This window comes from Hermetia illucens, chromosome 4 (genome assembly GCF_905115235.1).
Source record: "Hermetia illucens chromosome 4, iHerIll2.2.curated.20191125, whole genome shotgun sequence".
Taxonomy (NCBI): domain Eukaryota; kingdom Metazoa; phylum Arthropoda; class Insecta; order Diptera; family Stratiomyidae; genus Hermetia; species Hermetia illucens.
The window spans coordinates 24,688,153-24,832,331 of record NC_051852.1 but is presented as its reverse complement, the minus strand read 5'-3'; the positions used below and the strand labels follow the sequence as shown (position 1 = coordinate 24,832,331).

Below are 144,179 nucleotides of genomic sequence, written 5' to 3'. Positions count from 1 at the left end.
CCATTCCTCTCCTCACTTCCTAAGTTGAGTTCCTCAGTGGTAATCTCTACACCAATGTCAGAACTGGCCCCCGTAGGCTTCGTAGCCTCTTCATTGTTAACTGCAAACATCTCACTTCCCTCCCTCTGTGTATTATCCTCAACTCTTCTAAAGAATGCTACTTTTCTCATCTTTGAAAAGAGAGCCTTACCATCCCTGTTCTCACGAGTGAAGATCTTTCACTATCTGTGAACTCGTCGTCATCATCATCATGAACGGCGCAACAACCGGAAAAAATGTCATCTTCTATTGAATTCCTCCACGTCCTCCGGACAAGGCAGCATGAAGAACGTCATCGAAGCCGTCAGAAGGAAACAGATGCCACCTAGAAAAAACATTACAATTGGCGACTACAACTTGGGGAGGACTGACGGCTTGCGAACTTTGAGGAGTCAATTATTGAATGGGAAAAGTAAATATTGAAAACTCAAGAGAACTACTCTGTCCTTCCCATCATTAAACTGACGAAGCTCTGGGTCTATAAAACAATTTTCGGACCTACGTTTTGTTATCCCTCTGAATCTTAGGTAATTCGCGATTCCAGTAAATTTTAAAAAAGTATTTTAAATGAAAGCGCTAAAAAAAATCTTCGGAACAGTTTGCGAAGACGATATGTTGCAAATCAGGTACAACGGGAAGCAGAGAAAACTATGAGGGAACTCAGTCGACATCGAACAGTACTTGGTAGTTACATTTATTAAGCCAAGAAGATTTGACAAAATGCATTCGAGAGACCAAAATTCGACATGAGCTGTAATGCCGTGCAAATGTCTTGAGGTTCTTCTTGATCGGGTTTCAAAAATCCTCCGCATGTTTTGGTTCATATGTTTGATTAAGAATCTTGGACTGTTCTTTTACTGTTAACCTCAGCCAATATAGTTTCCTGAACAGTGATTCCTCTTTCCCGAGTGTCATGACAATGAAACTCTTTCTGAAACGCCAGAAGGGTTCTGTTCTATAGAATGGCGTCCTTACTCCTTCTTTTATTGGGTGGTCCAAACTGAAGAGGGTATCAAGGTATTCCCATACCTGTTTGGACATCTCTTTTTTTGAGAGTACAACTAAGCGCACATATAAAGTAGTTATAGTTTCTGATACTTCTAGTCTTCTCCCCTTTTCAGTACTTTAGCTACTCCGTATACTGCGAGATGTATTTTCAATTAATAAGTGTTGCCAGGACCGTCGTATGAGATCTATCTTTTTCCAAGCCTTTCTCAGTTTTCATATGCCCATAAATATCAACTAGTTACCTCACACATGCATTGCAGCCTCAACCAAAAAGTTCCTCAGGAAAGCATTAAGGTAGTCATACCTTTGACCAATTTACCGACTTCTCTGCTTTACGTGGACAAATGACCTTTTGCCAATATTTTGATCAGTGCTGCTCGGTTTTTCGGCCACCGAATTTTTTTCGCCATTGTACCTCGATACTCCATTACCTTTGCCTGCACATCTAAATATACACAAATGCCTCATCCATCGGCAGCTGAAAAACTATCTAACTTTTTTTCAATTATCCGTAAATAAGCTGCTCCATTGTATCGAATATTTGAAGAGTGGTCAGAGTCGCTTGATCGGTGGCAAAATGCAGAAATAATAGTAGCGCAGTGGCGGTTAGGTAACGTCTGAAAATTACATAATTTTGTCGATGTGTGTGTGGTAGCTTTTGGTTAAAAATGCAACTGTGCGCTGGTTTCTGGTACGCGAATATGCCGAGAGTGTACACGATCGGGTGCAATTTATCAAACAATTATTTTGTTAGTGAATTTTTTATAGTTGCGAATGTATGTCTTTTGGCGAGACTTTCACCTTCTGCTAATATTGTGCGTCGCTTGATTACCAATGGTAGGGGCTTTTTTCGTACGGAGCTGCGTTGCAATTTCTGATACAAATTAGATACTCGCAACCTAGTTTCAGATGCATTTATCATTTGGGAATTTTGTTTTTACCTCAAGTAGCTCACTCCTAAGAATGAGATAATAAAAACGTAATATTTGTACTTTTTGTTTTCCAAAATATGCGCCCATGTTCCAACCCGAATACCAAATAAGAATAAATGACGACCTCCTGAGATGTATAGTTCACGATTCCGTATAGGATTCCCAATGAAATTAGGATATCCCACACCACGAAAGGGTATCCAAGTGTGAGACTTAGACAATTCAACTCTTTCTTACTCTTAATTACCCCTGAAATACCACGCCATTATTAGAAGTGAAACAATCAAAGTCCGAAAAATGAATGTGTAGCATAAAACCTTTTCCGAAAAAAAAACCCCAAGCAACGGTGCGATTTCCACCGAAATTGGCAACATCATGCTTTATAGTATAGCCTATATTGCTGCAAAATGGGGAGTTACCAGTCAATTTATGGAAAATATACTTATAATAAATATGGTAATACGTAATTATTAACTTTGTTTAAACCGGTATCGGTATGGAGAGTATTTTGAGGCCTAGATGCCATGTGCATGGACCACCATATTTCTTTTCAAACAGTTGGGTTGGGTAGTTTCTGAGAAAGGGTCATTGAAGTAACTAATCTTTCTCAGACCCCCGCTCTCCTCCCCTTTGCAACCAATGTCAAAACTAGTTCCGGTTTCGTAACGTACTACCTTTCATTTGATACCCCACACGACTACGCTCTCTAAAAGAATGTTCACCACCCTTTTACATAGTATGGGGCCCCTCCCCCATAAACTCAACGTGGAAGCATGTTACTCTCTGCATGCAATGGAATTTACAGGTCCCACCCTTTTACCAAATTTCTTATCAATAGGAGTAACCGTTTCCATGACAGACAGACATATCCGCCCCGAGGCGATTATAATTTCAAGCATCGATAGTATGTCCTATGCAGACATACTAAGAAGAGTAAAACCTGAACCTGATCTCAAGAATTGGAGAGAGGGGGGAGTGTAGGCAGGATCCGGAGCAACTAAAAGAGAGATCTCATGCTGAATCTGAAGCAGCAGCCAAGTCAAAAATTGCTGTAGTGAGTACTACAAAACATTAAATTACTATATAGTGTAAGAACTTAGATGAGGTTACTTTAAGACTGAAATCTGCTCTGCCTTAGCGGAGCAGTTCATCCATCCATTGTAAACCTTAGAAAAGCGTGTGGAGGTACAAAGACGGCAATCGGAAGCAGCGCGCAAACTGCTGGATGTCGGGAAGGTCCGTACAGGATGGGTAATCTGCCGCTTTAGAGAGCAAATCTCATTGAAGAAAATGTATCTTGTATGGACATCTAGCGAGAGTGTGTACAAGTGCGGTTGATCGTTCTAACCGATGCAGACGTTGTGGAGAAACAGGTCACAGCTACTCTAGCTTTGTACTGATGAAGGGGGTAAGTCGCTCCCGAAATATATATTTACATTTAAAACTAAAAATTGTAGTTTGGAAGAAGCTAACCCTTGTCTATCAACAGGTCACATTGCTCGGGATTGTAACAAGGATCCCCCTCCCCCCATGTTAGCTAACGACGGTCAAGTTAATACTTACCGGAAAAGGCGTCCGATTCGGTTGTGGATCCGACCTTCATTAGTTCTTCACTAGCTCGCGATATGTCCTCGAATGTCAGTAAACAGTACACCCACAGTGATCACAAGGCAATAGTTTTTGACCTGAAGAGCAAGTCAAGCGGTTGGAAATCTACTCGTCCAAGAATGAACAGAACATCATGGTCGCGAAAGCAATTGACGAGCAAACATGCATCGATGTGTGGTTGGACCAGAACAATATACCAGGTACACCCTTGGAAACAGCCCTCCAGATCACGGAGTGTACCGCCAAGTCATAAGACTCATCGATGCCGGGGCGTTATACTTCCCCCAGTAGAAGGCCCAACTGCTGGTGGAATAGTGAATTTTCTGATCTTCGGTCGGCGTGTCATCGGGTCAGAGAGCAATGGGTAGGATTGACCAGGAGGTGAAGCAGCGAACTGTAAGTTCTCCCAAGAAACCTGAAGCTAGTTATACAGCGAAGCAAAGGCGGATATGGACCCATGGGGAAGCCCGATCTCCTACTGAAAATAGTTCAGGTGTAGATGTGGCGGTAATAACCCCAGTAACGACAAAGTAAGTACTGGAGATTTGCAGTAGGCTGGGAGATAACAAAGCACGAGCCTCGACGGCATACCAAACAAAGCCTTTAAACTGGCCGTTAAGTCGGGGGATCTTCCCCGAGATATGGAAAAGACAACCATCTTCCTGCAAACCTAGTCTATTTGACAATATGCGGAAAATGTTGAAGCTAATAATCTACAACATATTGCTCGCGGATGTAAAGAGTCTGGGAGGCTTATCAGTCCGACAATGAAGTTTCCGAATGGCCAGATCAACCGTCGACGCCATGAAACTGATCATTGGCTTAATTGAAAATGCGATGCACGGAACGAGTGGCACTAGCAAGTATTGTACTGTGATTACCATTGCCATGCGAAATTAACTCAACCAACTGGACCAAAGAATATATTTTCTCCGCCAATTTTCTACAGGGCTCTGTTCTGGGACCGCTATTGCAGAACATCATGTATAATGATACTCTCAACGCCCCAGTTGCTAGCGACGCCACAATGAGAAAGCATATCATCGCTTCAAAACCAGCAATTAAAAACCTTGGAGTGGTGATAGGTGCATGGTGATGAATTTCAAGCAGCACTTACAAAATGTTTGCACCAAGACGTCCAATGTTAGCATGGCCCTATCAAGGATAATGCCAAATTTGGTCAAATGCATTGCATACCGCATGTAATACTCAAAAGATGAGCACGATTTATAGAAAGACCGCCTTAAGAGTGTGCTGTGATTACAGAACCATCTCGGACGAAGCGGCCTATGCAGTAGCCGGAATTATGCCGATCGACATTTTGGCCGATGAGATGCACGTATCTATGATGGATCCGGTTCCTCCTCTGATCGGCACGTGGAAAACGCCGAAAGGGAGGAATCGTTAAGCAGATGGCAGCAACGGTGGTAACGGTCGAAAAAAGGTCGGTGGACCCACAAATTGATTCCCAACATCAAGAGACGCAGAAAACGCATGGTGAAATAAATTATTATTTCACGCAGTTTCCCACTGGACATGACGGTTACCGTAAATACCTCTACAGGCTCAAACTAGACAGCTCACCCAACTGTCCCAGTTGTGATGGTATTTCATAGGATCCGGAGCATATTTCCTTCCGCTGTCCTAGATTCTCTAAGGAAAGGAAGGGTCTAGAGCAGACATTGGGAGGAAGAAGAGCACCGGAAAATATAATTGGGAAAATGCTGGCCTGCCAAGAGAAGTGAAATGCAGTGAACCACATGGTAGGGTGGATTCAGTGCTGGCTGAGGGAAGCAGAGGGGGCTTGAAAGGCGCGGTTACCCAGACACCCTGCGACGAAATATTTTGTGATGGTCCTTTGAGGAAGATGTCAGGAGTTAGGGGGTTATTTTAGTGGATACGCTGGAACATGCGTGCCTTTAGAAGATTTCCACCTCCAGAAAAAAAGAAGACGGACAGACAGTAAACCGATTTTAATAAGGTTTTGTTTTACACAAAACCTTAAAAACCGGCAAATCGCGATGGCGCGGAAATATGGTTGCCATGATATGTTCCACGTAGATGCCCATAGCGATTATAAATGTTCTATGAGTTATTCCTACAACATCTGCGTTCTCTTGAAAACATCCACTAATGAGTAGTAGACTAGTCCGTGCGTTTGAGAAAGGCAGCACTTCAGTCTCATCAAATACATGTTTCTCCAAGGCAACAAATTTTGGGAGACATGCATGCCACTTCAAAGGAAGTCCACTTAGTGCCTACGGCGCAGCCAGCCAGTAAGGAGGGTACAACAATTACAAATATAGGAGAAACCTCAACGTAAATCGCAGAGGAGAGTTATGTAAATCAACCTCAACCACTGTCAGCCCGCGTGGGACGTACGGAAAATATCGATGTGGACGATAACTACTGAGCCATATCCAAATCCTGATAGTGGCATTTAGATCAAGGATCAAAGGGGCCAAGCAGAGGTACAAGCATGCGCAGAACAAGCTTTCCAAGGAATTGTGAAGCACCCGGAGGAGCCATTCATCAGAGCGAAGGCGCAAAGACTTCACATATACGGTTCTAAACTCTACACAGCACTACACTTGATGAATATGAGCAGATAATGTACGCTCTGGTTTTGGGCGAAAAAGGTCGCGATCGTTAGCCATAGTAGGTGATTTTAATGTGTGGCCTCTTGAATGGCGTGGAAACGAATCGAAAAGGGCATGTTCTGCTCGAAGCATTCGCGGAGCTAGGGGTAGTAGTCACCAATTTTTAGACCTCAAAAGCTTTCAGTGGAAGGGCTCGATGTTTACAGATAGTAGACCTGACATACGTTAGCGCCGCTTTAGTCAGAAGAGTTGCTTGGCAAGTAAGTGATGACTATAATCACAGTAACTCCCAGGCAATTTGCATAAAATTCAAAGGTGAATCGAACACCTAAAACCGCTCTCACAGAATGGCGGATAGGTTTCCAGTATGGACAGCAAAAGCTTTAGAGAGGGACACGTTAACTGCGACACTCCAACCAAACATACTCCTGACTCGTACTGAAGGGTTCTTCAGATAATTCAATGAGTGACGAAAGAGGCGATCCTACTGTACTACGGTTGACAGGAGGAACACACACAAGCGCGAGGTCGCTTGAAAGAAGTCATGCACTAAAGCGAAAGTAACTGCTTTAAACAATTATGCGAAAATACCGATATAAATCCTTGGAGTACGGCTCACAGGGTACCAATAAAAAAGTTACAAAGGTCCCCTCAGGTGACCTGTTCACGTTTTTTGGAAGAAATTGTTATCATTCTGTTTCTTCAGTATGAAAACAGAGGAAGTCGAACTTTGATTCAGGCCATCAAGTTTACGATATATCCTGATACCTCCTAGAACCAGTGCCACCACGGAACTTGCAAAAATGTCCTGAATGCTGCTTTCAGTGTTACCTGTGTAGTCGGAGGCGCTTGCAAACTCGTAGAGAGGGATGCAGGTCACTCGACTTACCGGTTAATGGTTGGCAGTTGGCAACGCATTAGAGGCAGTAATGGTAATCGGCATTCTGGCGAAAGAAATGAGTTTACTGTACCATGCAATCTGTATGGAGAGGCAGACAGAACGCAGCAATATGGCATGGTCAGAGCAGTATGATCTCTGGCAACGAAGATGGGACGAACCTTCGAAGGGTCGATTAATGTACAGGCCCATTCCCAACATTACGGTATGGCTTGAGCAGATATTCAGAGGGACCAATTACGATATCACACAGTTCCTCGCGCACTGAGTAGGCTGACATTTGTAGAGAACGGACGTGTCTACAAATTGATATTATTAATAAAAATAATTTAAAATTGAAATTAAATTAACTTTTATCAAGAATATAAAAAGATATTTATATTACTTAATTAATAATACATAATTTAAAACTTAATCGAAACTAATTTACTTTTGAGTTATTATCTAAGTTACTTTTCCTTAAAAAGTTTTGAGAAAACATTCGTTTTTTTTTGGCATGGCGGGAATGAGCGGTGAGCCGCCGGCGGGTGGCGGACCAGACCGGCCCCCCACCATAAGATCTAGGGGCACTCGGATCGGTCGTGGAGTCCGCAACGAGGAGGATCCAGACTTGAAAATAGCCAAAGTGAGGATAGCCAATCTTGAAAGGAGAAATGGCGAGCTGGCGAAGACGCTCGAAGATTTCAAAAAGCAAATGACAACATTGATAAAAAAAAATGAAAAGCTGACAGAGCAGCTAATGGCTGGGGAGGCGGGCCCGCCGTCTCCAAAGGTAGCCAGAAAAAAGGTTAAGCTATCTTCGACTACTTTTGCAATCATGGGAGAACCGGGCTGCCTTGAGGGCGAACAAGTTCTCGACGGCGAATCTGTCCGTATGGAGGACATAGAAAGCAGTAAAGCAGACGATACGAGAGTCGGCGACAACGGTGGCGAGGGAAATGTCCCAGAAGAGGATGCTAACCAGGCAAGTTGCAATAGTGAAGATGGAAAATTGAGTGAGTTTTTGGTCTATGTTTCCAAAAAATTAAAGAAAAAAAACAAAACTCAAGAAAAAATGTTAAATAATGTTAAAAATAATGCAAGTACCAGTGAAAATTTAAAAAATAATGCAAGTACGAGTGAAAATTTAAAAAATGGTCCGACTGGGGATACAATTAGCACCCGAAATAAAGAAAAGGGGGAAAGGGTGCCCCCCATTAATGTTTATAAATTAGGTGGTAGAGATTTAGCCACTCTACTTAATAGGAGCGCGGGGCTCTCAAATTTTGTTATTAAAAAGACGGGGGCCGAGAGAGCCCAAGTCAAATGCAATAAAATTGCAGATTATAAAAAAGCACGGGAGATCCTCGAGCGAGTGAAGGCTCCTCACTTCACCTACACTCCAAAGGAAGAGAAGGTGCAAACCTTCCTTCTGAAAGGCTTGGATGCGGAGGAAGAGCCCGACGAGGTGCTCAAAATGCTCCGGGAGGCGGGAACTGAGGTTAAGTTCCTCTCAGTGTCACGGTTTAGTACGAGGAGGTCCGTTTTGGAAAAACAAATCCTGCCGCACTTCCTCGTGCAGATAAGCCCGGAGAGCCGGGGAAGCGATCTGATCGGCATCAGGTCGCTTAATTACCAGGCCATTCGTTTTGAGCGCCTGCTAAGGGGCGAAATAGTCCAGTGTCGAAGATGCCAGCGCTATGGTCACTCGGCAGTGAACTGTCAAATGACCTTACGATGTGTAAAGTGCGGGAAAGACCATACCGCAGCTGAATGTTCGCTGACTGAAGCAGATGGCAAGGAAAAAACTTTCTGTGTTAACTGCGGAAGCGGAGGGCATCCGGCTTCGTACCGTGGATGTCCTGTATACCGCAATGATAAGGTCACAAGGCAGCAAGCACCGAGATCGGCCCAAAAAACGAAGGTGTCAGCGGCGTTGGATGGTACCGTCCCTTCGGCACCAATCGTCTCGGGGATCCCATTTGCAGAAGTAGTTCGACAAGGGGGAGCTAAGAAGCCCCAACAAGATGCAAGTGGCGGGATGAACACCATCCTCAATAAAATACTAACCATGTGTGAAAACATGCAGCATACGCTAAACGTACACAATACAAAAATAAATAGCACAACAGAATATTTACGAAAACAGCATGCCCGCTGCTAGGTCTGCAGTCACAGCGGTACCACTGGATGGTCTCCGGATCATCGCGATTAATGTGAATTCCATCGTAGGAATCCATCGAAGAGCGGAGCTCCTTGATTTCGCTGCCAGACAACAGCCTGACATAGTCTTGATTTCAGAAACCCACCTCAATCCGAGGCATTCGATAACATTCAAGGATTTTGAATTCGTGAGGAACGATAGACGAAATTGTGATGGGGGAGGTGGTACCGGAATACTTGTGGGTCGCCATTATCGTTTCAGGCATATTAATAGGCCTGAATTTGAAACCTTTGAGTGTATCGAAGTCTCATGTATTCTTTTTTCACTGCCTAGAGGAGGGAATTTATACATTCTGTCAGTCTATGCAGTGGGAAACAACCGAGCCAAGTTCAGGGAGGAATTCCATTCTCTGTTTACGATACTCGAACTGAATAGGCTGCATAATTACTATATTATAGCTGGCGACTTGAATGCTAAGCATACCTCGTGGCTAAACGCCACAAACAATCCCAGAGGGGTATTCCTCAAATCTTGGATAGAGCAATACCAGATAGAGTATAAATGCGAATTATATGGGTCAGAGAGTCCAACCTGGCCCAGGGCAAATTCCTATCTGGATTTGTGCATTGCTGACGCGCGCTTGAACTTTAATTTTAGGAATCCTCAACGGAAACTACAGACTCTTCCTTACGATAGCGATCATAACGCTATTCTTATTGAAGTTCTGTTTGATGGACGAAGAGTTCGCCTTCTGCCGATGGACAGTGGTGTCCACAGGCTGAACTTTAAACAAACAAATTGGAAGAAATTCCAAGAGAGGTTTATTCGGGGATATCGAGAGGAATGCCCACCTCTTGATGGGGAAAACGATAGTACAATTGCACCAGGTGACAGGAACTTGAGCAACGAGGAAATACTTCAGTATCTTCTCAAGCTGGAGAACTTAACGCTGGAAACAATTGAACAAGTCGTCCCTAAAATTAAACCTCGCAATAATATGGAAGGATATGAAACTGCAGCCATAAAACGGTTGAAAAAAGTGAAAAGCCTTCTGCTCACTCGCGTCAACAAAATCTATCGGAGATATGGGGACTATCATCATCCCATATTGGTTGAGTTCAAATCACTTCTAAAGATCGCGTGGGATCTTATCCGTCAACATTACGTAAATGAAGTGAACTTCCAATGGCGGGAGAAGTTAAAGGGTATTTCACCAAGCGATCCAGATTCCATGTTTACTAAGATAAATACGTTATTCCGGAAGAAGTCACGAATAACTGTGCCGAGAATTAAAGTCGGTGGCAGCGAGATACAACACCTCATTGACTCAGGTATAGACACGAATAGTGTAACTGCTGATGCGCAAGGCAATTACATCGTGATGGATGATGCTCTGAAACTCGAACTTATAGGGGAGCACTTTGAATCGGTGCATCGGCCCAGAACGGACTTAGAGCCAACGCAACTTTCGGAAATTGTAGAACGAGATGTCCACAATTTCAAATATAGCCTGAACGGCACCACAGTTCTCCAATTTAGCTCTGCGTTGCAGGCTGATCTCATACCGAGTGATAATCTGCTTGATTACTTTGTCTCATGTGTTGAGTTAACTTCCATATTCAGAAGAGTAAACAATAAGAGATCATCCGGTATGGATGGCATTCCCAACGTGGTCCTCAGGCATTTACCAGACATTGCCATTCGTAATTATTGCATTTTGTTCAATAATTTATTGAACAATTCCTTCTTTCCAGGACAATGGAAGAAAGCCCGAGTATTCCCGATTTTAAAGAGAGGGAAGGATTCATCCAGCCCTCAAAGCTACCGCCCAATCAGTTTGCTGCCTAACATCAGCAAGGTGTTTGAGGTTTTGGTATTGAAAGCCTTGAACAGGCATATCAAGAAGAAGGAATTATTGCCGAACGCGCAATTCGGATTTCGATCTGGACATTCGACAATACATGCAATAACGAAGGTAACGTCTGATATTTGCTGGCGGATTAACAATGGTGAGTGCGTAGGCGCTTGCCTTATAGACATGGAGAAAGCCCTTGATACCGTCTGGTTGGATGGACTGATTTTCAGGCTCTTGAAGAATGAGTTTCCCAGTCACCTCGTAGCGATGATGTGTAGTATGCTGTATGGCAAGTGCTTTGTTATTACGGACGGAAATCTCACTACTAACAGAGAATTTCATGTTCTGAATGGATTACAGCAAGGGACAGTGACTGCGCCTACACTTTTTGCGGTATTTGCCGGCGAATTGCTCAATTCTTTCGATTTTAATAAATCTCCTAAAAGGTCGTTGGTTGCCTTTGCTGACGATCTGATAGCCTACACGGCGCACAAGAAGGTAACTGAGGTGCAAGTTGAACTTCAGAAGATGTTCAATGATATTAAGTTCTTCACGAACAGTTGGCGGATGAAAATCAATGCGCAAAAGTGTGAAACGATTCTGTTTCGAAATTCCTTGGCGTATGCCAGTAGGAACTTGAAAAGGAATTGGAGAGATTTCCACATTGTCGCGAACGAGGATAGTTCAGAGCGTATTCCTCATAAGAAGTGCGTTAGATACCTGGGTGTGCGTCTTGACGAGCGTCTCCAATTTAACGAGCACGTTAAAGTCGCGCTAGAAAGCGCTCGCAAGGCATTCATGTCTCTTCGAAGACTCTTTTATGCTCCACATCTTAGCCGGAAGGTTAAGATTATTTGCTATCTTACTTTGGTTAGACCGGTGCTTACCTACGGGTGTGCTATCTGGTTTAATTTGAGTGCTAGCCAAATGGAGAAAATAAGGATCTTTGAACGGAAATGTCTGCGTGCTTGCACGGGGCTTAATAGGACTGCTTCGTCAAACTATGAGCACTATGTAACTAATGAAGTGATGTATGCAGCTGCTGCTGTGCCAAGAATCGATACAGTTATCGTCAGATTGATTCGGAATCATATAGTGCGATCTGCTTCGCATGGTGAAAACCCTTGGGTTTCGCAGCCGTTCTACCCAAATGATGGGTATTTCGAGAAAACTCTCACGACAGGCTTCATTCCTCCCGAAGCGTTCGTGTATCTTGACAGGAATGGTCTAATTCTTGATTCTGCCGGTGATCCGGTTATGTATCATATACATAGGCGGGCCACGGACAAAAGGATAGAATACCCCCCGAATTTGACAGTGGGGGCTCCGGGATTCGACTGGAGATACTCCAGAGCGAGAGCAATTGACATTAAGCGGGATGAAAAAGAGAAATCTTGGTACTGGTGGCTGCGGGATGCCGGTTAGCGGTGGCCGTGCTCAGTCCTGCCATTTGTTTCTTGGTGGGGCTTTGTAAATATGTATACATTGAACGGGTGCTGATTTTGTCTCCAGTTGTAACTTATAAATACATACGTTATTATTCTTTGTTTTGTTTTTTGTTTGTTTTTTTTTGTATGGATGTTATTTTAAAAAAAAAGAAAAAATGTGTAATATAAAATCTATAATTATGATAGTTTTAAGAACAATAATTTAAGTTAAAAGTGTCTTTTGAAGCGATCAAATATTTATTATTACTTTTTATATTTCTTTATTTGCCACTAAGGCCAAGTGAATTCTGTCGGGTTTTTGACCATTTCCCGACAACTTATTGTAAAATTAGATTTTCATTTCTTACTGTTTCTCGTCTCTGTCTGTAAATCGTTATTCAAAAATTTTGAGAGCCCACAGTGGCCATTCGATTTAAGTTATTTTTGTTATTTTAAAAGATTGTTTTTTATTGTTCATTTTTCCAATCTATATACTATTGTTACCTATTTCTTAAAAATAAAAATGATTTTAAAAACAAAAACAAAAAACAGTTCCTCGCGGGGCATGATGATTGCTACAGGCAGTATCTGCGCCGCATTGAGCAGGAATTGCCCTCGATATGGTGGCATGGATGGATGAAGCGTAAGGAAGAAGCGTATACCTGGAGAGTGTAGTCACCGAGAAGCAAGTCTGGAAAGACCTGGGGTGGTTTCGAGTTGGTGCAAACATCATACGCACCTGCTCTAGCTCAGATGTTCGCACAGCTCCGGGTATTCACAAAAACAAATCATGCACTATGTATACTGCAACTTTTTGATGTAATATATTCAATGAAAACACCTCGTAGACTAATTCGGTTATGACGATGGAAAACAAACAGTAAAAACGGGAGAAGACCAGGAAAATGTGTGGCATCAATAGCCCTAAAACAGAACACGGTTCTGAAGCAGGAAGCAACCTCTTAGATAAAAACAGTATGTGAGCTTTTCCCTTGAATCTCAAACTATTATTGGTACCTGATCACTGTGGTGTAAGGGGAAAAATAGGGGGACTCAGCAGAGTATTAATAGCGGTGACGAATGTTGTTATAAAGAATTAGGAATAAACTTTTCATATGGACAAGTGGTAATAGCTAGAATGCCGATAGACATATCAGGGTTATCCTGATTGAATTAAATAAATCTACTGAAAAACGCATCTTGTCGAAAATCAAAACATATGCAGAATTACTGTGCGCATTAGCTGGACAAGTGTTCAGAATAAGAAAATCGCAAAATGATACGTTTCTCTCCTACAATGAGGAAGCAGAATTCATGGACGACTTCTTCTGTCAATGGGCTGCTCATGGACGCATCATACACCGGATTCTTGATGTTGAAGAAGGACACATGTTGGGTTCGAAAAAATCCTTAAATAAAATCCATATTAAAACTGAAAACTTTTCCTTTTAACAGTTTTACTTGAAGGATACGTCTCCCAGTGACCTCGATGCCGTCACTTCCTTCAGATTGGAAGGCATTTTTTTTTATTTCAGCGTATCTGCCCTAACTTACAAGCGCCAAATAATCTGCATTTCTGATTCCTGGCTGAATCATAAAATTTTTGATTCTGAGGTCCTCGAAGGCTACTTTGCCTTTCGTTGTAACAGAGACCGCACAGCCCGTTATGTTTACCTTCCGCACCAATCCCCCCCGCCCCCTTTTTTGTCTTTTCCTGTGTATACTTGGTTCATTCATGATTAATTAAAATTTATATACTTACCTGGTCTTGCGTTTCCTACTCCCCACCCTTTTCTTATCTCTTCTTTTTACACGATCGTGGATACCCTTGCCGCTCACCAATCCACCTAGCCAGAAATCACATAAATCGGCCTCTTGACCTTCAATTTTTAGATGCTAGCTAATGTTAGCTTGCCAAGCTCACCTTTCCAATAGTAAACATTGAAAGACAGAATTCAACCACGGCACCTTAAATCCTCACTCCCTTAATTTGCGACTAGGCTCTCAACTCCTTTTATGCCATTCTATCTAAACTACTTTCATATTATGTCTCTTTCTGCTACAAATCCCTACTTCTTTACCCATTCACCACTGGCATCCATGAGAAGCTCCATTTAAAACTCGCAACAAGAAAAAAATAAACATAAGTCCTTCGGAAACCATGCTGGTTTCACTCGGTTTAAAGCGATGCGAGCTTCATTAAAGCCACTAACAACCAAACCCAGAAAGAAGTATCTGGGCAGTATCGAGGCCGTACGAAAATTTGAAAGACTTCTGATTTCAAGTTTACATGTTTTTGCCCAAGACTTGCCTTGATTATTTTGTTTTTGCAATTGAAATTATTTTTCCATAGCGCCGAACTCCCCTTTTCCTTCTTCTCCTCCCTCCCCGCTTATGTTTGTGTTTGCGACAAACTTTTTCTGTAATAACCATCCTTACCCTCTTCTCCGTCTGGTATCTTACTGACAACCTTGACACCGATGTTAGTCCCTTCTGATGGCCTTCTATACCTCTTTTTGCTAAAAACCCATCGATATATTTCTCTACCTTTTCTACAGAATTTGTAACAAAAGTCACAACCTAATTCCTTAGACGGCGAAATGAGGCTTTTATTACCCCTGCCTACAAAAGTGGTGGTCATATACTCGCTGGTTGCTCACTTGAGCTACCTTAAAGCTAATTAATAACACAGCTTTGTCAGTCAGTTAGTCAGTCCACACTAACCTGCTCAGCATGACAAACCACATGCCTAAATATTTGATATCTTGATCTTTGACTCCATTCTCCAAACTCCACCAATCTTGCCGTATCGACGATTAAAGGGCTTATTTCTTACCTATATAACCGTTCCTCAAGTATTTTTTTAAACGGATGCGTATACAGTTAATTTTCCACTTCTTCTACAAGGTTCCATTCTGGCTACACTATTATTTTTGCTCTTCACCACCTCCCCTCTTTCCTCACTGTCCCTTGCTTACGTTATACCAATGACCTCAGCTGTAGCTTCAGCTTTTCTGTAGCTTCCACAATAGACGGTGTGTCCTTACAATCGAATTTAGGTATTTTTTTTGTAGAGTCGCCACTAAACATTGATAATTCAAAAATGTAATGAAATCCTCTCCCACTCTGTCTGCCTGCTTTGTTAGCGGCTATCATACTGGAGCTCCACCTATAATATTCGTTTGGGGATTGAGGAGTCCTAAGTCCGCATCCACTTGATGTTGGACCGGACCAAATGGAGAGAAACTTATTCCCACTCTTTATGGTCTACGGAGTCCTACTTTTGGGTTTAACACCAAAAATCAAAAGAGGGACGCAGACGGCAACGGTTTTGTGCCAGGGCAGAGGCAACTTATCAGACGCTACCTCACCTCCTTCTGGGAGCAGCGTGACGGAAGCCGCCCGCACTTCCTTTTATAATGCGGAAAACAGGACAAAGGTGCGAATTATATCATACGTGAATCCACCCACCAAAGCTTGGTCAGAGCTAGACAATTTTTGTTTAGGGATTGAGGAGTCTTAAGTCCGCATTCACTTGATATCGGACCGGACCAAATCCCAGAGCAGAAGTGAGGCAGCGTCTGATGAGTTGCCTCTGCCGTAGCCATCTTCGTTCCTCTTTTGATTTTCCACCTCTAACTTTCCATGATAAACCCCGCTTCGACAGATATCTGACTTTATATTGCGTACCTATTTTACTTTCACCCTTTCCCTCCCTCACACTTTTCAACTCCATCTTTCGAAGTATCGTTGACTGATATGGTCTAATTCCCACAGTTGTGATTGTCTTTTCCTGGAAAGAGTTTAACACAATTTCACCCCTGATAGACTGCTCCGCCTCTACTGACGTCATCTGCTGCACAGCTTCATGTTGCAGCCGTAGTGCCGGCTTTCAAAGTGCTTTTCGCGGAGCTCGAACCTTGTTTACTCCCTGGTCCCAGGCAACGCTGGTGTGGCAATGCTCTAGAGCTTGGTTTCCTCTTCCTATTACAGTTTTAATCGTAATCGTAATCAAATCATAGGATCATAGAGGGAAATTATGAAGTCAGCACACTCGACCTGCTTTGGCAGTTCCTCCAGCAGGCTCAGTCGCCGTCCCACTAACGACTGTGAAGGGTGAAATCTACTCCCACTACTTTAGGGCCACTAATTTCAGAAGACGAAAACTCACCACCTGCACTAAGTCGAGTAGCCGTCCTTCAACAAAGCCTGATCGCGAGAGCTTTCAAACCAAACACGCACAATTCCGGGAAGGATTGTGGCAATTTATCTAAGGCACTGGTTCATAAGAAAAAATGCCATCATACCCGGTATGCCTTACAATTTGCAACTGCCAAGAACGAAACATCCCCATTCAATATTTGACTCAACAGTGCTACTATTCTCAATGCAAATCTACCTACAGGAAACAAGCTTATATTTCCGACCTTCCGGCAAATATAGCCCACAGGAGAGTCAACTAAGAGTTGTCAAACTGGATCATTAGTAAGCATACTTTGAATGAAAGTGTCCGGTCGGCAAGGTTAGTTATGTATTGAATCGATCCAGCGAAGGTCAAGAAATGTCTTCGAAAGGATGAGTCTATAAACGAAACTGAAACCAAGAAGTGTCTGCGGGTTATAAGTGGTCCACGATGAAGTTTAAGTTTGACCTCAACTTATGCATTATGCGAACCCACCCGAGGAAGCCGAAAGAACTCTTGTTTCGATTATCAGGAATTGGACCAATTCTTTCATGACCAGAACACACACCAGGATCAGATAAATTAAAATTCAATCTCTAGTTTGTTTCCGGGAGTTATCGTGAGTTCTTTGCATGAGAAGATGCAAAAGGAAGAATTTAGCAGCATAATTTTCAGAGACTGTAGTTTCTCTACTCACTTGGACACTTCGCGGACAATCTTCCCGCCCTAATTAGCACGCTATTTATTGCGCATGTCCAAGTGAAACTGCTTGGCAAACTCTAACGCAATCCTCCATGTCATGGCACAATCGTTTTCAAATCACCCACTATACGCGTCACCCAGCCAGGTTACGTGATACCACCTCGCTCCTCTGCCTCACTGGCCATCGTACAACAGTTTGTCTTGTGAAGACAAAAAGACGTTGGCTAAGACGTTTGTAAGCGACAATGAGGCCGTCCACCGTATAAACTATGCTAGGTTGCGAACGCTTTATGACCGCGTCTCTATCTTTTTCTCTACTAAAGTTGGATGACTTGATTTGAAATCTATATTGCATACGAGTATACGTTTGAGGATCGCATTATGCTAATTTTCCCCTGAATACTCACTCGAGGGTGGAAATAAGAAACCGCACTACTGCGCCATCTGAATCGTCCAAGCGTCCAAAGATTCCGCAACCTATTATATCGGTTGTTCGTCACATCACGTCACATCACGATCGGGATCGCGTCTCTTGTCTTTTGAGCTTCATATCCACAACAAAATTTAATCGAGAGTAATGGTAGATCTACGCTAAGTGGGCGATTCGGTCATTGGTATCACCAATATGGATACCAAGCGAGAGATGAGGAAGACTATCGTGTTTGGAAGAGTTCTAAAAAGTTATTTCAGAGGAACCTGCAGCTTGCAAATGGCCCCTGCTGAACATATATGATAGTGTCTCAAAGGTAATCCGAAGGAGGAACTCGCTTCCTACCAAACTCACCATAATCTCACCCTCAACATCTTTGTCAGTTGAACCGTCAACAATTGCGATCGCGCATCATCTTAGATCATAACCACCTGAGGAGGTGCATTACTTTCCGCCAGCGCAAAATAACAATAAAAATCGCGCTCGCATAACTTGGAGCGCGCAACCTATCATTTGCCGGCGCAACTCCAGTATCATTGCCGGAGTCTCCGCAAGTTGTGTTCGCACCCAACACCCATACATGTGATCACCGCATTATCTTTTCCACGCCACCTTCCGCTCTTATTCTCGACATGATTTGGATAAGTTGAAGGCGGCGATGGTGGCCGCGAAGTTGTTCTAGCTCACCTGAACGACTATGCGAAAAGATAGTTAATCAGCAGCGAAAAATTTGTCGTTTCCAGTTGCGCGCGCACCTATCTGCCGTTGGCTAATTGAAGCGAAATTAATTGGTGTGCGTGTGGCTAATTAGTTCTGTGATGCGCACTAACCTTCTCATTTGAATGCCTTCCCGATATTCCCAGCTCAATGCCATTTGCATGCCATGAACAGCTCTCCAGAATGGACGCTGGCTGCTTTCTCTCGTGCGTGAGCCAGCATGGCCATTTATTCTTAGTGAAAATCGCTTGAGTCAGGTAAAATCAGGCTTAACTAGGGGCACCTTTCGTCAATCACATTAGCATCTAAAATTATTAGACAATTCTCTGGCTCGCGGAAAGTTCAGTGCGAGGTGATTGTTTTGCTTAAGTGCATAATTGCGTTAATGGTTTGATCGGATCCGCTTCCCTGGGCAAAACGTGGGACATTGGTAATTTGGGGCTTGATGCTGGGAGAAATCATTGTCCAGCTCCATTCAGGAGGAATGTTATCTTTGGATTGATTTATTGGAAACTGCGGTGTCTTGAGATTCTGGGGACATAAAAACTCTAACTCTAGTTATGACCGCTCCAGCGCTACTCCCAAGGCTTGAACAATAGGGACCACTTGACACATATGCCAAACATGTCCTACTTAAATTGTTCCCGTCCCCATTATTGGACTCTAGGAAAACAACCACCAGATTCAGTTTCGATGCCTGACACCAAACTCTCCAGCTTGACTTGATTCACTCACTCCTCGCAGACATGCCAATCCATCACTCATTCATCCATTGGTCCATGCATTGCTTCAACTCTCCCACAGCATCAGAACTCAAACCACTTGGACTCGATTAAAATCCTGACGCTTATCAGGGACGCGTGCATGGTTTTAATGAAAAGACGTCTTAATGTCGAGTGCGCGGCAATTAATTAAGAGGCAACAACGGCACCACGGCAACAACTGAACGCAATAAATTAAGATGGGTCCGAATTGGGCTACGGGAAAGTGGACACAGAAGCCAATTTCTGCGGGCAACGCGGAAGATAAGTGCGCCAAGATGATGCAGTGCATTACGCACTTTGCGATAAGCTTGTCCAACATTTTTTTTGAAGGAAAGTAAGATGCCACAGACTTGGCGGAGATGATTCGAATATGATCGCGAGCGGGCATTTTTATGGGATTTTGATGAAGTTTATCGGAAAATTCGACAATTGACTGTTCTGATGGGAATGTAATTAATTTTATGTTGTTACGAAGTGAGATAACAATCGGCCATGAAATCTACTTTAGGGCAATCAATAAACGGCAATAAAAAAAAAATACGGAAATATTCTCACGGAACGTGATCAAAAGCGGCCCACAATCAAGGACACAATGACGAATACTGATCCCTACTCGTGGAAGCCTTAGAAGTAGTAAGAGGACTTCTCCTTCAGATTTTCCAACACAACATAAATGATAGCGATTTGCTAGACAATGCATTTTATTTTTATTTTCGGCGAAGTTAAAAGAACAGGTTGTCTATAGATGTTCAAAGAATCTCCCGAGGTTCTTCCTTAAAGGGGCAAAGAAACTTCAACCTCGACAACATGCGTAGGTAGACTTATCTACAAGCCTTCAGTTTCGAGGAAAATTCCAATGTCAGCCTCAACCTCGAACTGATGTCTCCTTGAATGAAAAAGCAACACAAAGGCACATATCTTAAATTGGTATCAAAACGTAATATCAGCTTTGTCTAACACAGAGCGGTTCGTACCATCAACTCTCCTTAATTTGATGCATTACCTCTTCCACTTATAATAGAGTCATTAATAAGCCACAGACCTAAATCATAATAAAAGTTTGCTCAAATCCATCAGAAAGCAACGTAAGTAGGGCGCTAAAAGTGAGGTCTAGTAATAAGGTCAGCATGCTAGCAAGTCTACAGTAAATGACTGCGTTTACGCGGAGTATAGGACTCCCGAAGCGATACGCCATCGGACTATCAACTAACCCCCCTCAACGCCAGAGAGCTGGCTTGGAACTGTTTGCCACATTACTTCGGGCTAATCTTCGAACTCTCCTGTTTTGGGGAGCCTTCAAATCAAGGAAATCCTTTCACCAACAGGAGGGGTGAGGAATAAGAGAACAATTAGTTTAAGCAATCCTCCGTCATCCGGCCCCTCCACCGGTCGAGCTCTACCTTCTTTGCAACGAAAAGAACCCGATAGTAAAGCACAATATAACTCTACCTGCCAATGCTCCTCAGCATTTCCCGACAACGTTATCTGGAGAGAGCTCCCCCGTGTATCAATTAAGTTATTGACAAATCCATCCCAACTTGTGTCGTCCAGAATCCCTTTGCAAAATAACACAATTAAGAGCTCGTACCTTGCTAATCGTGCAAGGAACATTGAAAACCTCCACTTACGAGGCAGGTAAGAAAGTAGTAAACCTCACCATGCTTACGATTCAGCCACGCACGTAAGCTGCCAATGAGCCGCGCAGTCCGTCTGCATTTTGTCTCATTTTACCAAGAGTTGTCGTCCTTCACAGACAAGCACCTCTCTCCAGTCTTCCTCCTTGCGCTTGGATATAGCTTAACAGTATCACTTTCCCAACCACCACCACGGCTGGTTCAGACACAGTGCAGCTTGCAGACGCTACTCATAAAGTTCACCGTCTCTATACTTGCGCAAAACAGTTACCTCCAATGCTAGCCATTAGCCGACTTAAGGACGTAACCCCGCACCCTCAATCTCCTCTCTCTTAGCAACGCCGTATCTTCCTTGATATGTATACTCTTTTCAAACTGTGGAATTGTCTGATAAACTGCTCCGCCAACTCGGATATTACTTTCCGTATCGCCTTGTCTCATAACACACGTAGTGCGGACATTTTTGATGCACCCTTCGCGGAGCTGGAGATTTACTTTCACTTTCCGATCCCAAGGCTTTGCCGGTCCTACAATGCCCTACAGCTTGGGTCCTTTGACTCTATTTCCCTCTCTAGCTTCAAGCGTAAAATAAGCCATTCACTTGCTTCTTCCTCTGAGGACAATATGTAATAAGGAGTTTGCTTTCTATATATTGTCCTCATTAATTAAATAAATTACTCCATCTGCAGCTTTTTCCACTATTGCTATGATTTGCTCGAAAAAGCCAACTTTGAGCCAAGCGGCAGTCCAAGGTGCTTGATTTTGACACGATTATCGGCTCACTTTTTAGTCAGGAAAACCACTTCCATTTTTTCCAGTACAAGGTTGAAACCGTAAGTAATCATCCATCGACATGCCAAGTCTGCTTTGCGCTTGTCCGACAATGCGTCCGGCAACAAGCGCCACAACGTTGTCTGCATAACTGACCAAGCGCGATTCTTCTGCCATGTCGAGTCAAGTCCAATAGCAGACTATCGTACGAAGCTTTTCAGAAACCCGGCCCTTAGATGGATCCATGTGCTACCCGCGACATGGCCTACATCTCCCTTTAACATTCTAGCGTCTCATAGAGCAGGGAGCGCTTTCTCAGATAATCCCTCAATATCCGTAAGAGATGGCTCAGCACATGAAAAGTATTATCTGGTGTCCTTAGAACGTCTTCTCATTTTACGCGTTTCTGACGTGAAGCATTACGAAGAACATCACTCAGCGAGCTTAGCGGCTGTGACAGCATTCAATGCGAACCTCTCTGCTCTAGAGCCTGCTCTGCCATGGCGACAGGTCTACGGTAGCACGTATCCCTTCGGCGAATCTACTTCTGTCGAGCTTTTTGGACACTTTCCCGGTCCTGCCAAGCATACAAAGTGGTTAATATGCAGACAGCCTTTACTGATGAGCGCAAACGTCGCCATCTTCCATCGGGAAGGTAATGTGCCATCTTTCAGACAAGCGTTCAATGTGCAGAACTGTACGTCTGGCCATTGTTGGAGCACCACCAAACCTCTACCGGGATGCCATCATGTCCAGGCGCCTTCTTGATTTCATAGAGAGATCAGCCTCTTCCAACTATTTTATGGAGAAAAGCTTGCAGGCCTCGGCTCCTTTCCTGCACAGGGAATAGTGCTCGTACAATACCATTTATTCAACCTTAAGTGAACAGTGCTTCCGCGAAGCCCCAATCTTTCAGGTTACCAGTTTGTAACCGAGGCCCCAGCAGTTCCATCCACCTCGTCAACCAGGTCTTGCCAGTAGCTAGCTTTGCTTCTGTTTATTGCTCTGCCTGATCTGCGCTCTGCCAATGTGGTACATGCCCCTCCCTAGCGTTTAAATGATATAACAAGCGGCGGAACTCGTCACCTGTGCACCAGCGACACCAGTAATTCCGACAGAAAGTCTACGTCGGCAATGCTTCTCTCGGAACCTGAGAGCCGAAACGTTGGGATAGATTCGGTTTATGAAACTGCGAGTTCTGTTCTTCAGCCATTTCGTTTCCCTGTGAAGTCTGGGTGGGGCACGTCCCATTCAAGTATGCTGAAATTGAAATCACCTCCGACCAGGATCCGCCCTACGTACCTAAAATTGCGTCCTCCAGAGCATCAAACCTGCGTCGAAAATCCGATATTTTTTTCATTCGCTATTAGATATTGAACAATATTATACCGAATCTAGACTGAGCCATCCCCTCGGCCTGGGCCAAGAACCCTAAGGTGAGGGCCGTACCGAACAAAGGAAGCTTCGTCCTTGTTTCGGTACTATTCACTGATGAGCATTAGATCAGCTTTGATCTCAACAGCGAACTGCGCCAGCAACTCGTGAGCGGTTGCACTCCAATGCGTATTGATTTATAGAATGCGAATCATGTTAACAGCGTCCTAATTCTTTCCAGTCCTGCTCTAGAGGCTAGACACCGCCCCGAGCTCGCAATGTGCCCTTTACATGCCCCTGACCTGAAATACAAGAAGATATCAAGCGAAGCTGAACCACAACGGACGCGAAGCTGAAAGTGGAAAATTTGATAAAAATACACACTCGATTGCGCACGTGGAATCGGACATTTTGGGACTCCGAAAGTCGTCTCAGTTTAGACCAGCCAGCCTGAAGATAAGAAAATGTCACTTGGTTAGCTCAAAAGTGTTATCAACGGCAATGGAGAACTTGCTTCCAAAATGAATGCCAGGCACTTAAAATGACTTGAAAGAACGCGGAACTACCAGTAAAGCGGAAATTAAGTATTCTCAATGCGAAATTTGATCGATATAGGGTTGAACCGATAGTGGAAAAATTGCAAGGGAGGCGTCTTCGATAGTATGGTCACTTAATTCCCGATAACGAGAATACACTTGCCAAGATTAGTCTGAACATCAAAGACGATGGTAAACGACCAAAATGGCGGCTGAAACAACGGTGGCTTGATACGCTTGATGGGGATGTAAAGCCCTCGAGATTGCATCCAGATCAGGGATTGGATAAAATTAAATGGCAAGACCGATCACGACGAGCCGACCTCACTTGTGAACAGGACAAAGGCTGAAGAAAAAGAAGAAGCAGTTAGCCGACCTGCACAAACACCTGCTATTATCGTTATATGGACTCACTAATCTAACGCACTAAATTTGTAATCGCTATAGGAAGGATCACCGTTCCGACCACAAATATGTAAACTTTATGAAATGTAGTTTCCACATATCAGCCATTTTCATAATAGATTTCAATTACTACACAAAAAAAATCATCCAGTTTTTCTCTTAATCGCAATATTTCGGCGTATTCTGATGTATCTATCTAATTGTTTGAAAGATCTTAACGCAGGTTGTCTGTTAAAATGTTATATAAGCGTTATGTTGAAGATTTCTAAACCTAACTTCCAAACAATGAACCCCAAGACTTAATTAAAATTTTCAGGTATTTTTCCCAACACCCATAACTGTTCCAGCTTCGGCAAAAAGGACTATTATTGATAGGCCAGTAGCTTCCTCCAAACTACAATTTTAATTGATGAAGGGGGTAAGTTGCTCCCGAAGTATACATCTACATAGAAAAATTAAAATTGTAGTTTGAAGGAAGCTACTGGTCTATCAATTTTAGGCTAGACTAGAAATAGCAGACAATATCCAATCTCTTAGATATGGACTATTGCCCTATTGATTCGTTAGTGCAGTGCCAAAAGGTAGTACCTAAAACACCCGACAATCACCTTTGGTGTTTTACTTGAAGGTTTTGTAATGATAAATTTCAATTTTCCACCTCCTCCCCCAGAGGGCGAGGAGTATGTGGAAGAAAAGAGGGGGCCCCTTCTTGTTAACCTCATTGAAAAATTGTACCAATTTCCCTGGAAAGGTGGAAAGAAGGATATGCAGAAAAAAAGAGGAGATCCCCCTCTCCGTTGAAAAATGCCAGTGGTCAAATTCCCTCGAAAAGTCATTGCGTCCCGAAAAGAAAGTATTCCACTATCATCGAAAAATTCAAATTCTGAACTTCACTCCCAGTGAATGAGCGAGGAGAGGGGGAGGGAAGCAATCCTTCCTCCAAGTTCTCTCAAATCGTATCGATAAGTAACTTACGAATACGCTTGATTTTTTTATACAGGTGTAAAAAAATCCTCATTTACAGGTGCAATAACCTTTAAAGGGAGTAGAGTGAGCACCGCAGAGCGCTGGCGAAGTAAAATGTAAGCTGAGAAGACAGTGGCAGAACCGCAGCTCAGAGAGCTAAAAAAGCAATCAGCAAAGTAAGTCGTTCACTCCATGAAGCTACCAAGGATTCACAAGGCTTATCACCCACTGCATCATTTTCCTGTTCCCTCTAGAAAGCCGTTAGAAGGATGAAGGAACCTGCTTTATGCGAATCACCACTAAGATCCCCAGATGGCATCTGAGCAAGAAGTCATGTCCGTCCATGTCATGTCCAACGGATTTTGCAAAACACTTGAAAAAATATCATATCATTCGGAGATAAGGCTTCCAAACTTTTTATTTCGGGCCCAACAAGCTGGTCGAGCAAAAAAAAATTAAAAAAACTTCCACGATGATGGGTGGAAACCAAAGTGAGTTCTGAGTTCTCAGTTCACTAGTGTGGATTTCTAGATAACCAGCTAGTTCACAGGATGCTGTCTGAGATAAGGTGTACGCTGGGGGGTAGAAAGCATTGCTTAACAATATCATTGTACGTGGTGGGCTTCGATAATGTGTAACACGTGAGTAGGATTTTTTAAAAATAGAAGTTGCTTCCAGTACACCTCCTTGAAGTTTTAGAATCTTTTCTATCGAAATAGAAATTCAGAGTAAAACACGAATGTTGTACGTCTTGGAAATGTCCAAGCTGAAGTTCCCCAAGGCAGCATCATAGGACCAAAACTCTACCTCATCTACACTTCGAACCCAGTAAATGACCCTAACCTGGCAACCTCTACATTTTCCAAATTATACTATCTTTTAAATATACCCTCCATTCTCACTAGAGAGTTCGCAGGGTTGTCACGTAACTTAGCGAAAAAACTACGATAAAGTCTCAGTCAATGATGCAACATTCTTCAAAGAAATGAGTAAAAGTATCTTGGCAGACACCTGAATATACGACTAACGCGGAGAAACATTGAAAACAAGGAACATCTATTGATTTTCAAAAACAAACACTGACTACGACTAGAAAGCAAAAGTTTGCGCCTCGAAGCCGTCACAATGCCAATCTGGACTTATGTAATTCATCTCTAGGGTTCGGATTGTATATCCAATATGAAATTGCTGCAGAGAGGCCCATCTAGGATACCTCGACTGATCACCGATGTACCTTGATATATGAAAAACAAAATATCTCATTCCAGATAACAAATTATAAAAAAAACTTTGCCCTTTTTATCGTCTCGCCAGGAAAGGGCGAAAACAACTTAATGTCAGCCGATTAAAAAAATAAACTTTCTGGAAAACCGATGAAAAACTGGAACAAAATCTAAACACGCCAAAATTTGGTCGGTTTCTGCTCCAGAAAGATACAATAAGTAATCATATCATTATAAGAAAAAATCTTAAAGTGCCGCTAGATATCTCGTCTTTCCTATTTAAGACTCTGAAGTCCATAAAATTAGGATGAAGTTAGGGCAGTAATTTACTAAGCTCCCTTTCCCTGTTTGAAGACGAAAAATCACAACGGCTTACACCTTCGAAACGATCGAAACACCTACTTGAAAAGGGTCATACATCATTTAGGTTTAGCCCAATGTACTCCGAGCTCGAAATTCGGGCCAAATCCACTTAGACCGTTGCGCATGTTCTTTAATTGTCGCGGGATAGCCATGACTCTTATGTTGCAGGATTATCCCGAACTAACCAAAGTACAGCTACTCAAACAGTTTGTTTTCTGGAGAAATTAACCATTATTCAAGAGGCATCTGACATTTTCCCATAGAGCAGAGGTATGTAACTCTTCAGATTCTACCACACCTCCACAGTAGGAGCAATTGGACCTAATAGGGTAGCAGATGCTCTTTGCTCACTTTTATTGTTTTATACCTATAAGTCATATTGAGTGTCAATTATCTGGTTTGACTAAGTTAACCTAAGCACAGAAAACTGTTTTTATTGGGGGATTGAGTTAGTCTTAAGTCGCCATCCACCTAATGGCAAACTACATCTATTGAAGAGAAGGTGTCTCCCACACATTGGCTCACAGACCACACGCCACGGTTGCTGCTGCATTCTTTGGGGCAAAAATTTTTCAGTTTTGAGAACGCAAGTCAAATACACTCCTACCTCCACTTATTCCTTGAGGGTATAAGAAGGTCCCAAACCCGTTTATGAAAGGAAGAGGGTGAAAGATCTTTAAGGAATCTCAGTGCAACTTATACTCTTCAAGGCCATTGACCCGTAACAAAAACAAAATCATTAGTTCAGCCTCTACAGGTACCTGGGGTAACAATTTACTCCTGGGTATTAGTTATACATAAATCCTTTCTGTCATGTCTTTGAACCACAGACGGCTTTCCCAACAGCCCCTTTATGTCTGCTCAATTAACCGAGACAATGCCATCTACAGAAGGTTCCAATAAGGTGTTGCGTTTCCGGTATTGTAGTCGCCCTCATCATCTTTCATCTGGGTGAATTTGGATTGGGATGACATAATCATCCAAAACAGGAAGATGGAATAATTATTCAAAGTGATTAGGCTCAACAGCAAACAAATCCTCATCCATGTCCAAATCGTCGTCCGTGCCCACATTATAAACGTCTTCGTTGTCAGTCTGATGAATAAACATCCCTTGCTTGTGCAGATTTTTTGCTCTTCAGTCCAAAGAACTTCCTTTTGACTGTCTTCTTCTTGGAAAGTTGAACTGGCTTATTCTTCTCTGCAATAACTTTCATTTCTGTAGTGCTCATAGCTACCATATTATTGCCTTTCTTCCTCGACTTCAGTTTTTCGATCAGTTTTTCATTCTCCTACTTTTGGGTAACCACGAAAATCTTCAGGAAAGAGCAAAGAGTAACATGAACTTGCTCCTTGATCAAAGGCACTGATTTCTGCATGATTTGAAGCATCTCCTTCCTGAACTTGTGCAAGGGAACCATTGGGCGACTCACTTGGCACAGTAGAACCATGCGTCTTGGTTAATCATTCACAGTGCCAGCAGGCATCCGATCAGTCACATAATTGCATAAGAAGTCGGTAAAAACATGTCGATCAAATGAATGTATTTTTTGAATCCTGGAATTATATTAGAAGACTGTCGTCATCGTCCATTGAATTCCTCCACATCCTCCGCAGAGGACAGCATGAAGAATGTCACCGATAACAAGAAGAAATAATATCGATAACAGGATGCAACCCTGATGGACTCCGGTAATTGCAGGTGCTGCGAAGAGACCGTCAAGACCAGCAGCTTTATTGCGTTTGAGTGGATTGATGACCGAAATGACTTCTCTTCTGCTTGGAATTTCTCGGGATTTTACTTGGTATCGGAGTTTGAGCGCATCATGCCCAACCCCTACCTGGCATCGATCCGCTTCTACGACCCGCCCCCCCCCCCTCCGGTCAGCCAGATTTTATGACGCTCTTTCGAGACGTGGCCGATGACTTGTGCAGCACCCGAGAAAAGAACATTTTTAATAGCGGCCAAATGTTCATCGATATTCTCAGGAACGTTACTCAGTAGATCTCCCAATGTCTAGCGACAGTTGAGTCTTACAAGCTGTCCACATTGAGCTTAGTGGTCGCAGACCCCCGACGCTGCGAGAAATGGCGGACACTATACGCAAGCGACCATCAGATGGTAATCCCTTCCGAGGCCGATGTCAGCGCCTTTCTTGACAACTCCTAAATCTACTGCTAATTGCGAAGTGGTCGATCTGATTGCTTATACGATGTCGGTCAGTTGAAACCCAGGACCTTATGATAGGTTCTGTTCCTTTCGAACAGTGTCCCCCAAATGACGAGGTGGTGGGAGTTGCGGATAACCACAAACCTTCCATCATTAGCGTTACGGTCGCCAAAATGGTGCATCCCCATCACGTCAAATCTCCTCTTTTCATTCAGATCAGCCATCACAATTACAATGCCACCTTTAGGTAGCTTCCCCTGAACCGCGTTTAATTGCTCATAGAAAGCATCCTTCTCCATTACATCATTGTACAATTGTAATGCTCGTCAACCTGGACCGAAATCTAGCAGTTAGAAGTCTGTCAAAAACCGGCTCCCAGGTCAAGAGAGCCCGCCTTGCGGTAGAAGTTAGAAATAATTAGACACCAGATTCGCGTCTGCTACCAATAGGCTTTCCAAAGTACAAAAGCACATTGTCGGAAGAGGGATTACTTCGGTTATGTCGCTGGAATTCCCATTCAAGTTGGAGAAAGCGAGCATTCTGAGAACCCTTGCTACCTTTTTTGGAGAGCTGTGTATATTCCAGGAACCAATCATAATCCGTTTGCGATAGCTAAAGGTCGTTACCATGAGGCGTTTTTCACGTTTCGGTAACAGTAGAGTTTCAAAATTTGCAGGTTGCTAGCCCGCAAATTTTTAGTCGCCTCTAAAGACAAACAGGGAAGGCTTTGAATGTATTTTTACTCAGAAGGCTCCTTCGGCAAATAATGAAAAAACCGACATTTTTTTTAAATGCAAAATAGTGAATTTTTTATTTCTCATATGCCGCTATTTTGAGGACCAGTTGTCCTCTTCCATGTGGAAAGGTAATGGCTGAAAGAAAAATTGGTGACGTTAGTGCTTTTTTCTCTATTTGTGGCTTTGCACACTTCCTTGACGCCTTTTTCAGCAACAAACCCACCAAGCAAAGGTCAACATTTGCCGCTACAAACAGCCAATTAGACCATTAACCACCTTCGGATTCATCCGCCACTGTACCCATATGTTTATAAATGGCTAGGTATTCCGCAAAATTCCCCCCCTCGTTCAAACATTACTCATTGTAAAATTTCTAGTAAAACAGTGACTATTATGAAATTCAGAGGAAACAAACTGGAAAACAAGCCAGTAGGACGTTGCGTGAACAGAAGACCGGGAGGCTTGAAGCTTCCCCCTTTGAAACTAGACGTGTCAACTCTTTAATCAAATGTTGAACTGTTCTGTTTAGATCAACAGTTTGGGCCAGGACACGGTTCGCTGAGTGAATTTTGAGTTGTATCTGCAACCTTTGAGGAACGAAGAGTTTTTTTTATCTCCGGATTGCTGAGACGTGATTTTTGTTTTTAAACTGAAATTTCGTTTGCCTATACTGCTTCCCGCTCCCAGGGACAGGAAATTTACGAGAAAGTAAGTCACTAAATTTCTTAAGGGGGTCCCCGGTCCCGTGTTTTTTTCGCTTTTTTAATAATTTTTTTGAAGATCTGAAGAAGGACAAAAATACGATTTTTTCAATTGAAGCCAAATCTTTTTCTTCATTAGTCTATGCCCCCACTTTTCTCAGCCATAGACATGATCCGTGCGGAGTCGAGAGTTTTTCGCCATCCAGCGTATCGAGTCATTACTATTTCGGTTCAATTTTTGGTCTTTATCTATGAAGTTCAATGCTTAGGCCAACCTTAGCTAATGAGTTCTCATTAATATGAAAACGGTTGAGAAAACTTCCTTCGTAAAAATCGATTCCCGCAACTCCACATTCCAAGCAACAGTGACAGCGGTCTGTTCGACAGGGAAGGTACACTGCTCTACAGAGGTTGCCGCTCCCACAGCTGATCTATCTCGCCACCTGAGCAAGGTGACCCACGACGCTCTTAATCCACCTCCCTTCATATTCTCAACTTTGCCCCTCTCTCTGCACAAGGAAAACATATAGTTAGCAGTTCCCCTTGTCTCCATTCTTCGCTGCTTAAATTAAAACTAGGCTTCAGTTTCGCTATCATCACAGATACTGCAGCAAACCTACAAAACAGACCAAAGTCAACTCTAAACACGAGCATCCAGCTGCCAGATACGGATTCAAAGTTGGAGCCCAACCTGCTCGGCCATCGCATTTTCATCCCGGTGCTATTTTCGTTTCCGCGTTAGCCATGGTTATATATATCTTTTTTGTCCTATTTCCTTTTGATATCTTTTTGATAATGAAAACGACCTAACTCCTGCCATCAAAGTTACATTTGAAATCCGTTACTCATTTTGTATATATATTAAATATGTCTCCTGTTCATTCCAGCTCCAGAACAGAGCATCCGCATGTTGCTGGTAATGTTATTTTGTTTGCTGCCTATTGGATTTTCAACAAGTCTGTGATTTGGTTTCATTATTATTTCAAGGAACCAAGATTTGAACCCGGGGCAGCAAGAAATGCACCGTCCTCATCTGAATCCTACATAGAAATTTTTAATTTAAGATAGTTTATTCAGATTTAAGGGAGGACTTTGCAATTCGTGGATCCACACTTAATTTCACAATAAATAGACCTTTTCCAAAGGTCATTTGCGCCTATTTTCCCAACTTTCATACAGCGTTTTGCAGTGTCATTTTCGCTCTGAATTAGTGATCATAAATGTAGCTCCTTGTGCTCCAACCCCGCATAAAGATATCGAGGTTCATCATCAGGTTATCAAAAGGTTTTCTATTTGTCGACACTTTTCCCAACATTTCGATCTCCCAATTTATATACCGATTAGCTATTTCACCCTTTCCTAAAAAATTCTGCTTAGTTTTCCCACTATCTCGGTCTTTAAATTTTTGCGAAAGATTACTCCATTTTTCGCCAGTTTTTTAACTTTCCCGATCCCAATCTGTATCGGAGTTTGATGCTCTTTTTCTCTTTCAGGCCACCATGCTCGTAGTTACGCTTTTCTATATCTACATCAACTCCATTTTGTGTCCTTTTAGTGTCTACAATCAGTTTTCCGCTGATTTCCTTTTTCTTCAATATACATTTTTCCAAGCCCCATTTACGCAACACCCAGAACCACAGTATTTCTCCACAGTCAGGATTAACTATTTCACCTTACAGAGCTGATTGAATAGTTTATGAATGAACCTTTCCATAGTTTACTCACAAATTCCAGAGATTTATCGGTGGCTTTCCTTTAAAAATGATTTTAAACTTAAAACTTACAATAAACTAGTCAAAATGCACCGAAAAAGCCAGACAAGAGAGATTAAAGGCGTTAACCCAATGAAAATCAAAATTAAAGCCGCCCCATTCGGCTATGCTTTCGCTTCGGAACTAGTGTTCAATGCGAGCTTTTCCGTAAATTAAGAAGTTCATCATCTTCATAACTATTGCTCATCCTTCCGTTTTCCTAAATTTCCCTGAAAATCCGTTCCAGGTTCAACCAATCCAAGCCGCCAGGCAGTTCAACAACTTAATCATTTCGGCGCCCAATGTGAGTCAAAACTATACCAAAAAAGTTTGTTGCATTCAAAAATGTTTAATTCAAATCCGAGTGCAGAAATCTTCGCTTACAAAACAACTAAGTCATATCAAAATCCTTTTGAAGCTGAGTTTGGGAAAAAGTCGAATTTATCTAAACTCTTTCGCGTACATAAATTTACTGGAAAATGGTCCAATTTCTTTGCGGGACAACGATGTTGCATATACACGCTTTGTATATAAGAAAATGTCGCCTTTATTTTCCCATACGTGATTTCCACACGATGTCCTCCCACGATTTATTCTCCCTTATCCAGGAACATTCTCAATTTCATTAACACCCTCCGCGCGACAAAGGTGGTGGGGATTATAAATTGTTTGTCATCTCTTTTGCGTCGCCTGTTTACATGTGCTCTATGCGCCTCCATGCCATCCGTCCGAGCGTCACACCAGCACACAAAAAAACAATCCGCAGTGAGAACAGGGACAGAAACAAGTCGCATGTCCTCTGAAATGAGCCTGACTCGCGACTCTGTCTCCATTCACGTACTCCGGTGACGTCCCACAATCGGCAAATACACAAACAGTCAATGCGACACACTAACACTCGCCTCCCAACTCGCTCGTTCATTCGCTGATGTCGCATTCGAGTCGCTCACGTACTTCTGCCCATATTTCTTCCGTCTCTGTCGCGTTCGTGTGTCGCTTATCCGGCGCACACATTGTCGCGATACCCAGAGGTGGGGTGTAATCCCGCCTGTCGTTCCCACAGTCAGTGACTCTTGGACTCGTGTCCTTGGAGTGGAAGCAGTAGGCCAGATTTGTCACCGTCACAAGTGTTCGGCGGCGGGGTGGGGAGGAAGAGAGACTTCGACCCGAGGCACTTGTTTGGTTGGGCTGGTGAGGCTCGAGAATGTGTGCGTACTACTTGGGAGCTACCCCTCCGTAGGGTTGATATCGCCTGGGTTTTCCATGGTGTGTCTTCTCCGCTCGTCTACCGAGCAATGGTCCCGCAACATGAATCCCTGAGTGTGACAAAGGACAAATGCATTGATGGGAAGAAAGGTCGATGGAGGGTTTCGGCGAGTAACGTGTTTTCAAGTGTGAGCCTGCATTACCGATCAATGCTCTCTTTGAGAAGTTCTCTCTTTGTTGACTGATTTATTTACCAAGTTTCGCTCGGTAGTATGTGAACTGTTTGCTGCTGTTACTTCGAGCAAGGCGGGACCGGGGTGGGAGGGTACATGAGATTGTGGAGCTGATGGGTCCGTGTGTTGGTGTCAAAGGCGAATGCGTAGCTGTGTGCGATATGTCGTTGCTTTGTTGGTCGCGCTCGTTTGTCTCTGAGGTTGGAGACAACATTGTGGAGCTCGCTTTTGGGGACCGTCGTCGTGGATGAGCCGAGCGACTGCGAGTGTCGTTCGGGGCGCGCGATGCGGCGGGGCCTGAACCCCTCGGCCGCCCATGTATACTTCGCTCGCATACGCCCATTTGCATGTGTTTGTTGGGGCCGCTAAGTCCGGCGGTCGAGTCAAAAGAGTCGAGAGGAAGTCGCAAGCGAGTGACGCTGTTTCGTCACCGATGCCGTTCGCGTTGTCGTAATGCGGAGCCGAACGTTACTGCTCCGGCATTAGACGGACGCGACTGCCGCTTCTCGTGTTCTTTTTGGCCCCCGTTGTTGTTGCTGGCGCGGCTGACGGTGCCGTTGTTATTGTGTTGTATTGTGTTTTGTTGTTGCGCTAGTTGTTTTTGGCTGTGGCGCTTTAGTCTCCTGGATGCGGTTCGGTGGCTGAACGCTCAACGCTGGACGGGCGACACCTGACGCTAACGCGGACTGACTTTGTGTTGGCTTTTGGCTCTCTTCGCGCGCGTTGTCGTTGTCGTCGCCGTCGCTTTGGCCGCTGTCGTTCCCATTCACGTCCGCGTCACACTTGCTTTTGGTGGTCGCCGAATTGCGCTGCCGTTTGCGTTTTGAACGCAGTTCAATCGTTGCGTCCGCCTTGTGGACTTGTCCCGCGTTCTTGCCGCGTCAGTCCGCCATTTGTTAGGAGAGTCGGACGACATTATCGTTTTTGTCACCAGCCAACCAAATTGCAGACAATCCTCGGCAACTGATTTTTTTTCCTGTAGTGTCCCCCTACTGTCACTTGTAAAGAACTCCTGATCCCATTTGTGCGAGCGTTCACAGTTGACTATAATTCATCGTCGATTTCAACATGCAACATGTCGCATCCGCCTCCTGATGATCCGTGCCCCTAAGTTCGGGTGACATCCTCCGACGACGGTGCATCAGCCCCTCCCGCTGCCGGTCGAGGACGAGGACGAAACAGGAGACTGCCACTGTGCGGTGTCACTGTATTGCTGTCGCCATATCCCGGCATTGCTGTTGTCTTCTTCTTCGTCCCGTTGTTGTCGTCTTGGTCGCCTTTTTGTCGCTGCTACCGCCTCCCTGTTGCATCGTCGCCCGTTCCCATCGTTGTCCAGCTCGGATTCGGGCCTGCCGCACAACGCCTTGATCCGGTTCCCATTCTGTCGCGAAGTGTCATTGGTCGAGAGACGCTCCCAGCTCCGTGCGACTCAGTAAAGCACCCAAAGACACACAGCCAGGCATCCGGTCGCAGTAGCAGCCATTCGTCGAAATTGATACCGAGATTGCAGCCTCATTTTTTACTACTCTTGGTCTTTTTTTCGCTCGTCCCTCCAGCCTGAAATATTCAAAGGATCACCCGACCATCTCGACGCTCTGACCAGATCTTTACACCTGGGCGGTGTGAGTTTGCTTTATGCCTGTCGCGTAGAGTACCAAGGACGAGAACATTAAACGCGAGACCTGGTCGCAGGAAGAGACATCCCGGACAACGTGTAGTACACATTCAGGAGTTGCGGTCAACAATTTTTTTATGTCGCGCCGCGACCGGATTGACCCGATTCCACTCAACGACGAGCAATTAGTGCAAGGATTTCGGGTGTTTTGTGTGCGTTTTTTTTTTTGTCTTTCTGTTCGAGCCGCGCCAAATGAAATTATTACTGCCGCTCGGGTGAAAATTTCGGCAACGGAAAAACAACAAAGCAATCACGGAAAGGATGTTCTGGTGTTTCCTTCGCACATTCAAATTAGATGAGGATTTGAAAAGGATAACAGAGTTTATGGTTTTTGTCGCGTTGTTTGTGCGAATTGGTATGTTCGTGGCTTTACGAAATGTGCGCACAATGTGGGCGAATTTGTATGACAATTTTTTTCCCATTGAAAATGTTACGGAAATGAATGTTAAATTCTAATGAAAATTGAAATTATCTTTGAAAACGAATTGATGATCTTGAAAAATGATTAAGAAATGCTCAGTGAAAGTGGTCCTAAGATAAGCGAATGATAAAAGGATACAACGAGATAAAACTGAGGGATTTATTGCGAGAAAGGTAAGATTCAATTTTTGATTAACAATACGGAAGGAACGGATATATTTTGTATCCGCAATCCTTTTAAACAGTGGCATATCAAATAACTTTTTATCAGGCCCTTGCATTACATCCATAGAGTCAGTTATGTGTAGAAAAGATTTTTAAAAAATCATCCCTGGTAACTTGCGGTAACTCCTAGGCTTGGTCAAACCTAGGGCGAGTTATTCACAAACCGCGAAAGTCTCTTTGAAAAGCCTCAAATTATACAATGCTCCATTTCTTCACAAAAAAAATGTATTATATATAAAGCCTTTCCCATGTAGCTTAGATTTAGAAGTCTTAAAGAAATTAGAGAAATATTCCTTAGAAAACACATTCGGCCAAATTTCTTTTCCTATTTCTGACCGCCATATTTTAAAACCAATCTGTGACCCTCTGAGAAGAAAGAATACTAAAATACGATCATTTTTCATTGCAGTAGGATTACCTTTTGTTCTCAGGAAGATATATTTTAGTAGTTGGCCATGCTATCTAATTAGAACCAACCCAAGAAGACAATCTGAATTGTGAATACCTCCGAAAGCTCCAAATTTTTAGTCCCTTAATTGATTATCGGGCATCGTTAGGTAGACTGAATTGAAGTCATATTGGTCAATTGACAACTAGAGTTCTTACCGCTGCAACCCTCCATAGTTCGCTCCCATGGATATAGAAGGAATATTTTAGGGAATTTATTTGCGGTTGCAATTATGCGTCCCTTCCCGCTCCAGGCTTAAACGCTTGCAAGCCACATCCTCCATAATAATTCAGAAAAATTCCCCAGAATCGTTCAGGACGTGTCAAACTGATTTACCAAAATAATAATATACGAAATTACAATCTTCTTGTGTGAAATGAATGTGTAAAATGAGTGGCATATAAATTACGATGTTCCGGTGTGAATACCTTAATGACCTCCTGTGTGGACACTCTAACTATCTTTCTGTGTGAACACTTTATACAAGTTCCTCTCCCCATATTGATCTTCCTCTGTGGATACCCCAACTTAATTTGATAATGCGAGATAAATATCATGAACTACTTGCCCTACCTAAGGGCACTTTTATTAGTACGTTCGAATGACCGTCTTTGGTCTGCTCCACAAGGAGCAGAATTTATTCATTGTCCAAATTAATCTAACCCAAGACTAACGAGAGGGGGGTTGAAAAGGGATTCGCCCTGGGTCTGTAGTGTCTTCGAGGGCACAGAATAGGAAAAGCAGGAGGATTCCGAAAAATGAACACCCTGGACCCAGTTTTCCCACATAATTTTCGGATTTCTCCTATAAGGCCCTGCTCTAATCCAATCTTTCATTAGCTAATATGTATATCGCGTGTAAGACATAAGTTGTCGATACGGATAACAAGAAAAAAAATCAATAGATCCATACCGACGGTAAACTGTAACCCCTGAAGAATCAGAAGAATGAATACTACCAGAGAAATTGGGGTTTGTTTGTAACGTCTGGTCTTGCTGGCTGGTGCTGATAAAACATTAGAAAAAAAGCACCACTATTCTAATGAGAGATACTGTTGGTCATAGGAACATAGGACTAGGTACCAAAAGGACCAATATGATAAGTTAAGACAAGAGAGCAAGTGGAAAAACCAGAATTATAAATTGCTCTAATATCGTGTTTACATCTAGACTGGATCTTCTTTCGCAGTACTCCATATTTGTCACCTGCAATGTCTTAGACCACCGTCCAACATACTGGCCTCTAGATTTTCAAGCGCAGAGAAACGCTCCAGGTAAAGGAATGCCATCCCCGTAATCATTCATATTCATTTAAACTCAAAATATACAGCTCGGTCAACCATAAGCCAAAAACATCCATGACGAGTTGGAATTCGAAATCGACAAAGTGACACTGAGAGTCCACCGCACTCATCAAACATAATTTGCTGTATAGTAATAAGTTAATGGAAGTTTCTTCTGCCTAAGCGCGGCAGTTGATTGGCGGAAAGGTTTGTTACGGTTTTCCGCTCCGGGCTGATTCCACTCCAAAGGAGTGCCGTGCCCACATATTCGAGGAGGACGATCAGACCCGAGTCTACAAGGGACTCATGTGAAGGGACTCCAGTTATTTGCGGTTGCCCCCCTTGTGGGAGCATCATGGTGGTTGTGGTTCCACCCCTATCGCAGGCAGAGTTCCTTGAGGGCTCAAGCGTGGAGTTGCGTTCTACAGCTGCACTTAGTTGTACCAGTACCGATGTGCTATTCACGACGCAGCTCTGATTGCATTCTCCAAACCAACCTGTGTCCGAAGAGGATCGCGGAATTATGCCTACATTGCGGGTGCGCACGTTAAACCCCCAAGACCTAAGCTAAAGTTAAACTGCCAGCGACTCATGGTAAAGCGGAAACGGACTACTGAAGCGTACCAATCTTTTTAGAATGTACCGTTGTTAGGTAAGAATTAATGCAGATTAAATGCTAAGTTGGATTAAGTGGCCACTCAGCAAGCACTATATTATGCCATTTTGATTCAACAGCCCCCAGAAACGTTTCAATTGAAACGGATAGAAGAAATGGAATCCAATTCTGAGACTCAGCCGGTGGTATTAGCAAAAGATATCGACTCCGTTGCCCTATAGGTAAAGATTTGCTTAAAATCACCGCACAACAGTTCAGCGAACGTCTATTGTCTGGCTCCAGCTAGACCTTCCCAGTCATAAAAGAAATACGTTAAGTTCTGGCGCTTCTCTCAGCAGTTTTGACAGTCGTTTTTAAAAGGTATTCCGAATTTTGCAATATGGTGTACTACGCCAAAATCCTATATGAATTACCAAGTGCCTGCCTTAAAACCTCACATATCCGGGTTTTGAGCAGCAACCCACAAGAAGTGCAAGTAGATTCTCCCTTTGACAGTAGCCAGAGTAGTGCACAATGCTCCTCCCGGAGGTTGCGAAGAGTGAATTCTTCTCGACCCACTTTATAGGGTTCCTCCTTTCTTTATGTGCAGGAGTTGAGAGGCGAATAATCCTGAATGAAACATCTAGGCTGTGCAGTTCGTCTGAAACTCACGCTTCAACTTATAGTGTAACCCCCGGTATAACTCTTTAATTTTATCTCTGTATTGACTCTCCTGCTTGAAGAATGTAATCACTAACTCTAACAATTTGTAAGACTTTGACGGCGGTTTGTCAATTAGTTAAAACAGTAAGGTTTTGTTGGGAGGTCGGATTACACCCCAACCGCTGACAAGCTGTAAAACTTTAATGGAAGCGTAACTTTCAGTGAAATGCCCAGGCTATTCTCTTTGCCGCTGCAGTGACCCAACAACTTAGAGAATGTGATCACTAACTCTAAGGCTTCGGTGGCAGCGCGCCCATCAGTGGCAATAACTATGCTTCTCTTGGGGAAAGGGTGCATCTCAACCAATGAAAAGCTCGGCTATTCGCTAGGATCACCACCTGGAATACGTTTATAATTCCTGTATATTGCGGATTTCTGGGGAAGCTCCACCTCTAGTTCGACAGCTCAGTGAAAAACACAGCATCATAACCTTTCAGCACACCGCCGGTCTTTTACACCATCCTGGTTGGGAATACAACAGGAATTTCTCTTTTGAAGCCTAGCTTTCTTAGAGTGTAGGTCGTTGAAACTACCCGAAACTTCGATAAATCTAAGGTGTTGCTGTAGCCATAAGCTATGGCTGTTCAGCATCCTGATTTTCTCAACCCTACAGTACTACCCGGTACAATGAGTTTGACATGAAAGTGAAGTGAAAGGAGGTGGAAGAATATATTGTGGGCGAAACTGGATAAATTCAGCTTAAAGTCCTGCAGTGCTTTGAGTCCTATCGGTCTTGATTTTGTTGTGGTCATCATTCCCATTCATAGATGAGGCCCGAACATTTCCTTCAAAGTATTTTGCAAGTGTGTTTAGATCCCTTTTTTCTTGTCCAGTATTGCCAAGATATTTTACACTGGAAAATAATGAAAATAGCCCCACGATGATCGCATATACTACTAACTTCAACCGCCCATCTAGTTTACGTTTCTTCTGTTATTAGAACGCAAGTACGGTGACAGAGGCAACTTGGGAATACCCTCTATTATAGTTCAGTTAGATCTAATTCTTACCGTAGATATTAGCCATTGCGTAACACATCCATCCAACTTTATTCAAGGCAAAAACTCTTCGCTGTACTTGCGTTAACATTGTTGAATGTCCTTTCTATATCCAGGAACCCAAAAATGACATACTGCTTGTTTAATCGCGCTCGTTATTTCGTAAACACCAGTCTCAGGAGGCACCTACTTTTAAGGCAGACAAGCTGAGGTGTGGAAAGAAGTGATCCTTCTAAAACCAGCCTTATATGGATATCTAGGACGAGAAACTATTCATGACCCAACTGGTTGTTTCCTTCGTAACTACAGATTCAACGTTCTCAGTCAAAGAGCCTCTCGAGTCATCCTGAGATTCATTCCACCACAATGAGGTTACCGTCTTGCTGTACAAGGCTCTGAAGATGACTTCCTTTACCTTGTCTAAAGTTTAAAGCTGACACCGGTTTGATTACAGTGGAAATGTTAACATTACGGAAGGAACTGAAAACTTGTTGATCCCACTTGGATATCTATCTGGGAATGATTTGGAAACATCTACGCTAGGATTCAAATTGAGGCGGACACCCCTATAGATCAAGGAAGATCTCTGATTCGGTGCTCTCCAATTTGCTATACTAAAAGTTTCGTTGTCAGTTAGTCCACTGCCAGCCATCGCAGTCTCTTGAACTTGAGAAGTCGTGTTGCCTCTATCTATGGATAAAATCACAAGGATTCAGGTAGTCGAATAAATTTCAACTGAAGCACTAAAGCGGAATTTTTATTGTTCTTTAAGAAAAATCTCCTTCTTCTAATAGGAATCTGCTCACGCTCTCCCGTTAGGAGCTCTGCCTCTATAGGAATGAAACAAAAAAATAGACGTCTCGAAAAATATTCGAATAGGCTGAGTGTTTAAACCTAAGGTTCTTCTTAATCGAACGTAAAGAATTGACCTCTCAGTTATCAGCGAGTTATATAATGAGGTCTTTAAATATGTCAGAAGTTAATTTCTCCCAATAAGGAACTCAATGTATGGAAAGGAATACTCGCAGTAATACCACCCTTTCTGTCAATCAGGTATTATGCCACATACCTAGTAAAAAAGGAAAACACAAAGGTAACTCTCTAAATAGAAAGAATGCCTAGACATCTAAGGAATTTGAAGAGGAAAAGGGTTGGGAGAATTAGGATGTACATCGGTGGCAAACCCTGGTTGCAGTATGTAATGAAGTCCACCTAAACCACCGGGATAGTAACTCTGTTATGAGTTCTAGTTTAAGAAGTCATGTCAAGTACTCCCTACATACGATAAAAGACTAGTAGAGTGACCCAAACTGGTAACCTAAAACAATTTATTCATTTCTCATTTTTCTCTTTTGCGCCTTAAGTAATTGAGCATCAATTATAAAAAAAGAAGTTGATTTTGAGTTCTACGCTCATCAGTGATTACTGACAGATTTCTCTAAACAGTATCCAAAAAGTGATCTCAGCTGGATATCTTCAAGATGTAAAATTTTGGGTCGCCGGGGACTAGTGACATCGGGACTGTTGTAGTCTGAGAAGCTTTCTGGAGGAAAATACGAATTTAGTACCTGGTTGTTGCAAGGCACTCCATGAAGGCCTGGGAGTCAATTTGCAAGCATGTATTTGTGAGATGCTAGTTCCAAAGACCTTTACTGTATCCTGTTGAATCCTTGTTAAGTATCGGCCATCTATAGTCTCCTTTTCCCAAAATTTTGACTTTTAAGGAGTTCAATACGGACCAGGAACGACTTCAGCCGTTGGTCACCAAGAGTTTACTACAAAACAATGCTCATAGATTAGCCTGAATCACTTGATGTCCGCATACTCCTAAATGCGTACTACTTCCGTACTTTGTCTCCAAGCTTAATCGGCTTTTTTTGTATCTCCAAGTTCAACATGCTTTCATAGTCTAGCCTCCGCTTAGAAAGGGGATAATTGTCTTCCACAACCCTTTTGCGTTTATGACAAATTAACTCTCGGTCGCGCCTCAAATATTCACCATTAAATGTCAAATAATAGCGTAGACCGCAACGAAAGGAAAAGGTAGTTTACCTAGCGTTGATTATGGACCGAAGGGAGCTAAACGCAGCGGCGATTGCGTCCTCTCTTCTAAACCGCTTTATGTAACCACTACTCCGTGGCAGCTCGGTAACGGCTGGTACACTAAAAAATGCAGAACGAATTGCAGGTAGATAGACAACATATTTTGGGTCTCCCCCTACCAAACAACAAAAAGTCAAGCAACTTATTACGTATAACTCCGTCCTCGTAGTTGACAACAGTCAATCTTGATGATCATCCCTTTTTCCCTTATCCTCATTGCAAATATAATTTTACTCGCACAAAACAAGTTTGGGGAGTCTGTCTTTCAGATCTGACTTGTTTTGGAAACAGCTTAATCAAACCTTTTTCATATCCAAAACATGAGCCTTAAAAGTGTCAAGCATGATTTATCCAGTGAGTGGTTAGAGCGCAAGGCTGTCGTACGGAAGGTCGCGGTTCAAGTCTCACTGGTGGCAGTGGAATTTGTATTATGATTTGACGTCGACTCAGCTGTGAATGAATACCTGAGTCAAATCAGGGTAATAATCTCGGGCGAGCGCAATGCTGAACACATTGCCTCCTACAGTCTACTGTAGTGTACCGTTACGGTCTTGAAGGAAGTGCTCTAACACACTTCAAGGCCCTGATCCAACATGGATTGTTGCGCCAACGATTATTATTATGATTTATCGAGCGGGAGATAAATTAGTCTTGCATTGAGATCAGACCCTTTGCGCAATATTTTATATCTGAAAATATCCTACTTTTACTTAAAACTAACTGACATTTGACACACCTTCATGACGTGGGATGGAGGACAGACTAGTTGGGAAGCCATTTCGAGATAATACTTTGGGCAATATTTGAACCCCAATACTGATATATCCTTCCTTGAAATTGACAAATATGTGCTACCCGGTCATTTTAGATTTCTGACGTTTCATGAGTCCTTGTTTGATGATGAGAAGTCTCATACACTCAACCATCCTTAATTAATACTTGGCTAGCTCTGACAATATCAATAGCATTATCGGCGTAGACTCTGATTCTACATTCTAGATCGCCGTTGCATCAAGGATGACCAGGCCCTACTCTGCAAAGAACTCATCTGCACTTTGTCTATGAAACCCAACTGTAAAATACGTTATGAAAGGGAGAATATCCTTCTAAGGACTTAATCTTCAAGAAAAATCTTGGAACATCTGCTATCTACCCAGACTGCTCCCTTACAGGAACAATTAAGTTGTAATCATACCTACATCGCAGACAGAACTCAAGATATATCCAAAGAGTGTCATATCTTCTAGTTTGAAATAGTATCTTCTAATCATGGCAAAGACGTTAATAATCTATTGGTATGAACTTTGGGCCAACATTCATTATAATAGACAGATACCGGCGTAGTGGTCACAAATTCAGTTTATATCCAGAGAGCATTATAGATTAAGAGCTGCTGTGACCAGAGAATAGATTTCTACATAATTTTCACTTTATACTCCGAACCCTAAAAGTTCCGAGCCTTAACAACTGCCGGGCCCAAGGTGGATACCTCGTTTTAGATCTTTTAGTCTGTAGTGCTGAAATTCTCACCCAAGTTAGAAGAAGCAGTCATTCTGGGAGGACTCAACTTGGTCTTTAAAAATAAACTTTTATCTGGGTAAAACAAAAAGAAGACGAGGCAAACCCTGCCTGAAATGGAGTGATGGCGTAGGTCAGGACAGATTTTAAGGATATCGAATTGGTGGAAAACTGTTTCTTATTAAGGCATGCCTAGACTGGATGGATGGATGGCTGTTGCGCTGTTGATGATGATGAAGACAATTGGAAGGCATCACCGATCAGCCTGCCCTTATCCAAGGCGAGGGTCATTTCAATACCCTGCCACTCCTTTCTGATTTGTATTAGCTAAATTAATCTGCAGTAGGTCAAATCCAGGATCAGAGATGCCTAAAATCAACTCCTTTCGAAACCTTAAAAATGCAATAGGAGACAACAGTATTGACGTTGCACAAAGCTAAGTCCAATAAAAAGCATCCAGACTACGATGGGATGTCTCGGCCCCAGCTGTAAAATACGAGATGTAGTTCCAGGGAATGTGAATAACTGGATAGTCAAGTTTCTGCATGATTAATTTCTTTGGAAAGGAAAGGCACAAACTTTATGAAATACCTCCTTTCTAAATGACAACTTCAGGTTTCGTTCAGTAAATATTACGAAGAAAGTATTAGGCGATGACGGCTTTACGGTTTCTTACCAGGGCAGAGGCAAATCGTGAGACACTGCCTCACCTCTGCCCTGGGAGCAGCGTGATCGAAGCGGCTGGCAGATAAAGTGCTCCTTTATATAATTCGCAGAACACAGTCCGACCTAGTCCTATGCGGACTTAGGGCCCTGTAATTCTCAAAAAAATACGAGGAAAGGTTTTACAGATTAGCATCTTCAAAAAGGAAGCCAGGGACACGACAACAACGGCGAATAAGTCTTTAAAAATAACGGATTAAGAACAAGTGAAACACTAAAGTCTCAATGACACATCCATTCCTGTACGTAGGAAGACTTCTCTAGTGCCTTGATGAGCACCAAAGACTCCTACAGATGATAAGAGAGTGGCGTAAATATACTTATGAGTCAATCATATCACTATGGAATCTACTTGTTTTAGGCGGTATGGCGGTCTATACGGTGGTAGACTTATGTACACTTATGTAAGACCAAAGACCAAATCACCATCGTTGAGTGTTTCAACCCCTATAATGAAAGAATATTTATACAGGATAGCGCAAGTTAGCGGGTAACCTTTCTATACTTTGCAAAGTGCTGGAATATTTCATTTAGACTTGCCATATCCTAGAAGAACCAAGAATGTTAATCCAACAGGGATACTATTTTCCTCAATGCGGTTCAAACGGTACCTTTCCCCATGCTGGCCGCACAGTATTCCTGAAACAATGAAAGGAAGAGAGAGGAAGTATTTTTTTGTCGTTGCCCAATTAGACCGCAAAGGCTTTCGAAAAACAAACGTCCTCTGAGACTTTTATTTAAAACGCACATGAAAACGTCAGAGCGATAGGAAAGTCTCGAAGATTGTCCAGTGCAACATCGTTTAATACCATACTACCATGGTCAGGAGATGAGTGTTTAATGCCATGCTACAATGGTCAGGAGATAAGTGCTGCACAGCCAGCAATCCAGCTACAGGTAAGGCAATAAAATTTCAGTCTCGTGGCCTGCTTACCTTCATGCAAAGTGACAGCACACAGAAAGACTTTTTTGAGAGGTACTACTGAAGAGCAGTTCTGTAAAAATGAGAAAACTGGCGACTCTGCCGCTCGGAAAATCCCAAAAAAATAGTTGTACGAGCTCTTCAACCTCAACGAGTGACAGTTTGGTGATGTTTCGGAAGGTATGATTTTGGTCTGCTTTTTCAAAAAAAACTGCAATGCCGTGAAAAATTTGCTTTACAGAACGATGTTCATTGGCTTTTCAAAAAGAGCTCCTGAAGAAATAACCGCGTTGTCAAAAATATCCTCAATGATTGGTTTTCACGATTACTCAGCCACCCCATTAAACAAATATGAGTTGCTGCAGGTTTGCATACGTTTTTGGCTGAAGGCTTCCTCGCACCGATTTAGCACTAATGGCACGTGCAATGAATGTGGGGACTTGGAGCGGAGACTTGGGTCCTCAGCAAGAAAAATGCGAACTCTTAGCGGCATTCTAAATGAGCATCCCCTGAGAAATAACCCCCTACAGGAGGACAGCCAAAGATTCCCCAGCCTATATAACGATTAAATTTATGAGAAATACCGCCCGGTTGCGGATCAAATCCAGCACTATAAGCTGTGGTGGGTAAATCACCCAATCGAGAATGATGCAGCTCGAGACGTTTATAGGAAAAATATGAAACAAAAGACATGCCAGACCCTGTCTTAAATGGATCGATGGCATTTGCCAAGACGCTCGACAGCTACTAAGGATACCTACTTGATCGACTTTGGTACAAACCGGGATGTTTGTTGTTCCTAACCGACAATCGGCTATTGCGCCGTTGGTACTGATCATGGGAGAGCGTATAGTTATACCTGACTTTAAAACCACCATTCAACCTACCCGCAGCCACCGCAGCTTCAGGCAGATGCTTTCCAACAAAGGCGCCCAACGTGGGGTCTGAAATTTTTTTGAGATTTTGACAAGGAAAATATTTAAGGAACTGACCTATTCTCGCTCCCAACTTCGCAGACTTTGTACTGACTGAGCCCCATGTTCACCAACGTTTATCATTTCCTCTAAACGGTCCTTAGAAAAAATAGCTCCTTTGCCAGATTTCCTACTCGAACTTAAAGTTTTTTTCCCTTTTCACAATGATTTGTAATATTTACGTTGGTAAACATTTTATTTCATGCTTAGCAAGCAATAACTTTTGTGGCATCTCTGGAAGTACAAGGTTTATACTGGGAACTTTTCTTTTGAACCACAAACTATATACTGGAAGGCTTTCTGCCTCGAAACTAATCGGGGTTTCTCTTCTTCCCCTTCCTTTGAACAATGTCCCTCCAGTTCCACTTTTAAAAATTTTAAGGTTTTATCCTTTTTTTTCCTAGAAGGAGATATGTTCATAGAAATATGGAGGTGTGTAGTTGACAATTCCACAATAGGCTGTCCTATCTAGTCTACTTTCTATTCCGATTTTATCGAGCATGAGACATACACCCATTCTGCACACTTCGTTAGTATTGTTATTTTCTCTCGTTTCATTTTTGTAAAGGCTGCACCCAGCTTCATTATGATGACTTAACACTATGTAGACAATAAGCCTACAACAGCAGGGCAAGCACAAAGATGAACACGGCGATAACCGAAACTCGAACTCAATTCACAAGATTGAAAAGCGGATAGTCAACCAACTCTGCTATCGAACCACAATATGATAAATTTTGTGGATTTGGTTTGGATTCAAGCTTATCTTTCGTATTGTAACAGTCGGCGATCAACCACGCCTCTTCTAGTTTACCTTCAAGTTAGACTAGCGCGATTGACATGGCGTTTTCTTCCTAGATTATTAAAAGACCGAATTGGCATTTCCTCCGCGGCAGAAAGGAGGCAATCACCAATTCGGATATTGCATGGTAAAGTCCCTTTCTTAATTCTTGGATACTATCGGTTCCGAAAGCTCAAAGAAACATTTGAATATCAGTAACCGTCTTCTATCATCAAGATATACCCGCTGTTCGTACATAGACCTTCAATGATGCAGCCCACTCTATCAACTATAGTTTTCCTGGTGGTTAATCTTTTTCCATCATTCATGACAAATCTACTCCCTCTGGTCAAATCCTGCACTGATCGAATCTAAACTCTATGGGAGTGGGGAGTGCATGGTTCCATATTAATACAGCCAATGAAGCTAAAACCCTGCGGCTGAGAAGAGTCCACAGGAGGATATGATCCGGAAGAGCCCAGGGGAGCAGCTTCTAGTCGAACCGAAACAAAATGGTAGTTTTGTTGGCATTAAAACAAGGATCGGTGCCAGATATCTATTTCCTAAACTATGATGGCTCGAAGAGATAACAGTAGTAATTTTATAACCGCAAAGCCTATAGCGAAAAGAACTGCCAACTGCATTCCATTCCTACATGGTCTTCTTTCGAATCCTCTCTAAAGAAAATCCCAGCCAGACGTAACAACTTGAGACCAATAGCCTGTAGCGATAACCATGCCTCCTCACACCAGCAAACAACTTAAGCAATTTATTCACGCTTTACTGCGCATTTGATAAGTAAATAGATGAGGCGACAATCTCCATTAAAAGCCTAACCTTCACCTGTTTACACTCGATTTAACACCATTAGTGGAAAAATGTCATCTTGGGATAAAAAGTGTTGAATCGAATCGAAAACGAACCTCCTCTTTCATCTTCAGCTGTAGAGGCTTCCATACCCCGAGCACAATAAGCATGGTCTATTGAAACCTCTAATGTCGCCGCTCGTTCCAAACAAGACGTGACAAAACCCTCGTTAATTGATCGATCTCGATTAATCGAACAAAGAAGATCATGTAATTTTACTCACATGACTGCACCGCGGATTAGATGTTGAGTGTGAAATCGAAATGGTGGACAGAGAAATCAAATAAACCAATTCCCATTGTGATGCAAAGGCTTGATGATCGACGCTTCTGTTCTCGCCTGGCCGTATTCAAACAAGCTGAAAATTTATTCAAATCTCGCGCCCAATTGAAAGTGTATGCTTTATCGGTCCCACCTGGATATGGTACTGTGTGGGCTAGACCCTAGCCCCGGCAGAACTCCGAATTCATTCATATGCGCCTAGACCTCTTCAATGCCGACATATTTCGGATTATGTCAAGATATTTGTTTTTCGGGGATATTTCGGCCCCCGTGCCTCTGCGCAAATTCTACTTTCAAAAGTTTTAATTAGATTGTTTAATCCACGTCTTTTCAGTCATATTGCACACAATGTATCTTGTCAAATATCTTTTGAATTCAGATCGCGTAAAATATCGGCCCCGAAACTCATTTTGATTTCGAATGAATAAGAGTGTGCGCTGGAAATTCAATTGTATGCATGAGCGCATATATCAGGTGGCGCAACATTCGAACATATGTAAATGTCGGCTCGATGCTCGATCAATTGATCGAGGCGCATAAAATTAATTTAAATTGATTAGTCAAGTAGCAGCTAAGCTCCTTTAAATAGCCACTTTGGAACGATTGGAAGAAATGCAAACAAGGTAGGCACGCAATAAGGGGAAAGTCGCCGTCGGGAAAATTGTGTGTAGGCTGAAATCAGCACTCGAACGATGGGCTTTGCCGGGGCTGCTGGAGAATCTTTTTTGAAAAAAGTAGAGAGTTCCTGCTTTCACAATTTGGGTTGACAAAAACCATCGGTAGAACCCTGCGCGCTCTACTCCACCCTCTTTCCAAGGAAACTTAAGAAAAGTCAATATGAATCGACCCCAAATCAGAGTACATTTGAAGATATTTCGACATACATAGATATAAGATACATTTCACCAAAGAAAGACAATTGATCTATCAAGCGCCTCATTGTTCGGTGCATTCTTCAGAAATTTGGAGACAGGACTACCAAGGACGGTCTCTGAAAGATACCCTCCCGGCCAGCCTCCCCTACAACCGCTCCAAAGCAGGGCTATTAATTAGTGGCTTTCAATCTTTTTCCCACCTTTTATATTTTCAACTTTTTCAAAATCTACTTCTTTCTTTCATTTCATTACTACCGCATAGAGGCCCCAACAAAAAAGTGTTAGAATCTGTGACTAATTTTATTTTGTTACGCTTTGAATCATTTTGGATTCTTATTAATGTTCGATTTGGACAACTTTAACGACCCGCGACGGCTCTGGATCAGCTTCCATCCAGCCCGGGCTACCACTTGGAATATGTGTCCAAGAAATCTCAAGAAATTCAATTCAAATTCTGTATGGTTTCGTCATTATACAGTCAATTGGGGGCCATAGTGAATGTGGCGGTAATGTGACGGAAATCAAGCTGGAATCGTGGTAATATTGATGTGGACAGAGACACTTTAACCGGCCATAAAACCGACATATAGTGATTTACGGAATGTTTGTCCTACTTGTTATTATGTATGTTGTAATTTATAAAATTGAAAATTGTCTTATGCCATTTTAATGACAGATATTTTTGCGCATGTAAGCAATGGTAATGGTTGGCATGTTAAGTGTATTGATCGCAGTCATTGCAGGAAAGTTGGCTGCATTTATCTCGGCGGTGATATCTAAATTATGCAGTACGAAGAAATGGTATAACTTCTTGAGTCAGAGTAATTACGACAGCGATAATGGACCGTTGGGGAATGTCGTTTAATTAGCTTGTTAGAGTGGATCAAGGTAGTTTATCATTACTTTGGGTTCTGCAGACTTTTTTTGAATCTTCGGTTCTTTTACTTGCATTGAATTCTGCTGAATATTGATTGGTTTTTCTTTTCTGTGATGAAATCATTTTTTTTCATCCATTAACATTGAATTATAATCAAGAGTTCTTTTGTTAAAAATTTTCAGGGGCACTACCACTTAGAAAGCTTCGGAGAAAATCAGCATACACCATTTTCTTCATTTGTGACGCTCTCCCAGCGGATAAATCCTATGGCTCCATCGAAGTGCTCCGTCAACACTTCCTTACACCTCTCTCTGCTAGCCAGACTCCAGAATGTGGGGGGTTCTTTGAGCGCTTCGATCCCTCAAGTCACATGTCACATGTTTTTTCCGGTGCGTGGGTCCACACCGGATCCTGAAAAGTACTCAAACACGCGAGTTCAATCAACCGTACGGGTGGAGCCGTAAAATTTGGATCTGAGAAGGATGCACGGCGGATCACATCCTCGACCGATATTTCTCCTGACTCGGAAGTTTTGTGAGTGCGGCCTCTGTAATAAATAACTAAATAGATGGTCATGCAATTTCCATCTCAAATAAAATAAAATAAAGGATCCAGAAATAGTTCGCACTACTTGTGTTTGTCCTGGTCCTGGACGAAGCCAAAGATGGATTGTCCGGAGCACTTAACAGCACAGCAAACACAATTCGAGTATAAGCAGGCGAAGGCGCAACTTTTCCCGTTGCACAGTAAACGAATCTGTACTTCTACTTTCCCCTAAATCCTTGCGCGGAGCTTTTTCCGTTACCAGAAACATCATAAAAGAAGTCAATTCAAAACGCATCAAGTTGCAGCGCACGCAAACCCTTTCAATGGGCCTCCCTTGGATCACATTTGATGTTCAGTTTCTGAAATTCGCGATTTTCTTTTCGTACAACCTACAATAATAAATCAACCAATTCAACCCTTCCGTGTAGTGTCCTTATGTGCAATATGAACAATTTTATAAAAAAAAAATAGAATTTGAAATGGTGTAAGCGAAATTGAGCTATGCAATTCAAGGGAAAGGGACCAGTTGTTGGATTGTTTAAAATATAAGTAAATTTAACAAGTTGAAGTATAAGTGTTGTACTTAGATCAAGGACGAGATGGAGGCTATCAAACAGTATTATTGAATGCATTATTTGGTCAAATCTTCCTCGGAAAAGACAAATGGAATATCTCTCTGTGGAATAACTAGCGGAGCTGTATGTCAATCTTTTTGACATTCCTCATGCTATACCTCCGCTCCAAGAGGCTAGATAATGAGAACATTATGCACTGCTTGTCCTCAGGTACCTCATTCATAGTTCGGAAGCCTCTCCTGGATTGTCCCATCACATGTTAACGCTATGCAATTACTTCTTAGAATTTCGAAAATCAGCAATGCGCTTCCGTTCCCCAAGACACCAAAAGCTTGTACTCTTCCACTGTTCCGCACCATGTAGTTCTAGGATGATCTATTCGTCAGTCTAGCCTTCATAGAATGGTGGAGTCCATTGCTTGCTTAATGTATGGCCTGCCACTTTTGCTTTCTAACCAACACGTTCAGAGGTATTTTCGACCAAACTCTTCATTAATTTTTGCCTTAGAACATCCCGTTAAGATGAATGAATGTAGATATTACTTAACGAAAGCTTGGGACTTTCGACTAGAAATGGCGACCACTTTCCATGTGCTGATACCACACAGAAGCGCAAAAAGAACATTGACGTGGAACAGCCTCAACTTGATTTTGATGTCGACATTTTTGGACGAAATAGCTAATGTATTCAGCCGGCATCAACTTTTAATGCAACTGGAAAAAGTGTCATGACAAGCCTAACTTAGAACTTTAATTTTGTTAGTATTTATCTTCAGTTCGACCCTCTTTGCTTCTTTCTCCGAAGCTATTTGACCAAGGTCCATAATATAGTAAGAACTTAAACAGAAATCATCAATATAGTGGCGGTATGTGAGGGTCTGTGTAAGACCTCTGCATCCTCCGAACAAGAAGCATGGAGGACGTCACCAGCTACGTTGTCGTTTTAAACTTTTAATTACTCTGAAAGAGTATCCCAATGCTGCGATCTTATTGGTATCACTCTGATTCTTCGAAATGCCCTCGTGTGTGGAACACTCCAGATATATTGCCCGTTGATACTGCCGAAAACCATCGCGAAATCGACAGAGTCCATGTGGAGCGATCATCCCCAGAACTATCTTTGTAACGGCAGGAAACATGCAAATGCATGATTATAGTTAATCTCTCTTTGGTTTTCTGCTCCCAAACCTTGATTTATCAAACCAGTCAATTTCCCGATCATCATCATCATCATCAACGTCGCAACAACCGGTATCCGGTCTAGGCCTGCTTTAATAAGGAACTCCAGACATCCCGGTTCCGTGCCGAAGTCCACCAATTCGATATCAGTAAAAGCTGTCTGGCGTCCTGGCCCACGCCATCGCTCCATCTTAAGCAGGGTCTGCCTCGTCTTCTTTTCCTACCATAGATATTGTCCTTATAGACTTTCCATGCTGGATCATCCTCATCCATACGGATTAAGTGACCCGCCCACCGTTACCTATTGAGCTGGATTTTATCCACAACCGGACGGTCATGGTATCGCTCATAGATTTCATCATTGTGTAGGCTACGGAATCGTCCATCCTCATGTAGAGGGCCAAAAATTCTTCGAAGGATTCTTCTCTCGAACGCAGCCAAGAGTTCGCAACTTTTCTTGCTAAGTTTCCAAGTTTCCGAGGAATACATGAGGACTGGCAAGATCATAGTCTTGTACAGTAAGAGCGGTGTGGTGAGACGTTTCGAGCGGAACAGTCTTTGTAAGCTGAAATAGGCTCTGTTGGTTGACAACAACCGTGCGCGAATTTCATCATCGTAGTCGTTATCGGTTGTGATTTCGGACCCTAGATAGGAGAAATTGTCAACGGTCTCAAAGTTGTATTCTCCAATCCTTATTCTTCTCCTTTCATTTCCCGATAGTTCCCATAATTATTGTGCCTTCAATCTTTCAACATTCGCGCCTGTGAAAGAACTAGTATTTTCATTGTAGAAGTGCTTTGTCCCAGTCTATAGACAATTGACCAGCATCTTTCTAACGATGGTCCAACATGCCCTACAAGCAATCTTTCCTAAAGCACACTCCACTTTTTACCATTGCTTTCAATATATAACACAGCAGCTCAAGCTAGCACTTTGTTGGACAGTATAGAGCTTGCTACCCTGGCTGCAACAGTTGCAACCGTTAGTGGTTCGCTTCATACGTTCCTATCTGACTTGATAACTGCGAGCTGACAGCGAGATTCCATCTATCAAATCGTTCAATTTTTTTTTTGTGCATCGCTCATTACGGTTACTTGCGCCCCTGATTCACAGGTGACTACTAGTCCCTCAGGAGATTGAGGTTGATTTGAAACAGCTTCATTTTCTCAATATTTCCATCCAATTAATGCTTCTTTGACTTCAAAAACTTACCACTTCCGACAGTATCCCTGCTGTCTCCTTTCAAATACACACGAAGTGCTTGGGTTCCTTGTCATTTGCTTCCTTTCAATTCTTTTCCCAGCACCTCCTGCATCAGTTAGATAGACTAAGACACGTAAGACCCTTGGAGCATCCTTTCGAAAAAGTCTGCCGACGACTCATCCAATACATATTCGAGTTTGGGGGCTGCTTATGTCTGTAGTCAAATGGTCATCGTCTGTGCGAGACCATTTGTTTTCTTAAGGTTTTGTTTGCAAAACTGTCTGTCTGTCTGTCTGTCACACGCACTTTTCTCAGAAACGGCTTTACCAATTGGCACGTAATTTGGTGAAAAGGTGGGAATTGTGAACGCCCAGAAATACAGTCAATAACATCTAAGTTGTGATAAAGGGGAGGGGGGGGTCAATACATGCAAGGAGGGTGTAAAATTTCCCAGTCATCAGTCATCAGATGAAAGGTCTTCATAGTACTTTTCGCTGACGGCCTTGGTTTTGGTATTTGTTGGAAAGGCGGGGAGTAAGAGGGGTCGAAAGTGATGATTTCTTTAATGAATTCATTCTCAAAAACTACCCAAGCGAAAAATCTGAAAAAAAAACATGAAGCTGCCTCTGCTCAAATTATGTTAATAATCGTATATTTAGTTTTTGGGGCAAATTGACTAGGAATCCCCCTTAAGTTTATCCTGGAGTTATAAAAATTCTCGCAACTCTCTCTCTAGATAGTTATTTTGCTTGGCTGCATAGGTCTTCCAACATGCTTAGCTTCTTCATGAGATTTCCTTTTGTCCTGTTCTGATATCCCCTCAATCCTCAAAGGAGATTCGTGTTCACATTTTTAAGTATGTCCACGTAAAGAATGCTTCTCATGTTTGAATTGGAAACTGCCTGATTGCGAATCGTTTCTGTCTCCTTCTTTTGGTTAACAATTGCTGGTCCAGCCTTGATTTAGCCATCATGACCGTCAGCAAAAAATGTTTGCTTTGGCATCCACTTACTCCTACACATTTGTATTTCGTTCCCTGCATGTCCCTCTTCCATTTCTGACACCTTTCAATTTCTCAGTGGATTTAACGAATGTGATTTGGTGCTACTGTGTCTTAAGCGTTATCTTTCTCCTTGTTCTCATCATGTTCATCCGTAATATTAGAGGAAATCTGAAAATCGATAAATTTTCTTTAAAGATATCCAGCGTCTACTTTTAATTAACTCTGTGATCCCTTCTGCTCAGGTGCATTTTGTGTGACTACAGTTCATGTTGCACAGCGTTAAACCCTTGGCGCTTTCTTCTGCACCTCTGACAGCGGTGTTATAGTGCTGCATTTTATTTACAAAATTTAGTGAATATATGAGAACTATCAAATCGGCTTACGCTTTACTGTCCTAGAGAATTGCTTCACCCATCAGCGAAAGCTTCATGTAAAAGCATTTCACAATTATCGTCTTTTATGATCGATGCATCCACGTAAATCTCAAATCCAAAACCTACCGCAATGTTATTTTCCCTGTCGTCGTTTGCTGCTCTAAGACCAGGCCGACAACCAGAGGCAATGGACGTTGCTTCGCGGTAATGGGGAAGAAGATGTTGTATTCGAACAGTGGCATAACGCGCTTTTATTATGTCCGAAAAATTACATGGCATGATTATGGGACTCGAATTGACGGGAACTTGTTAGCTTAAATTCAACTGAAGGTCGGATTCGGCTGAAAAGGGTCGAAAAGGTAACCGTAGCAACCATAATTTGGTGGACGAGAGGGTAATACAGCTTCTCGATTCAATACAAACAAGTTGAGTCCGCTACTGATCGGAACAAAGGCGAAGAATGAGGAGGATTGACAGACCCCCATGAGTTTATCCCATGCGTATAGCATTTTGGAGCGGAAAAATGCATAGCAAAGATCATCATACAATGAAAATTAATGATTCTGGGGTTACAATTATACCAGTTATAGTGAATCAAGTTTGCCTTTCTGGGATTTTCGTAAATTATACCACTAAGGCAAAACACTGAAGCACCTAAAAATTTCTGGACGAAAAGTCGTAAAACCTTTGATAATGGCAGCGCTCAGCCTCCGCTTTCGTATTTGTTTTTTACTTTCTATTTGAGCCGTTCATGCCGAACTTTGTCAAATACCAGAACTACATCAATGAATATTGCTGACCAGAATTTGTTGCATTTGCCAGACGGTTTACTTCTTCTTTAGTTTCGTATCATTGAATCCAAACTAAGGAGTAACCAGATAGGAAATTATTTGAGATAGCAGCATCTAGTCGAGTACTTTCTATGAAATTTGTAAGAGAATTGTTAATCGATAGTAAAACTCGCTTAGGGTCTTTACGTCCCCCGAAAATAAGCTATATTTTCCAAGCTAGCAAATTGGTCGTCCTGTGGTTGCAAAGTCTAACTTACTGTCTTTGGCCAGCATATGGATTGTCCTTAGAAGTTTGAAATGATTGCCAAGGGTTTTGAAAAATTTCGAAAATTCATCTGAACTGAATGTTAAACCTTGGCGGTCAATAGATTCCTGAGAGATAGAGTCCTGAAACTAACCAACACTATTCGAAAGTGTTCACTAATTTTGATAAACCGCATGGCCCGTTGTAGATACTCTATCTAGTCTACTCCCTAGAGTGGAAAGTATTTAACTGAACAAGAATAGAAAGACGACTGATGGTGTCGTCTAGGCCAGAGGAAATTTATCAGACCTCCGCCCTGGGAGCCACGTTTCAAAAGTGATTTCCACATATGAATCAGTCCTGAATACATTTGAAAATATAACATGAATATGAAAAATACCCATGGCGAAAACCACCAAGTTGAGGGCTAGGCTTGACCGATACAAAATTTCATTAAAAAAATGAGGAGGTCCTGGGATGGCGCACTTCCTTTCCTCTTTTTTTTGTCTATGGAGCCTTTTTTCGGGCTTAGCACCTGAAATTTTTAAAAATAAAAGGAGCCGATTGACGATTTTTTCCAAGGCTGATGGGTGGAACTAAAAAGAGACGTCCATGAACCGCAAAAGCGGCTGAAAGTCCCTTCATCAATTGTCATGGAAACCAGCCCCCCCTCCCCCCCCACGACAGTATTGTGGTAGACAAATAATATTCTCCCCAATTTTCAGCGCACCCACAATGGGCGCCAAATCTGAAAAGTCAAATGGAACCTTTCCTACCCAAATATTATAATTAGCTTTACTCAAAGTACATCAAAATACTTTCCTGCTTCTTTTGTTTTCTTAAAAATATTGCGGAAATCATAATACAGTCCAACCTCGATTGATTTTTTGTTTTATACTCGAACCTCTTCCATTTCACGTATTCATGACAAGTGACTCAAGTGTAGCGAATTACCATAACTATTGTCTTCCAGTGTGACTTTTCCATACTTACTAGAATAACTGAACAGACTTCAAATGCAAAAAAGTATTGAGAATCTTGAATTGATTCTTTTCTACCTTCCCTCACCTTCTCATGTCGATCTTCTGAGCTCTCCAGCCAACAATCATTAGGCCCCATTCACCCAAAAATATTGTCAAACAGGTTGACAATTGACCAAAAATCGACACTAACCAAAACGTTCATACAACATCAACCGTCAACCTCTCCAATTGTTCCCTTGTCCATCTTGTTGGCGTCATGCGTTGTTAGTTGATTATTGATCCACGATCCCAAGGCTATAGGTGCGCTAGTCACACGATTTGTCAACTGAAAATATAAATAAAATTCGCTGTGTCATAAATCGCTTTGGGGTATACATCACTTGGACGACATCTTAACGACACTCGAAACGTCTGAGACCAAGTTATCGTGTCGCATATTACAATAGGCCTCTCTCGGGCCTTGCTTGTGGCTGGGATGTTAATGTAAACCAGCATTTTTTCTCCCTGGTCCGGTCAGTTAGTTGTGGAGATCAATCGCTGTCATGATCATCATCTTTAAATTCATCAGAGACGAGACATCGTGTCATGACCGTTTCGTCATGATGCCAGTGGAGTATGTCACGGAGTTGTGAAATTTTATGTAGAAAAAATGGTTGAAGGATTGCTAGTGGCGTTCTATGGGACAAGACTTGTACAATATTATATTTTGGAAGAAGCTGGAGGAAGGCTATTGCGAAAACATTAACGCAATAACTTCAGTGATATTAATGGGCTACTGTCGATTTCAAGTTGCGGGGCTCATTTGAAGATTGGTGGTAATTCAGTCTACCTTAATGAGCTAGAAATATTTTGTCGCTCTCTCTCATAATTTATTTTATTACAAAAGAAAACCTTCTTCATCCCTCCATAATATATGTCATTGGGGATCAATGGCCAAATCAGCTTTAATCGAAGTCTAACCAGCTGGAAAAATAAACAAATTCAATAGAAAACTTGAATAAAATCTATTATTGTCTCCATACAGGGCAATGCTCCTGAAGTAGCTTCGATATCTGAAAGGAGCTTAAAGCCAAATTTTGAGCAAAGTTGAAAGTCATGCGCATCCAAAATTCATCCCCCTCCTTAATATCCTGAGGAGCCCAAAGTGAAATTGAATAATAATATTAGGTTGGCACTTATGTTCTGAGGTTGCCAATATGTATCCAGGCTCACGAGGCACAAATAAGGACAATACATGACGAACACTCACAGATCACAAACAAAGATAATTTTTTAAATAAATCCTTCGTTGACACAAATTCACGAGGAACCTATACAGTTGATACGAAACCTTTCTGCCGAAACCATCAGTCATAGTCTTTTTAAATGGGGAGGCCTCGCCCACAGCAAGAGGTCCATATAGTTAGTTTATAGTTTCTCCCCAATTAGTCTTATTCGCCACCAAATGTAGACTAAGGCCTGATGAAAGGTATTTTCACCGGCAATATAAATCGCACTCATGCTGTTTTTGCAAGTATGCTGCTCCCAAGGTAGAGGCCTGGTTGCCCCTGCCCTGAATGTAACCGTCAGTCATCATTTTGGTGACTAAATATTACCTTATTTGATGTTATCACTGCGGGCAGTTTTTCTCTAGGAATCACTAAACTCATTTGACTTTTATCGTTGCCTTCAATAGGCAATAGGTGTCCGGATAGCTCAGTGGTTAGAGCACTAGGCTGTCATACGGAAGGTCGCGGTTCAAATCTCACTGGTGGCAGTGGAATTTGCATCGTGATTTGACGTCGGATACCAGTCGACTCAGCTGTGAATGAGTACCTGAGTCAAATCAGGGTAATAATCTCGGGCGAGCGCAATGCTGACCACATTGCCTCCTAGTGTACCGTTACGGTCTTGAATGAAGTGCTCTAACACACTTCAAGGCCCTGATCCAATATGGATTGTTGCGCCAACGATTATTATTATTATTCAATAGGCCACTTAACGACTCCACTAGTGTCCTTACGGGACAGATTTACGATTTCCGGTATGGGAGAATTTCTTTATATCTCACATTCAATAAATCTAACCTGGGATTAGCGTTGACAATTCAGACACTATAAATTGATGTTATATCGTTTTTACATCAACAATAATGTTCTCCTTCAAATTTCCCAATATCAACATGCTCTCACCACCAGTTCTCCTCAGATGTATTTCTGTCTCTGCTCTACTTCAGCATACAACTAGTGAATTGCGAAGCTCCTGTCTGCAAGGTTCTCATAAAAGCCTCCCTCAGTCCTTAATTTACCATCAGAATGGTTAGGTAACGTGCGAATAGAATGAAGGATATGCTCCATCAGCTTATCATGGAAGATCATTTGAATTCGTGCAAAGTTAGTTTCGCTGGTTTATCAACGCTACTGGAACAATAGTCGCATGTTCTTTCGGGCCTATTGCGCTAGACGATTATATACCATGACGGGAATGCAGCAGTTCTTTCATTATTCAGCACAATTTCTGATCCTTGTAAACCCCGAACCGTGCATGCCTTGGTTTACATGATATGAATCCTTCATTCTCATTGGTTCAGCAACTGCATATGTCCCAGATAGGGTTACTATCTATCGGTTGAGTTCCTCCATTGCTTTCGTAGGTTGCTAGATCTTGCTCCACTCATACCTTCTTTAACGTATTCTAGATCATCTATTAACCCACTGAAGTTTTCGGATTTTAAAAATGAGAAGAAAGACGAAGACGGCTACGGTTTCTTACCAGAGCAGAGGCAAATTTCCAGACGCTGCCCTTCCGTAAAATACAACAATGGTACGAATTATATTCAGCATAAATCCGCCCATTCGGTCCAAAACTTGGCCGGAGTTTTGTTAAGGTGTTAACCCAAAAAGAGGAGTCCGTGGACCGTTAAGAGTGGGAGCAAGTTGCTCTCTTTTTTTAGGTCTGGTTCAACATTAAATGGATGCGGACTAAGGACCCTTCAATCCCTAAAAAGAAATTCCGATTTTAGTTAAAATAAATACGTCTAGTTGGCTATTTCATTGAAATGGCGGTACACCTACATCCTCCCCTATTGCTTAGTTTCGTTGAGTATCCACATTTTACATTCTTAGGATAACACAGGTTTTATTATTGTTTTGTAAATGACAAGTTACATCTCCCTCTGAAGAGATGTGAATTTATTTGATGGTCTAGAAGACAGAGAACTACTTAAATGGCCAAATCGACTAGTTTCCCAATTTTGTCGGATTCCTTGCCATTCTCTGTCAGCTATCATATTCAATGTCGAAATGAATACCTGCTTCAGAAAGTACCAATCGAGATGTTTTATTTGATACCCCACACGGCTAAATTCGGCGATAAAAAAATATTCAACCCTGCCCGAGGTATATATGCGGACCACCAACTAAATTCATTGCAGGTTGGAGACGACGACGACGTACATAGCTCCAAACTTTCTACCAAATTTCATATCAATAGGTGCAATCGTTTCTGAAAAAACTGCGTGCAAGAGACAGACAGACAGCCGATATTAATATGGTTTTCTTCTCGATAAAACCTTCAAAAGGAAGGGAGATCGATGGTTTGGTCCAAGGCAAACGCAATTAATTAGAAGCTACCTCACCTCTGCATTGGGAGCGGTGTGTTTCAAAACCATTACAAGGTCTTATTTGGAAGCACGAAGGAGGAGGGAGCGTTTCTCTGTAATCGGTCCGGTCCGTCATCAACTGGATGCAGATTTAGGAGCCCTTCCATCCTTAAATCGAAGTAGACTTTACACTGAAGAAGGGATCAAGTGGTTCCCAGAAAAGCTTAAAAGGAAAAAAAGAAAATAATATTGCTTGCATGTTTTTTTAAACGTCGGATAGGTGTTTGGTTAGACATGGTGGTCCTATCTCAAAAATCTTCTAGAGTCCTACTAGCAAAACCAATCATTCCATGTATTCCACTTTATTTTAAAACGATGACAATGAACGCACATTGTCTCGGTGTCCACGGTATGACAACTATTTACGCATCAAATGGCATCGTTGTGGCTATCCATCCTAATCACTTGCGTATCTTAGTCATTCAAAAATAGGTACTTTGTTTTGATCCACTCTATGACCGATAATTCGAAATTGGGTCATGCCAAAGTATCTAGGTAGCGTATCATAGATAATGATAACACTATGGTGCTCAGACAACTTACACAAATTTCAGGCAAAAAGTCAAAGAGAATCAGCATATTCTTAACATATGGAGAAAGAACTTCTAACTAGCTACGCCATACAGTGAATTTTGTTACCTCAGGGTCCCAAGCCCGGTTGTGAAAGGAGGAGAGATGGATAGCTTCAGTCTGAATGGCTGTACGCCATCTCAGCGTCTCAGGAGGTAGGTGAGGAAAGTGCAGGAACTCTGTAGTCTTGCGGATTACTCACTGAGAAAGCTATCCCCACAGCTGGCAGTTAGGTATAAAATGCAAATCCATCTATGAGAAAAAGAAGGAATTTATTGGCCGGTACGGATAACTGGCAGGAGTCGTCTGACTTGGTGACTGGTTCGGGCTGCCGTTATGGACAGCACGGCGTCGAAACCGCTAGTCGTGGGGCGGTATCCCCCATAATAGCAACATTGAACGGAAATACGTGGAGAAGAAGGTGAACTATGAGCCATTGGCTCGGGAAATCAAAGAAATTTGGCGTTTCGAGCGGGTGGTTGTAGTTCCAATAATATTGTCAGCTACAGGTATTGTACCTAAATCACTCACCGCTTCCCTTTATGTCCTAGGACTTTCGCACAGTCTGGTTCAAACCATGCAGAAGTACATCATTCTGCATACGTGCTCGATGTTGCGGGGTGTACTCGACGGATTCTCCCACTGACCTACCACCGGCCACCACCACCAGCGCCCCTTTAGTTTCTAACTAGGTAGGATCGTCCGAGCCTAAATGCCTAGCACCTAGTGCTAGTATTAGGTAAAATCCGGCATCTGCCGAGATTGTGGTAACTCGGAAATAAAATAAAATAAATAAACAAAATAAAATAAATTAAAAAAAAAAATATTAAAAGCCACCACGGAAAAAACTGCAACAGAGCTGATACAAAAAACGGAGATATCTTCAAATATCTTCCTAAAAGTTGGTCCCTCATTTCGACTTCAAACTTGTTTCCTTGGAGTGCCGAATAGTTCGGCGGCAATCCTGAAAAAAAAATTCATCCTTTCATTAGAATGCAAGAAGGGCGTTTTGACGTAACCTTCAGGGGGAAATTACCAAAAATTTTGACTTTGAAGTTACTCAGCCAGCTAAAGTTTTTCCTATTACGTGTCGATTTGGTCGTAAATAAAGTGATCAAAAATCCCCTTCAGCCCATCATGTAATAATCCATGTTCAACAGAATAGTCAAACTTGGGACCTTCCAAGGAACAAGAAATGGTCTCAAATTATTATGACACCAAATCAGGGTAAACATCAATCAATCCAAACAACAAACTGCCTTTAGACCTTCAAATCTGTACTCATTCTTTTGAAAATTTCTATGATGCAGCTATCCACAGGAATGCATCAAGATTTCGTCCCGAGACAGCTACCCATTCCTCGACTAGGATTATATATAAGTTGCAGAGGTATCCAGAAGATCCAAGGCAATGGCAATTAACTAGAAGCAGCCTAACTTTTGCCCTGGGAGCGGCATAGTTGAAAGCAATTACAGGGTCCTATTTGGGAGAGCGGAGAAAGAGAAAGCGTTTTCTCTAAATCGGTCCCGTTCGTCATCAACTGGATGCAAACTTAGGAGCCCCTCGATCCTTATATCGAAGTAGGTTTTCAGTGTAAAAAAGTGATTAAATGGTTTCCAGAAAAGTTTAAGAGGGAAAAATAAAATAATATTGCTAGCATGCTTTTCTAAACGTCGTGCAGGTATCTGATATGGTTAGATATGACGGTCATATCTCAAAAATCTTCTACAGTCCTACTAGCAGGTTTCATTGGAAAATACAAAAGTTTCGCCCTACCCAATCCAGCCATTCCATGTTATTTTAAAACAACGACGAACGCACGTTGTCTCGCTATCCACGTCATGACAACCATTTACGCATCAAATGACATCGTTATGGCTATCCCCCCTAATGAAAGTAAGATGTCTGTTTTGTTACACCAAAGTATCTAGGTGCTTATACTGGACAGCTTACCCAAGTTTCAGGAAGAAAGTCAAAGTTAAGGAACATAGTATTAAAACATGGAGAAAGAACTCCTAGCTAGCTACGCCATGTAGTGAATCTTACTACCTCGGAATGAGTAGTTTATACTGAGTAGCGCAGTTGAGAGGTATATCCTTTCGTTAGGTAGCAATGGAGGAACTAAAGTACGAAACGACAGAATATGATGTCGCAAGAGTTGTGCAGTCAGGAGATTCACCTCCCAGCGCATTGCTTGAATTTGTATGGTGGGAGAAAATAATTGCACATATTCGACCTTCTTCGGTCACTTACACGGGAAAAATACAAATCATAGGAGCAAATTGATTCGGTGATTAAAAAACAGCCTGAAAAGACACCATGTTGGAATTTTGGGTATTTTATGTGACATTTTATACCGCAACATGCGCAGGATGGATCTGTAAAGTCGCCAGTGACTTTCCCTCTACTCATCAGAAACTCGATTGAGGTACTGAAATTAATAGTAACTACTGTTCCGTTTATATGGATCTTTTCTTCTCATGCATCCTCAATGTGTCTAGTTGTTCCTTGGCTTTGAATATGTGTTCCTCCGTTGAAGTTAAGAGTTGCAGTTGAGTTTGAAGCACTCCATCAGTTTTTAGATTTTAGGAAAGGCATCAACATTTTGAAGACTTTTTCAAGTATGGCATTATCATGATGAAAATAATCTTATGGATTAGACCGAGAAGCGAGCACCCATGAAAAATGTTGACAATCTTTATTCTTGTATTACCAATAACACCAGCCGCAAAGTGGAGAGCCAAAATGTTCAACTACACAAACCAAACTAGGAGGTATTAAATGGAAGTCTCAAATGCATTTCCAATGCCTATGTATAGGTGTTAATTGATATGTTTATATTTAATCCCACATGAGCCTTTCCCGTCTATTTGGATTCACTCACGGTTTATAAATACTCGTACACACTGTTTTCAGCACTTGTGAATTAAATTAGTTTTCTCCAAAAACCTGAAAAATGGTCTTGAAAAGGTTAATTTTTGTCACCTGCTCCGGCATATAATTTTAGCAATCCTTTCATGGTGTACGCATTTAACAAATATTTGATGGTGTCATTAGCATACGATCATGTTCAATTATTGAGTGTTAAATATTTATTGGGTGCTTTGATTGCCATTATTATTATTGGGTATTTTATTGTTGGGAAAGTTTCATCGCGACAGTAGTCTTCCATTTTAGATGTTACAAAGTTGAGTTTTTTAGACATCAAGGTCGAAAATTTATTGAGTAAATAAACAATAAAATCACAAGTGACTTTTTGTCGCTAACCCAGATACAGTGGTTATCTTATAGATATATTCCAGGGTGGGTCAGATAATATTAATATAGCGAATTAGGCGTCCAAAAAGTGTTTTTTTTCCTAAGGAATTGTATTCTTCCAACTGTAACTAATTTTGAATTTTTCGGAGAGTCTAGCAACCCGAAAACTTGGGGCTTCAACTTTGCCCCCATTTTCTTATACTTATATATATGTATACTTGAACATCACTTTTCTTTGTCCTCACTTCCTGTTCCTGTCCGATTAATCACAAAAAAACAGTCTTTCTTCACTCATAGTACAAATGGAGTTTGTAAGTGGTCCCCCTTCTAAATACTAAACACTTCCAGCAACGCTTAACTGTCATGATCGAAATACAGACGATTCTTTCCATCAAAATTCCAATGATATAAAATGTTCCTAAAAGGCTTCCTTTCAACACTAACCAACAACTTTTAAAGTGGTGATCAGTATTGCCACTTCCTTCGGAATTATTTTTGTTTATTGATTCTGTGAAAAGGACGCTTCCTCTCCCACTGGTGCTTTAACATGTCAAAAGTTCACACAAAAAAGAAAATTAAACTACTGTGACTTTATTAACAATGATGGTGGCAGGCTTCACGGACGTGATCAATACTATCATCTTCACCGCTGGTCTCCAAACTTGAGTTTACATTGTCTTACCTAAGGTCTTTAATATCTGAGCCTTCACCTTTTCCTGTCACTTACATTTGTTTCGGAAAAGCTTTTCATATGATGGTGGGAGGCGCATTGTTATACTTGTGAGTAGATTTTCTTACCCCCGCTCCCCTTCGCACTTATCGATTGCGAATAGAGAACGCATGGCAGCGGGACAGCCGATCTTCCAGGCAGGTACTAAGTCGATCTTGATAAGATTTTTGTTCACACGAACTCCTAAACATGCCCAATTTAATCTTCATAGAAAGTTTATGTATAAAAGTAGTGTTCAATAAAGTAAAGGTGAGTCTGCCCTAGCGCTTACTTCACACTCCTTGGCTCTTAGCCAGTTGGAATTTCGAAGAAGCCGGATATAGACAATTTCGAGTTCTGACGCAAACAATAGTCATCATCTCTGTCGACAAATTAACATAATTCCAATTAGGTGCAGACGAGTTACTTGGTTCCGTCGGCAAAAGAACGAGAAAGTAGTCGTTTCCAGCATTACAATACTAAGAAGTGGTTTCTGCCAGAAACAAAGGACGACAAGGTGCTACCAGCAAGCACCACTGGTCAATACGACAAATTTCCGAGCATCGCCAGCTTGCGAACGAACTATAGGAAATCCAGCACAGAGCGACACAGCCTTGCTTATTTTGAAGCAACACTCCAACGACTGGAGGAACTCTGGACGGCATGTCAGGGGCAACATCCACTAATTCTTGTCGAGACTGCGACCAACTCTGAGCGACGCCACTCATACCTCGATGAGTTCAAACGACATGAGGAGTACTATTTGGATCTTCTATCAGCATTCAAAGACGGTATCAGGCGATATCAAAGCGGCACGAACAGCGAAGAAAACCGCACTGAAGCTGTCGGATTAGGAGCCAACAGGATTCAGCTTGAGCGATTAGTGATCCCGAGATTCGATTGGAACTATACTTAGTGGCGGATATTCATCGGCTTGTTCACCTCGATGGTGGACAAAAACGAGTCATTGTCTGCAGTCGAGAAAATCCAGACTCATTTGGTTGGAGAAGCAGCACGTGTTATCCAGCACATGGACATCAATAACGACAATTACGAGACAACGATGGAGCTGCTAAGTAAAAGATTTGACAACAAACGAGCAATTGCATGGAATTATCTGCACAAATTCTTCAGATTGCCCCCTGCCAGGAAAGAACGTGACTCAATCATAAGGCTAACATGGACGTGACAGCTGAATTTTTAGCAAATATGAGTAGCATCGGAATAAGTACTGAACACTGGGACATACTTATCATATACGCTGTTACTCAGAAATTGGATCGGGAGTCCCCATAACTCTGGGAATCACCCATTGAAGCAGGTTCAGACGTACCCAGCTTAGACAATCTCATGGAATTCCTGACTAGCCGCTTCAAGACATTGGAAGCTTTGAACTTACAACAAAAACCACAGAAAGTGGATACACTCACTCTTTAGGACACTAAGGTATGCATCTTCTGCGAAAAGTCACGTTATGTAAATCAATCCAACACATTCAAGGCATTGAACATGGAAGAGCGGAGAGACTCGGTGAAAAAACATAGGCTGTGCTTCAATTGCCTGAAGAAAGGGCACGTGCTCAGAAAATGTTCATCTGCTTCGAGATGTCGTACCTGCAGTAAACCAGACCACAGGTTTCTCCACAATAACAATCCTACTACCTAGGCCAACAAGCTATCAACCAACGCATTACCCTTTGTTCCAACCACCAATTCGTTGATAGGTGAGGGAAATGCTCGGTCACGGACAGTGCTATTGGCCACGGCTCAATTGTTATTCACTTGACTTTTTTCTGTAGGAATATTAGATCTCGCGGGGCCTGTTTTTTACACTCCTGACACTGGTGGTACTCCAAAACCAAGTAGAAGAATCACATTATGCTACGAAAAGGATTAAAAAACGAATCTGCAACTTATCGTAGTACTACAACTAACATACTGGCTTCGCAAAGCATCAGAGTAAGATGGCTTCTGGAAATCCATTGGAGTTGTATTGTACTTGGAGGCATGTACGGGTAGCTTCCAATTCGTAGACGGCCAGATATGAACATGGGCCCACAAAGGATTTCAGGTTGATATTTTTGTTGAAAAGCTTGACTTAGATATCCATGTAAGAGCAACTATGAAAAGATTGTCTCTTCGCAACTCCCAACACACCTACCTCAAAGGAAAATCTACGGAGACTGCTTTTCAAAAAGCAATTAATACTATGAAATGAACGTTACGTTTCTCGATTAGAAGTAGCATTCAACCATGCTACTTGGATTAGAGACCTTTCTAACGCATTGGGTGGTACCGACACTAAGAACCAAGATAATCCAATCAGATCTGGTAGGAGATCACTTAATCAGGACCGCGAGCAAAGGGTCACCAAGCCTTCCTTCAGATACTCCCGCTAATAGTCGTGGAAGAAACGATAAGAAAACTCGAGTAGTGTGGAGTTGAAAGTGCAGCGTATCTCAGCGACTTAATGATATAAGTCTCAAGGATATTCTTCACCGTTATCAACCAGATTTTCGATGGAACGCTGGAAAAAGTGGATCACCCGATGCAAGCTTGGTATAAAGTTAACCAAAACTGATCTGATGCTATTAACGACTAAGGTGATGATACCCGAATTTCATCATCCGCGGCTGTAGGTACGGATACTGTCACTTTCTACCAATGCAAAGTATCTTGATTTGATCCTGAATGGAAAGTTAAATCGCAGATTAAACATATAACGATAGGTTCGCTCAATGCCTCTTTTCCCTGGGTTGCCGGATGCAGAATTCTTCCTATAATTCTGAACGAATTGGTCAACGAGCTGGACTGAAGAAAGGGTATCACTCTTGACTACTTGCTGGCCGAGCGCAGTCTGTATACCAATCATGGTAATGCGAAGCGGAATCTAATTGCATAACTTTTCGGTTGCTGACTTCAAATGAAGCACACTGACTCCTTGATTTAAAGATTTCACCACCCTACTATATAACTCAGACACAAAAGTTTATGAATCAGACATTTGTGAATGGTTACATAACCGTAGAATCTGTGCTGATAGTTACCCATGCCGTTTTACTCGGTATACCTTATAATACGCACTGGCAAAGTTGTGAGAAAGGAGAGACCCTCATGCACTTTCATTGCACTGGTTCAACTCTAACCGAAGCCAGGAAATAGACAGCAGGTAAAGCGCTCTTCGGTGACTGGAGAGAAAGTAAACGAGTTGTTATCTTTCGTGAACTCCTTTGTGAACTGGCTTTGAGATTCAAAGCTCGCCAGGTCTCACTCCTCCCTTAGATATAAAAGCCATAATCGTACGCTGCAGTGGTAATTGTGCTACACTTCACAGAGCGGCCGGTTTTGCCTAACTACCGGAAAACATTCGAACGACCAGACAAAGAAGGAGTTCGTCAGCCACCACGAAGGGCACCTCTATATTATAAATTGGATTCCTTTACGCAATTTTGCTGCTAAGAAGCTAACAGTGAATAAAATACACATGGTAATAAAGGATGCCTACAGGAAGGAGAATTGAAGAAGATTTATTGTGATGCAAAGGAGCGAATGAGGTTCCTTCAAGCTGACCTCAGTATGAGACAGTCACAATTTGGTATGTAAGGAGGACCGAATTCCAGAACAATATTTGATAAATGGAACTTCGATAGAAGTGAAAGAGAAAAACAGAAAAAGAAGACAGGGCGGCCCAATACACGTCAAAAGAAAAAAGTGGAAACAAAGTTCAGAAACAAATTTGGGTTAGACAGAAGGTAACCAATGATCTACCTAACTAAAAAAGTTATTGAAAAAAAAGAGGGCCCAACCCGAAAAAAAGAGTTGAAAAACCTTTTTAAAGTTACTCAAAGCGAAAGGATCTCTACAGAACCTAGCAAAAGCGCGCTATCGAGCGTATTTCCGCGTAGGTTTTCATATTCATTTCCACCGCTTTTAATACAGTTGTTGCCAAAGTGGTGCATAACGTATCCTCTGGTTGGCAGTGCTAGGCACCACTTCCTCTACACGCAGTCAAAAGCCGCCCACTCTCCGCCAATCAAGCTTTCGATGTGTTTCCTAATGCATTCAAGACTCATCGTATCATTGTGGATGAGAACCCCACCCTTAACATCCTTCGAAAGATCATCGAGATGCCTATGACTGTGACACTACTGTGGCGAAGTCGTTGGTATTTGCGGCAGCCCCTCTCTAACCCATCAGTGCCATAGTGGAATACCCTTTTGTCAAGGCGTACAGGGACGAAGGTCACCCCGCTCGTAGTCAACAACAGTGACTTAAATTCATAGATCCACCAACTCGTTTTCGAGGGCAGCCAGGTATTGTAACTTTTGGAACGTGGCTGACAACTTCACACGCACCAGAGGCCAGAGCACTAGTGACACCGGCTCCAGTATTCATCAGTATTCTCGGACAAGTTGTTTGAAGTTTGTGCCACAGTCAGAGAAAGAGCAACCAGGCACTGAGTAACTACGAAGGAGGGGTATGTTTAATGCAAAATCCTAAAGTACAAAAGAAGTATCAGACATCCAAGGACTACTAAGTTTCCATGGTTACTTTTTCATCCTGGCTTCTATGTCTTTTACCTTTAATAAGATTGTAAAATTCAAGTCCAAACTACATTAATTTCTTGTTAGCACATGTATAGAATTCAGAAAAAAAAATTTACACAAAAAATGTAGGTCAAATATCAATTTTCTAGTCTCATATTGCAACACCCAAAAATTGGAATTTTCTTATATCTGGAACAAAAAAAAAGTGCTTTCGGCAGCCAAATTACATAAGAGAACACACTCACATCAGAAATAGCGTGGATGCGTGCAGATAAAGCTAAACGAGACATTTTACAACATTAAATGGCCGTTTGATCGTGCATTAACCAACAATCACCTTGCCGGTGGAGCTCAATGGGAAACGCTTGACGATTCTTATCGTTTTCTTCCAAAAAAAGCTTACTGACTTTGGGATATTTTCGTGGCCATTGCAATTGTTGTTGTTAGTCTGTAGTTAGCGTCTTTGGTCACACCACGATCACGACAATACGCGATGGCATTCGCTGTTGTCCATCACTTTACCTCCGATCGTGCTGGACGAATTCCCATCAAATGAATTAGGTATTTTTTTTTTGTGACTAACTATCGCCACGACAAACCTTCCATCCCATCGAGGCCTTAAAGAGGTAAAGGCTGGTGGTACCCTCCTCTGGTTCATGCAATCGGAGACCGCGAATCGCGAGCTGATCGTGTCAACCTGCCAGGCGGCCACGATCACCAACCAATTCACCTCCATTATACAACTTGAGTACCTGTTGTGAGGCTGCGCGCTGGGATTTTGGCCTATAGCATTTCTGTACACAATACCTACCTGTAATTAGTTTATGCCTTTCGGAGAGTAACAATTACTTGGGTGGGTTACCAAGATCTTAGATGATGCGACGGCCAAGAGGAAGACATGTCACGATCAACTGCCTCTGAACGCCAATGAATTGTGTGGAGGATTGCATTACTTGGATGTATCTAACGAAAGTAGTAACAATGGAAGATTGGCGGAGAAACAAAGAGAAGGGTAAACAGATGACAAAAAAGATACACTTCTTAGATAAAATCAAAAGTGAAAAATGGAAAATAATAATGCTGGGAGACACCTATGAAGTATCATTCCAATGGCGCATAATGCGATGGGGATCAGGGATCGCAATAACTTCAAAGACACGAAAAAAGAAAAAGTTAAATTATTATTATAACCTTTGCCATATTTCATGCTCAATTAATTATCATTTAAATGTAAACAAATATGAATTTAACGACCAGTTGAATTATGAGAGACTTCCACAGTCCTCAGAACATCCATGAACCTGCATAATTTTATATTAACGATGCCTTCATTGAAATTGTTTGATTAGAAATCTGGACAAAAGTAATTTCCAACAATTAGGCACTAGAAAGTGTTAGCCTCCTAGAATTTTCCACTGCCAAGTTGTATTTCCCTCTAACTGAACCCAGTTGTCCAAAGATAGAAGAAATATTAGATGGATTGCACCATACACATCTAATGAAGTGGAGATATACGATTCAGTGCACGTGACTAAAATCGGGGGTGGGTGTAGCTTTATTTGACGTTGCGGAAATAAAGCGAAATACAAAAGAGGGACGAGTCGGCTACGCTTTCGCACCAGGCCAGAGGCAACTCATCAGACGCGAAGACTGAAGCGTCCAGCAGATGTTATACGATCCCTTTTATAATTCCCAAAACACGACAATAATAATAATAATAATCGTTGGCGCAACAATCCATGTTGGATCAGGGCCTTGAAGTGTGTTAGAGCACTTCATTCAAGACCGTAACGGTACACTAGGAGGCAATGTGGTCAGCATTGCGCTCGCCCGAGATTATTACCCTGATTTGACTCAGGTACTCATTCACAGCTGAGTCGACTGGTATCCGACGTCAAATCACGATACAAATTCCACTGCCACCAGCGAGATTTGAACCGCGACCTTCCGTACGACAGCCTTGCGCTCTAACCACTCAGCTATCCGGACAAAACACGACAAGGATGCGAATAATATTCAACGCCCACAGTTCAGACCAAAGCTTAGCCGAAACTAGATAATGTTTGCTTAGCGATTGAGGTGAGGCCACGTCTAATGAGTTTCCTTTGCGCTGGTACGAAACCGTAGGCGTCTTCGTCCCTGTTTTGTTTTTTTGAACTTTGTGTGTGAAACCCAAAAAGAGGAGTCCATAGACCATAAAGAGTGGAAGTAAGTTGCTCTCCGTTTGGTCTGGTCCGACATCAAGTGCATGCGGAATTAGGGCTCCTCAATCCTTAAACAATTATTATCTAGCTCAAGCTAAACTTTGGTCCAAACTGTGAGCGGATTTACATTGAATATAATTCACATCCTTGTCGTATTTTGGGAATTATGAAAGGGAGCATATAGTACTTGATAGCTGCTTCTCCCACACTGCTCCTAGGGCGAAGGTGAAATAGCATCTGATGAGTTACCTCTGCCCTGATACGAAATCGTAGCCGTCTTCGTGCCTCTTGTGTTTTTTGAACTTTGGGTGTTAAACCCAAAAATAGGAATCCTTGAACCATAAAGAGGGGGAGTAAGTTGCTTTCCATTTGGTCCGGTCCGACAACAAGTAGATGCGGACTTAGGACTCCTCAATCCCTAAACAAAAAAAAGCGAAATAGTTTTCTGGTCTGTCGATAAGAAGGTCTGGGGACAATGCGTATCTATATTTACCCCCTATGATTTAGATAATGCTATTCACTGAGAGTTTTTTAACTAACAAAAACTCATTATTCGAAACAAGTCGGGAAACCGAAAGCATTAGTACGTAACACACAATATATGCATATATTATGTGAGAATATTTTTTTTCTTCAGACTTTTGGGTTGGGTAGTTTGTGAGAATGGATCCGTTAAATAAATGATCACCTTCGGCCCCCCACACTACCCACCTTTCCAACAAATGTCAAAAATAACACCGGCTTCCGAAAGAACTAATTGAGGCCTTTCTTTGATACTTCACATGGCTATATACGGAAAAAAAATTTCACCCTCCTTTTGCATGTATGGGACCCCCCCCTTATATTCCACCAAATTTGGTATCAACTGCTGTAAATAAGAAAAATGCATGTGCCAGACAGACAGATGGACGGACAGACAGGTTTTGTTTTACACTAAATCTAATAAGGATTCTAAGCAAGTAAGTGACGAGCAGTTGAAACATTCAACATTGATAAGATCCTGTCAGGGTTCTAAGGACACATTGTGGTCCCGCCCATTCCTATTCCGAACCCCTAGGGAATAGCAAGTTAAAATAATTTTATTGATAATAATAATAATCGTTGGCGCAACAATCCATGTTGGATCAGGGCCTTGAAGTGTGTTAGAGCACTTCATTCAAGACCGTAACGGTACACTAGGAGGCAATGTGGTCAGCATTGCGCTCGTTGCGTGCGTTATTGATACGAAGATGAAATATTAATACAAAAATGATTGTAGAATTATATTTATAAATAAAACAAAATTTAATCCTGTATGTTGCAAATCCTCAGACTGTAAAATTGCAGTTTGGGAATCATCATCATCATCAACGGCGCAACAACCGGTATCCGGTCTAGGGCTGCTTTAATAAGGAACTGCAGACATTCCGGTTTTGCGCCGAGGTCCACCAAATCGGTATCCCTAAAAGCTGTCTGCCGTCCTGACCTAGGCCATCGCTCCATCTCAGGCAGTATCTGCCTCGTCTTCTTTTTCTACCATAGATGTTGCCCTTATAGACTTTCCGCGCTGGATCATCCTCATCCATACGGATTAAGTAGGCCGCCCACCGTAACCTATTGAGCCGGATTTTATCCACAACCTGACGGTGTTGGTATCGCTCAGAGATTTCGTCGTTATGTAGGCTACGGAATCGTCCATCCTCATGTAGGGGGCCAAAATTCTTCGGAGGATTCTTCTCTCGAACGCGGCCAAGAGTTCTCAATTTTTCTTGCTAAGAACCCAAGCCTCCGAGGAATACATGAGTACTGGCAAGATCATAGTCTTATACAGTACGAACTTTGACCCTACGGTGAGGCGTTTCGTGCTGAATAGTTTTTGTAAGCTGAAATAGGCTCCGTTGGCTGCCAACAATCATGCGCGGATTTCATCATCGTAGCTGTTATCGGTTGTGATTTTCTACCTAGATAAGAGAAATTATCAACGGTCTCAAAGTTTATTCTTTATTCTCTTCCATTTGGCCAGTGCGACTTGATGTTGTTGGTTGGTTGGTTTTTGATGTTGACGTTGTCACCACATGAGAGGCTCGATCACTTATTGCTCCTCACGAGTAAGTATTTGCTCAAAAAATGTTTTCGACAGCGTGGTCAGTCAAATTCCCTTGACCGCACTAGCATAACTAATGATGGGCCTCCTGGTTCCTGCTTTCATCCCTGACCTATCTGGAATTTCCCCCCTCGTAGGGGGTCAGAAATAATATTTTCCTCATAAAGTACTGGTTAGGACTATTAATTTTAAACGACACATGACTCTAGCCGGAAAACAAAATTTTTACATCCCCTTTCCGCAGATGTAGGGTGCCCCCTTAAAGTCAACATAATATGATGTCATTCATGCCAGTTTATACTTCCAATATCCCAAGAAAATTTTGTGTTAGACGAAACTGTCTTCGAGAAAATTGCTTGTACCAGATAGACTGATAGACGAACAGCAAGATAGAAGGGCAAATAGACAAACAGTTTATTTTATACAAAGCCTTAGCAAAATGAATAACCATTTTTTCTCTCTTTTCAGGTAAACTTACAGCAAATATGGTGGTACGATCTAAATTTAAGCGGATACAATGCTTTTCAGGAGAAGACATATAGTAGTAAAAGGTAAAATTTGGCCACACATTGTGGAGATATTACTAGCGAACTGATATTTTCCATCCACAAGATATAAAATAAAAAGATATATTGCAGAAGTGATACAAATATAATATAAAGTTAAAAAGGAAAGAAGACCAGGCTGGTTTACCGAAAAAGACATGGTTATAGCGATTGACACCAAATTTAGTGGGAAGGTTGGAACTGTGAACGCTCACATCCAGTTAGTTGTATCATTCTACGTTGAATTTAAGAGGCGGGCCCATACATGGAAACGAGATTGTAATTTTTTTTCACCAAATATATTCATGTGGGGTATCAAATAGAAAGTTTTAGTTTAGACATTTTTGGAAAGTGGCAGGTGCGGGGGCCAAAAACGATCATTTCTTGAAGGGACACATTCTCAGAAACTATTCAACCGAAAAATCTGAAAAAAAAATCAGGAAGTTGGTACTATATAGTGTCCAGGCTCCGAAATAGAATCATGAAATTGCAGCGATGTAGACTATAATATACAGCATGATTTTACCGTGTTTGGTGTAAATCGCGCTATTATTAACAAAGTTCAAATTCGTCGCTTCTGGGCAAATTCAAGGTTGTGTATTCTCACATAATAATATGCATATATTACGTGCTGGGTATTAATGGGACAAGTGTCCACTCAAATGTTTTATAAAAGAAATAAACAAAACCTTTCATACCTGAAGCGTCTAGCTTCCGGTTTCCCGACTTGTTTAATAATAAATTTAATCAATAATCGTAGGGAATACCTAATCACCATCTAAGTCATCTATCAATCAAAATGGATTAAGTTTATTTACGAAGAACTCTAGTCTTCCTATGATACGTGGAGAATTGATTAAATTCCATTCCCAAAGGGCTAAGGCTATTCATAACCCAATTTAAGTTAAATTGTGCGATACTCCGCGACCACGGATATTTAACCCAAAATTTTGTCAAATATTGGTAAAACAAACAGCTGCTTCAAATTTAAAACTAATCCACTGCTTCTGAATTTATAAGATACAAAACTATCTGAAACTAGTTTTCCAACTTCAAATCAATTTTGACTCAATTTTTTGTATCTTTTCTATTTAGCACTGCATTGTTCGCAACTCAACAACCAAAAAAAATGTTTATGGTGACAAATGTTACGCTTTTGTCTATTATGCAATAGACAATAGACTTGTCTAACTAACTGGGATATGTAAAATACCGGCACAAAGAAAAAACAAAATAAATAGAGGATTTTCCAAATGTTAACCTTGTGACTTATCCGGTTTGACAAACTACACTTGATATTGTATTTTAGATCAACATCTAAATTGAGATGGCTACCCTATAAATAATCCAATCAATATTCATTAGTGAATCTTATTATCCAGACAATGAAAATTTGGTAAGTAAGAAAGGTAATAGACTCAATAGAAACAAAAAGATACAAATTGAAAGAGTATTTGCATATGAAAATGATGTGATGCAGATTATCAATAGACCAAGGAGAGAATTGAAAAAAAATAAATACCATAATGCAGAATATCTGCTAGAGCAGTTTATTTTTATTTTTGGATTGTGGATTGAAGGTCCAAGCACGTCTTCTAATGAAAACATCACTTTAAAGAAAAAGGAAACAGGGTATCCTGCTATCTTCAGTCAATACAGAACATTGAAATACTTTAGCATAGAGGAGGCAGTGTTATGGCCAAAGTGGCTGACGCCAATTTATGCTCACTTAGTAGTTCACGAACTTCTCGAGAAGTAAGGGGGGAGAGGAATCGTCAATGATGGTGGGGGATGGGCTCAGCAAAGCAAATAAGCAGCCACAAAATACCAAAGAGTGTGGTTCCAAGATAAGGAATCTACCTAAATACCACTCAAGACCTCGGAGTCACTTCCAACAATAGGCTCTGCTTCGACACCCATTGCCTCGAAGTCACCCATTGAGCAGCAAAACTGTCAGGCTTTATACTTCGCACTTTAGTAATTTTTGGCTCCATCCAACCCTCCTTAGCTCTATTCAACTTCCTCGTGAGGACTACCTTCGGGTACTGCTCCGTGATCTGGTCACCTTCCTGTAACTGCGATTGTCTTACCCTTGAAAATGTGCAACGTAAATTCACCCATTCCCTCTTCTTTAAGAAAAACTTCCCTCGTATGGACTACCCCTCCCGCCTACGCTTTCCGAATGTCCCCTTCCTACAACCGCGTAGATCCTATCTGGATTTATGCACATTTTCTTCGGTTCTGATGGACTGCTCCGCATCTAATGAGGCCAGCTATCGACCTGCGTCTTATAATACACGTAACGCAAACATTTTCAAAGTGTCCTTCACGAAGCTCGAAGTCTACTTCCACCCCCCACTTCCTGGACTTTGCCGAAGTTACAATGCACAACAGCTTGGTCCTTTAAACATATCTTCTTTAGGTAGTTTTAAGTATAGGTTAAGATTATTGCTTTCTCCTCCTCTTAGGAGAAATAAGTAATTGAAGTTTACTTTTTTTTTGTCGATTAAATAAATAAATAAATTTTGGAGAACTGCAGAATGTACGGTGGTTCACTGAACATGCAAGTCGACTTCAAGAGGAAGATGATCAGCGCCATTTCTAAGTTAAGCATAGTCAATGGGTCATAAAAGGAAGCGAGGGGGAGGTACGTTGGGAAAACTAAGTCCAGGAGGTGATAAGGATGACAGGAAAATGCTGTTTTGTGGCAACTAAGGCGCATCCTTGTGTACGTTTACACGGAGTCTACAACTCACGATCGTAACCAAGAATACCCATCGACAAGCGCTGAAATCAAAATACTCTCTGAGGTAACTCACTCACAAAATAACAGTAGATCAAGGTTTTCGGGGGAGAATATCTAGTGAACATTCCAGATAACAGACGAGAGACTAGATGTGTCCAGGCACTATCTATCAATTTTCCACTTGTGTCGGGGGAAAATTTGGTAGCAACTAACGAAATTGGCGGGGAGAAGGCTTTGAAAAAGAGTCATTTCTGTTGCTTGATTTAGATGCTTCAAATATAGTACATTACCAGATGATGCGTAAGTAAATACTACAGCTGGAATCAATGCAGATGTTGTGAGAAGAAGAGGCAATTGTGGAGTGATTACGAAAATGACACTGAATACTATGCAGGGAAACTGACTTTGATAATAAGAATAGCATCGGGGGAACTGGGAAATGTTCACTTCCTACGAGCAACTCACAAACAAAAACCAAATAATTCTTACCCGAACCAATGGTGGACGCAAGCGTAAAGTGTCAAATCGAGTCCAATTCATAGCGATAGAACCACCTTTCTTGAAAAAAGGATTTCTAAAATCCTTATCAACACCATTACATAAAACTTTATTGATGAAAGATCTGGAAAACTAATAACGATAATAAAAGTAATAATAGGGATACTACAGAATTAATGGTGGAATGCATTGGAAGCCATAGTGAGTCTTTAACCCAACAAAACCACATCTCCTAATCCCCCCCTTAGCACGGAACTATCAATAGACATTACATCGTGGGTCGGGTTACCTTACCAGCTTAGTCCTGTAGCGAGAATTGTTCCCTCCCTCCCGCTTTCTAGCGCTTTAACCTTCGAAGCTCCTCCTGAATACAGCTCATGGCGTCAACATTCCATACTTCCTACTTATGCTATACTTTTTGGGATTCGAACATTTGCGCAATGATCATCGTTACTTGTGAAAAAGAAGTTGTTGGCAAATCTCTGGCGCACGAAGACCACGTGCTCCAAATTCTAATATTCAGGACAAAACTAACTATGTAAACGTCCCGTCGTCCTTTTTCGTCACAATGGTCACCTACTATGTTCCATTTGTAGGATGTTTGCATCACTTCGACGAATACTGTTTCGTCAGACATTATTCGGAGTGCAGCAAATCTGAGTTTGTGCTGGGTACAACAAATGGACATACATGGTGGGGTCCTCTAATATTGGATATCATTCAGTTAGCGCAGGTACAATTTGCCCTGTTTTCTCCCCCGTGTAGGTCAAATTTTCCTTGAAAATTAATCAATGATCCAGCATAACACCATGGTCATTCATGTAAGGCCTCAGGACTCTATAGCATGCTATCCCGCACGAAACCGAAACTACTCTCATTTTGCGATTACTACAGCCTCAGTCTTGTGTTCCGCCCACTCTCACTCGTAATGAAAATAACCATTCCTTAGTCAGCCTCAAGATATTTGTCGAAAATCACAGTTGCGTAGTTTGATCCGTAGATTTCTAGAATAATGCGTCCAGGAGCGATCCTTGAAACACTCCACTGGTTATTTAACTGGGCCAGCGGCGGTGTCATAACATTCCTCACATCGAGGATGATGAAAGCACTATATTTTTTGGTACTGCCCTGCCATCTTATACCTGAATCCTCTGCCTCATTGATCGCTGTGCTCTCTATAATTGTGAGCAGCCTTTTGCAAATAATGTGCTCTACTAGGTTTCCGATACTGTTCAGTAAGCAGATGGAGGGATAATACGATGGCTTACCAGGTAGTTTGCCACTCTTTGGTAGCAGCACCAACTTTTTTCGCCGAGGGGGACGGGAAGATGCTTTCTTCTATACAAGTGGAAATGAGGAGACTTGTTAATAAGTGGTTCCCGAAATATTGGTATTTGCAAGAATAAATATCTACACCAGCAAAAAAGAAAAAAATAAATCTTTTATTATTTAAAATAATTAATCGCGGGAAACACGGCATAATTACACTCAGAAATTCGTCTAGTCTCATCATTCATTAATGACTCTTTACCAAATATATTATTTCTCCGAATGGATATCTTTCTGTCGTTGAAATTGCACACGTTCCATTTAAGTCATTGGCACATACTGCGTTGCCTTGTCCTCTAGATGGCGCGCTAATAAATGCTACGTCCACATCAAGGTCTTGGACAGACTGGCCCAAAGGGTCATGTGCGGCCTCACAGTGGTTGAGGTTTATCTGAATAAATACCATTTGCGCTCTGCTTCTTGGTCCCTCCTAGGCAACAGACGTTTTCTACTTCCTGAGGACGAGGTCCTTATCATCAAAGTCCGCATTCTTACACAATATGCAATCAGTTTCCCTATTACAATTTCTTTCCAAGAGTCTTTTTTCGTCACACCATCTTCATCGGTCAGGTATATCGAGCTTGCTTCAGCAAGATATGATTATATGGCCTATGACCCTTATTTAAAGCAGTTAGGAGGGGATATTTCCTCCCGAATTCGTCAGACGATCTCATCACTTTTCTGCTCCTTCCTATCCCTTCTAAAGGTTTCCACTTTGGGTTTGTTTGAGTGGCTCGTTCCATCCCTTTGATAACGATAGGGACTTGCTGCTTTCGGTTACACTGCTTACAGGGCTTGCAGGGCAACGTGGGACAGCCGGCTAAAGAATTGCCTTTGTCCTTGCCCGGAAACTATGCGATATACATAAAAATACTAAACAGTTACTCTACGGCTAACTATTTCTTGTGGATTCCGCTTCCACTATGTGTACTCTTAACAATATGACCACATCCATACCTCCATCAATAAAATTGAGGAACCAATTACAGTTTTATCGATTCTCAAAAAGCAGGAAACCATTTGTGTTCGTCTGGATTGCAGTGTCAATCGCATAAACTCTTATTTACAGTCGCCTAAACAATTTTTCACCGCAACACCCATAAATTCCTAAAGTAAGCAAATTTTTCGATGGAAAACACCAATCCGTGGTAGCAATTAGTTGAAATTAAGAGTTGGGAAATCTGATATTCTATAGCGTGCTCTTAAATTCACGTCTTCGTCAAAAAGATGCATCTATACAATGACACAGATAAAAGGCAGCAGTAAAAGTTTTTTCAACTCGAACCTTAGACCGAGGATGAGAACGAGCTGAGGAAGCTAATGATCCCAGGGTATCTGTGTCGTCTGGCACCAACCAATTCAGATTCAATTGAACTTGATCGAATTGAATACCGAATCGTGTTTGCTGCCATAATTCTGGTCTGCGGCGACTGAGAAATGATGACTTAAAAGATGTCCAATGGCATATCCATTATTGAACGGAAGCTAATGCGTCGATAATCCCGTCCTGAATGATTTCAAATAAATCTGAATTTGAGACATTTGTGTTTGTGTGTGATTTTTTTATTATGCCGATTTCTATGGAAACTTCAAATTTGATACTGTTGTAAAAGTCCGACTTTGATGTGTGGACACTATGTGGTGTTTTTTTTTCACTATCGTTCGCAACCATGGGAACAAGATGCGATTAAGAGATTCTTATGGGATTTTAGATTTGAATCAGGTTCGTGTAACAAAAGTATGTGTCGTATGAGTGCCGATCAATGCATTGGTGGAGGAAGTAAGTTCGAATATCTACAATATGGTGGCTTTTGTTCGAATAGTGTCCAATGGACAATGGGACGATACAGATAATTACAGCACACTCGGCTTGAGTAAGCTGACGGGAACGTGGAGAAATGAAGAATGGGACCATATGTAAATGACTGAGGAAATGGATCCAATACAATAAAAATTTAATTATCTTTTAACAGTCTTCAAAATTGAATTGAATTGAATATACCCAATGTTAGCAAGAATAGATAGCAACATGAAAGAAGTAATCATTAAGGGAAGAAGTCAGATAGAAGGTAATTTGTATATGCTTTTGTATAACACAATTTAAAGAATATTTTCCTCATTTCTGTATGCCACCTAAATTGATGTTTTTCACAACCAAACCTCACTCCTTCTGCAACGAAATAGCAGCGGAATCGAAGTATCTTTCAAGTATCGGATTTATCTTAATTTTAGTTTGCATTCATGAGAGTAATATGCCCTTCTTTTATCCCATAAATCATAAAGGACAAAGTTGCAATCGTCGTTCGTTTTAAGGTTTTGTTTGTAGCACAAAGCCTTATTGTCTGTCTGTCTGTCTGTCACACGCACTTTTCTCAGAAACGGCTATACTGATTGACACGAAATTTGGTGAGAAGGTGGGAACTGTAAACGTCCATACATCCAGTTACATGTTTTTAAGTTAAGTTTAAGAGGGGGTCCACCCACATACAAAAGGGGGATATACAATTTTTTTACACCTCATATAGTCATGTTGGGCATGAAATGAAAGGTCTCGACTAGTACTTTTCGAAGCTAGTCTTAATTTTGAATTTTCTTGGAAAGGCGGGAAGTGAGGATGGTTGAAAGTAATGATTTCTTTAACGTACCCATTCTCAGGAACTATCCACCCGAAAAATTTGAAAAAAAACATAATGTTGGCATATCGATATCTACTCAGATGAAGCTTCTAATAGTAAGAGTATATTACTATATTTTTAGGTAATTGACTAGAAACCCCCTTAAGTTTATCCTAGAGTTATAGTTAGCAGTGATATAGACTGTATTAGGAAGCATGATATCCCCAAGACTGATCAAAATCTTACTATTATGGGATTGTTCTGCACTCAAATACTCTCACCACCTGAAGCGCCAAGCTTTTGTTTATAATAAATGCGAATTCGGTACTTTTATCTCATCTACGCGGGTTGTTTCAAAAATAAGATTCCCACGTTCTTTTAGGCACAAAGAATTTTTTATTTGAAAACTTTGGAAACAGATGGGAATCACTAGGTGCAATGTCAGGGTTATAAGGGGGGTAATGACTTCCCAGCCAAATCCCTGCATTAAGTACTTCGTTTTTGTGAGACATGCGGACGCGCATTGTTGTGGTGCAGTCTTACACCTTTGCTGAGTTTTCCCCTACGATGATTTTGGATTGCCCGGCTGAGCTTTTCAAGGTCTCGCAATAACTTGTCGAGTTTATTGTGGTGCCTCTAAGCATAAACTTGATAAGGAATACACCACGTCGGTCCCAGAACGCCGTTGCCATGACTTTTCTGACTGCTTCTGCCCAAATTTCTTTGGTTTGGTCGACTCGGTGTGTTTCCATTGGCGAGATTGTTGTTTTGTTTTCGGAGTAACGTAATGGCACCCCGTTTCATCTTCCGTTCCAATGCATGCAAAAATCGGATGACCACACCGGTGGGTGACAATAATGACAAACTCCATCAGCTGTCAAGCCGATATTAATCTTGTTTGGTATTGGGATCGATGGTGGAGGAACCAGCGAACAAGGCGCTGTTACCAGATTTCGCCTAGCCTCACGCGCAGCAACGTTACAGTATTGGGAACGTTATTTCTAAAGCAAACAAACTCTTGGCCGCGTTCGAGAGAAGAATCCCCCGAAGGATTTTTGGCCCCCTATATGAGGATAGACGATTCCGTAGCCTACATGACAACGAAATCTATGAGCGATACAATAGGTTACCGTGGGCGGGTCATTTAATCCGTATGGATGAGGATGATCCAGCCCGGGAAGTCTAAGGGCAATATCTATGGTAGAAAAAGAAAACGAAGCAGACTCTGCCTAAGATGGAGCGATGGCGTAGGCCAGGAGGCCAGACAGCTTTTAAGGTGGACCTCGGCGAAAAACCGAGATGTCTGAAGTTGCTTATTAAGGCAGGCCTAGACCGGATACCGGTTGTTGCGCCGTTGATGATGATGATTTCTAAAACAACCCTAATATTATACAATCTTTTCTTCTTTTCTATTACATAACAAGTCGGGAAACCGGAAACTAGACGCTTGAGGTATGAAAGGTTTTGTGTATTTCTTTTATAAAGAGATTTGAGTGTGCATTTGTCCCATTAGCATGTAGCACGTAAAATAAGCATATATTATGTGAAAATATCCACTTTCAAGTGATATTGACATTCATAGTCTTGAATTTGCAGAGGAGCGACAGGTTTGACCTAGTATAACTTTGTTAGTAATAGTGCGATTTTCACCAAATTTGGCAGGATCATGCTCCATACTGTAGCCCATATTGTTACAAAATTTTGTGATTCTAGGCTGAACTTAAGGGGGGTTTTTCTGTCAATTACTAAAAATTATAGTAGTATGCTATTATTAACTTTATTTGAACAGGTATCGGTATGGAGAGTATTTCGGAGCCTAGGCACCATATAGTGGCAGATTTTTCGGTTTAGTAGTTCCTGAGAATGGGTTCGTTAAAAAAATGACCACTTTCAACCCCGCGCACTCCCCACCTTTCCAACAAAAGTCAAAACTAAGACCGGCTTCGAAAAGTACTGGCCGAGAATTTTAATTTGATACCCCACATGACTATATTTGATGAAAAAAAATTTACACCCCCCTCTTGCATGTATGGGGACCCCCCTTAAATTCGCCGTAAAAGGATGTAACTTACTACATGCATGAGCGTTCACAGTTCCCACCTTTCTACCAAATTTGGTGTCAATCGCTATAACCATCCCCGAGAAAATGCGTGTGACGGACAGACAGACAGACAGTAAACCGATTTTAATAAGGTTTTGTGTTTACACAAAACCTTAAAAATGGAAGCTTTTGTGTATATATCCAATTGTGATCTATAGGCTTCGAAACCGTTAAATCGGTCGCCATGGAAATTGGTACATATATGTATTTTTTTATTGGAGAAAATTTGCACGCTATCTGTATTGTTTCCCCGATCGCAATGAAAATTGGTGTATATACGTATTTTTCCATGAAAATATTTTGGTTCCCTCCACGTTGTTTTAACTCGCCACTAGATGACGCTGCGACAGATTAACTTCTATACCAATCATTCGATCGTAGTGAAAACTGATAAAGGTGAAATTTTCAACTCCGTTCTTGTAAGGGGTGAGAAGTTTATGCAAGGCGAGAGCAGCGGCCCTCTTCAATCCGCGGTGACCCGCACCACCCCCATCGGTAAAAAATTACGGCCCTTAAAAGTGGATTTTTGTTATGTCGTTATGGCAATGTTTTGATTTGCTCCCCTAACGCGTTAAGGAGAAATCATGGAGAAAGTATGCAAGGTGAAGAAGAAGGTCCCCGTCTCTAATCCCCTTAAAAACTTTCGACGAGCGTCCTCGCTTAAAAAGTAATGGTGCCAGGAATTGAGGCTGTTTTCCTGTTGAAACGCTAGTTTAGCTTTGAACCCCATCTCCCAGACGAAAAAGCGAGGATGAAGGGAGGAGCAAGAGATCATTCCTCTCAAAAGTTGTTAAAAAAAACGCAGCGGCCATTTCCCCTTAAAAAGTAATGGCGCTTAAAATGGGGATTATTTTGATATCATCACGGTGAAGTTTCAGTTTAATTTATTAGGACCGCAGTGGAAAGAAGAAGGTCATTTTTTAAACAAGCCCGCCCGTCGAAGAATTATGGCGGTCATCCTCCGTTGAAAGGTTATGGCACCCCGAAGAGAGGCTATTACCGTAACATTAAGCTTATTGGTGAGGCAATCATCGTCGCGATGTGCAAGGAAGGCTGACGATATCATAATATTTGCAACGCCTTGGCTTAGTGCCTTTCTGAGGGGGTGAACGTTGCAATTTTTTAAACGCTGCGATATTTCATCAGATTTGAAGATAAGAGCCTACCTCTCCACCACCATACAATTTTCAGCCCCTCCAACGATGAAGATGGAATTCCGCACATTATTAGAAATGCCACTCAAGAAATTATGACCGAGAACTGTCAGCCAGAAGAGTTGCTGAAATATATGAAGAACAAGATTGGCGATCGGACACAGGGCGAATCAGAGCCTCTATTTCAGGAGCTACTAAAGCATAAGAAGAATGATATACTTGACTTCACAACCTAGGAGTTTCGGCTTTCACTTTAAAAGCTGTCGAAATACCTCAACAATATGGTGTGCGATTTACAAATCTTCGAGCAAAAGTATCTACTTTCAGAGCTGGTGCATTTGCGGAAGAGCTAAACACACAATGTAAACCTCAACGCTCACGATAGGCTCGAACGCGACGATCATCCCGCAAAATGGAGCCATTCATCTCAGGGCAATAGAGAGAGGGAGTAGCAAGAGATCCTTTCTCTCAAACTTACATTATTTTTTTAAACAACCACTTTCAATCAGCGGACAAAGTATACCAGCCTCTTACGAAGGGTATTTCTCTTTAATATTAATTGTGATAGTAACCAATACCTGTGTATATCCATAATGCCTTCTATTACCTAATTCTAAATAGAGAAGTATAATTACATATTTTGCGCTGATGAAAGAAAAGCTCACTATAACCTCAATGGTGGTGGGGTGCTTTTCCCTTGGGAGAATACTACAGCGGTCTTTCAGGCTGAAGTGTACGCGATCCTAGGGGCGGCAACCAAGATGACTGAGAAGCAGATAAAGAGCAGGCACATAGCAATCTGTAGCGATAGTCAAGCTGCATTGAGGGTCTTGAGCAGTCCTTTGATCACCTCAAAAATTGTTCTGGAAATCGATTGAACTCTGTTTCTAGATTCAATATCATAGAATTACTCTGGGTACCCGGTCATTGTGGTGTAGAGGCAAATAAAATCTCTGATTCCCCATACCCGCACCGGAACCAGCAATTGAGGTGTCAGTAACATTGGCTAAAGCTACTACACTGTCGAAAAATCTCGCACCCAAAAACGCCACGGGCCTTTTGCATCTTGTAGTAGCTTAGCTTTGGTAGCAGTAACCTATAGTAGAACCAGAGCCGGTTGTTTGCACGATTCTACCACGTCTTATGCAAACTCTTTTCAGTCAACGAAAATGTGACTTTTGGGTACATACTTCAGCCTCCCCCAGGACTTTTCAGAAAACTATTTAAAATCCACCTTCGGCTATAGAACAATCCTTGAAAATGTATAACTTTTTATGTATCAATGAAAAATCAACAATTCTCTCCTCTCATATTATGGCCTCGGATATATATGAATAATTCATTATAAAACTATTGTTGAAACAATATCTCTAATAAAAACTTAGCAAACAAATGATAATCAAATAATTGGTTACTAACTTCTGATCAATTATCATGAGCGATGTTCAAATCGTGATTGTGATGAGACATTGTAAATTCAGTCAATAAAACTCGCTTGGGGTTGTTATATTAAGTATGTAAGTGTGATAATTCACAGTGGGACAGAAACATTGCCGCGCAATATGCTATTATCCATTCAAATGATTTGATTATCTTATTCTAACCACTTTTCCCAGTACTATCAATTATTTGAGTCCATAATAAGTTAGTTTGATGACAATGTATTTCAACATATCCTAAGTCTTTCGGAGTCTTTAGATGGTATACCTTTTAACACTAGCGTCATTACAGAATGAATTGACATGCCTCCCTCAGTTATCAGACTCCGATTAAATGATCCCACTAAGTGTGGCACCCTTGACAATGGTTTTTACACGGAGAATCTTTGTTTACCGGAAGCAGGAGCTCACCTGTGGGAAAGGCTTTGGCCTCAGCAATAGGCACGGACTGGACCCTAATATCTGGGATACTGACAGAAAGGACCTTCTTCGGCTGGTCCCTATCGGACTGATTTTGAATTGAATATTTAAAGTATTTTCGCCCCTCACTCAGCGTTGAATCCTCATGACTGAGGGTTGGTTTCTGCTTTGGTTTTTTTTTGGATGAAGGTTTCATGACCAGATCTCGGCAGGGTCTCCTTTTGCCAAAACTTGACAAATTGAAGTTAATGGTAGCCTGGTAACTATACTTCACTGTTCACGGTAAGGACTTAACCCTTGCGACCACTCAGTTCATAGCACAGTGATCACACCTGGATTTCAGGTTTGACTACGGACTAACTTTCCTTTATTTCTGTGGAGCATCTCCCTTGCTGTGGAAGTTCAAGTTCAAGAGAGCCTGCCCTTAGTGTCAGTTCTGTCCTTGGTAACGAGTTTTTCAGAAAATCCAAATAAATTAGCAAGCACTGTGGATAGCAGGGCCGAGTTCCCAAATGCCTCGGAGGGCTAGATCGTATTTTGAAACTCAGCTAACCCCAGTCACTGAATCCAATTCATTTCTTCAAATGTACAATATCTGATTGGCCTCCAGTCGTGTATGAGACATCAATCAACAGAGTTGGGATATCTTTTCAGCTCCTCAAAATGAAAACATTTCTTAACTCCATTTGGTAGTGCAACAGTGACTTCTAAATTAAGTAACGGTGCCATACCACGCGACTCGTACCTCTTGAAACTTTCGGCAACTGTCCAATAGTCAAAACATGTATAATTGACAATTTGTCCATGAAGAAAACGATATCATATTAAATTTGATTGGTTACAGTTAGTTCAGTTGCATGGCCAAAAGCCATTGAGATGGCCCCGGAGGCTTGATTAGACGATGATGACGGTTGCTTTGCCATATACTCTCCCAACGGACCTCAAGATGGTACGCAAAGTGGTAACAGTAACAACACAACATTTTGTTGAGTGATCGTGTCATTTGATGGTCTTAATTGCCGTGTATTTGTTATAACTGCATCGTAACGAGAAATGGGATGTCTTTTTTACTTTCTCAAAGAAATTCTCAGGTGAAAAACGACGGAAATATACTTTTATAAATTATAGAGATATTTTGGGTAACTGGGATTTTGTAGAAATTTTTGATTGATGGCCGGTCTCTATGCTTACAGTTGGGATGAAAAGATGCATGAATAACAAATGGCGTAGTTTCTAGTATGCTTTTACCGAAAAGCTCATCCGTTGAAAACAATTAGTTTCAGTACTAAATATAGAATTTCCATTCATTTATGATCCACCGCATTCGCCCGGCTTATCAGGGAGTCAAAAATGTTACTTTCCTTTTTGCAATGAAGATTAATGTATGCGCCAAGCATTCTCAAAGAACAATTTCGGCCGATTCAAAAATTCCACTTACCCAAATCTATTTTGATTCGAAACGAAGTAGACCAGTCACTACAGAAATTACTCCCAGCATTGATCCGAACCTGGTCATCAGCACGCAGAACAGCAATTGATCTTCATTCATCACGTCTGGGATTCTGGGCCAGGTTGGTCCAGCATCCAGTGACGACCGGATTATACTCAGCCTAGCCTCTATTATTTCGTCCATTAAGAAATCCTGCAAGTCACCACCGTTACCAAACAAATTTCCACTCAAACCTGATACCAGGTCCAGGCCATGTTGAGCTTTTCTGTTGGGCAACAAAACGTAATTTATTGCGGTTTATTAAAACATGTGACAATGGATTAGCCTCTCCTTCAGCATCTGAAAGGCCCTTGGGGACTGGCCTGGTGGATCAGATTCAAGCAAAACATGACAACAATATTGTTGCTTTGTTACGGTCAAATGACAAATCAAAAAATTTTTATTAAAAATTCCACAGGTGATTGAGAAAATGTAATTTGCTGGTGTGACCATGTCCCCCAGGTTGCTTCGTGGGGAATGATGACTTTTGTGATTTGGGGAAGTAATTAAAAGATTTATATCCAAGAGGTGGACTTTTAATTTGAAATTTCATCAAGTTGAGATTTTATTGTTGCATGGTGTAAACTTTTTTTTAAATATCTGTCTCTCAACATCTAGATATTTGTCACACCTTAATAAAAAGAGTCTCGATCATGGTTACCGGAATTAACATTAGAAAATGTAGTAGATAACGCAAGCACGTCACAATAAAGGGTTATAGATACGAAATAGGGATTGAAACCGCAACACTAAGTCACAGTGAAACCCGGTCTAACCTGTGAAGTACAAATATTGTCGAGTGCGTCGTTATAAAATCCATCCTACCTGAGACTCCTTCCATGGCTTCGTAACTTCGATTTTCCATGTGAGGTTATCAGCCCTACCCAACCCCCAACCTGGAGGACCAGTTGGTACAGTTTGTCCTGTTTTTAGGCGCAGGAGACTCGCCTTCATCTTTTTCCGCCTGTACTTTTTCATTAAGAAAGAACTCCCAGCGATCGTCACGTTAAGGTGGAGATAGACTTTGGTAGTAGGCCAGCTGGTGTTGGTTTAGCAAGCGTTTTCCAGGTTTTATGCCTCATCGTGGGCACCAATCCACGTTTCGACCTGGGATCTATACTACGCTTTGACCGCCTCTCGATCATCCAAGCTAAATATCCAGGGAGACTCAGTTTAGACAAGATGCCCTTAATCCAACCCCAGTTGAGAAAGTTGAAGGCATCCCTGATATCCAGCATCGCCTTCGAGCAGCACTTACTAGCGGAAAATGCCTCCCGAGGCAGCTCCACGACCGTTGTTATTACATCGACAGTGGACCGTGCTCTACCAAACACGTACTGCCGCTTCGATAGACCACCCGCTAGCTCGACGGGCGGAAGCAGCCTGTTGTATATCACCCTCTTCAACATCAACATCGCTATGTGGTTTTGGGGGCTTCGGTAGCAGAACCAATCTCTGCTTTTTCCATTGGGCGGGAAACACTCCTTCCACCATGCCCGATTCAAATGTGCTTAAGAAGGTATTATCCCTCCCTAATTCGTCCCCAAATAGGAGGAGGAGGAGCTCCTCGGTCACCCAGGGGATTGCGAAGATGTCCTGCTGAACCATAGGCCACTTTGTTCCTGTTGTTGGAAAAGGATTGCGATTATTTTGAACCAGAGTCGCGGGCATGTCACTGGGACTGATTTTTGGCCACGAATCTTTTTCATCACAACCTTATGCGCAATGCCTCACGGGTCCCCTCAAGATTTTCCTTAATGAGAGAAGCCCATCGGAATAGAAACCTAACCATGTTTAGAACAGATGACAGGAGACCCCAAAAGCCTCAGGGAATCAAATACATTACTAATAACGTCTTTGGAGACCCCCTCCCTATCCCTTCTCAAATGCAGATGTAAACCAAAAAGGTGAAAGGAGTGTCCGAGGGCTTCAACTAATCAAACATTATTTCCAGGCGATTCCCCGAATTGCATGTAATAAGAGATGCCCGGGCAAATAAGTTCCATTTTGACAAGAAATCTGATTCGTAACTGGGCAACAGAACAAACTGAGAGAGCATAACAAAACCCAACTGTTTAACTAACAAAATACCACTTGGTATGTTGATGGATCCTTAAAGCAAAAGGAGGGTCAAATACTCGAAACCATTTAAAACCCTGTGTAAATATTAGTAGTGTTTCTCTGGCGAATGTGAGCTTCAATGATCGTCCGTGTCTTCAAAGGAAAACTGCAACCCTCGGCAGGTGGTTCCAAAATATCGTCGATTGCCGGTTTATTAAACATTTGATTTGAGCACCAAGCTGGTTGCCTTTAAATTTTCCGATGACTCAACATTATGTCTGTATAGCAGAACCCTGGTTTGATGCCAAACCGTAAAGCTTCGATACTCCACTTCATACTGCGGCAATGACCTTAGTCGACTGGCGGAGAGTCTTTTGTATGATGTATGATTGTATCAAGCACTCTCTCTGCGCTCAGCTCGTTTTCTCCTCCTCTGTCATCCTCTATGTCTATGTCTCTACTTCCTGTCATCCTCTATGGTTTTGAGTATTGGCCGACTATAAAAGACAATGAACGCCGCGGCTTCTCGCTGTAATGAAAACAAAAATGTTGCGTTGGACTACTGGGGTAGCACGTCTTGACCACATTCGAAACAAGGATATCTGCGATCGACATAGGGCTGCACCGATCGGGGAAAAATTGCAAAAATGTGTCTTCGATAGTATGGACAGGTCAGCCCATTGAAGTCGATGAGAAACAACCAAAGGGCTGGCCGAAATATCGTTGGGTTGATACGCTGGATCGTAAGTTGAAAGCCTTGCAGGCAAACGCCAGAAATAATGGCGCAACCGATGACGACAACCCGACTCCACATGTGAATGGGACAAAATCTAAAGAAAAGAAGAAGAATTATGCAAGTTTACATATATTTCTGCGTGGTAAGTGCAATGCTTCAGTCCTTTGTTTTTCTCGATGTGACACAGGTAGCCCGCTCTTACCGGCTTGTGTTTAGTGCAATAAGCAAGTGTTAGAGATTTTCACTCCTTACTGGGATTAGCAGAACAGCCATGTTTGGCTGTGCTGAACTCTCTCTGACTAGCTCTTCCGCTAGATCATTTTCACCTGTCTCTGTCTGAGCAAGCCACATTGACCATTCAGTTCAGTGTGACATAATGACGCCAGCTCAGATGATAGAGTATTCACCTCTTGCGCATTTATAGGCGCTGTTTGCACAAATTTTGATGTTTCGGTGTTGAGTTACATACTGTGGGTAAAGAAATAATCAATCTGACTACCGTTTCCTTCTAGTTTTTGTAAATATTAAATAATACATCACCCCCATAATTTTCAACAATGTAGTCGATACTGTAGACTATAAGACACTCCTCTATAAACTTACTCCGTACTTACTCTCTTACCCTGGAGTATTAATAATCTTACCAATTTCTTCACTTTCCCATGCTAGCTCACCTCAACTCCCTCGTAAAAATATCTTTAAGAAGTTTTCGGGGATGCAGTCTCCTTTCCTCAAAAATACCTCTCTGTAAAAAGCACTTTCCATGTGTGACCTGTCCTTTCCACCCCGATGATTATGATGATTATTCTTTTTTCTGACCTTATCCTTTTTTTAAGTTCACTGCATAGAGCTCAATATCTACTTTCATTCCCCTATATTGGGGATACGCCAGTATTACTACGCTGTAAGGACTCTGCTTCCCTTCCTAGTTTCAGGTACGAGATTAATTATCTACTTTCTCCACCCTTTGAGAAAATTGCAAACGGAGAAGGATGATGGCGAGTCCCCACGCCTAAAAACGGGACAAATTGTACCAACTGGTCCTTCAGGTTGGGGGTTGGGTAGGGCTGACAACCCTAGACGAAAAACAACTTACTACCAAACCATAGCATCGGACTGGACTGATAATTTAACGAACCCGGCAATGACAACGAAATAACGCAGTGTCACACGAAATGGTTGCTGGAAGTACTTGGTTTGCGGCGAAAGCGCTCCACAAAGAAACGTGGGCCTCTCCAGACGGGACCACTTTACAACCAAATTGACCACGTGTTGATCGGACGCCGCCACCTCTCAACCTAAATGGCATTCATCAACATATAAGGGTCAATGTAGACGCAGATCACTATCTCATTGGCATGGTGCTCGGAGCTCGAAAGACAACACCACTGAGAATCGCCTCTGACAAACAGATGCGAGTTAAGAAGAAGAAGAAAATGGATGCCGCAATAACCGCAGTCAACAGAGGTCCTGAAGATGAAGCATCAACAAATGATCTTCACAATCACCTGAAGAACATTATCATAAATCCGACCACAAATATACCTGGCCCCAGCCGCAAAAACAGTCGGAATGGCTGGTTCGACTATGAATGTAAGCTAGCAACGGAACGGAAAAATGCCGCATACGGAGTAATGTTGCATTCTCAAAGGAGCCGGGCACGCGCAGAGACTTATCACGAACTCCGTCGAGCGGAGAAGCGATTTCACAGATGGAAAAAGGTTGCCTGGCAGAACCAATAGGTATGCGCACTCGAAAAGTACAGGAAGCAACCCCAACAGGCGTGGAAGTTTTACCAAGAAGTCAGCTGGACGAAGCCTTACACACCTCTAGATAAAGAGTAAAATCAGATTTCCGACAGAATGGTCATATTGGAGCGATGGGTTGAGTACTTTGATGAACTACTGAACAACCAAAACATCGGGGAGTTGAAAGTCCCGCCAACTGACCACGGACAAATACTGCCACCACCAACTATAGAAGAGATAGTCCGTGTAATTCATCGGCTTAAACATCATAGGTCGCCAGGAGCCGATGGAATTACAGCCGAATTGGTTAAATATGAAGGCGACCGATTACACCAAGCGGTTCATCAACTTATACTCAAGGTGTGGGACAGCGAATCAATGGCTGACGTGTGACGACGACGCAATATCTGTCCCACACATAAAAAGGAAGATATCACACAGTGCAGCAGTTATAGAGGTATCACGTTGCTGAGGACCAGCTACAATATATTCTCCTCTATCGTGCTAGCTCGGATAGCCCCATACACCCAAAAGATCATTGGCCCATACCAATAACGCTTCACGCCCGGCAAATCAGCAATAAATCAGATTTTCTCTCTCCGGGAAGCGATGGAAAAACTGTTGGAATATGGACATCTCTTCATCGACTTTAAAGCCACGTATGATAGCATAGCCGGCAAAACTGTACACGACCATGAGAGAATTCGGTATCTCCTCCTCCCCCCGCAATGTACAAGGCCAGATAAATGCACCAGAATCACTCTTGAGACCATTCGACATCAACAACGGTCTGAGACAAGGGATGACCTATCATACGTCCTTTTTAACCTGCCCCTGGCAAAAGTGATCCATTGTACTGAGGTAAATGCGAGTGGTGCAATCTTCTTTAAGTCGACCCAACTACTGACCTATGCTGACGGTTTCGAGATCATGGAAAGAACGACCCGAGACGTACAGACTGACTTCATCCAGATTGAGCAAGCGGGGCAAGATCTTGGGCTGCACGTCAATGAAGGCAAGACAAAATATATGGTGGCAACGTCAGCACCGATAACCAGCCAACCAACAACATCAAACTGCACTGGTGAAACGGGAAAAGTAAAGATAGGAGACTACAACTTTGAGACCGTTGATAATTTCTCCTATCTAGGGTCGAAAATCACAACCGATAACAGCTACGACGATGAAATCCGCGCAAGGTTGAAGGCAGCCAACAGAGCCTATTTCAGCTTCCAAAAACTGTTTCGCTCGAAACGTCTCACCATAGGGTCAAAGCTCTTACTGTACAAGACAATGATCTTGCCAGTCAGTACATGCATGGAGTTCAAGGAGCTGCCAAATGGACTGTTCAGAGGTAACTAACTAACGTCTACCAGCAGGTATCTAGCCGGCGGCTTTAAGGCACTTCAAATCCAGGCGCTAATCCCGATGTAATGTGATCAGCATTGCGGTCGCTCAGGATTCTTACCTTGGTTTGACTCTATATCCATGTAAATCCCTTTTCCACTAGCGTGATTTGAATGGCAACTTCTGTTCCAGCAGCTTCTTATTCTAAACATCAAGTCATCCGGCAACTTTTTTGTGCATTCTTTTCTTCTCTTCTTAAATGAATGAAGAAAGATCACTGATTGCATCTAAATCATAAAGACATGTCAGGGAAATTATCACCCGTACCAAGAGGACGAATGTGCTATTGCATCTTATTCAAGCAGGTAATATCTGCTTACCTAGAAACAAAGAGTTCCTTGGCCGGGGAGACCACTTTAAATCGGAGACCACTGGTGCCAACTGGAGAAATACCTAAACCGTAGACAAAAGTTTACTGCAACGTTCCTAGCTACGCTGATGGTTGTGTTCCTTCGAATACCTGAAATCATCGGTTGCCAGCAACTGCCTTATATCCTTATACTGGGAAAGAAAAGGTAGCTTAAGTGAGTCAGATTTCAGACCATAAACCGATTTTGATTGATATTGACCCCTTACTTACCTGAGTGTAAATACGCGGTATTTCTAGCGATTAAATTATTTGAAATAATAAACACTTGTTTTTCCTATTCCCTAGTGTTAATTTATTAGTCTTGCAAATACCAATATTTCGGGAACCATTTGTTCCCTTCATCAGTGCTAACAAGTAGCTTAGCCACCATAGATTTTGTAGGTTTTCGGGAGTACTGGATAGCCAACTCTGCCTCCTTCGTGTGCTCCCTAAATCTAGTGATTATCAGCCGTTTTGTTTGTCCGATATACAACTTCAGACAATTTGATTTTACATATATCATTCATCTACCGTTTTTCGGTCCTTTTCTTTAGCCAGCTGAAATTTTTTAGTTGGTAGATACGACTTGATCCTACCAGTTATATGTTAAAACTTTTTAATTTGCGTTTTATATGCTTGAACAGGTTTGAAAAGATGAAGCTCGATCTTTTTAATGTGGTAGAAGTCGATTGTTAGCTGCACTGTGTAGTAACGTTACTACGTTCAACCCTTCGTGCGTGTCTCCTGACCATCGTATCTATGGTGGAGCTGATGCACCCGTTCTTCCTTGCAATGTCCACAATGTTGTGTTTTTCGTTTTCGTAATATTCCTCTGTGAGTGAGATTGTTAGAAGGCGGTGGATCAGCATGCCATAAGCTGCCCTTTTATGCTGGTAACTATGGAACGAAGTAACCGGGATTGTCCGCTGGGTGTTGGTGGGTTTCCTGTAAATAGAAAAAGAAAATTGGCCGTTTTGAAGTTTGGTTAATATATCTAAGAAAAGCAATTGGTTATTAACTTCAATCTCATGAGTGAAGGTTATTTTAGGGTTTAGCGTGCTGATGTTATCCAATATATCGTTGATACTTGTTTCTGGGATCACTGTCAAAACGTCATCCACGCAACTCAACCATATATTTGGCTTTAATCCATCCTACTTCAGTGGGAGAGAGGAGTGGGGAGAGAGGATTGCCCATCGCTACACCTTAGGTTGTCTTGAAGTATATCCCCTAAAGTAATTTTCACTCATGCAGAGGGAAGCCAACCTCGCATATTGTTTTGCCTTTCTCCTCCATTATGGTCTCGAACCAAACCGTAGTAGCAACTCTTCAAATTTTATTATCGCCTCCTTTACAGGCGTGCCGGGAATTAAAGCTTTGACACTACACTGAATCTTTCAATCAATTCTTTCGAATTTTTGACGGGAAACATCCCGTTGGTAGACCCCAAATTTTGGCATCCCTTAACCTCGCAATGTTGTAAGCAGAGGAGTTATAATTAGCAATAACCTCCCTCATCTCATTGCCTCCTTTGTGTATTTTTGATTGGCATCGGATTCTCGGTAAAGATGGGTTTAGCATCCAGAACTGGAGTGGGTTATCAACAACTGAGAGCATTCTTTTAGGGCCTTCTCTACTCGTTTTATGGATGCTAGTAGAGGTTGTTCCTTAATCCAAAGTAGTTTCCTCCAGCCAACTTTTCCATTACTAGGTTGCCGTAGTGCTATTTATCCATAATTTCAATCGCATTACCTTTGTCTACTTTTAGGTAGTATATCGGCTTCTTCTGCAGCTCTCGTAAGATATTGGTTTCCCGTCGGTTAGCAGACTTTGGCATCTTAGTTTGGATAGTTCGTGCCGGATTTCCTCCTTCCCTTCGTTGCCCATGTATCCCTTCCACATCTACAGCAACGTGTTCAACTAGCAGGTCTGCTTTTTTAGGGATTTGGGAGTCCTAAGTCCGCATCAATTGATGCCGGGCCGGACCAAATGGAGAGTAACTTGCTCCCACTCTTGATGGCCCACGGACTCCTTTTTTGGGTTTAACACCCAAGTTTCCAAAATTAAAAGAGGGACGAAGATGGCCACGGTTTCCTACCAGGGCAGAGGCAACTCTTCAGACGCAGCCTCACCTCTGCCCTGGGAGTAAAAACCGTAGCCGTCTTCGTCCCTCTTTTAATTTAGCAGATCTGTCTTTATGGCGTAGTTCCAGCCCTTGTGTAGCAGATCCATTTCACTAGTAGAACTTGCTACCCATCCACGAGCCATACACGCTTCTCAACTTCTCCAACCCGATTTAATCCCCAAAATAATTCTATGTTTACCCATACCACAAATCATTAAGTCATATTTTATCACTTGAAACTGCATATCTAACTACAAGAAATAATCACAAAAACAGATTCAATGTTGCACAAATCGATCATTAGGCGGTTATTTTCGAATTTATTCTGTGGCAATTGTGAAAACAATAAACCAACAAAACAGGGCCAGAACGCAAGTCACCCCCGTTTCAATCGATGCATGCCAGCAATTGCCATTCTGTTTATCCAAATGCAAATTTAATTGCTGCCGTTCGATCGCATTACGATGCAATAGAATGCAATGCGATGGGAATTAATGTGAAAACATTGCAATAATACAGTTTCATTTGGGGCCTGTTTTACACACTATCTGAACTCGCTGAGGAAATGAATGATATTGGACCCACTCCCGGGGGAGATTGGACAAGAGGGCGACACAGCCACCCAATTGGCAAGTATCTGATCTTGTTGTCACATGGCCACGAAGTTTGTTTGCGCTGGGTTTAGATGGATTGAATGTTCTGCGCGGAAAAGCCAGTCGGAAATGTGGACTATGCCCGGGAGATACTTCAGAGATGAAGAAAGTTCTAAGCGAACTATATACGAAAGGTTAGTTTCAGGGCTCAGTTTCAGTACAAATGGTTTGTTTTAAGATGAGGAGTCTAGGTGGTAGCATACACATTCCAAATTTGTTGATCACTTCCTATTTCTCATCAAATCCTGCCCATTTCCACGAACTATTTATATAGTTTCTAATCCAACACCCCGGTTATTCCCAATTAAGAACCTGCCGTTTCCCACAGGTTGATTGCCACTTGACTTCCCCGCATCGATTCAGACCTTGTACAAATCATTCGAGCTCAGATGACGAAAGGGATTACGGTGACACATGACAACCTCAAGTGGCCGAGGAGACCCACTCAATACTTGCTTCGTCATAGTGTCAACCAGATTGTCGTGGAGACGACGCACCTCAACCTTCCTTGAGATTACTGTGGAACAACAATGGTACAAGTCGTTTGACACTTTGAATATATGCCTCCTACTTAAGGCACTTGTGAGAAGAGGCACGACAATGGTCTAATGGGCACTTGGAGGCGACACACGAATTCATATGGTGAGGATTGTGCTGAAGATTCATACAATACACCTCGATATGTTTATATGTGAAGTGGACAATCACGATGATAATATGCGCGGCAGGATGGCCCTTTACCCATTCGTGCGTACCTAGACGGATCGAGAGACTCTCTGGCAGGCGAAATGAACAGGTCACCAGTTGACTATGATTTCAAGTGTGTTGACAATGTTCTTGTTATTATTAGGAATCAATGGCGAAGATCGTGGGAGATGCCATCGTTTGGATTTGTCCTGTCATTATTTTTCTTAGTTCGTAGAATATTTTAAAATATTCAGTTGACTTTGTTTTTGAAAGGGAGAGTTTGGATTCGTTTTGACAAAAGTGGTGCATTTGCAAAGGGATATTCGGTCACAATACACTTAATCCTTCAGAAAATTCTTTCCTTTCCAGGATGCATTTCTTACAAATCCTTTTCCCACTGGTGGCATTGATAGCTCCCTCCCACGGGTGCCATTGAAACTCTACTCTCCCTCTCTGGCCTAAATACTCCACGAATGAAGTTCTTGTTCTGATATTCGCGGAAGCTTGATACTACCTCACCACTAATCCTGAAAGCAATTAGGGACCATCACTAGTCCAGCTGCAATCTATAAATGTCCAACCGTTTTTCATAGCCCCACAGATTCACTGAATCGAAGAATAGATTGTAATGGGATCTGCAAAGCTGACAGAAGTCCTCGAAGCAACATCAATACAAACTCCCATATAAACACTCCTTGCCACTGTTGGAGTCTCAACGAGCGAATCTCAGAACTGAAATGAATTTTTGCACTTTTTCCGTCACAAATCCATCAGAACGACATGAATTGCGGTCATAAAGCCTTGGCGCGATAATCTCATACCACACTTAAATGCTGGAAGTCAACTCTAAATTTAGATTGAAATTGGATGGATAGAAACCAGATATGGCAATTGTACAGTCACGGTCGTACGAAATAGTGAAATGTTTCAGTTCAGTATTCATTTTTCCGGAAGATATCCAAGTAGACGACTCAGAAATATAACCAGAAGGAAATTGAAACTTTGTCTGCATGAGAGGAAGCTGATATTTTTATTTGGACTGAATTTAGATTGATTTTTAATTATGTATGGATGATTTGGAAAGTGATATGAGAAACGCATTCAGCTGGATGTCATGGTTATCAATTGTTGGATAAAATAGATCAAATATTAGGAGATAGGAAAATATACCAGAAGCTCAGCAGCAGATGTTGCTGATTGATGGAAATAATAAGGACACTTCATTCGATACAGATACAGATTATCTCCTCAGTTATCTACAGCTTCCTTGTACGATAGTTTACCCTGGAGTGACCTGCGATTATTCACATTATGATCCTAAGATTCTCCTTGGTTAGGGTCCAAAAATGCTGCTACCACTGTGGTTCATATCAGCTCGCCAGCTCTTTCAACTCTTGCGCCTCTTTCCTGACGGTCATAACCACGAAATGCTATCCAGTCCATAGAAAATTTCGTCCGCGCTGTTTTATTGCCCCCTATACCAATATAGCCACCGTATCTCAGAGTATTTTACATACTCTATACCAATATAGCCAGACTCACCGTATCCCCAACCCTGTCGGTTAAAATTCCAGTGTTCCGCTTCTTACAATTCTTCAGTGATTGAAGCAGGTACTTCTGTCGTGGACGTATAATCCCACCTGAAATGCAGACACTTATCAAACCGTTCCAAATATTTTTTCCTTTTACCAAGAACTGCTGCAACCCCCCCCCCCCCCTCCGCCTTTGAGGGATCCATCTGTTTACTAGATAATGTATTTATGGTTGAAGTAGTAGGTCACTGTTACACCCTCTCAATTCACCTTGCTACCTATTCGTGTTCTAAATTTCTTATCCATATCCTGACTGTCTCGGTCTCAGTACTTCGAAACACCCGCCTAGAAATAATGTGGATCTTCCGTCTGTTTCCGTCTCTTTGGCACTCCCAGACGTTCTGAAGTTTGGGTTCTTCATTTGCACCTGTATGTGAACTTGAACAGGAATCAGCCCTAAGAGAACTGCTAAGGTTTTCGTAAGGTATACTTTTATGACTCCAATATCACACAGCCATGCAAGTCATTGGAGTCTGTGTCAAGCTTCCTCTGTTGTGTAGGAATTCCTCTAGGAAGTCTCTGCATTTTTAGGATGTATTTCCAGTTCTTTCCTGCTATGGACTTATAAATCATAACTGGTCTCATAGCTGCCTCACATGTTTTACCTACATGCTTCGTCCAAAGTACCTTTTAATCTAGCTTAGTGTCCAAGGATGCAACATCTGCTTCTACTTTAACCTCTATACCATACAGTTAAGGGTCCTTAAGTCTTTTAGTTTAAACTATGTAGATTACTATATTATACACTTTGCTAGAGCCAATAATTCCAATATCCAAGTTATCGTTGAGGAGATTGAAGGTCCATCAAGATAGAAGGCAATGCTAACGGAGATATAGTGTCCGACACTTGGGTAAAGTAGGTCATGGACCTAAAGAGAGAAAACAATACCAAATGACAAGCTGAAATGCTTAGAAGTAGGAAATATATTAAAATTCAGTCAGACCTTCGGCAATATACCAAGATAAGGCTTGCTTGACATACTGTAGTAATAGGTACACTGTAACCAATAGCTCTTTTAGGATCCAGTACAACTTCCTTAAACAGAATAAAAATAGAGTCTTCCCCGAGGTGGTGTAATATGTATAGCAGCCATTATAGATACCATACTTCGACTGGTGAGTGCTGAGTTAGTAGGACCAAGTAAAACCCTATAATTAATATGACTCCCATCGATTGACACTTTGCTGTTATTAAATTGAATATTAAGTTTTACCACTGAAACTAGCTACTTGCGTATAGAAGTTCCTGAAATGATCTTTAAAAAACAAATCTAACGAATTTGGACCGACATTTCATTCATTCCTTTACACCGCGTTAATCACAGTTCTTTTTTCTTCAGCCTTTGTCCCGGTCACAAGCGAGGCCGGCTCGTCGTGATCGGCTTCGCCATTTGGCTCTATCGAATGTCTGATCTGGGTGCAATCTCGAGGCTTTCAAATCCCCATCTAGCATACCAAGCCACCGTTGTTTAGGTCTGCCTTTTGGTCGTTTACCATCGACTTCGATGTTCAGGCCAATCTTGGCAAGTGAATTCTCGTTGGCACGAATTGCGTGACCATACCATCGAAGACGCCTCTCTCGCAACTTTTCCACGATCGTTGCAACCCCATAACGATTACGCATATCCTGATTTCGTATGTGATCTAAACGTGTGACGCCACTAGTCCAACGTAGCATCTTCGTCCCCATTACCGCAAGACGCCGTTCATTGTCTTTTATAGTCGGCCAACACTCAGAACCATAGAGAGCGACAAGACGAACGACATTGCGGTAAATTTTAGAGAACACCAGTTGTGGAACGCCACTTCATCCAGGTTGCGTTAATGCGTGAAGCAATTTCATAACGCAGTTCTCCATTGGCCGATAGCGTTGACACGAGGTATTTAAATTGCTCAGTTCTGGGCAGATCACTGCCGCTGACAGTGATGAGAGGGCGCTTCCTTGATGAACACCAACAGAGACACGAAGCGGTTTTGATACACCCGCCATACTTTACTTTTCGGATCGTGGTAGAGCAATTGAACCCAGCGCTCGAGTTCTTCTGGCACGAAGTGTTGTCGTAAAGCATACCAGATGAGTTCACGTGGCACACGGTCAAACGCTTTCTCTAGATCCAGAAAGGCAATGTAAAAAGCGCGATGCTTCTCACGGTGTTTCTCCATGAGTAACCGCGCAGCGTGTATTGCGTTAGCAGTTCCGCAGTTCTTGACAAATCCGGCTTGATTTACGGTTATTTCAACGATTTCGCGAATACGGCTGTCAAGAATGCGTTCAAACATCTTCATGGAATGGGAAAGTAATCGGATCGGACGGTAATTTGAACATTCTGCTGGACTACCTTTCTTTTTCCATATTGGAACAGTGGTACTTTCTTGCCAGTCAGAAGGTGTTCTTCTTTCCTGAATAAACCGGTTAAAGAATTCATTGAGCCACAGTGTTGGGTCCCAGCTCTTCGCTTTCCTGAGCTCATATGCGATGTCGTCAGGTCCTGTTGCTTTCCCCGATTTCATTTGTTTTATTGCCTCCTCGACTTCAGTTGCGCTGACTGGTGGAACTGCTCCAAATGTCGGCAATGATTGTGGAAGTGGAGGATGAGCAAATTCCTCAGTTGAAATCTGCTCAAAGTATTCTCGCCATCTATCCGTTGCGGCTCGACGGTTGGTAAGCAAAGTACCGCTTTTGTCATTAACGCGACAGAAATGTTCGATATCCTGTGTGCGTTCATTACGGCTTTTAGCAAGTAGATACAGATCTCTCTCGCCATCCCGAGTGTTCAGTTTATCGTAAAGATTTTTGAAATGGTTCGCTCGGGTGACAGCGACCGCTTTCTTTGCTTCACGGTTGGCATTCTTATAAATTTGCCAATTAGCAGGCGTTTTATCGTCGAAAAATTTATGGTAGAGGCGTTTCTTTTCACGAACCTTCATTTCAACATCATCATTCCAAAGCCAAGTATCTCGGTTGATGTACCACTTACCCGGCTTGGTGACCCCGAGGATTGCAGAGACCGCTTTGTGGATCGTGTCTCTCATTTGGTTCCATGATTCTTCCACATTCGTAATGGTCGGCAATCGTGCGAGTGAGATCCTTTCTTCTTTCTTCTCGCCAAATCGCCACAATTTAATGCGTCGCGGGCCAGTGCGTTCCTCACGCTGTTTTATCGGTGGCTTAATTCGCAGGACGGCAATCAACGGCCGATATTGAGGTGCGATGGTCTCACAGGGAACGACTTTGCAATCAGTGGCAGCGGTAAAATGTTGGTGTCTTATGAGAATATAGTCGATTTGCGTTTTACTGTTCCCACTATAAAATGTAGGAAGATGAGACAATCGTTTGATGAACCATGTATTCATAATTCCAAGGTCATGCGTGTCTGCAAAATCGATTATACGCTTCCTACCCTCATTGCGCGCTCCGAACCCCTTTCCCCCATGGCACCTGTTACCGTCTGCCTTTTCACCCACATGACCATGAAGGTCGCCGGCAATGATTATATAATCGTCAGCAGGCACGTGGCATGTCTTTTCATCGAGAAGTTGCCAGAAGGCATCTTTCTCGGCATCAGGGCGGCCTGTCTGTGGTGCGTACGCGGTGAAAAAGTGAATAGTGCGATCAGCTAATATAATGGTAAGCTTCATCAGCAGATCATCAAATCGTTCGACTTCTTTAATGGCATCACGGAAACCCTCCGAGATGGCAATGCCAACACCATATTGAGTGTGTGGGTTACCAAAATAGAGAAGTTTGTAGCCATTTTTGGAACCAGACCATCGGGTTTCTTGCAGAGCGCAGATATCAATGCGCCTTTTCCGAAGGGCTCTTCCGAGTTCCTCGGTCTTTCCAGTTAGGGTACCAACATTTAGCGTGCAGACACGTATTTGTTTTGTTCGTTGTGTTCGGACTAACTTGCTTACGTCCAGACGCCGCCCATGCGTCAAGAACCCTTGCCCATTTCTCGACAGGACCGGGGCCCGTCCTGCCGCGTCGACTGAGGAGGACGCCCTAGCATTTCTTCGAGGCTTGTGACTCAATCCGACCACCATGTTTGTAACGACATTGTATGCATTTTCTTGGTCGACCTGTCGCGGGGCTTGTCACCAAGAGAGATCAGGTACGATTTAGCATAGTAGAATAACTCCAACTATACTCTATTTATCTCTTTCCCTGATCCCAGCATTTTATTTTTGTTTTATTTAGGATCGTACAGAGTACGTTGCCTGAAACCCTCCTCCATTACCTGGGCTTGGGACCAGTATACTATGTTACCCGATTTTAACTAGGAAAGAATTGATTAAAGTGTAATTGGTAGTCAGACTATTTCTGATCTTGAAGGTTTCGAGCTTTGTTTTAATTCTGTCGAACCAGGTGATGCCGGCAAAATTTGAAAGGATTCTTTGAAAAGGTAGACCAATGGTGGCCGTTGGTAATTCATACCTTCCTTTCCTCCCTGACAATTTCAGAATTTTTGGGACTACGGTTTCAGCATAATCGTCTTCGTTATATCGTTATCGTTCCTTTAGTAAAGCAGAAGACTGGTCTTACTATGAATGGTCTGCCTTTACTACAACTTTAAACATAAGAAGCACCAAGTTGTCGTTGAGGTTGCTGTGACGAACCTTTAACAATTGAGTAAACAACTAACTAGACACAACTTCATCATTATGAGGCACATCTTACATGACCTTATCTGGCTTTATCTTTTTAAAGGCAACCACAACTCCCACGAGGTCAACTTCAATAATTAGTCTTTACGCAGGTATATATGGAGCCGTACAGTATCCAATGCCTTATGCTTTTTCCTTTATGGGGGTAGAGGTTACCAGCATACTCAATTCCCGCGATTCACAGGATACTTAAGAATGGCCTTCCCTAAAAGCGTGCTAGAAGTTGACATGTGAAGTCTTTAGTCAAAAACCCTGCGACAATCGGTTTCCTGTAGATCATCTATAATCAAACGAACGATTTTCAAGATGTGAAGAAGTCTTTGATGCCTCAAGGGATCTTTGAAACTTTTTAGCTTAAAGACCAAAAAACGAAAATTAGTTTAAACACTCTTCTCTTCATTAATGAAATCTGGAAGGAAATCCTGGAGACGTTTGGGTGTATGGCTAGTTTACGGAGTGGTTAGAATTATGCAAGGTCGGGCATAGCACTTGAGCCATTTCCCAATGTTATGGATGTTATGGAATTTTACATATAGTTTTAAAATTGTTGCAGATCAGACGTGAGACCTTGAAGTACCAGATTCCCCAAACACCCGCCTACATTCGCCTTTGCCAGTTTTACTACACAGGCGATGTATATAATGGAATTGATCGCATCACTCTAGCTACGATTCATTCCCGCCAAAATTCTTGACAGGCATAGGTGCTCTTTGGAATTTACCTTGGTGTCAATTATCTCATGTATTTTTATTGTGTTGTTCGCAATGTATCTCTTCCGTTTTCTCATCAGCCAGGGTCAGCGTGGCCCTTCCTGACCTGGACTTCACCTGTCTTTACTCGACATTCTCACCTGTCTTAATTCGACGTACTCTGGGCGCTTGGCTGTCACAATCACAACCAAGTCTTTCACAAAGCCATCAATCGTAGCATCTTACCGGACAGGAAGCATGAACACTCTCTTCTTATATACGTCACACAACGGAGGATATAGCGCCAAAGCTTGTGATGCCCTTGCTATGACAGCATACCCTCATTCATCCTATTGCATCCCAAATAATTCTCAGTCAAATTGGTCCAATATTCATGGACACCTATTTCAGTTAATGCATCTTTAATTTGGCTTCAATTGGCAGAGTTGAACGCCAACACTACACAGTGTGTGCCACCGCCTTTCTTGCCAGACTTCACAACCATGCTTATTTCACTAACAGTGGAATCGGCGTACCGAAGCTGCATTATGGCAGGCCGTTGTCGACGACGAGGAGCGCGTTTTGTAGATAGCTTTCTCCATCATAAGTGATCTAATAATTTTCCATTGCACAGTGAATTTTGTTATCTTTAGACACGCTGGCCTTTGGACTGAGCCTGACCTTCACTGCTAGCTCCAATCTTTGTTGAGAATTCCATCCAAGTATGGGGCACAGTTTCTGTTCGGTAACTAGATGTGTCATGCATTCCTTGTATAAAACCCTGAAGCAACAGGAACAAGGAGTCCTGGCAACCATTTGATTACCACGCCTAAGAGATATCCCAAGGGTTTAATCAGCATCGTTGCATAGCAGTTTCTTTTGTTTCTTCGGATGGTCTCCTTTAAGCTCCCTTGAAATTAATAGCATAATTCCTTTCGACTGTTGCTACAGGATTTTTATCTAAGCTAGGGGTCAAGTCTTTTTTCCCGAAAGTGGTGTTCTGAAGTGACGGTGAGAAAGGCTGGGCAGAAACCCTGGGTAACAAACTAAAACGAAGTGGCCGAAGTGTGAATAGTGGTGACACCAGGCAACGCTGTATTCATTTTGGTTTGCTGGCCATGATGCAGTAAGTGAATGCCCCAAAGACGTATTGGGGCGATCAGACCCGAGTCTAAACAGAGACTCATGTAAGTGGCTTTTGGTCACGAAACTTTACCAGAGGAACCATGAGAACTGGGATATACCCTGAATTCAAGTCGGTTGTTGCGGTTGGCCCTTTAATGTAGTTTCATGGGGGTTGGTTACGTTAAAGGGAACAGAGACCTTCGGGCCTTAAAGGTTCTATTGGGTTTCAAAACGGTTGCCGTACTCCAAAGTTCAGTAGAGATATAGGTGTGTTTTACATCCAGTTTGAATCAACTAAGCCATGCACTCAGTATAGACAGGTAACGTTTTGATTATCTCAGCGGGGCTCTGATTGTGGCCACAAAATCAATCCGCGTGGCCGTGGGGTTAAGTCAACATGACGGGTACTCACGTAAATACATAAAGACGTATTTCCAAACACATGCGACCTAAAGTATGGTTGTTCCATGTTTGCACTAGAAATTGGATGGCCTACCGGGGAGAATCCTTCTCCTAGACATAATAGCATTAGGTGCTTTCCGACCCATTGGATAATCGAAGTGACCTTTTCTGTTATTGTATCATTACTGGATGTATATCTTTCTTAAAACCCTTTAAAGCTCGAATGGAAGATCTGACTATTTGACTTCCACCTAACCTCTATTTGAAATCCGATTCCCTATTCATCTTCATTCAAATTGCCTAGTGGTTACTGTGGGTATTCCTCCTGGATATCGTGGCAAGTATGGAATCCCAAAATTCGCAAATACTACATCCTGTTCTACGAATGCCCACGCAGATGTCCGTTGTTCGGCTGCTGTCTCCAGAATCTACTTACTAAAGCTCCCGAATATGATTTTCGAGCCAGTGTCATTTTACAAACTGAGAACACAAAAAATATTGGCTTGGACTTGTGCACGGAGTCGAAAAACTTATGGTCCTCGTGGCGGCGATCGAGCCGGGACTTTTTTCATTTAGGGCAGCTTTCGGGGCTAGATGCTTGATAGCATGTCAAGGGCCAAATGACTGAAAGAGTACTTTCTGGTGGTGTCACCAGGAACCAATGCAAAAATGAGCGGGTGGAAATTATCAAGTACCATTTAATCAGAGAATAGTTGTTGGTATGACTTCGGATATCCTTAAAATGGTAAAAGGAACGATACAGCTTCAGTCTTGCTGTTTAGTTAGTGTCCATTTTTATGGAAGTACGACATTGTAGACAAAGCAGTGAGTGAGGCAGAAAGTTGCTAGGTCCTTAGTTTGCCTCGTTTCAACGGATTTCTAGGATACTCATAGGGGGCCCATCCCGTCCCCCCGTGCACACCCGCCCCCCTTCCCCGTCCTTAACCTGACTTCCGCGAGACACAAATTAGTAGGTAAATCCTACCCTCTATACTCTACATAGGTTGTATTCGATGTGAAAACGGACGAATGGTGTTATGGCAAAGAATTGCCGTACAGTCGACGCGGTAGAGGTTTAGGTACGCTTTGGTTCAAGTAGTAACTCCTCCTCGGGCTCTCTTCTTCGTCTTGAATGTGATGAATATCCAATGGGTCGTTCTCCTTGAGGCTTCACACCAATTGATGGACACTAAATCAACTTTCGAACTTGTCATAGTGGTTGTCATATGATTATGCTAGATACAGATATAGCGTCAAAATTTGATAGATCTCGTATACAGGCTGGTTGAAATGATTCAAAAATGCACCATATTCACACGTGCTTAATACTGTTGGTAGTTTTTCGCGAATTTTCTTGACAAACCATTACCCAAAATCATTTCTGTGGTAAGGAGGTAAGACCATTCGAATTATCTAAATGGTAGTTGGTGTCAATAGTACAACAGCGTAGGCCAAAATCGTGGTGACTTTCAACAATTTTTAACGAGCCGGTGGGCTCACTACATACTTCCAATCCAACTACACGTTAATAATAGGATGTAATGGCCCCTGTACTTTCTATTATTTTTTATATTTCCCCCAAAGACATTACACGCCATTTAACAGTTAAATCAGTCAACTGTTAATCACAACAGATCTATAAACCCCAAAAACTCATTACGACTTCTCGCTTAAATGTTCAACGAACCATTAAAATGCATTTTACTCGCTTCTAGTTGACCATTTTAATGGTCATTTAAACTGAAGAATCGATGCAGAGGACCAAGAAATTTCCTAATGTGAAAGAATAAAAAACTAACTGACCAGGAGGACAGTCGCCAGTGAGGCCCAATTAATTAGGCTGCCATTTCGACCAGAACTAAATTACTTGGTTTCAGTTCTTCTTCTCATTTTCTTCACTTTCAGATGACAAAATCTTACAGACAATTGCCGAGGACGAGGGCTGTGTACACCTCGGAACATTTTGAGTCTGGGAATGGCAGAGAAACCATGCAATCGTAATTGCTGCGCTCGTCCATCAAACTCAGGTTAACTCATCGTTGTAAGTGCCTTTACCTTCTTTCAAATTGAGGAGCTAAATTCGTGCACGATCCATATGAGATACGGGAAAATGGAGGGCGCAAAGACAGATATCACCTGAAGCATTGCTCGAGTCTGTCACGCACGCGTCAACATATTCGAAGCTACATGCATTCCAGCAAAAGACGCATGTCACTATTCGTCTGCAGCGTCATCAACGGAGACAAGGTGAAAAACGACGAAGCAAAAAAGTATTGAATTAACAAAGGCTAGACCCTGGTTGCCCAATGGCAAGGGAATGCATAAGAAAAAAGCAGTCTTGAAGATGGCTCCGCTAAATGCTATTTCCCATTGGCAATTAGTTGAGGTCGTTGCATATGTCGCAACACGATTCGAAGGACATCTTTGTTTTTATTGCGGCAGTCAGTCATGTTTTGCCAGCATTTCGCACTTTTCCCATGATATTCGAATAAGCCAGAAGACGAGTATCTTTTTCTATTATTTAAGAGGGACCTGGGGTTGGGAAGTTGGGTTCGAATGGACCGCAAGCAACTCACAGCACAACCAAGCCTATTACGATCACCAGGATTTATGCCCTCTTGGTGATATCTCTTCGCATGTTATATGTAAGCATGCCTAAGGAGACAACTTAAAGGAAGCTCCACCATGTTCTTCGCAAACCTGTAGATGGTTTGCACTAAAGATTCCAATTGTAATTCTCATAGTCTCAATAATGCCATAAAACCGCGAAATATTGGCAAAAGATGCCAGCACACCTAAGAGATGAGTTCCGTTCTAGGCAAATGATGAGGCGGACTGGATGCAATTAAAACTGCATAAACTGTCATGATCAATAAATTCAATGGAGACGATAACCATGGCCGCAGCTATTTCTTTCGCAATGAAGGAAATAGCTCATAAAAATTGCCATAAGTTGCTGGAGGTTCTATTTCAAAAGCGGTCACAGTTAAGTAACATTGCGGAATCATCATTTATGCTATCATTTATGCGCAAGTGGTCAACTGGTCAACAGTTACTGACATACGGATCAGACGATTTGTCCTAGGGGTGTACCATAAAATTCGGGTTGAATAATCTTTTGTGTTTTCAGGTGTTCAAGACAACAACCGAAAACCCCTAACGAGTTATACTTATGCAGACAAACCGTTGAAATTCAGAGAAAGACGCCCAAAGGCGCTGGAACCCTTCAAGCTATCCAAAAATGTTATGTTAACTACCTTCAAAGCGAAATTATGCAAAGCAGCACCGCAGTTGACACCTGAGCCAGGCAGTGGTATTCCCGCCGCGGAAATTGATTACTTGTTGAATTGATAGCAACTCGGATTTGCATATTATCCCCATCGAAATTTATGGAATTGATTTTATTTTAGTCAAAACATGGATTGGGCGAATTAATAGCAAATAAAGCCGTCACCTCATGCTAATTTGGTAGCTCTAACTCGGCGGTCCTAATGGTGGATCATATTTCAAGATGAAAGAGGGATCGCAGGTGCGATCGGTGACTATGGTGACACATATGCAGGTTTATATGTTAATGCCTACATGGCACATGGTACTTGCCCTCAGGACACGATCGGAATAAGCGGCTGCCTAATTGGAACCCTTGCGGGCCACCAGATTTCGATATCGAATAGTTTGTCACCCCAGGCCTCACTAGCAGCGATTAATTAACTTTTTCGGTCAACCAGCGCGTGCTATATCCACTCCATTAGAGGCTAAACGCAGGATGAAAAAACAATTTACGTTAATCTTATGAATTTTTCATTTAGATTTTGATTTAGATTTAGATTTGGATTGTTTACTTTCTACATTTGTATCTGACCTGGGACACTTGCAGCAAGTGGTCAACTCGCTGGTTTTTGTGTCAAAGTCTCGAGCCGAAACTGTGACTGTTTTTTCTGTGATTTCTAATTTAATTAATAACGTGCTATTGATATCGTTCCGTATATTATTTTAATTTTTTTTAATGCGATTATGATATAGAGCGACGGAGATGAATGCGAATCGAGGTAAACACTTGTTGGTTTGTTGAACTTTGTTGTGAATATATTTGAATTGGAATTAACAATTGGACGAATGTTCGTGGCTTTTATATAATTTCTAATGTTTGTATGTCAGGTGCTACTGGGGTTGATTGCAGAGACATCAGTTACCCAGATCCATATGTTTCTTTGTTGTGCGTCGTTTCTTTGTTCAGTTCACTGTTGCAAATGTCCGACAAATGAAATTTAATTTGCAAAAAATTATGAAAAATTGCATAAATTTGTCTGGGTGGTATCGTAGACTAACGTTTGGTTGTTTATGGAGGTTGGATTGTCGTGTTGCAACCAATAGAAGAAAAGTTTTCTTTGTCATGGCTGTGGGTTGAAAAATTTGTTTTTTCACTGTATTTTCGTATAATCAGCCAAATTCGTACTTGGATACAGTCTGAGGCAAATCGATAATCAAAATAAAAGACTACAAACCAACAGACAAAAGGAAATGAATAGTCAGTTCATTACGTAGCAAAATAGAGAAGAATCAGTTGACCCTCCAGCTTGGGTGCTGCACAATAGATGACCAATCTGCTTACAGAAAACTCATCATCATCAACGGCGCAACAACCGATATCCTGATAGTCTTGCCTTAGTAAGGAACTCCAGACATCCCGGTTTTACGCCGAGGTCAACAAATTCGATATAACTAAAAGCTGTCCGGCGTCCTGAGCTACACCATCGCTCCATCTCCGGCTGGGTCTGTCTCGTCTTCTTTTTCTACAATACCCTTATACCCTTATAGACTTTCCAGGCCAAATCATCCACATCCATACGGATTAGGTGCCCCGCAACCTGTTCAATTTATCCACAACCAGACGGTAATAGTATCTCTCATGGATTTCGTCGTTATGTAGGCTACGGAGCTGAAAACTAATTGACATTAAATTCGATCCTGAGCGTTAACTGAGACCATAAATATAATGGAATCAAAAAATAAATTGTGAGTTTGGAACCCGCACCGTGCGTTTCCCGTTCGAGACTATAACTACCAGAGATCTCATCTTGCAAATCGAAAAGTACAAAATGGGCCTCATAGCAATTCATTCAGTCACAACATGACAGCCTTCATATCACGCCTTGAAAGAGTTATCCAAGGTATGGTAAACTGCCCTTAAACAGTGTGAGTTTAACGCTATGGAAAATATCAGATTCACCCTAGTAGTAGCCTCCACAGGATAGCCAAAAACAACAGTAGAACTCTGCTTGCAGCACAATCTCCTTTTTAATGAATACTCATTCCGCCCTTCAGATTATATTCTTGAGCAATATTTCAGATCACCCCCTAGGACTCACCCTTGTCACCCTTTCACTATTTTCATGAAAGTCTCCATATTTCAAACTCGAAGCTAGGTAGGCAGCTCTCGAATTCGATACACAGCTCTTCGCCAACTATCCCATTACGTGCAAACCGCCAAAATTCAGCTTTTGAAAAGTTTGGTTTTGTGATCTCAACTGATCGCTTGGGAGTAATCAACTAGGACTTTATCCCAGCTAACATATCGTGCATTTGTGCTCTCGATATCTTTTCCACCCAGGTCCGTACAAAATTGGAGGGACCCACAGGACTTTAACTCTGAGTCCGGTTCTTTTTTTTACGACCAGCTTATCTGAGCTACTCTCCAGTTACGTCCTTTTCCTCCCAAATGTATACGTTTTTATCCAATTTCTTTCAGCAAGGATATCCAATGAAAAGTTCGCTGAACTTTTCTGACCCTGGAAGTCTTGCTAACTTTTCTCATTCTCTGCACTCCTCCATAAAATCAATGAACACATTAGCGAGTGCCATAAATTTTTCTGGTCACAGATTTGCGGTTCTAATAATTCTGCTCATTCTAGCCTGCATGCATCAAATCCATGTATCAAAGTTCTGGTGTGAACTCTCATGGTCTCTAGTTTTTAAGGCACTAAAACCTAAGAAGTGTGTCCTGCTAGGGAGGAGGGGCTGACTAGACTGAACCCTCTCACTAAAGTCTTACTCAACATATCCTCGTTGTGACATCAGAGAAAATAGTTCAGCTTTATTAGGGATGGGAGGCAAACGCACTGTTCAGCCTATCAGTAAATGGTTTACTTAGGCCCATCGTTCCTTATCCGTAAAACCCAATCCTTCTAACGAAGGAACTCCAAAAGAAAATCGGCGGACGGACTGCATGGCAAGAAATCCAATAATGAAAACTGCATTTGTAAAGCGTCACCCACACAACAGCCTGCACATATAATGCTGGAGCTCAAGACTGGTTTCTTAGCCACCAAAAGAATTTAGTATTTGGTCATATGTTATCTTGGTGAAATAATTTCTACTCTGCGCATATCGGACAAATTCCCTAACACGGACCTCATTCACGTTCATTACTTCAAGGAAACGTGCACCCCTAATGAGAGATATACCTTTTTTCCCGACGCCTATTCCTGGCATGGCATCGAAATTGACCTTGAAAGCTTTCAAAGGAAGATGGGGGAGATTTTGCATCCACCTGTAGCTTCCATGACCCAAAAAATTCTAACCAATTGCGAGCTATTCAAGTTTCTGTAATGTGCGGATGCTCCCCAACAACAATATCGAGGTCTCCCAGATCTTGCTCCCTCAGATTTGACTAGGCGTAGGTAAAGTTAGATATTGACACTTTGGAAAGTACTTCCCTCCCTCTTGCGGTACTGCGGCTTTGTACTCAGAAAAGGAGAGTCATTAATTGGAAGCCAATGAAGGAGCATCACAATTATACAACGGGACGCATCAATTGAGACTTCCGATTCAACGAAGAAAGTAGCTTTCTACGAGCAATTACACGCAGTTCAGGTGAGACTTCCTAATTGTGGCATTCTGAACGCCAAGGTGGACATTGTCGGCACATGTGATGGAAAGCATAGTCTTAATAAGGGTAATAACAATGGCGAGAGGTTTGCAGACTTCTTTAACGTTCGATGCCTCGTCATGGCGGCACACTGTCCGAGGACAGGCCTTGCCATAAGATCATTTAAATTTCGCCTAACCGGCAACGAGCATGTAGTCAGATCCACCATTCCAAAATAAGCGGTATATATAGGAGTCATCTTCTGAATGTGAATCAAAAGAGGTGTAGGCATCAGCCTCAGAAAGGGTCATCATTTGATTGTCACCTACCTTTCCTCTCAGGGAAATAAGGCGTCAGCCTTCAAATTTCATATAGGCCATCTAAAGGAACCGGATGTTATCTAACAAACTTTCTTTCTGTGCAATCAATACTAACTTTAAAAAGCCCAGCCGAGAATATTAATAGCCACTCGGCTACCAGTTAAAGTGCCTTTGTCACCGCCGCAGGTGAAATTGTTGGGCACGTCCTAAAAGAACGTTAAAAGACCTACCTAGTTGCACAAACGTAGAAGCGTATCGATAATCGTAATGAGTTAAGAGATTTACTAACAAAGATGAACATAGCGCACTGGAGTCCCGTTGCCGTGAAAAAGTACCAGAAGAGCATGTCAGAGTATACCCCGGCAAAAGGACTTCCACCATTTTGTTGATGACGTAAGCAGAAGTTGCAACAAATAAAGATGATTTAGTCACCATATTATGGATCCCGAAAGGGCTTGCAGATGTTCGTAAGCTTCCCAGTAGTCCTGCGGGGGAACTATGTCTCTCAACTTCTCAAGCACGATTATGAGCAATTGAAAAGTTGAAAGGAGCACTTCATTCAACCCTCAGTCTGCAAAATAAAATAATATCTGCCACTAACGCACCCAAGCGGAGCAAAGGGAGCCGGTTTGGATTCTTTCTCTCCCCTTTCACCTAAAAAGTTCTTTGCAGTTCCTGTAGAGTCTGCAAAATTGCTCATTCGGAAATCCTGATGAAAGCGATGTTCGTTGAGACTCAATAAGGACACCTGCCTTGAGTGCTGTGGCATCCTGTCTAATTATTGAAATAATAGAACGCGCCAAAGAATATCTCGAAAACTTCACCAACAGAAACCGGTTTCCGCTCTGGATACTCTTGCATCATGCACAGTAACACTCTTCCAATCATTGTGGGATAATGTGTAGAGTTCAACCCGTGCTTTTACCTGTTCTTTATCGATTTTGAGAAGGCTTTGAATTGGATGATTCCCGGAGTTGATCAATACCTTGGAGGGCCCAGAACACATTAGAGCCTCAGAATATAGTTGAGAAAAAACTGGCCAAATAAAAACGGCAAATCTGATGTAAGTTAAAAGCTGAGGTCCTAATCGCAAGTCCGTTCCATGATGGATGGCATAGTACCGAAGAAGGCGATGTTGATCAAAGAGTTAAAGGTATTTTTTGGTTGTGGGATTCTCCCACATGCGTCCACTCCAACGCGAAATCTTTCTGTCTGCTGGTGACACCCCCTCACAAAATTAACTTACGTTTGCCGAAAAGACTTCTTTTTGGTGCGCTAAAGCATTCCAATATTTTGTAGATTAACCGTCTCAAATACTACTTTTCCACGGCCCAATCGAACCCCTTGTTAATTGACATTTATGAACCGTCTTCCGGTAGAAAGGACAGGATCGTATTATTGCTAGATACAATGTTCCAACCCATCCATCATATAGTTTTAAGGCAACAGAGCCACATTCTTTGCCTCCGTCTGCAGAACATCCTGATGAAATATTGAAAACACCACCTTACCTCGACCAAACTGAAATGAGTTATTGTACTCATATAACTCGGTAACACGTGCCTATCGAAAAGTATGAGTCAAACGGTATTGGTTCTCTTCTATAAGATGAGAACTGTAAGAAAGATCCATGTGCCAGTAGTGCCCAACTGTCACAGAAGCCGTCAAAATGAGGACATCAACGGTCGGTATGTGGTTACACCCATCCTGGAGAGTTTGCAAAAGCGAAACTTCATGTAATGCGCGCTGACCAGAACTCACTAACTAAAAATGACCAAGTGAATGCAAAACGATCCTCAGCTTGACTAGATGGTGATCGACTCTAACCGGAACTGGCCCAGGCCGGAGAAAAGTCCCAAAAAAAAACAAAGGGAACAACAGACGAGTATATTTGGGCAGTGCATTCCGGAAAGGCTGATATCCAGTTATCAGAGCGGATCTGAGAAATTAGTAGTTCTAAATGGAACCCAGCACGGTCGTATTCTGTCACCGATATATACCTTTTGCTTTGCGAGACGTCCTACATGGTGCTTCAAGTGGGCGTCGTGGAAAGCTTCAACCACCTATGATATTTTCCCTCAAATACATTTGCCTACTTTCTCTGGACGGTGTCTCAATTACTCTAAAGAGGTGGCAAGCAGAGTTGTACTGAAGGTAAATACAATTAGCTATGTCATGCAATGGAACCCACTATTCCAGAGTTTAGAATGGCTGGATCGCCCTAAAATTATATGCCGCAAAACAACGAAAGTAGAGTGCACACTTCCTGGAAAGCCCTATGGGAGCTGAAACACATTATTGAAAGCAGATATTAATGGCAGGTAGTTGTGGTTGATACACTGTGCCATACATATAGGTCCATGGTAACCATACACCATACCATTCCGATCGCAGACGCGCAGATCTCACTTGCATTAAAATTTTTGAATTCATCGTATCGTCAATTCTCCTCTTCTCCTTCTGTCTGTCTGCCTTTCTCTGCGTCGCCCGAGATTTCATGCTAATAACGGACCTGGTCCTGATTATCAGGACCAGGTTTCAAACCTTTGAAACGAATTGTTCAAATTGAGGACAGCGACCTTGATCATCCGCGTTAAACATCGCCAACCACGAGGGCATAGGTATCCTGAAACCAAAGAAAGAGGTGGAAATGAGCATGCGGGTCGGCCATCTCCTGAATGGCACTCCGCAAGCTCCAGAATGCAGGATACTAAAGTGTCCGTCGACACGTGCTTATACACCTTTGTGCTACCTGGTATTAAATCGAAATTTTATCAAATTTGTAATAGGGATCAGGGCTAACTAAACTGAATATCTTCCCTTTAGTCAACCAACTCAATTACCCCTTTTTAACTTATTCTTTTCTTCTTTCTAATTTCAGATCCAAAAACAATCATACGACGATCAGTTCATTCTAAAAATGCTGTACAAAGACTCACCAAAATCAAACAAATACAAATCCATACTAAATGAATATCCATCAAAGCAACAATAAATTGGACAAATATTCCAAATCAATCGACGACCACGGCAACGGTCGTAAATCGGGGATACATAGTAAATCCTCCAGCTTATCACTGGATTCGGAAAAGACCGACTACAATCTCAACAACCTTAGCCACTACGCTAGTGCCCTGAAATCGTCCCAAATGGTGATGTCGCCAAGTAGACGTCCATCACCACCACGTGCTGCTACACATCCAATGAATATGCACTTAAGTTCCTTGGCACATGCCCAGATGCAACTGCAATCGCAAATGCATCAAAAACTGACCGCCGGCCTACCTCCTCCGAATCATATCAGCTCCTATTTTCGGAATCCACCGTCGCCATGCGGTGCAAGTGGTAACGGATCAACTAATGGTCCTTCGATTAGTTCGGCAACAACATCATCGAATAGTCTAACACATCAGAGTAATCCTCTGAATCATTTACAAAATATGCAGCCTTTCGATTTTCGAAAAATTAGTACTGCTGCCTTGAGCTCCTTTCCCCCCGTGATGGGAGCGACTCGAATGAGTCCTGATTTGGCGCAACATCATCTACAGCAACACGCTTTAGCGCAGGCAAGAAGAAGGATGGCGGAGACTTCGTCAGCTTCAAATGCTGAAAAGAATGCTCATCACAGTCTCTTCAGCATGGCAATGTCAGGACATCATCTTCCTTTTCCACTGCCTCCACCTCCACCACCTCAAGGATCACTAACAAGCAGTCAAGTTGCTGCCATGGCTGCTGCAGCTGCATCGGGAAATCACCTCCTATCTTCACCCTTTCCCGGCATGAACCCGGCTAGCATGCACAGAGGCCTATCGCCGTCGGTGTCCTCCGATCTCAGCAAAGATTCAGGCTCAAAATACAATACCGAAGAGAAAATATCCTCATCGAATGCATTAAACTTAAGTCGTGATTCAAATAGTACTAGTAAAAGTAGTCCACATAGTATACACCAAAGCCAATCATCTATGTCACGCCTAGGATCAACGAATACAACATCTTCGCCTTCGTCAATGTCATCGGTTTCATCACTGCAAAGTCTTCGAAAGACCCATTCACCAGGTAAACGGCAATGGGGCTCGCTTCCGGTTAACTTAGGGACTCAATTCATCAATCCAGTAACAGGAAAGAAGCGGGTTCAGTGTAACGTTTGCCTGAAGACATTCTGTGATAAGGGAGCGCTCAAGATACACTTTTCGGCCGTCCATTTACGAGAGATGCATAAATGTACAGTCGAAGGATGTAGTATGATGTTCAGCTCAAGACGTTCCCGCAATCGACATAGCGCCAATCCAAATCCGAAGCTACATTCGCCTCATCTTAGGAGAAAAATCTCTCCGCATGACGGAAGAAGTGCGCAGCCACATCCTCTGTTGCTTCAACATCCCATGGCAGGAGCACTGAATCCACTGAATCCGTTTGGGTCCTTCCCACTGCTCACACCTCCTCCAGACATGCGCCACCATCCAATTCCTGGTATCGACTTAAAACATGGACAACATGGTTTCCTACCTCTTTCCTCACATATGGATGAGACTAGTCGCATGCTCAAATATGAAGATCATCACATGCAACAGGATGACGACGATGATGATGATGATCCAGATGGAATTGTGGTTGTTGGCGAAGAAACCGATAATATTTTTGATAAGTCCATCTCTGATGATTACAATACGGAAAGCGAGGACCAACCAGCAGATTTTAGCTTATCAAAGCCGAGGAAACCATCAATCGGATTATCCGATTTTGACGATAATCATAGTAATGCTGAGAGTAATGAGGATTCGTTAAGTATCGCTGATTCGTACAGCGTGAAAGAAGAGCAAGAGGTAGCTCCGCCGTCAAGCAAGCGTAAACGAAAGAACCAAAATCCAACTCGTTGCACCGTTCAGTCCATAAGTCATTCTGCTGAGAATTCATCTGATGAGTTCGATGTGGCCGACCTATCGCTTAAGCCTTCTAGACTGCAGGAAGCAAACAGCAACAGCAAGAGTGAGCGAGCTGAAGACCTTACAGTCAGGCATCAACGAACTGACTTAGTAGCGAATTTATCTAGTAAAGAAGATACGTCTAATGAGACTCCGAAAGTTCTACCATCACCACCCCTTACGCCTTCATTGGATCGACCACCAAGGATAAAATCAGAACCACGAGATGAGGAAGATATGAATGAGAAAGAGCGGGATGGCAAAGAATTGTCGAAGGAGCAGTCTGAATCAGTGTTTCACTCTAAAATCAAAGAGGAACCAGAAGATACTGCTGGAGTTGGTGAGGATCATGAAATTGGTGAATCGAGTGAACGTGACAATGAAATCAATGATGAGCCCGAGAATCTTACATTGGATCTATCGCAAAAACGCGAGCAGTCTCCGAGACCACGATCACAGAGCGGACATTCTCCAAATAAAAAGTTTATTTTGAATGATATGGTCAATAAAAAGCTTGCGAAGGATAATTGTTTCAGCATGGATCATTCTCCAAGGAATGACAGTGATGATTGCGAAGAATCACATGAAGAGCATGCCCCGAAGCAAATGAAAAACGGCAGCAACTATTCACAAGAAAGGACTGAAAGACATCGGTCTGATGATATTACTGATCCTAGGCAGGACAACACGGATCATCTCTTGGACAATAACAATCAAATTAAGGTTTGCAAGAAGGAATTATCTGGAAAGGTATCTTCTCCTGAAGGATCGGCCAAATATCAGCAGAACTGTGAAGATCTTTGCAATAAAAATGATTGCCAGATGAACGATCCGCTGGGCAGACTAGAGCAATTATCGCATAGAAACCTTGGAGATATTATGACGCCAAGTACTGGACTTGAGAACCTACCCAAGGATCGTATTGAAAATTCAAAGCACAGGGGTGGAAACGATTCGGCAGCTGAAAACCTGTCCCGAACCAATGCTCACACTCCTGATGAAATTTGTCATGAATCTGAAGAGCTTAGTGATGACAATTTCGAAAATGGAGAGGATTATGGCGATCTTGTGCCTATTGACAAGGACAATCCTAGAAAATGTACCGCCTGTGGTAAGGTCTTCCTGAATCACTTCGGGGTGAAAAGTCATTATCAAAATGTACACTTGAAATTGCTGCATAAATGCAACATAGATGGCTGCAATGCTGCATTCCCGTCTAAGAGGAGCCGTGATCGGCATAGCTCGAATTTGAATTTGCATAGAAAGCTACTATCGACAGGTTCGGAGGATAATTTTGACGAGCCGCAATCTGGAAATAACACGAAGCCTTTTGGAGGACTACCAGGATCCATTCATGCAGAATTTCTGGCAAGATTATATGCAGGCTCGCAGCGAATGCCGCCGATAAGTTTCGAAGCGTTGAAAAATAGCTTTCCCGGTGCTCAGGGTCTAGGAGATGGGTTCCTTGGGGGTGGAGATCAACGTTTTTTCGCAGGGATAAACCCGCCACCGAATCCTTTACTGTTCCCAGGACTTGGAGGAATTGGCGCGTTTCCGTTTGCCCCGCATCTGCTACCCAATCCATTCAATGGATTGAATCCTTTCTGTCGCCGACCATCAACTGATTCTAATTCACCCATGTCAGCCTGTTCGCCACCTCGGCCTCCCTCCTCTGGTGAAAGGCCTACTGGATCAACTTTGCCATCACGTAACCGAATACCTTCGCCTCTGTCGCAGCACAATTCGGATGATGGTCGCACCAGTCCTTCAATCGCTGAGGATCTGCATAAGCCCCGCTTCACCCCTGATCGGGTGTCATGACACTGTGCCTCACCGAACCTAGGACTGATGTACTCCTCTTCCAGGTACTTATCGCAGTAAGGGTGCCAGCGCCTGGCACTTTAGATCCAATCGGATTTGTGATTCGATCAGTGATATTCTAATCAGTACTATTATGATCAGCGTAGAGACGGGATGAGTCAAAATATATAAATGTATCAATGCTGCTTTGGAATGATTTTAGTCCTTTGATATGAAGTAGCTCATAGAGTGTTAAGTGGAATTTAGTCTATTTATCATGGTAGCATGTATAGAATCAAGTGCAATATAGTACGATTAACGTTTTAAGAGTTCTGGTAAAAGTAAAGTTATTGATTTGTGGATGTTCTGTTTCTGTAAATACTTGGCTTCGTAGCTTCTAAGATCGTTTTAGGATCACGAAATTTGCCCAAATAGCGAAACTTTTGGAATTGCCAAATGTTGCGTCATCGCTGGGCTGGTTTAGATACTCAGACGCTTACCTAAAAGATGATCTTGCAACTTTTTTCCTTAAAAAACATATTTTCAAAGAGCCAACGATTACCGCATGGACTATGTAAGAAAATATTTTTAAAAGCTCATTTCGACATTCATCTGCAACGACAAATAGCAAGTTGTAATTCCGCGATTCCGTAGCTATTGCGGCGCGTTTCCAGAAAATATCATGGTCACCTCGATCACGATTTTCTCCGGTGGCTTTTGTTATCGCAACGATGTCGTCGTCCACTATGTGGCACGATCACTGAAATCCAATGAAATGCTCCTTAGACATGGGAACCATGATCTTAGTGGCACTATCTTGAAGAAGAAAAAAATGCTTTAAACTCTATGTCAGCTTATCTCCATGGAGCGATCTTGCACAGTTTGACCCTTGCATATCTAGACACCGGCTGTGACGCGGAATCAGACCGTGGCTCTTATGCAAGACCCCCAAAAGTCAAATTGTTTAATTTCAAACAGTTTTGCAGAAAATTCAATTTCAAAGATGCACAAAAAACGTTGGTCATCAAGAGTAACAGTTTGACAAGATTAAGTTGGAGTCAGGAAAAAAACGCAATGTTACTACGTCGTTCTACTATCGATTAACCCCTGAATTGGGTCCAGTGAGGAAAGTTCACTTAGTTCAGCTTGAAACATTTCACGGATCATTGAGACCATAATCCGAATCGAGAGCTTCTGATTTCAGTCAAATTTCCCGCATCTTTAGCAAGGACTGACCCAGGCCATTTTCTCCTGAAGTTTGGGCCAGAAAGACATAGGCTGCCCACAGTCTCTTGCAGCTAACAAAGGCCATCAGTAGCTTCAGTCATAACGAATGTGACCGTGTTCCCAGGGTTAAACGACGTGATCATGCTGTGAACTAAACTAACTACTCAAAGATAGAAGAGTGATTTTCAATTTTTAGCCCAAAAAACATGATCACTGGACACAACGCGCAAACGCTTAAATCTAAAAATTTCAGTAACGCTCAATCGTTTTATGCAATCGACGATCTCCGATCACAAAAAAAAATTTATATATGACGCTATCTTGCGCTACTCAATAAGGTTAGATAGTTTTTTCCTCGGTATCTTTTCTGCTGCCAACAAAAAGATATATTTTCAGTAAAAGTGTTTGACGAATGCGAACGGCCTTCATGCCTACTGACCGTTTATGGACAAACCCCATTTTGTTTTCTTAGATAAAATTGTTGCGTTTTTTTCGCTACGTGCTCCTCGTCTTCTTCTGCAAAGCAACAAACACTTGCACATTTTGAATATAAATAAAACTGACACGAATTTGTATCATTTAGAAAAGTCCTTCGATCTTTCTTCTACTTCCAAAGTGGATAAATGCGCGTGAAATTGGTTGCACGTTTTCATTTTCATGGAATGTATCTATAGATAAAATTGAAAAGAATTGTTCAACGAAAATAATGCACTCAATTTGGTTTGTGATGTGAAGCAATTCAATGGAAACGTTCAGGAATTAAACTGTTTACACGAAAACTTAATTGATTTTTATCTTTGTTGCAATCTTTTTAGAGTGAGTGGTCCATTTGCGCGATTACATCAATCATATCAATTTGTAAAACATCAAAATCTATAAAATAGTAAGCAAAAAAAGTAACTTAAAATCGATAAGATAATGATCAAAAGGACATTGAAATCAAGTTAGATTTTTTTAAAAATATCCAAAAAAGCAGATTTAGATTTACATTCTGCAGTGCTCAATGTTAAAAATATACTTTTCATCTTTCAGGTGCTACAATTTCGGTTAGAATTTTTAATTGTTCAGATAATATAAAATTACTTATATTTCAACTTATCTTGTATATAAAAGAATGAATATCATCTAGATTTCTCCCTATCTGAAGCGAGAAATACTAAACTGTATAAAATCATAGTAAAACTAAAAAAATGAAATAAAATAAAATAAAATAAAAATAATTTAAAAAATTGTGAAGAAAATACAAATAAATAAAATGAAAATAAACCTTTAGATAAGTAATTTTATTAGCTAAGATTTATCCAATGAAGATTCTTAAAAAGGATTAGAACCCACGATTTTGCTCCAGTTTTAAATAATCTTTAGAATAATTTTTAATATTTGAAAAAAGCAGAAACAAAAAATATATAAAAGAAATGCAAATTTGAACTTAATATTTCCTTTATGGTTGCTTTTTTCTAATTATTGGACCTCATTATTTTTAATCGGATCGTATTTAAGATTGTAATAGATTATTATTGTAGCATATATAGATATATTGAATATTACTGAATAGTTTTATGTTTAGAACTTATTATAATTAACATATGGAAGGAAGAAGAGTTAGATATTATTATATTAAAGTAATTATATATATATATATATTAATAATATTAAAAATTATTCAGAAGAATGAATACGAACGAAATCGACAATTGAGATTAAAACATGAAAAATAAAATATTTGCTGTAAAATATAAAAAATGTTTTTCATTTCATCGTGATTGTGGTTAGGGATATGTAGATGAATTTGGGTTAATGCTAGTGAATGGGAAGGTAGAACTGAAACAGTGAAGACAGCAGAAAAGAAGAAGAAGAAGAAGAAAAACTTGAAGGTCCTAAGGATTTAACGTAAGCAGCTGCGGTGTAGACATAATCTTTCGGTTTTCTTCGGACACGGATTGATTTGGAGGCCGCAATCAGAGTCACGCCATGACTGGTACGGTGGTGCTAGAGAGCCATTTCAGATAAGTCCCTTGCAGACTCAAGTACAAAAGGATGACACTCTCCAAAGGTTTGACTGCAATCAACCCAGTACGGAAAACTACAACGAAACCTTTCCACGAATCTACTGCCGCTGTAAATACAACACTCCACATGAGATATCACAAGACAACACTTGCACAAAACACACGGGACTGGTAGCTGTTCGCCACGGGCACTATGATCATTCACCCATTATACTACAGATGATACAACGGCGCCGAAGACAGCACGCGCGTATGCACTAAAAGCCTATCTTTACTAACAAGGTACTGACTAAAATCAAAGATATTGTTCCTTATAGGAACGCCTACATCGTTTATATTACGAATGTCATAGTACGTTGGACAGACATAAAGAACATGAAACCAGACCCCTGAATCTGCCCTACAAAGAACACAACCCTAACTGGAGGCAAGATTTCGCGAGAAGCGAAACTACGTCAGGTTGCTATGCCCTGAACCCGAAATCACGATAGAACTTTATAATGAGCTAATCTGGATTAGGATTGTTAAACAACCCTTCTAGGTGGCCGAAGACCGAAGACCTAGAGGGGAGAGCTATCCCAAAACCTAAAAGAAATTGGCTAAGTAACCGTGAAGTTCTGCCTGCCAGTACTGAAGCTCCATCAAAGCGCTCGGTTGACACGTTCTTGCACGCCTAACGAGATAAACCAGAATGAGGAAACCTGGAAAATAAAAAACAAGTCGAGAAACCGGAAGCTAGACGCTTCACGTTCTTTCTTTTTTATAAGGACATTTGAGTATGAATTTGTCCAATTATTACGCAACACATAATATATGCATATATGGTATTATGTGAGAATATCCACTTTCGGGTGATATTGAAATTCAAAATCTTGAAAAAAAGACAACTTTGATCTATTATAACTTTATTAGTAATAGTGCGATCTCCACCAAACTTGGTAGGATCTATATTATAGCCTACATTACTGCAAAATTTCGTGGTGCTAGGAACTTAAGGGGGATTCTGCAGCTAATTACTGAAAATTATAGAATTATTAACTTTATTTGAAGGGATATCGGTATGGAAGGTATTTCGGAGCCTAGCCACCATATAGTGGCAGCCTCTTGATTTTTTTCAGATTTTTCGGTTGGGCAGTTTCTAAGAATGGCCCCGCTGAATAAATGATCAATTTCGACTCCCGAACTCCCTTCCTTTCCAACAAATGTCAAAACTGAGACCAGCTTTGGATAGTACTGACCAAGACTTTTCATTTGATACCCCAGATGATTATGTTTGGTGAAAAAAAAATGTACACCCTCCTTTTGCATGTATTCGTTCAACATAAAAGGATGTAACTGAAGGATGCTTCAGTCTCTGAGAAAAATGCGTGTGACGGTCAGACAGACAGAGTTCTTGTTTTCGAGTAGAGTGTTCAGCTCAGAGAGAGCGCGTCTGGCTCCGGTTTCCAGGATCGAGTTAAGAACCATTTGCGGGTGGGAAGGCCCTGAGTTTAATCTCCAGCCAAAGCAAGAACGTGTTGGAATCAACTGCAAATTTGTTTTTTTTTTTTTAAATTATCTCACTGCAAACAGAGAATTTCGGGAGCCTTCCCACTAGCAAAACGGCTAGTGGGGAGTCGCCTTTGATGGTTTTTAACCTAAGTGATCCTTCTAGGCGGAGCGCTAAATTAGTGCGATCGGCCCCGAATTCAAGTGGGAAACGGATCTGTAAGTGAAGCTGACACGTTTACACAGCTGCGACCAATGATCCAAAATCTGATGGAGTACGTTGGTCATCGAAGTAACGTCCACCACGCTATCAAGGACCAGGTGCGTTCTATTAGGGCGACTTACTTTAAGGCTAAAAAGGATGCAAAAGCACACGAAGGAGGCATACTACCGAACAGCCAACGGAAAGTAATGGTTAGCGTAGCAACACAAACTATGCTGAAAACATCTCTTCCCAAGAAGCTCGCTTGATAAAGAAGGTATCCAAGCTGAAAGGGACATCTTAGCAATGCGCGATAAGCGACATAGAGATCACAACAAAAAGGTATAGTCACCCCAACGGACGGCAAAACTTAAAACGAAGAAACCATGCCGGCACAACCTAGGAAGACAGGAGACAGAAGCTTATTGGCCCACCCGGAAAAGACCACTAACCACACTGAAGACTCATCTTGGACCAAAGTAGAAAGTAAGAAACAGTTGCAAAGGAGAGCCAGACCGGACGCGCTGATCATAACAAAAACTAGCGAACTACCGTACCCAGAGGTTTTGCGTAAAGTAAAAGCAGATACCTCTTTGATGGAACTGAATGGTAATGTCAGGCGTATTAGACGAAGTTTATCTAGCATCCCTGCCTCAGTTAAGGAGTATAGCCGCCGAGTTGTAGAGCACAATTCCAATCATTGAGGCCATAAGATCTGGCCGCCATATATCTGGCCTTCAAATTTCCATAAGTAGGTCAATCGGAAATCACCAAGCCGAAACTGCTCATCCTTCTTCCCAGCGCTTCATTCAGGCTCCTTCTCTCCATCGCGAACCTGAGGCTGTGAAACACCACATGCTCTTCATCCCCCCGGTATGTCACTGCATACAGGACGATTCGGCGAAACATCCAGCCCAAAGTGGTGAGAGCATGCCGGCCACCATCACCACTGCCCCATCTGTAGTGGTTCTAAAAGCGTTCTAAACCGACATAGTCATTAGTCGGGAAATGAACTCACCTGCTTCCTTCCCTGTGAGTTTGTAAGCACTTCCGCGAACACAGACGACTTTTTACCGTTCATTATTCCATTATTAATTTCCATTTTCTCATCCAAAAGAATGAACCTAGTCTTTTCTATTCAGATCTTTACCGCTCTCAACGTTTCCGTTGTGTAAACCTCCACGTCCTCTGGGTGCTTTGCAGCAACAGTGAGTCCTTCAGGGTTTTACGTGGGTACCTGTCGGGGAGACTTAATCCTACGGTCTTCTTAAGACACGGATTTATTTTGTGACCACAATCAGAGCCCCCCCCAGACAAGCAACAACGGTACTAGTCTAGACCAAGTGCATGGCTTAGCATTCATACTCGTGGATGCAAGACCTACCTAAATCTCTCCCGAAATAAGGAGTACAGCACCCGTGTTGAAACGCAACACCACGCCGAGGCCCGAAGATCTCCTCTCGCTTGAGCATAACCAACAACCCACATGAAGCTCCCACTGGGGGGTTACCGCAAACAACCGAGCTGTACTCACATACAACGGAAGTTCACCCGAAGTATGAGAGTCCAGGGGCTATCCCGGTTCCCATGGTACTAGTATACCCCTGGTGAGGTTTCGTGACCAAATTACCACTTCAGATGTGTCCCCGTGCAGACTCGGGTCTGATCGCCCTAATTAGACCTTTGGAGCATTGGCCTACTGCATCACGGCCGGCAAGCCAAAGTGAGTACAGCGTCTCCCGGTGCCACCACTATGCAGGTTCTCCTCGGGCACTTGATTTTGATTCAGCCGACAAGGTTGCCGCCCCGATCCTTCATAAAAAATATAAATAATAAAGGACCCAGAATAGATCCCTGTGGGACGCAAGAGGAGGGAGAGAGGAAGCGGGAGGTACAGCCATCAAAAGAGACCCGGCAAGATCGGTTGGAAAGGTAAGAGGCAAGCCATAAAACAAGTTGTATGGGGGGGGGGGGGGGGGGTTTAGAGACGAGAGGTTACATAGAGGTATCTTGTGATTTACAGTGTTAAAGGCTTTAGCAAAGTCAGTGTAAATAGTATACACTTCCTGCCGTGAATCTAGACATTTAGAGATAAAGTTGGTAAAGTCGAACAAGTTGGAGGCAGTGGACCTAAGTTTAATCAAACTGTGTTACTCTTTCACAATTTGGAAGCCAAAGTGGGCGAATAACCAGTCGCTGACGTAACTTTCCAAGATTTTGGAACAGGAGGAGAGGAGAGAAATGGGACGGTAATTCTCGACAAGCGTACGATCGCTACTTTTGTGAAAGGGGGTGACGAGAGCCTTTTTCTAGAAACTAGGAAAATGATTCTCCTGGAGGATTGTTTAAAATAAGGAATAGGGGAAGGGAGATGGACTACCAGTTTTAATGAAAAAGAGGTTTAAATGACCGTCGTAGCTAGGGCCGACATTGGCATCAAGTTTGCCAATGAAATACTTGACAGGAGAAGGGTAAGAAGAGGAGTGGTAGGCGGTGCGGGGCAAGCTCCATTCACTTCAGTCTATGTTCCCGATGCGGGGCAAGCTCCATCCACTAGGGGGAAGGAAGAGGAGGAAGGAGAGGGAACATAGACTGAAAAAAGTGGCAGCAGAGTAAATCACAAGATAATTGGGGTGAGGTAGCTGAGGAGTCAGAAAATTTAATGGACGGAGGGAATAACTGAGCAGGACAGAAGAATTGCGGATTTGTAACCAGAAAAGTTTGAGGTTTTAGGGGACAGGAACTTCTTTCTCTCAGTGTGTTTTGACGAAGTTTTTCGTGGATTTCAGTGCTGAACCAAATAGGGATTTTGGTAGCAACACCATCTTTTACTTTTTCCACTGGTCAGAGAATATGTCTTCTTCTAGACATGCTTATAAGGTGTTGGCGAATAGGTTCTCTTAGTCTTTATTGCCAGCTTTGAAACTCTTTAGGGGATGCCATCCAAACCTTATTATTACCGATCCTAGTACATATTTCCCGCAACCCCTCCTCGGTAACTGAACTACCGTGTGCCCTCCACTGTTTTGGTGGCAAGAAAATAGAGTGGCAATAATTTCTTTCAAAGCGCGCATACAGGCACCTGCGATGATCTTCGTAGCTTTTTCATTATTGCCCTGTCAACCCCATCGGAAGGGTTTATATCGGCAACTTCACACAACTGTTTGAAGCAGTTCTCTCAACAATACTTTTGCGTCTACACCTTTACCCTCGATCGTCGCTACTTGGTTTTCTCTTAAGCCCCTGGTAAAGCCTCCTTGCCGGGAAAAAGGCTTATTTGCCACATTTTCACTTTTAAAATTGGAGTTCCACTGAAAATATGGCGTTAAAATGACGTATAACCAATATTAACTCATTACTGTTTGCAAATATTTGCGTCATATTTTCAAGACCTTTCCAATAAATTTGAATCGATTTCTAAATACAGTAGCAGTACCGATACCAGCATAATATCGCTATGGAAGTTTATGTCGACGTCGAGATGCTTTCCCTCCTAACGTCTTATGGAAACACATATCCAAAATTAGCGTAGCATGACATACATTGAGCGGCATTAAAACTAGTGCCATTGCAAGACCATGCTAGTGAAGCAATAAAAATTGCACACTCATGAAATGGTACAACCCCGAAACCTACATGTGAATTTTTGAAAAACTGAACTGAAGAGAAAACACTAAGAAAAGCCAAGATAAATTGAACAGTCTTAATCAAATTAAGCCATTCGAAAAAGTATCGAAGGAAGCAAAAAGTACAGAAACAGTTAACTGGGTTCATATCTCTAAATTCATAGAGAGCGGTCTTAAGCTCGAACTAGTCCTTTCAGTGTTACTCCCAGGAAGTTGCCTATTTTAGTATCAACAATAATTATTTCCAATTACAAAACATATTACTGACAATCGGTAAGAGACAAAAAAATTAGATACTTTTTTAAGAAACTTCAAAGTCCAGAACTGTTCATTCAAACAATCCGTTTCTGCCTAGTATTGGAGCAGCATGCAATCAGCGCACTTTATTGTTGATATGGTCACGATATTGCCATGAACTTTCCCTAACATTTTCAATCCATTCTCCTCGTTGCATGTGCAGCGCCATAACTCAACCGTATACGGAAGAGAAATGCGTATCAATTTATCGCGCAAACCCACTCATCCGCATTCCACCCACACCCGGCCAGTGGGGCCTATTTCAAATCTAGCGTGAAAAATCCAAGCAATTGGCTCCATGGCAAGGTCGTTAGAATGGTCCAAGTGTAGACTTCCAATTGCTTCGTTCGCACCAAACTTATATGTGGGAGTTTGGTGACACTCAGCGGTTTGCTCCGCCTTTCAACTACTTCTGCGACAAAGCGCACTTTAGATAGCAATGCGGCGACAAAACACCCATCGTTAGCCACATATGGAACTCCCTATAAAAGTCGCCCAAACCGAAACTTAAAAGATACTTCCCATTCTCATCGTTGCCCAGGTCTACTCCCAGCGGATGATGTCCCCAACGAAGGAGCTTTGCAATAACGACTCGAATCAAAGCGCAACTGCACTCACTCATTACTATGTGCATTTGATTCATGGACCGGGCCCCCGGGGGCGGGTTATCGGTTAGATCATGCACATTGCACACGAATACGGTCGCACTGCAGAAGGTGACAAATTCATGGAGCAAAGTGGGCGCAAGTGCACTAAAGCACCAAGAAAACTTGTTGACAAGTTCTTTATTGCATCCAATCGGGATGACAAATGCCCCGCAAGTCCGCAAGGCCGATTCTGGCGTTCGTGCACTTTCTGAACGTTCACAAGTGCAACCTAGAAGCTCCAGGGCTTCCAGACACTTTGCAATGAGAGCTGATGCTAGGGGAGGGCATGCAAACAGGAAATGCACTTTGGATATTGGGGAGAGTTGCCGAGTTTGTAGTTCTTGTGATAGTTTAACATTTAACAGAAACTAGCTCCAAGAAATTGTTTGGTCATTAAACTAGATAATTGACATAACGAATGTTCATACCATATTCTCAGGTACTTTTATCTTCATCTCGTCATCTCTTCGCATTAAGCTCAACAATATTACAGTAGAGCATTTTTAAATTTGCTGTCGCATTGAACTACTGGTGGTATCAAAAGTATCCTTAAATGGCGTTTCAGCCCTCGCCAGGATGTGGATTCTAAGGCACCTCTCGAGGAAAAGGTGCTACCAACCACTAACCCATAGTTAAGCAAGCGGTTTGCATTTATCCATACACCTTCTTGCACCGCTTACTTCCAAACTTCTGATACCCAAACGGGCATCGAAAATAGACTCTTTCATTGCGACTAGATTGTCCTTTTGGGGAAACCTTCAACGGTTGACGGTCTTCCTAAGCTCCTGTAGCACTGGATACGTCTTGACGTTTCCAAGAATGTCGGTGTGTGTTTTTAAGAAATAGTGATAAATTCGGATTAACTGTCCTTTCTCTTTGGCTCAAATTTTTTCCACATCTTCCCGGATCTTTTCGCACTTTCCAACTTTAATAGTTAGTGAAGAAAGGTATCACTACTTCTCTGGTCTTGAACACCCTTCTTATATTTTTTTTATGGGTGGAGGTGGAAATCTTAAAAAGACGCTGCTGCGCTAGGTTGCAGCAGTGTGTGGGATTCTCACCCCCTAAAACCACCCCCACTTCTCCGCCCATGTCCCCGCGACACCACCGTGAAGTATTACTTCCCGAGGAGGGCTCTGGTTTACATCAGCGCAACTAAGTCACGCGTCCGTCGCGCTTTCGGAGCTCGTTCCTTCAGCTTCTCCTCTATCGCATCCACCGTATCCATCGTATCCACCGTGTGCCGTAAGGAACTGCGTCAGGTGGTAATTTAATTCGTAATGCTTGCGCTCGACCCACCTCTCAATACACGGGATCAATTTGTGGGTCCAGCGGCCCTTTTCGGAATTATCCCACCGTTGCTGCCTATACATCTCCCTCCTAGTGGCTTTTAGGAAGCCCACGGTCACTTCGGCCGGATTCACCCTCCTTCTCCGGTAGAGACAGTGTGCTCCATTCATCAGAAGATCCAAGGGAATCATTCCTGCGATAACACACACTGCCTCACCTGATACCGTTCTATATGCACTGCACATCCTCAGCGCGATTGGCGAGTATGCCGAACTTACCCTTCCCTGATTCGCTGTGTTATCCAGTGCGCACGCCCAGACAGAAGCCGCGTATAGCAGGATGGATTTCACCACCCTTGCGATAAGCAACCGGCAACTAGATTTTGGCCCTCCAATATTTGGCATCATCCTTGCTAGAGACGAACTAGCCTTTGCTGCCTTTTCGCGAGCATAGTCCAAGTGCCATTACCCCCAGGTATCCTATGATCGATTTTGAAACGACCTCGTGATTACCAACGCGGATTTTGACAGTGTTGTTTTTCCTGCGATTGATAATAAAGACCGTCTCCGTCTTATCTTCCGCCAAGTCCAATTTCACCATTTTTAACCATGCTCTGATAGCATGAATGATTTCACTTGCATACAGTTCTACGTCCTGGTGGTCTCTCGCAACTACTACCACCTCCAAGTCGTCTGCAAAAAAAATCAAAGTTGCCTCCCTTGGCACGCGAAGGCCAAGCACTCAATCATACATTATGTTCCACACCAGGGGCCCCAATACGGAGTCTTGGGGAACACCTGCTGTCACAATATATTCCTTCGTTCCGTCGTCCGTCTCGTACCAAAGGAGTCTCTCCGAAAGGTAACTCTCGATTATCCGAGTTAAGTAAGCAGGGACAGTTTAGCCAGGGCACCCTTAATACAACCCCAGTTGTCTGAGTTAAAGGCATTCCTGACATCCAGCGTTACCACCGCGCAGCACTTACCAACGGCCGATGCACGCCACTTGGGGAGATTTTTGTCCATGAACCTTGTCCATTACAACCTTGTAAGTAACGCCCCCCCGGGCTCGTATTTGCTTCAAGGCTTGTAGCAATTCTTCTTACTTTCCCGTATAGCCTTCTTAAGGCTGCTTCGAAGATCGCGGTATTCTTTCTGCGACTGCTGATGTTCTGACTTCCCTCTGGTCTTTGACAAAGCCTCCTCGGTCGCAGACACGATGCACTCAACAGCGCGATTTCTTGGTTTCACCAGTAGTTTGGTTTCCTACTGTGATGGAACTTGCGTCGCGACATTGTAGAGCATCAGGCCTCAGTTATCCGTTACATAACTGGCTCACTTTTTCCAGCGCCGTTTCCATCGTGTCGTAACCTCCTTCGAAAGCCGCCAGGAATGTCTCTTCCTCGAAAGCTTGAGTGGACCGCCCAATTATCCTTGTTTTTCCGCTTTTGATGCTCACTCCACTGTCGCCTCCCCCTTTCCTAATATCGAGAAAGATTGCCTGATGGTCACTGTGGGTATAGTGCTCATTCACCCGCCAGACCATCCCTCTCGCCAACGAGGTACTGAGGTAGGTTAGATCGACGATTGAGCTTAGTCCTCTGGAGTACATAAGGACTGGCAACATCATTGTCTTGTACAGTAACAGCTTTGAGTAAAAGAGGCACAATAGTTCTTCAAGGACGCGGTGCGACTTTCCCTTAACAGAATAATAATAAAGAGCTTTGACCCTATGGTGAGACCTTACGAGCGGAACAGTTTTTGTAAGCTGAAATAGGTTCTGTTGGCTGACAACAACCGTGCGCGGATTTCATCATCGTAGCTGTTATTGATTGTGATTTTCCACCCTAGATAGGAGAAATTATCAATAGTCTCAAAGTTATAGTCTCCAACCTTTATTGCTTTCGTTTGACCACGCTGCGATTTAATGTTACCGGTTGGTTGGTTTTTGGCACTGACGTTGCCACCATGTATTTTGTCTTGCCTTAATTGATTTGTAGCCCAAAATCTCGCGCCAATCGCCGCCTGCTCGATGTAGATGATGGCAGTTTGTACGTCTCGGATCGTTCTTCCCATGATGTCGACATCGGCAGCATAGACCAGTAGTCTGACTTAAGAGGAACGTACCCCTCGGGTTTTCCTCAGCATCACGGACCACTTTCTCCAGGGCCAGGTTGAAGAGGACGCATGATAGGGCATCCCCTTGATGTTGAATAGTCTTGTGAGTAATCCTGCTTGTTTTATCTGGCCCCGCACATTGGTCAGGGTCAGCCTAATCAGTCTTATCAATTTTGTCGGGATGCCGAATTCTCTTATGGCCGTGCACACTTTTAACCTGGCTATGCTATCACAGGCGGCTCAATAAAAAGATGGTGCAACTGATGGCCATATTCCAAAAGTTTTTACGTCACTTGCCGAAGAGAGAAGATCTGATCTGCCATTGCCAGTCCTCATGTATTCCTCAGAAACTTGGGTTCTTGACAAGAAAAATTGCGAACTCTTGACCGGGTTCGAGAGAAAAATCCTCCGAAGAATTTTTGGCCCCCTACATGAGGATGGACGATTCCGTAGCTTACACAGTGACGAAATCTATGAGCGATACCATGACCGTTAGGTTGTGGATAAAATCCGGCTCAATAGGTTACGGTGGGCAGGTCACTTAATCCGTATGGATGAGCATGATCCAGCCCGGAAAGTTTATATCGGCAATATCTATGGTAGAAAAAGAAGACGAGGCAGACCCTGCCTGAGATGGAGCGATGACGTAGGTTAGGACGCCAGACAGCTTTTAGGGATATCGAATTGGCGCAAAACTGGGATGGCTGGAGTTCCTTATTAAGGCAGGCCTAGACCGGATACCGGTTGTTGCACCGTTGATGATGATGATGATGATGTTGTCGGCGTATGGGACTATCCAGTCTAGCAAGATAGCGGAGAATATCTTACGAATTGTACTCAGCAACGCGATACCTCTATAATTACTACATTGTGCGATATATCCCTTTTTATGTATGCGACAGGTAATGCCTCTTTGCCAGTCGTGAGGCATTGATTCGCTGTCCCACACCTTGAACACAAGTTGATGAACCAGTTGGTCTAATTGGTCGCCTCCATATTAAACCAATTCGGCTGTAATTCCGTCGGCTCCTTGCGACTTTTGATTTTGAAGCCTATGAATTACACGAGCTGTTTCTTCCATACTTGGTGGTGGCAGTATTTGTCCGTGGTCTTTAGTTGGCGGGACCTCCAACTCACCGATGTTTTGGTTGTTCAATAATTCATCAAAGTAGTCAACCCATCGCTCCAATTCCATCGGAAATCAGATTGCCCTCTTTTTCTCGGCAAGATGAGCATCGAGGTGTGAAAGACCCCATCCTGTTGACTTGTTGGTAAAACTTACACGCCTGGTGCGGTTGTACCCTGTATTTTTCGAGTGCACAGACCTGTTGATTCTCCCAGGCTTCCTTTTTCCGTCTGTGAAGTCGCTTCTCCGCTAGTCGGAGTTTGTGATAAGTCTCTGCGCATGCCCGTGGCTTTTGAGAATGCAGCATTACTCGATAAATAGCATTTTTCCGTTCCGTTGCTAGATTACATTGATCGTCAAACCAGCCGTTCCGACTCTTTTTGCGGCTGGGGCCAAGTATGTTTGTGGCCGTGTTTATGATAACATTCTTCAGGTGGTTGTGAAGATCATTTCTTGATGCTTCATATCCAGGATCTCTGTTGACTGCGGTTATTGCGGCCTCCATTTCCCTCTTATAGGTGTTGCGGAGGGCTGTGCTGTGGATGGCTTCAGTGTTAACTCTCACCTGATTGTCAGAGGGGTCTGAGTGGTGTTGTTATTCGAGCTCCATCGAGCACCATGCCAACAAGATAGTGATCCGAGTCTATATTGACCCCTTGTAAGTTGTGACACTCATCAAAGCTGAGAGGTGGCGGCGTTCAATCACCACGTGGTCAAATTGTTTGAAGTGATCCCGTCTGGAGAGGCCCACGTATGTTTGGGAACCGCTTTCCGCCCAAATCAAGTACTTCCAACAACCATTTCGTGCGATACTGCTAACTGGATAATGCGCAGTCCCTTGTCTGTGGTACCCCTGTGTACGCTCTGGAAGCCAACGTATATGGGCTCCGTCCCTACTTGACTGTTGAATTCTCCAAGTATGATTTTGATATCATACTTGGGACAGGCTTCGAGGGTCCGCTCAACTGCCTCGTAGAATGTATCCTACTTCGACCCCGCAGTCTCCTCTATAGGGGCGTGAATGTTTATGAGGCTTCTATTTCTAAACTTGCCTCGCAAACGCAGAGTGAATAGCCTTTCGCTTAGATTGTCAAAGCCGATAACAACAGGTTTCATATTTTGGCTGACTAAGAAACATACTCCGAGCACATGGTTTACTGGATAGCTTCTATGATAAATGCTGTAGTGGCTCTTCTCCAGAAAACCGGTCCCTGTCCAACGCATCTCTTGCAACCCTGTTACATCAGCCTTATATTGGGACAGGGTATCGGCTAGCTGCTCAGCAGCATTCGGGAGCGCACGTTCCATGAGAAAATGCGCAAATCGGCACTCCAGTGTGTTTGCCGGGTTCGTGTTAGTTAATCCTGTTCGAGGCTCCTTCTGTGGCCTCGTAACATCGGTTTTCCATGTAGCTTTGTCAGCCCTACCCAACCCCCAACCAGGAGGACCAGTTGGTAAAATTTGTCCCGTTTTTAGACGCGGGAGACTCGCCTTCATCCTTCTCCGGCTGCTGTTTTTCATTGAGAAAGAACTCGCAGCGATCACCTTGTGGAGGTGGAGATAGGGTTTGGTAGTAGAGCTGTTGGTATTGGTTCAACAGGCGCTCATCGGTTTAAAATATACGTACGCCTTTGCTGCTGATTCCTGGAAAGAACGTTCTCAGTTTTTTAGTCGAGGAGGTTGGCATTCTTTCCCAATTTCATTTCCAAGTAAACCCTCTTTGTTTACAGTTTAATGCATGTGGGTCATAGTAAATTCTCATTACGCCAACTCGCCTCCCGCCTCACTTCTAGAGGTCCCCAATGTTGTTGGTAATACTGGAAGGACCATTCGCCTACTAGTCGCTGCTGACTGGCTGCAAGCCACCGTATCCTAACTAAAGGCAATAAAGCGCATAGTATCCCCTTCTCTCCTGCTAACATCGTTTTTAGATTAAAAATAAGTTCCTCACTGAGCTCAAGAAATTTACTGATAAAATGGTCCGTGCTCCAAAGGTACGGAGAACCTACATACTAAAGAACAAGCAACCCTTTGGTCAAGCAGCTTGACTTGGGATCCTATTAGCACGTCATTCTGTGCCAGGAGCTATTGTTTCCATGCATATGTTAGTCAATTCCACTTGTCCTGACAATATGGCGGAGTGGAACTTCCACAATTAGACGAACTTACCAATAGCCCAATCCAACACACCCTTCCCCTTTAAAACCCAATTCACAATCGAAATTATAATTTAACCGGACCGCCAAGGCAACCCGACAAAGTCCAGTGAGAACCATACCAAGGAGCAAGACGAGGACTCTGGGAATCATTAGGCGAACAAGGTAACTGCCTTAGTTAGAGTAATAAGCCCCAACCGCGTGTGTAGGTGTCTTTGATTAGCTTCAAGGGGTGTTTGCAGTCTTCTTCAGTATCTCCAGCAAAAAACAACTTTCCTAGAGGTTTTATCCAATTAGTACGGTTGGACATGAAGCAACGCAAAACCGTTCGATTGTTGAATAATATTTGGACTGCAGTTGCAAGCGGGAGAGGCAGAGTTATTGCTCTTGCACCGTCCATAACTCAATGTTGTGAAACACGGTCTCATGTCTAATGAGCAATTATTTGCGATATTAATTTCCCATTAATTGTTCAGATACTGCTGTCGAATTTGGATTGATAGATACCGCAAAAAGTTGGGTATGGTCAAGCAACATTATCGGTTTGATAATTAGGTTAATACGAGCGAGCAGCGGACCAGCCTCCACTTGGTCACCTACCGTCATTAGAAAGGACTATCTGGTTTCGATCGAGAAAGCATGAAATCTGTCTGTCTTACATCACGACTACACCACATGAAGATGCCGTTTCAGATGAGCACTCAGGAAATGTTTTACTTTCTTCGACACGAAACATACAAAGACGGCTCATCCGCCGTCACATTTTCCTTAGCATTTTTTTCGGGTTTTCTGCTTTCAATTCACCATGTCGATATCCACAGTCGATAAATGAGCGTACGTTGATTGTAAAAGGTCAGCGGAAGTTTAATTACTATCATAACTTACTTTCGGATTATCGGATCGATGGATCATCACGAAGAAAAGTGTCGGTTGTGACTGTGACCGATACCCACCTGCTTATTTGGTCGGTCGGAGTGCACACCTTAAATTTGTACGAAATTGAATGGGTTGAGTGAATGAATGAGTGAATTTTACGGGGATGACTAGTAATTTGATGGATCAAATAGTGAAACTCATACATGAAGTCGCAAGCAACCATGATATCATTAGGGAAAAGTAACGGCGGGTCAGCGTCTCCTTAAAAAGCCAAGAGTCAAGAAATTAGTAGGCCAGGTCTTGAATATCTCCACGGTTCTTTCTCCAAAACACCAACTCCTTTGCAACATTGTATCCCACCCCGAACTGCACACCATTGTCATGTATCTTGAATAACCACTTTCTGAAAAATTCGTGAGTGTATTGTATCTTTACAATTAAAAACGGGGATCAGAAGTCTTTAGCGGAAAGTGCTCGACCTTTAGTGCAAAACTGCAAATACAAAGCCGGGCGGTCCTCCCATGTTCAACTGAATCCATAATTCTGCCAAATAAACGAAGAAGAAACGGGAAACAATGAGCAATTTCGATACAACAAGCCAAGATACATACCCCGGGGTAAAATACAGTAGACTTATATATGAATGCACGTGTACTGTGAAGGTTATGCCACATTACACTCATTGATTCAATTTCAGGAAACGTATGTAGGTATACATGCTCTGACGTACCACAAAAGACGATAGGTCATGATATGAGCCCACGGAGTTCTGCTCATATACGACATGTGTCCGTTTTGCCAGTTATCCCGAAAAGGCGGTACCAGAACGCTTTCCGCCATGGATTATAAGTAAATTACATACCATGTTGTTCAATACAATTCCAGAAACGGCAGGTGGAAATGTTCAAAAGAGTTACTTCGTGGAAGTTACTTTAGGAGTTTTTTGGTTGACCGGAAGAGAGGCTCTGGGTCTTATCATGTCCAATATAATACAGCTCAAAGTGATGCTTTTATTTAGACAGAAATGACGGGAATCAAGATGGTATCGGCGATGTCGAGGGTAAATGCATGTATTATCAATAAGGCTGCTATACATAAAAAGATCTTTTTGCCTTTGTCTAAGATGTTTTTGTTGTGAAACCAAAAAATGCAGCGTAGAGTATCACGTACCACTGTTTCCCTTTTGCCGGTGGGAAAGAGAAATGGTCTAGGCGGGATCCCCAGCAACACGTCAGAAACCAAACTGATGAAAACCAACCCTCAATGTGGTACTCTGGAAAATGCTAGCCCATACGAGCACAGGGTTGACGTGGCATCCTCTATGATTTATGGAGGAACCATGCCTCTTATGTATACACTGCTATAAACCGTACTATGCTCTAGAACGACTAAGTACTCCAAACTTGCCAAAGAACGGGTCGAAGGTTTCCGAGTGGCGAACACAAATAAAAAATTGGAAATGCTTTTCCCTATTAGGTCTGATGAGGCCAGATAACTACATTCAAAATGCAGCGCTATCTTATCCCCTCTTTCCTCTCGATTCCACCAACTTGATAGTGTCAAGTATATGAACTCCCCCTCGAACACCACCTAGTTGTCCAAAAATATATGAAAATGGAAACAATGGATTGTAATTCTTCAAGCGGTAAGAAGTCACAGACTTCCAATCCAACCGCGACTTTGAGAAATCAGGTCGTGGCCAAGAACGGTTTTTTGCAGGGGGCCTCACCAAATTTATGTTTCCCCACGAAGAAATCTCTGGAAGACAGCCTTTCCACTTCAATGGAAAACCTACACCCGGTCAGCCAGAAAAGATAGTACAGGAACTCCCTTAATGAGAGAAAGTGGAAACCTGATTACGACCGGCCTACCCGTGACACTGTTTCCTAACTCTTCCATAAAACGGGAGAGGAAGACTCGGCAGAAGGAAATTTCAACCGCAAAAGAAAAGCGGCTACAGGTTTGCCTGTCAGAACTTTCTCCTTCGCCTCTACCAGGAAAAGCGGAAGAAAGGGAAGCTAGTCATGTGGACGCAGCTGGTCTAATTCTGGTGTGTGGAAACAGATCCATGCCGCCCGAACACCGTGAACCTGGGACTCCTCGCAGCCGAGGACAGCGGAAGGCATTGCGAAGGAAGGCGAAGTTTCTTGGTAATGAAGACATGGACGTTGATACACCACTAAGTGTGGCAACGTCGAGAGAAATCAGACGCAAGAAAGCGAAACTTTCGGCGGAGAGTGAAGACAAGCTGGTTACCTCGGTGAGATCTACACTGGACGCAGCAGGCTTTTTAGTTAGCGCCAGTTTCCAAATTAGACTGGACTTATGTCTACAAACATAAGAGTTAGTCAAATTAACCTGCAGCATGCTAAAACCTCTTCCTATCTACTGGCGGCAAGGCTGGCAAAGCTGGCAAAGCTGCAGGACTGTCCCTATGGATTTCAGGTTAAGGAGCCATGGGTTCGTTTTAACAGAATCTGTGGTATTGGATCAGTCAAGGGGACCAGGATCTTCTTCGATGAAAGATCGTCGAGATCCAGGGCCTACGTTCTGATGTCAAAATTGTTAGACGCAACAATGTTGAAAAAATTCTGTTCCCAGGAACTTATTGCGGTCAACTTACAATACCAGGTTAATGGTAAGAGGAGAAACGTCATAGTTACTTCTGCTTACTTACCCGATGATTTTTTGTGCCGTCGGCCGATGCAAGAACTAAGGGATCCGCTAGTGTATGCTGAATCAAGTGGCCTCAAACTCTTAATAGGTTGTGATGTGAAGGCTCCGAATATTTGTTGGGGCAGTAAGAAATGCAATCCTAGAGGAGAGAAGCTGTGTGATTTTATCACGTCAGCTGGTCGAAGAGAAGTGAAGTAATTGAACTAACAATCTGCACTTCAAAGTTGTTAAAGTTGATTAGAGACTCGCGAGTGCAGGAATATAAAGTCTCACGCTCAGATCACCGTTACTTAGAATTTAGTTTAACTATTGCAGCCGAACAGCCTGTAATACAAAGGCGGAATCCTAGGAAAACGGATTGGACAAAGTTCAATGAACTTCTTGGCGACAAAGTTGAGCTTCCTATGCGACTAAGGACTTCTCTGGCAATAGAAGATCAATTGGAAACCTTGAATCACACACTTTTAGAATGATTTGAAGAGACTTGTCCTATTTCCCGAGGCCAACGGTAAAACGATTCCATGACGGAACCGAGAACTGCAAAAACTCAGGAATTTTTAAATCGTGCTTACAAAAGCAATAAGAAAGAAGACTGGTTAAAATTCCGGAACTCACAGCGTGGATATAAGAGGCTCGTAAAACATTCGAAACGAGAATCTTTTAGAACATACTGTGAGGAACTGGAAGGTAAAAGGTAGACTTCCAGGAGTCCTTAATAAGAATGAGTACTCCAAGTTAAACTCTGTTAGAAAACCGGATGGTACTTTCACGAAGTCCAGAGTTGAGTCTATACAGACTCACTTGGAAGTACACTACCCGGGAGAAGAGGTCTCAGAAGTGGGAAGAATTGAAGTGACGGTTTCTGCAAGCCTTTCAACACGAAGGTGTTGCAAGAGGAATTGGGACCCTACGAGAGCGGTTGTTACCAATGAAAAGGCAAGAGCTGCTATACTACCATTTGAACACTTCAAAGCACCTGACAAGGATGGCATCTACCCAGCGATGCTAAAGGAGGGTATAGAGCATTTAGAGCAACTTCTAAAAAATATTTTTCGAGGATGTCTTGCTCTGGGCTACGTGCCTTTCTCTTGGAAGAAGGTGAAGGTAGTCTGGAAACCATTCAAATCCAAAGAACTTCAAATCAGCCTAACTTCATTTTCGCTGAAATGTCTGGAGAGACTGGTTGAGTGTCACATTCCCGAGAAGGCGGTAAGGTTGCGCCTCCTAAATGAAAACCAATATGCTTACCAACATGGAAAGTCCTGTGAGACTGCTATTCATTCTTTGGTCACAAAGATAGAGGATGCAACTTTGAAGGGTGAGTACGCGATGGTGGTGTTCGTGGACATTGAAGAGGCTTTTGACTGTGCGCCCTTTCAAAAGCTCTCTAATAAAGTGGATCTACGCTATGCTAACGCAGAGATTCTTGTGTGCTGAAGTGGATGCTAATCGCTACCTAACAACGGAAGCGACGAAAAGCTGCCCTCAAGAAGGTGGGCTATCGCCACTTCAGTGGAGTCTCCTGATCAACTCACTACTATGCAAACTCCAAAATCAGCCAATACACGTTCAAGCTTATGCCGATGACGTGACTGTGCTGACTTTTGGTCAAGATCTCGGAATGGTGTGTAGAAATACACAACGCGCCATTGATTTGATTAACAGTTGGTGTTTCAGGCATGGACTTTCAGTAAATCCAAATAAAACCACAATGGTACTATTTACAAAAAGGAGGAAACTGAATGGTCTTTGGCTCCCAGAGATGAAGGGTACAACCCTTCTTCTTTGGAACAAACATTCAAAGAAAAAGATAAAACGAGCTCTCACAGCTTATGGGCTGTGTAGGCAGACTTTTGCCTCGACATGGGGACTTAGGCCTCAGATAGTAATGTGGATATATGTTGCTATCATTAGGCCGATGTTCGTTTATGCATCCGTAGTGTAGTGGGTTAAGATGAAGCAAAAGAGTTTTCGATGTAAACTAGCCACACTGCAAAGAACTGTGTGTCTGGGTGGCACCAGTGCCATAAGCACCACATCCAGCTCTGAATGCATTACTCAATTTGCAGCCCTTGGATTTGTTTATTCAGAACGCTGCAATGAGAGCAGCTCATAGACTAGTTCGACTAGATCTATGGGAAAACAATGGACGTGGGGGCACAGAGCACTGAAACATTCATTGGCAGAACTGAATCTAGTTTTCGCAATGCCTTTCGATTCTCAGATCCCCATATATCTGATTCGTAGAAGATATTTTGTTATCTTGAAACGGAGAGAAAACTGGGACGAAACAGATGAACGCGTGTCAGAATATACTGGCGTCTTCTACACCGATGGCTCAAAGACAGAAAGTGGTTCTGGAACAGGAGTCTACCTCTTGAATAAAAACAAGAAGTGGGCTTTTCCTTTGGGACAATACACAACGGATTTTTGGGCTGAAGTGGATGCAATCTTAATAGTGGCAACCTGAATGATTGACAAGCGGTTGAAGGGCAGGCGCATCGCAATTTGTACCGATAGTCAAGCTGCATTGAAGGCGTTGAGTAGTGCTTTGATCACTTCGAAAATCATTCAGGAATGGAGAAACCGATCGAATTCTGTTTGTAGATTTTTTTCTTTTTCAACAAGACTTGTTAGCACTATTGGTATTTGCAAAAATAAATATATCCACACCAACGAAAAAGAAAAAAACCATTTTTTTTTATTATTTCAAATAATTAATCGCTGGAAACACCGCATAATTACACTCAGATAATCCATATTGGATCAGGACCTTGAAATGTGTTAGTACACTGCAGGATTATAGTACCCTGTAGGAGACAATATGGCCAGCATTGCGCTCGCCCGAGATTGTTACCCTGATTTGACTCAGGTACTCATTCACAGCTGAGTCGACTGGTATCCGACATCAAATCACGATACAAATCCCACTGTCACCAGTAAGATTTGAACCATGACCTTCCGTACGACAGTCTTGTGCTCTAACCACTCAGTTATCCAGACATCTAGATTCAATACTTTACTCTGGGTGCCTGGTCATTGTGGTGTAGAGGGAAATGAAATCCTGGATGTCTTAGCAAAAGAGGCTTCAATTTTCCCCATGCCCCGACCGGAACCAGCAATTGGGGTATCAGTAGCGTTGGCTGATGCTGCTATTAAAAACTGGGAACAAACTTCCCATAATGACAGATGATGAAGCCTTAATGCTGCTAGACAGACCAAACTTTCCTGTCAGAATCAAACAAACATACTGCAAAGTTTATCCTGTCGAAAAGCAGAAAGACTTGCAGAAGTATTGTAGGCATTCTGACTGGCCATAATTCAGTAGTTTGGGCATATGTTCAGAATAGGAATTATCCAAGATGATAGGTGTCCATCTTGTAATGAGGAAGCGGAATCCACGGAACATTTTCTATGTAAGTTACTCGCCTACGAACGCAGATTTTTGATGCTGATGTGCTCCAACTGTAGCGGGTGGCATCGCATACACTTTATTCCGTTAGACGGGGGAATCGAATACAATGGACCACTAAGGTCTGAGTGCTCAGAGGCTTTGCCTCTCCCCCACCCCAAACACACACACACTCCTCAAAATAAAAGGACAATAATCCTCGCCATCAATGCACTCTAACGGAATAGAGTCGACGGCTTTGACGGTCTCCCTGCTGATGTGATTAACACAGATGTTTTTGGGCTTCAACTTACATCTATTAGTAAATCCTGGTATTCTGAGATCAATTTGACGAGAGCAACCAAGCCGTTGATCAGTTATTTAGGAAACGTTCTCGTTATTATATTCAAAATCTTAAAATCAAATATACCAACATCAAGTTGAGGCTGTTCAGCGTTCTCACTATGTTACTTCAATACATGGGGGACATTCTAGCAAGAGAATATAAAAATTAGGAACTTCGTCGGCGTACGGGGCAGATACCCATGGATGTGTGATGAGAAGATGGATGTGACAGTGTATAGGATATTTAACATGCGCACACATTTAAAAATTGCGACAACTCCCTTGCGGGTTATGTCAGGTAATGGAACCTGCTATTCTAGGATGGCGACCCAAAAACTACTTGATGCAGAACAGTAGAGAAGTAGTGCAAACTTCTGGAAGCGTCTTGCAGCTGAAACATATTATCAGGGATCGCCAACGATAGCGCATAGGTGCGATTGATGGGCTACACCCCCTTATTGGTTTTACGGCAGCCATATATGTTTTTATAGATGCTATTACAGGTATACCTCGACTTATCACACTTCGACTTGTATCATTTTTGAGCAATCTGTTCAAATAAAGCCTAAAAGGATCGGACATAATTATCTGACACACAAGAAGTGTATTCTAAGTGACAAAATTGTTTTAACAGAAAAAGGATCAAAAACC

The 144,179-nt window shown here is 42.3% G+C and overlaps 1 protein-coding gene across 1 annotated transcript; it reads left to right on the top strand.

Moving 5' to 3' along the window:
* The first annotated feature begins 33,701 nt into the window (after window positions 1-33,701).
* On the top strand, window positions 33,702-122,966 carry LOC119655578. Its single transcript, XM_038061511.1, has 2 exons — window positions 33,702-35,644; window positions 116,215-122,966. The coding sequence occupies exon 2, from the start codon at window positions 116,303-116,305 to the stop codon at window positions 120,074-120,076; it is 3,774 nt and encodes a 1,257-aa protein (XP_037917439.1). The 5' UTR covers window positions 33,702-35,644; window positions 116,215-116,302; the 3' UTR covers window positions 120,077-122,966.
* Window positions 122,967-144,179: the final 21,213 nt, after the last annotated feature.

Bases quoted from the DNA above. Each gene is read 5' to 3' on its own strand.
- LOC119655578 (XM_038061511.1), top strand. From the start codon at position 116,303: ATGAATATCCATCAAAGCAACAATAAATTGGACAAATATTCCAAATCA.